This window comes from Lissotriton helveticus, chromosome 1_1 (genome assembly GCF_964261635.1).
Source record: "Lissotriton helveticus chromosome 1_1, aLisHel1.1, whole genome shotgun sequence".
Taxonomy (NCBI): Eukaryota; Metazoa; Chordata; class Amphibia; order Caudata; family Salamandridae; genus Lissotriton; species Lissotriton helveticus.
The window spans coordinates 1,910,366,332-1,910,510,510 of record NC_136057.1 but is presented as its reverse complement, the minus strand read 5'-3'; the positions used below and the strand labels follow the sequence as shown (position 1 = coordinate 1,910,510,510).

The following is a 144,179-nucleotide window of genomic DNA, read 5'->3' as shown; positions in this document are numbered from 1 at the left end:
ATACAAATGCAGGGGCTAAGAGGCAACAAGCGGTCCCACACCTTTGCCTCGTCAGAAAAGCACATTAAGTGCCAGACCGATCCAGTTCTTAATCTTAAATGGAAGGACCTTTCCCAGCGTGTGAGCTCCAGAGTAGGATACAGGGCTGTGTCTCCAGTCGCAAGAGTGAGATAGTACTTACAAATGGTATGTTTTCTAATGACTTCCTGGATTCTCTGTGAAGGAAGTCTATTCAGCATACCTGGACTTGACCACCCTCATATCAGATTTAATAAGTGAACCAGGGGTACTAAACAATCCAGGGAGACCAATGTCAGTAAACGCTTTGCTGATGTAGTTCAGCCATGGAATGGAAAGCCCATTATCTTGGCTAAGACAATCCACTATCACTGCTCTGTTAAAGCTTGCATCATTTTTACTCCACACACTCACCCAAAGCAGGAGAGGCACCAGATGGATGATATCTAAAATATAATCTAAGTTCTGATCGGAATGCACAATGAAATTAGCACCGGAAGGAGAGAGATTCCTCAACCACCTAATGATTCTGGGCCTCATTTAGAAGGCCTTGCTTCAGTTTTGCGCTTCCGATGCGTCACTTTTTGTGACGCATCAGCGGCGTAAAACATGCCTCCTGTTGCGCACTATTTACAAAGTGACGCATCTAAGCAGATGCATCACTTTGTAAACCCCTGCGCTACATTATACCTGCGTCAGGTATAATGTAATCAGGGGGGGCGTTCCCCCGCAAAAAGCTTCGTAAAAGTGAAGCAGTAAAATCTATGAGATTTCACGGCGTCACTTCTAGGACGCCGTTGCGTCAAAATCTTACGCCTGCCTCACAGCAGGCGTAAGACTGATTCAGGCCCTTTCACATGGGGCTTGCCCCATGTGAAAGGACACGTTGCTGGAGTTGCGGCACTTTTGTGACACACTCCAGCAATGCGTCACTTTTGCGCCATACAGAGTCGTCAGAAATACTGACATATCTGTAACTCCTTGTGACATGATGCGTCATACAGTAAATATGACGCATCAGGTATGTCGCAAGGAGTGCGCACTGAGAAGTGATGCATCGCTGCTTAAATGAGGCCTTCTATTTTCTTCTGACTGTTAGGCAGTAATATTATGGTGTCCCCACATCCCTGCTCCATTTGTTGCTCGCGGGACTCATTGCATTTTAAAGACTTTAAGGTAGGAGGAGATGGTGGTCCTACCATCTTTCTTGGCTAGGTTAAAAAGGGAACCTGACGCTTTTCCTAGTCTCAAACGTGCTGTGTTCACTTGTGGCTTCCATGATTTGCCTGAATCGAACACAATGCCCAAGTAGCAAAAGTTCTGTACTACACTATGGTGTTGCTCGTTCAGATTTAAAGCTGTCAAGATTTTCCTACCAGGCCCGCAAGCCATTATATGGAATTTCCCAAAATGTATTTACATGTCAAGGGTACCCATGAATGAGACAAATAATTCGACTAAAATACGCAGAGCGTGGAATGTACTAGCCAACATAGCTGCGTCGCCGCCATATAATGATGCCGGAACAACAGAGTTGGACATTTTTGGCACATCCCCGGTAGAGCTTATTCAGTGAGTGTTCAAGTCATTAATATGTAAGATAAAAATCAGGGTTGCCAACAAACACCCCACTTATTTCTGAAAGGCGTCCGAGAGTTCCCCTGACTGTCCATACCGTACACTTGCCCCTAGTAGCTCATGAAGGGTGTATACAAAATTAACTAAAAGGACTTCTACCCCTAATTTTATTAACATCAACCACATGTTACTCCTGTTTACACAATCAAAAGCAGTTAAAAGGTCCTTAAAGGCCAGGTACAGTGGGCAGCGCTTAGCAATGGTGTATTTACTCACTATTGAGTGTAAATTCAAGCACTGCTCCACTGTACCTAGCCCAGGACAAAAACCATACTGGCAAGAGGATAAGATTTTGTTGTCAGTGGCCCCTGACTGCATTTGATTGAAAATAACCCTCCCCAGGATTTTCACAGAGCTATCAACGAGGGAGATCGGTCTATAACATTTAGGTGACCCTCTATCTCCCGTCCCGAAGATCGGCACGATTGTAGAGAGGGTCCAAGACTCAGGAATCCTGCTACACAAGTAGTTATGAAATAAATTCTTAATTATGGGACCCCGTAGATCCAGATTACGTTTAAAAATATCCATGGGAATCCCATCAGGACCCGAAGCTTTGCCACCTGCACTGGATTGAATTGCATCCTCTACTTCCCTTAGAGTAACTTGGAGGGGGTGGATTGGGCGAGATGCTATTGCAGTATAACTTCCCACTCTTTATCTTTCTCCAATTGATATAAATGGGCAAAATGCTTAACCCATTCCAGACCTGAGATATTGCAGATTAGGAGTTTGGTAGCGGGAGTGTTTTGTTGCTGAAGCCTGTTGACTATCTCCCAAAATACTTCACGGCAGTTCTGGGCAGCTGCTGATTCAAGAGTGTACCAATCTTTTTGATACAAAATATTTTCCTCCCCTTAATGATCAGTTTATAATCCTGTCAGCCCTCCCGGATCGCCCTGGCATCTCTAGGAATCCCAGCCAGCGCCTTTCTCAGGCGGTGATTGGCAGCTGAGCATTTCGCATCAATTCAGTGTGGGTGCTCTAATACTGGTTTGAGGCTTTTCATAAAATAATTCTTAATGGAGTCACGCAGTTGTTCATTACAGGAAAATTAAACATCCCCTGAACCTTCGCCTAGGCACACCAGAAAAGCTGGCAAGTTCTTCTTCAGAAGACGGTCATGCGTTGCAGTAGAATCTTTAAGGTGTCACACTACCCTAAGGCATCTTTGGAATTCTGATTATTACCATCACGAGCTAACTGTGTTTTGTCCCTATCTACTGGGAAGGCTTCTTCAACTAATAAGGCATTGTGATCACTCCATTGGGACTCAATCCCTACACTATTAAGGCACCACTGCAGAAAATATTTGGAAGCAATTATATAATTGATAGTTGACGTTCGTCCCCCTCCTCCGTACGTTGGCTTATTTGGACAGGAACCCTGGAAATAATTAACTACATCCACAAGATCCAGTCGAGCAACAGAATCCCTCAGCTCCAACCCCCTAGCGTCCCATAATGCAATATTAGGAACAGGGCTCAGAGAACCGAGCTCTGTTGGCTCATTACCCAACTTTGCGTTGAAATCCCCACATATTCAAACTTGTGGTTGGGAGATGTTGCCCTTCGACAGAGATTTCAAACCCATAATAAATTGAAATAGCTCCTCAAACAAAGGACAATGAGAGTTGGAAAAATCATTGTTGTAGAAATTAATCAAATTAAAAACTAAGTGAGATTAGGCAATCTTTGATAAGCAGAGCCTTGTGAGGCGTCAAAATACTCTAACTGAGAAGCATCACCCTTCATCCCCTGTATCGGTTCACTATAATCAGCACATAAGCTCAGATTCTGAGGTCCAGTGAACTGTCAATCCTGTCCTTCGAGGTCCTTTAGCAGTGCAAACCGGTTGTTTCATGTAATATTATGAGCGCCAAATATATTATGAGCTGGTGGGGCTTGAGACGGGGCTGTGTATTGTCCAAAATATGATGGTCTATAGAAAAACCCAAGTGAGATAATGTTAACATTGCCATTCCTAACACAGAGATGATGATGCTGAGACACAATTGTATTTGTAATCTCAGGATACCTGAAGTTGACAATGACACAGTCTCCTTGAATAGATTTAGTAGAGGGGCCAATGCAAGCCACACGATGGACCGTCAACATTTTCTTACAGTCCTTTATGTTAAAGTTAGAGTGGGTGATCAGCCAATGGCATCCCTATTCTGGAGCTCATTAGTTGACGTCTGATTTTAAATTAACAATGAGGGGACACTGTCCAGAACAACAACATATGGGCAGCAGGTAGGAAGAGATTTATCACAGGTAGCTGGAGAGACTGAGGTGCAGGATGGATCTCACACACTGTAGGACACAGAGGAACTAGTTGGACCTGTTGCATAGACTGTTACATTTGAAGAAGCGCCTGGACAGCTGAGGGGCAATAAGATTGGTGGCCATATGAATGCTGGTCATAGAAGGGGCCGTAGAGGGGGAGGGAAGCTGGATACGGTTCAGATTATATTCCTAGGCACACTCATAACAGTCTTCTGCTGTTGCTGACACAGATTCAGAATTGTTCCCACTACTGATTCCAATTTGTCCATCTTCTCCCTCAGAGGGCTCAGACACTATTTTAGTAGCACTGTAAACTTTTGTAGAATAGAAGCCCAAACAGGATCCTCGGTGGTCCCTGTCGAATTATGATCGACTGCGCCTGACGGAGTCGTCAAATTGTCGATTAGTTCTCTGGATCTTTGCCTTGTCGGCTGGCAGGGGTGCGGGCGACAGAGAAACCGAGAGTTCCTCTCTAGGCTTCAGGATGGTAGTACAAGAAGAGGCCTCCCCCTGGTCCAATTCGAAAACGGGGATATCCCGGTTTAGTGGATCAGATACCAACTCTACCGTGTTAGTTATGTCCAGCGCAGAAGGAGGAACTTTTCCAGTGCATCCTAAGGACTGACGCCTCCCGGCCAAGCCACTCTCCTATGTTACAACACTCACAGCTCTGGCCCAAAATAAGTCTATGGTGGTTGAGTGTTGTCTTTCTTTTACCCATTATGACATGTATCAAAGCCTTATGCGTTATGCCAGCAGAGTAAATGTCAGGCAATATGCCATGGAGTATCCTCACAGACTTCGCCACAGGACAGGACAAACCAAGACTAGGGGGGTCTATATAAGACCACCTCCACTTACTTTTACTAGCTCCTCAAGTCGGCAGTTCAATTACAGGCAGAAACAGATCACAACGTCAAGAGACGGGTCCCAACCCAGCCTTGTCCGGCCATGGACATGTGCAGACGGGCCCGCCCTTGGCCCAGGCTTCGCCCTGGCACGGCCTGGGCACGCCCGCTTGTGTCCTTCACAGCGGGAGTCCCTGGACTCTTTTGAAACAGCCTGTGATTAGTGTCCCGCGCTGCGGGAGTCCCTGGAACTTTTGAAACAGCCTGTGATTACTGTCCCGCGTTGCGGGAGTCCCTGGACTCTTTTGAAACAGCATGTGATTAGTGTCCCGCGCTGCGGGAGTCCCTGGACGCTTTTCTAGTATCAGCAGTCAGGGGCCAGGCCCTCCTGTTTCTGGCAGGGTGGATTCTTGGGGCCCGAGTCTGCCCCCTCCCACCCTCACCCCATCCCCTCCAGCAGGGTCTCTGTGAAGGTGCAGACAGAGGCGCAGAGCAGCGCTGCGGGCCTCAGACAGCCCGTGATTAGTATTTTTTCTCATAAAATTAGTAGAGCAGCGATTGTCTTTTTAAAAATAGAAATGTATGTACAGGATGGCATACCTTAAATCACTTTGCAATATCAACTAATATTGTGTTGCATATATCAGCAGTTTTCATCAACCCACCACATAAAAAGAACATCCCAAATAGTGAACTTCCAAGATTAAAGTGCAAATGCTCTACTGAAGGCAAATATCAGACACAAGCAGAAAGAAGCATTGGAGGATTACAACAAAGGAATTACTCTATGAAAGATTTGGAAGCAGCAATGCAAATATGAAGTTAAATATGAGGCAAGAATTACTGATGAGCAAAAATGACAAACATAAGAAAGAGGTTTGAAGTTGGAGATTTATAAAACAAACATGCTCATGGAATAAATGAAGTCAAAGATCAGTGGAAAGATATTGATTGGTCAGTCTTTCAAAATGATGAAGATAAAAAAAGTGCTGGATAATCAGCCATCAGTTACATAGGAGAGAGCAAGTTCATTAACCATCACATTGTTGAGAAGTCATTTTGAAGATAGAGATGAGTTGGCCAGATGAAAACCAGGAAGGTTTTTGGACTTGCAAAAAATGTAATGCATGCAAACAAGGAGTCAACCATGCTATGAGATGCCCACGTGATATGTTATATGTGACTAGCACAGAATGTAAAATATAACATTGGAACATATATGAACAATTAAGAATAAGGACTTCTCATACACAATATCAAGGTATTACTGTGATATACATGACGACAAAGATGACTCCTGAAGGTATTTGGGAATAGAGAAAGTGGATACTATGAAGCGAGGTGTTGACGGACTGCTAAAACTGAGACAAAAGAGTCATATTTAACTGGACACTCTTCAGCCTGTGGGACAGAAGGGCCTAATCACAAACTGCATTTTGTGGTATGTGAAACAGTATTGTAGTAATACTCACGTACTACAAAATGCTATTCATTCTCCTGTCAGTGGAGACCTTTCCCTCTCCTAGTTTCGCTGTGCAGATATATCCACCATGGTGGTGGAAATCTCAAAAGTCGTAAGCCTGCATTTTAGTAGTAAAAGTGGGATGGGCAAAGGCGAGTGGCTGGAAAACATTTTTGAATAGTTACTACAAAATGGGATGAATTTAGGAAAATATAAGGAGGGGTATAGGAGAGATATGTTACTACAAAAGAGTAAGGGGCAGATTTATGTTAACTGGCGCATCCCCAGGGATGCGCCAGTTAATGTGCGCCACAGCTCCGCCACCCATGGTGCGCCGCATTTACAATGCGGCGCACCATGGTGCAAGGCAGGGAAGATGCGTGACGCATCTTTCGTCGTACGGGCGGCGCATTGCTGGAGTCATGTCGCAAGTGCGACATTACTCCTGCAATGCACAGGGGCCACCCCTACATTGCATGGTGCATCACCCTTACGCCTGCTTCAAGCAGGCGTAAGGAATTGATGTAGAAAGTGACTCAGTGAAGAGTCACTTTACAGGGGCGTTCCTGCGACGGAACGCCCCCCCTGCACCGGAACGCCTACATGAAACCTGACGCAGGTTTCATGTGGCGCAGGGCCTTACACCGTGACGCATCTCCATAGATGCGTCACGTTGTAAATGCCTCGTAGGGATGCGCCACGTTTACGCCGCCTTGCATGACGCAACAGCGGCGTAAACGTGGCGCAAGGGCCTCATAAATCTGCCCCTAAGTCACTACTAAAGTTACCTCAGCCCTAAAGGTGACAAAACAGTTGTAAATGTACTCCTGCCCAGCTGTGGAGTAAGTGAAGCACCACACATGGCCGCTCATAGGTACTGCAAGCCAGTGCCATGAGAAATTATGGCGGTGAGGACATTAATTAACATTGCATAGGGAATAACGTTAAATAAATACAATTATTTTGATTTAAAAATATATGTGAATGTGTGTGTGTTTGTATGTATGTATGTACATATATAAAAAAATGAAGTGAAAAAGGTGACATAGGGGCCGATTATGATGGCGGACGGACCTGAGTCCGCCCGCCACCATAGAGTAGGAGGGACCGTCCGCAGGGGCAGCGGCGGTCCCTCCGTGCAAATTAGGATGTGACCGCCACCCTGGCGGTCACATCCTGTATTTTTAACATTGCGGCGGGTGCTGCTTGAAGCAGCACCCGCCGCAATGTTAAAAATAAAAGTTGTGCATTTGCATGCACAAAGCGGCAGGCACCGCGCGGTGCCTGCTGCTTTGTTCACGCGAATGCAGGGGGGTACCATAGGTACCCCCCATGTGCATCCCCCACCCCCCCTTCACCCAGGGGGCCCGCAACGGGCCCCCGAAGTGAAGGTCCGTATGCTTTTCCACGGCGGAAAAGCCGCCGCGGAAAAGCATACATCTTACACCATCCTAATATGACTGGCGGTGTCTGATAGACACCGCCAGACATGTTAAAGCTTTTCTGCCGCGGTTGGAAGGCGACCGCGGCGGAAAAGCTGAGGACAGATTTCAAGACCCACTGCCATCCTAATATGGCGGTGGGTCTTTTGAGGCTCCGCAGAGGATTATCCGCATCCTCCGGGCCGGCGGTGGCTTCCGCCGGCCCGGAGGATGCGGATAATCCTCCATCATAATCTGCCCCAGAGTTAGGTGAAAATGTCAGTTTTAGCGTAACATTTTAATCTAAAAGAAAAACACTGAAATTCACCAGTTATAGTTAATTGAAGTAACTATAACTTGTGCCCTGACCATGCACTGTGTTGTAATCAATGACGTCATTTCAGATGTCATCAGTGATGTTAACAATGATGTTATAGAGCATATCATGAGCGATGTAATATGTGAGGTCATAAGCAGTGCATATCGAAGGTGTGGCAAGGCCCTGCGCCTTACTCCTCGGGCGCAGCCAACACCTCATCACACACGGCCATCAGCCATGGGTGGCATGGGTTGCCCACAGTACTAACCCACCATAGACACCCACACCCTGTTTTTCTTTAAATTATTTTCCAATCCTATTGAACTCTCACAGGAGGCAGTGCTGCCCTCTGTGCTCCCACAGGACTTTTGCAAGAATATGGGGTTGTGCTAGCTCCCAGAAGAGTCCAGCGGGATCACGGCAGCCAAAAGAAATACGTTTTTTGAGCCCCTTGTGGCCACCCTGCAAGGTCCAGGGGCTCACTGTACCCCTACCATGCCCCCTTATACCTTATTTGTTTTTAATTTTAAGAACATGGGACCTGAGTCCCCATGTCTTGTAATGGTGGCTACAACATATGTCTTTACATTGCGGCCGGCCAATCAAAGCCAATCACTGTACTCTATTATTTCATGTTGCATACTCACAGGACTCTAGCAAGAGTCCTGTGAAACAAACTGTCCACCTGTCTATAAATTTCAAACCTTGATTTCTCAAAAATTACTGAATGGATTTATACCAAATCACAAAAATGACAGCCTCGAACCCATCGGACTTCAGCCATGTGTGGGGCGTGGCCTGTCCATGCTGGCTCCCTGCCACCACTGCGCACAGCCTTTGGCCATGCGTTGCAGGGTTAGGCACGGGGCCTGGCCTGTGCCAGTCCCGGCTCCCATCCCCCTGCTAGTGATCAACCCCTGCCATGCACAGCCTTTGGGAATGGGCGCAGGGCCGCAGGCCCTGCCCAGTGTCTAACCACCCATTGGCGCCACGCTCCATGCAATGCATGGCAAAGGCTAGACCCTATGCCCACCCCCCATGGGCACTCAATCCAAAGTCCATGCACGGCATGGAGTTCGACGCACAAGGTTGACTATACAATGTAACAATATAATGGGCATCATTTTAAATAGGGAAGACTTACTGACTTCGTCAAAGGGTGAAAATACTAAAACATAAAAAACTGGGCGGGCCGTTGGGTTTAAAGAGGTGTGAGTGAGTGATGCAGATGATTACTTGCTGATAAGGAAGACGTATATGGCGGATTGCAACGTGTAGTGGCAGGTAGGATAATCTTGTGGCGTGTAATGCAGAAGCCGTGAGCTCTAATAGATGGTGATTTCGACAGTTTGTGTATGTGAGATTTGAGATACCACTGTCTAAATGGTTGTTTAGATCGTGGTAAGAATGTTGTAATGCGGGTTAAATCTGGATGCATACGGCACAGAGTTAGCGCGTTTGGAGAGGTGGGAGGAATATAGAGCGAGATGGTTTGTGAGTGTGCCAACTGCATGATGAAGCAACAGTAAAATGTCAGCAAGTAGGGAATAGCTTATCGTTTGGCACAATTTGAGGGAGGGGTCCACTGTAAGGGAAGTTGGAAGTTTAATACTCATTGGTGTGTTTATATAGTGCAGGGAAATCAGCTGAATGATTGGAGACGGTTTGTATTATGGAGGGAACACTTTAGTAAACAAATGTACATCAAGCGATGATTATAATAAATTGTATATGAAGTTGTGCGGTTTTATAGTTCTAAACGCAATATGATGGTACATGTGTAATTGATTCACGTTTTATTGTTCCTTATAGTGACACCCGAAGAAGGGTGGTTGGAGCCCGAAATGCATTGGGTTTTTTAAAGAAATAAACGCTGCCTTTTGATGAACTCTGCTTCAATCGTATTTATGTAGAGAGGTCGCGATAGACACAGCATGAATATCAGAAACTTGGAAAATGGTGCACACTTCCACGTGTGGATGAGTACTTCAAATGAATTTGGATATAAAATGACAAGAAGAAAGTATACAAAGAAAACATTGATGACTTAAAAAGAAAAAGGTTTTAGGCCGAAATGGCGCAATTAAGCTGTGCAAGTGGTTCAGGGGTGCATTTACACCCCTGTTATTACATGTTGTAACCACCCATTGGCGCCACGCTCCATGCAATGCATGGCAAAGGCTAGACCCTATGCCCACCCCCCACGGGCACCCAATCCAAAGTCCATGCACGGCATGGAGTTCGACGCACAAGGTTGACTATACAATGTAACAATATAATGGGCATCATTTTAAATAAGGAAGACTTACTGACTTCGTCAAAGGGTGAAAATACTAAAACATAAAAAACTGGCCTATTTGCTTTATCAAGGGGTCAGCACATCAACATATATAAAGCAGACCTCTTTTCCTTGTCAGTCACAAATAACCATAATCAACTGCATATTTTATAAAGTCACACATAGCAATGTTTAATAAAAGTGATTGCCATAACATATTTTCAATAAAGTCTTTTTGTTTAAAAAACATTAACATGCATTTAAAAAAAATATGGTAAGCACCTCTGCAGTCATGCATTCAATGACCCAGGAGACTTACTGTGTTTTTTAATGTTGCAATGTGGCTGCTGCACTCCCTGAGCCCTTCACACTGTTAAAGGAATTCTTGGTTGTTCACCTGCCCCTTTTAGGGGCACAACCAGACCCCCCTCCAGCCTTCTATAGGTGCTGGGGACCCCATACCCCAAGGGTGACTATTATTTTGGGGGGTGGGATGAATGTGGCTCCTCTTCCAGAGTCTTTTATAAACCCTGGGACCCCATGCACCGGGGCTGATTTCTATGTTTTTTGGTAAAGATGAGGTGGCATGGGGCGCCCTCCCCTGCCACTTAGGGTCCCCTAGGGCCCCATCCCCTGAGGGTTTTTTTTTTAGGGGAGAGGGGTTTGGGCCCCTCCCTTGGGCCTAAGCATTTTTGGGGGGAGAGGAGCCTCACTCCCCTTGCCATTCCCTGGCTGTGGGCACCCCAACCCTGGGGCCGATGGCATCTGTGTCCATGTGACCCCAAACACCGGGATACTTCAGTTTCATGCATGCATGCAAGAGCGTGGACTGGTAAACCCTAAACTTCCCAGAGTCAAGTTTTTGCAATTCCAGCACTGCTTATCACGAGAACATATTCACCCACTTTGGCCCACAGCCCCCATTAGGAGTTTTACACTGGTCCTTCAGTCTGGCGTGACATGGACACCTAGTGGAGGCACTGGGGCATTCGGTAGCGACAGAGCACCTCACCCAGGCACGGGAGCGATAATGGGACCGTCCTGTGGCGCCATCACACTGAGCAAGAGTTGGCACGAGCCCATTCAGTTGTGTCACAGGCTTGTCCTGGGCCTCGCGCTCAGCATGATTTAGCAACGCGCGTGGCGGAGCTTTCCTGTGAAACGCGGCGTTGGGCAAGGGTCGGTCAGCTTGAGGCGAGGCCTGTCCTGTGGAAACCACCGGCCTTCTCCTTTCTTCAGAAGTTTTTCATAACAGGGCTTCCGCAGAGCGACGGAAACGGTTGCGTTTTGAAATGGCTTGGGCCGGATTTCCCCGAAGAGGGGATTAATATACTCACCTACTATTGATACTGAAGACTTGTGTAGCGCACACTGTACGATGTGCTGTCTCTTGGCGCTGAAATGAAAGGAGTTATTAATTCTTATATGATGATGGAGGCGTCCTAGCAACGTCTGAATGATGAAAAGCCGAGCAGTCATAAAGGTTGTACACGAAGCTCTGCAGCGATCACTTGACCCGCTAGTCTATCCCAGGAGCTGATGAGATCAGGGACATCTTAAGGGTGTTGGGGCCCTGGGCCAAGCCTATTTTGGGGGCCCCTGTGAGTAACAGTTGTGAATTTATGATCCTTTTTCAGCTCTTTCATGCCCTCTTTGGCCGAGCCACTTATAGTGCAAAGACACACTCGTACAAATTCTCTGAGTGTGTTTACATGTAATATTCAGGGATAGCGATGTGTTTTTAATACTGTAACACAGCAGCTGATCGCTAATATTAGTGCAAATAATCTCTGTGACACTCTCCCGTTTCTTAAATATGAGGTCCTGATTTGATCTAAAAGAAACTATTTTAAGAATGTTGCATGAATCAAACATTACATTTCTCTACAAAATGTCTGTAATAGACAATCTGTTTAAGAATCACTCACTGCTATAAAGGCAAGACTCTGTTGAACAGAGCTTGTTCTATCAGGGCCCCCCTGAAAGGCTGGGGCCCTGGGCCAGAGCCCACTTTGCCCAGGCTTTAAAACGTCTATGGATGAGATGTAGCAGCGGCCTACAATGTCCGTTCAGATTAAAACAAGGCAGCTGATTGGTGGGGGTTCGCTATTTAGTCAGTGCTGGTGCCAAGCACGAAGAGGGCCTTCTTCAGTGCCAGCTACGAAGCGGGTTCCCTCGGCCTGTATTAGTGTCAGACTCTGATGGTAGTTCCCTCAGTCCAAGTTACAGTCAGACTCCGGAGAGATCTCCCTCCGATTGTGTCAGAGTCAGACCTCAAAGAGGGTATGACTCTCCAAAGAGAGTTCCCTCAGTCTGTCTGTGTTCGTGTTAGACTGTGAAGGGCGCTCTCTCATTGGGTGTGAGAGTCAGACTCCGAAGAGATCTCCCTGAGTCTGTATCATTGGCAGAATGTGAGCGAAGATCCCTCCCTCTTTGCTAAAGCCAACCCATGAAAAGCTTAGTCAGTGTCAAATTCAGGCACCAACGATAGTTACCAAGTAAAGATAAGTCCCTCACTTAATCGGTTCATCTGAAACTGTGAATAGTTCTCTCATTCGATTCCCATTCGAATTCCTATTTGCAGTCTATTTTTTGATCACTGCAATACATATTGGTTTAAAATTAAATATGTAACAAAAAAAGTCAATTAAAAAGGTATCTAAACGTGGAATCGTGATATAAATGTATTTGGGAATGGGAAGATGAAGTAATGTAACTTAGTGAAATGGAAGATGTCCGTTAAAGGGAGACGCGGTGCTTTAAAAACATCTTTCTCCTTTGGGGGTGCATGTAGTGACCACTTAGCCACTGCATGCCCCTACCAGCTTCCAGCCACTATTCCCAAAGGGGAAACTTCCCCCACAGGGACAGCTCTGTAAAAGATGCCAGGTCCAGAGAAATTATATAAAATTTATTTTATTCAGAAAGTCGCAGCACAGCAACACTGACCTAAAACCTCCAGAGCAACAGTGCAACTGAATGCTTTGTAGGATACATTCTAAGACAAGGTTCTTTTAGAATTAGAATGATATGTGAATAAAAACACATGGCAAAGGGTTCATGTTGTGAATGTAACACATCTCCCTTATATAAGAAAAGATAAAAGAAACATATAATAACAAATAAACTTAAGCACAATAACTAATATAATCTTGAAAACTTGTGGGCACAGATCTCGCACGTGTAGAGTCTGTGACTCTATTAGCAATGGAATCACAAGGTATACCTGTGGTATCAAAAACTCTTGTTCGTAAATTATGCGAACAACCGGGAAAACACTCATCAACTCCAACGTCATTATATCCAACATTATGTGATGTAAAACTGGTACTATGTTTTTCAGGCCACCTAGATACACGTCTAATATTCCACAACTTACCATCTTGTGTTATGACTGAATTTCTGAAAACTTTTGTGATCTTAATAGGTCTAAAAAACTTACTAGAACATTTACTCTGTATACCTGGCCTTTTAACTCTTACCCATTCTCCAACTCTAAAATCATGTTGTTTAGCATTCCACTTCTTGTCAAACCATTCCTTATACTTCTCCTGTTTCTCCTTTATTCTTAAGGTGGTATCCTTTTTATTATAAACCGTCTTAATGTTATTCTTACACCTTTCCTTGAGCCACCACGGACACATTTTTGAAGCAGGATCCCTACCCCTAAAAAGCCTAAAAGGACTAACCTCTGTAGTCGTATGTGGTGTATTCCTATACACCCACAATCTTTCTCGCAACAATTGTTTCCAATCATCTTTTTCCTTGAAAACTTCAGAAATATAACCCTTCAAAACCCTATTGAAGTGTTCTACTTGTCCGTTCTCATGTGGTGCATATAACGATGTAGTGATGTGTTTTATACCTTGACATTTAAGATATTCCTCCATATCATTTGAAATCAATTGCACCCCATTATCAGTGACAATGACTGGTGGACACCCTTCCCTAGCAAACACTTCCTTAAGAAAATCCAACACCTTACTGGTAGTAGCCATTGGGACCAACTTCACCTCTGGCCATTTAGAGTGATAATCCACTAATACTAAAGCATACCGTGAATCCACTGGTAAATTTAGAAAAGGGCCTGAAATATCAAAGGCCAATTTCTTCCAAGGTACATCTGGCCAATCCACAGTTTTGAGTGGTGGAACATTGACTTTAAGCATTTTGTCATTTGAACAGCAAAACCCACACTCTCTAACAAGACTATCTATCATGCGATCCATTCCCATCCACCAAAAATAACTCCTTATTAATCTTTTCATTGCCGACATACCTGGATGTGAAACATGTGCTAACTTTAAAATATTTTCTCTCACACCAAATGGTGGAATACACTTACCATTTTTATAACTAAACTCACCGTCCAACTTTAACTCATCAGAGACCTTGAACATAGACATAAGTTCCTCTGAAATCATATTCTTCTTTGGCCACCCTTCCACCATATACTTCATGACTAATTGCCACAAACCATCATCTTTTTCAGATTCTCTCCACTTATTCTCTGATATGTCCGCAAATGCTCCAACCACCACATCTTGAATGGTAGTAACAACATCTGAGTCTTCACTACCCTTCGCAGCTATAGATTCACATGGATGGCGTGACATAAAGTCAGCCGCCACATTACTTTTCCCAGGGACAAATTCAGTATTGAAACAATATTCCTGCAATCTTGAGGTAAGTCTCGCTATTTATGCAGTTGAATTCCAACCTCCCCCCAGTGACAATATATTTACCAACTGTTAGAAAGGCGAACCCGGGGGAGGCAGAAGGTGTCTGACTGACCACCCCTAGGTCTACCCCTCCTTCAGAGAAGGGACCGAGCGATGTCGAGGGGCCTCCGACGTGAGGGCCCTCTCCTAGGATCGTACAGCAGAGTAACCACACCCCTACAAATGTACACCACACGTAGATAGAGTTTTCAATCTTTATCTGGCAATAAGTATCGTTTCAATATATACAGCAGATCCCGAGATCTGGGAAGTCTCTTGACAAAGGGCAAGGTAGCGGGACAGTCTTATAGATGGTCGGTTGCAAGGAGACTCTACGCACAGCTCTCAATCCTCGAGCTGGGGAGTTCCGGAAGGTTGGGCCGCGGCAGCGCCAGCAGGCTCCAAGATGGTTCAGCGAGTGTGGACCGCGGCAGCGCCAGCAGGTTCCAAGATGGTTCAGCGAGTGTGGACCGCGGCAGTGCCAGCAGGTTCCAAGATGGTTCAGCGAGTGTGGACCGCGGCAGCGCCAGCAGGTTCCAAGATGGTTCAGCGAGTGTGGACCGCGGCAGCGCCAGCAGGTTCCAAGATGGTTCAGCGAATGTGGGCCGCGGCAGCGCCAGCAGGCTCCCAGATGGTTACAGCGAAGATGGACCGCGGCAGCGCCAGCAGGCTCCAGGTAGAACAGCAAGGTGAGTTTGTCTCAGGGTCAGCCGCGACAGCGTCAGCAGGGCTTCTCGACTCCGGGATACAACTGCCGTCCTACTCCGGGGCTGGCCCAGATATAGGTCTGGAGTCCTTTGATGTCCGGACCCTCTCGCCTGGGGGTCAGAGGGGCCGGGATGATGGTGTCCAGACACCCAGCAGGGGGGTGGAGCCATCGCTCAGGGAGGCCGGGGGCCGATCGAAACCAGGCATCCGGGGACGGTTGGAGAGCCATTGAAACTCCCCTCTCCTTGTCTCTGGTTGAGTGGCCATTCTACCACCCGGAGGGCTCTTGGTGCCTCGATGGCGGGCTTGCTGGGGCCGTGGCCGCGGCTGGGCCGGGACCACATGTCTGTGATGTGATGGGCCCAAGATGGCGTCGGGCCTGGAATGAGGGTCCGGGGTGGGCACCGGACCGGTAATGCTGGGGCGGCCCGAGTGTGCCGTGTCAGTGGTTGTGGGCCGCCGGGTGGCGGATCTGGTGGTTTGTAGGTCATGCAGAGGGGTGCCCAAGGCCGACCCGGGCTGGATGGAGGGCCGATGTCGTCCGGGGCCCGCCATGCGGGAGGGGTAGGACCACGCCACGAGGCCGGGTCCAACACCAACGGTTTGTGATCTGTTCTCAATGTAAATTTGTTTCCCCATATGTAATTTCTATAATGTTCTATGGCCCATACACACGCCAGTAACTCTCTTTCTATCACCGAATAACGTCTCTCTGTTTCATTTAACGTTCTAGAAGCAAAACACACGTTCCACTCTAGTCTACCACAACTTTGCGATAACACTCCTCCAATACCATAAAGACTGGCATCTACTGTTATTAGACAATTTGTTTAAACAAAAAGGTCTTAATGTGGGAGCATTCAATAATATCCTGTTTGATCTCTGTAAACGCATGTTGTTGCTCTTCTTTCCACTCAAAATCTGCCCCATGTCTTAATAATTTTCTTAAGGGCTCCATTTTTGTTGCAAAATTTGTTACAAACTTAGAGTAGTATTCGCACATACCTGCAAAAGATAATAATTGTTCTTTGTTGTTAGGAGCAGGAGCATTTAAAATACCATCAACATTCGATTCCTTTGGAACAACACCATCACCTGTGAGAGTGTGTCCCAAATATTCTACACTCCTCTGAAACATTTTACATTTGCTACCTTTCAAAGTCAAACCATTTTTCTCTAATCTATGACAAACTTCTGTCAAATGTTTAAGATGATCTTGATCATTTGCTGAAAAAATTAAAATATCATCTTGGAAACATTTTACAAAAGTTTCTATGTCCCTGAAAATATGAAACATGATTCTTTGAAATACAGAAGCCGCCGAGGCCAACCCGAACGGCATTCTAGTATATTGATATAGTCACTGTGGAGTAATAAATGCAGTTAACATTTTTGAATCATCTGTTAAAGGAACTTGATGATAATCTGATCTCAAGTCTAGTGTAGAGAATACTTTTACACCTTCAAGCATAGAAACAACTTCATTTATGTTTGGTAATGGATGACAGTCTACTATAATACCTGTATTTAAAGCTCTTCAATCTACGCATAACCTCAAATTTTTTATCCGGTTTGCGGACTAAAACTATGGGAGAAACCCATTCCGACGAATTATTAGGCTCAATAATTCCTTCGGAAACTAGGTCAGACAATACACCTTTCAGTTCTTCTCTAACATTAATGAGAACAGGTTTAATTTTTTGTCTCAACAGTGTCACTTGGTTTTTCAATTTAATCTGATGAGAATAATCTTTGAGTCTCCCCAATGAGTCAGAAAAAACTTTCTTGAAAGAATCCTTAATAAACATTTCCATATTCTCAGCCTCTGTTCCTGAAATATAATTAATACCCCATGACTCATCTAACACAACCGGATCTTTAAGTCTTGGATTCAACATTATACCCAGCTTCCATTGATCTTTCCATCCTAGAACATTTATGCCCTTTACTGCTACATAGAGATGAATGTTCGCAAACCTATTTAAAAAAAATAACACAGTTTCAAAATAACCCATAATGTCTATATGTGAACCATTATAACTTAGTGGGTTAATATCTGAAGGCGAAATGTTGTTAATATCCCAAACACTTTCCAATTTCTCTTCAAAATACTCTTTTGAAATGATGGTCCATGGCGACCCTGAGTCAGCCATAAGACAGAGCTCTACATCGGATACTTGTACTGAACACATTGGAGGATTTATAACAAAACTTTTACCCGAAACTCCCACTTGTCCTACAGATTCTATTACTGACACAACAAAACCAGAATTAGAAGTATTTTCCAGAGATCTTTCTTGAACATTAGAGTTCATTTCTTGTCTAACTCCTTCTCGTACACATGAAATCCTTGGATGAAATTGATTTGATTTCCTTCTTGGATCTCTACACATGTTTGCGAAGTGACCAATTCTGCCACAGTTCTTACACTCTCTTTTAATAGCTGGACATCCATTAAACGAAAATATGTGATTTCTATTACCACATCTGTAGCAAGATAAGTTTCTTTCATTCCTATCAAACCTTTTAAAATTATTCACATATGAATTCTGTGACATAAACGGCTTTGAAGTGTATAAATCATTATTTGGTTCATCCTGTCTTTTCATTGCACAAACTTCTTCTGGTTTTTCATTTTTATTACCCATGTTCTTTACTGTGTGCATCCATTTCTCCGTTTGTTCAAATGCCTTGGCCTTCGAAATTGCCTCTGAAAGTTTAGGATCACCCATCACCCATAGTTGTTCCTGCGTTTTTTTATATTTAACATGTACTATTATTTGATCCCTTATCATTTCATCCGAAATACTTCCAAAATTACAATGTAAGCTTAAAGAGCGTAGCGCTGTTAAAAAGTCATCAAAGGATTCTGTTTCTTCTTGTTTCCTAGTATAGAATTTAAACCTATTCAGAGCTATATTACTTGTTGGTTTAAATCTTTTTTCCATCCTTATCAAAGCTTCATTGTACACATTAGTAGCTTCATTATTATCCGCAAGGGTGACGTGGTAACGCTCTAAACACCATTTGGCCCTCCGACCCCAGACAGTGTAGTAAAATACTTTTCTTTCTTTCCGCCCCCATTCTTTCTCCATCAATAGCCTTCATATAATTTATGAATTCTTACTTCCACCTTGCCCACGGTAATGGTGGATCACCCTCGGATTGTAAAAATTTTGCGGGAGGATCAAATCGCATTGCCATGTTCCTTAATATCTTGTTGCTCAACCTTTAATATTTTTTATATTACTAATATTGACACATTTTCTTCCTTAATCCTCCTCACTCCGAAATGCAACAATTTTTTTTTTAATTTACTAGAAATTTCGCAATATTCTTTAAACTCTTTACATTGTTGTTGCATATGCACAATAACACTTCCTACCTTTGTTCCGTGTAAAATTAATGTACCCCTTCAAAATCTGTTCGTGTCCTTTAACAGCTAGCGTTTATTCGGTTGCTATGCTGTATCCAAGAAACATCCCAAAATGGCTGCTGCGTGACTTACGTGATTACCTACTTCCCACAATACACTGCGCCTTCTCAAAGTTCTTCCTGTGTATCATCACGTCAGACCATGGAATGCTGCCGCAGTTTGGAATCCTTTGCAGCCCCGCGCTGGGTGTTTACACTTAAACTGAGGAACGCGCGTTGTCGGTAAGCATTGGAGCTTACTTTTAAATACTCTACAATGCCAAATATATAAAAATATGACAAAGAAACACAGTACCTTAACGAAACTTTTCCGCTGGTGTGCCAATAACTTTTTCCTCGTTTTCTACAATTCCGGCAAATTCCTTTCAATGAAATGAAAAAAAATACTAATAAATGTCTTTAGATTTTAAATATTTCTCTCCTTACACTTGCCTCGATAACGCCATTTCCATACGTAATGCTTTACTTTTGAATCCGCTAGTTGTCTTCCAGTTTCTTCAATGAATCCTCTGGAATTTCTTTTTTATAAAAAAAAATCAAAGCGATATACTTCCTTGTTCTTCTTGGGTTCTTTTAAAAAAAAATATTACTCTTCTGTGCTGCATCAAAAAGTTGAGAGTAATCTTCTTTCCCTCGTCGCCATTAAAAGATGCCAGGTCCAGAGAAATTATATAAAATGTATTTTATTCATAAAGTCGCAGCACAGCAACACAGACCTAAAACCTCCAGAGCAACAGTGCAACTGAATGCTTTGTAGGATACATTCTAAGACAAGGTTCTTTTAGAATTAGAATGATATGTGAATAAAAACACATGGCAAAGGGTTCATGTTGTGAATGTAACACTCTGCTCACTCCCTCATCAGCTCAGGCCCTTTTTTGTTGACATCTATATAGATATATGGTTTGATGTGTGATGTAAATTTCCCTGTGCTAAAAAAGCTGCCTCAGAGCCCTGGGTGTGTTTGTATGGGTAGGTACTTTGTTGGTTATGGTCCAGGATGTGGTTCCTTGCTGGCTGTTATGTCTCAAAGGTGCAAACATGGTAAAGACAACACTTCTTAATTACCATCAGCTGTGCTGCAATCCAGGCTTCCGGTCCTACAAGCTGCAGCATTCTTCCACTACTGGGGGTTAATGTGTAATGCCTTTCAAACCCCTTCTCTCTTGATATCAGGGATATCTTAGAAGCCTGCTAATTTGTAAGATTTTCAAATCTATACATCTTAGAAGTACAAAGTGGCTTTATTCCCAATTCTTGACGTCCAAGCAATTCTCTGTGCTCCGGGTGGATGAGGGTTTAGGTCAGGTTTCAAGTAGCTCCCTCTGTTTTTAAGGCTTTGAACCAACCCTGCTGCTTAGTTCTTAGTAGATGTTTTTTCTGTTCCTTCTGTGGGCCCTGCAGAAATCGAGTTTAGGATTAAGGGAGGTAATAGGTTCATCTTTTGTTAGTTTTGAAGAGGAGCATTAATTTTCCTAGCAGCATGTGATGGCATGAGCCCCATTGGTTACTTGATTTAATTTGTTTTGTTTATGGAGATGGGGCAAGTATCAGCCCTACATTTCATCCTTCCTCTCGCACTTCTCGTTTCATTATGCCTTAGACGTGGGCCTTGCACCCATGCACTCGTCATCTCTGATCATTGGCAGCCTTGAACACATCTGCTTTATGATTTGTAGAAAAATAATAAATCATAAGGGCAGATGTCCAACGCTTTTCTGCCATCGATAATGTCACATGCCGAGTTACCAAGCACCGTGGTTGCCTCGGTTTGATTCCACCCATTTCCTCTCTCATCCACCATCATCCACATCCTGTCTCTTTATTTCTTTCTCGCAGGATTTTTTTCGTCTCTGTTTTTCACTTTTTTGCTGTTTTCTCTTCTTTCTCCTTGCTACCCTTTCTGTACTTCTCTCTCTTGAACTCAAAACTACATTTTGTTAATCAAAAACGAGTGCCCGTGTCTTCCACCTGCAACCACTGGCACAAAGGAAGCGCAGAGCATGGCTGCCTTTCTCTGGGGTTTGTGTAAACTACAGCCTGCATGAACCTCTGGGTGGAAACCTGCTTCTATTAAATACCTTATGAGATTCAGGGCTGAACTGATCATATAGGACTAAGGCAGAATCCAGCTAGATTGAGCATCAGGCGGCTGGCCTTAGGGATGTATGACAGAGGTATTGCACACTTTTCTTGTACGCATGTATTCTGTTTGCCCTCTCAAATTCTCCTGGAGATGTGGGACTCACTTACCTACACTCACTTGGTACAATGTATGGTTAGTATGAACCCATCCATCTTCCAGGGCTGCTTTTAGCTCCAAATCCAACACTGATAATATTGCAGAAAGCAAGTTCTTCATTAGAAAAATATGGGACGAAAGCATATTAACTATGTGAAGCAAATAACTGGTTTATTGCCCATCATCTCGTCTTTTTATCTTTTGAACCTCTATCCTGCTGTTTTTCAGATCAGGACATGAGTCAAGGAAAAATTTCCTGAACTCAATAACCAGTAAAAAGTTTGGTGACCTTCGGGGCCAATGTATTGGCGATTTTTTACTCACAGTACACAGCACAAGGATATAAATCAAACCGATCACACAGTAGTTCAGTAAACAGTCATAGGTTACAGAGGTTGGACACTTCCTGTTGCTTTTTAGGTCGAGCCTGGGCAGAGCATGCGCTGCTCTGCGAGACATGCTGTATTCAGGTAGGGACTTGAAGATCCGCCCACTCTCCGCCCATAGTTTTCATTGGCTCGTGTCATTGTCCTTGGTAAATGCTGGCTTCTGATTTGTTAATAGGCTTGCTAGTACCTCCTTAGTACCGCCTTGTCTCATTTTGTAACCTCCCATGGCGACACCCCCTGTTACATGTGTTGTTACTCAGTAGGCTTTAATTACAGTCTCCATGCATTATTTTCTCAAATAGCGTTATCCTGCCTGCAACTCTCCTAATGCGTTGTCCTGCCTGACTTTCTCCTAATGCGTTTTTAGATCGACCCTGAGCCAGCACGCAGGCGCTGCTCTGCTAGACTTCTTGTAAGCACTATAAACTACTCCATGTGGGTCTGACTCCTCCCACACATAGGATTGGCTTTTGTGTGTGTCTTTCAGTAATGAAAGCACACAAATGGATAAAGGCCCACCTTCTTTTTTAATGTTCTCTCCCACTGCTTTTTGCTCTCGAGAGCGAGCAGAGACGAGCAGGCTGACAGCTGCATTCAGGGTCAGGTTTAATTTGTAACCAAGGAACTGCCGGGGCTTTTATTAGGCAGTAGCTTCATCCAATATACTTCTTTTTTTACCCTGCCTAACAGGCAGCACACAACTTGTGTTACCGGGAAGTGAAAGTGCTTTCAAGGAAAAAACCTCTAACTGTACGAGCTCGGAAACCAGGTTCCATTCTTAAATGTTGCTCAATAGGGTGTGATTTTGGGCAAAACATTTAATTTCCCTACACGCAGTAAAATTGTAGGGGTTCTGGACTGCCGATAAAGTATTTCTGTTGATTATTAGGTGCTGGTGTTGAGCACCAGAAACCACCAGCTCATATTTAGAACTACACTCTCCCTATGTTTAAAACACCACTATATAATACAAAGCACGGTAACCTACAATCATGATTGGTTTCACTATAAAAACACAGTAACCTAAATTATATTTTTGTTTCACTAATTGATAATCTATTCAATTCCTGTTTGTCGTATTTCATTTATATGCTACATAGGGCTCGAAAGTGCACGCAAATGTTTTTTCTAAATCTGTGCCTTTTAACTGTATTATAGCGTATTTTATTCTGTGCTTTTCAGTTTTTATATACACACAGATAACTTTCTCTTTTTCTTATTTTTTTTATTACATTCTGTGCGATCGCCTTCTGAAGCATTTTTAGCTAAAATAGGAGTCCAGCTCCAAATGTATTCTACCTGTATGGCTTTTGTTTTTATAAGGCACATACATTGCTGTAAGTACACTGAACATATTTTAATGTTATTGGGCAAAAACAGAAATAGAATAGTGGCATGCCTCTAGCTGCACTCCCAATGGTAATTTGTAACCAAGCAACTGCCGGGGCTGTTATTAAGCAGCAGTTTTAAACAATATATATATATATATATATATATATATGTTTGCCTGCCTAACAGGCAGCGTACAATTGGTGTAAATATGATGGGAATGTTACTGTAAAGGACAAAACTTCTGGCTCCAGTCGCACTCCCAATGCTTAATTTGTAACCTTGTAACTGCTAGCACTTTTATTAGACAGCAGCTTCAGATACCATACTTCTGTTTTTTAGCCTGCCTAACAGGCAGCACACAACCCCTCTAAATATGAAGGGAATGTGCTTTAACGGACAAAACTTCTGGCTCCAGTCGCACTCCCAATGCTTAATTTGTAACCTTGTAACTGCTAGCACTTTTATTAGACAGCAGCTTCAGATACCATACTTCTGTTTTTTAGCCTGCCTAACAGGCAGCACACAACCCCTTTAAATATGAAGGGAATGTGCTTTAAAGGACAAAACTTCTGGCTCCAGTCGCACTCCCAATGCTTAATTTGTAACCTTGTAACTGCTAGCACTTTTATTAGACAGCAGCTTCAGATACCATACTTCTGTTTTTTAGCCTGCCTAACAGGCAGCACACAACCCCTCTAAATATGAAGGGAATGTGCTTTAAAGAACACAACTTCTGGCTCCAGTCGCACTCCCAATGGTCTTTTTTTACCCATCCTAACAGGCAGCACACAACTTGTGTTAATGGGAAGTGAATGTGCTTTTTAAGGACAAAACTTCTAACTGTACGGGAAACCAGGTTCCATTCTCAAATGTTGCTCAATAGGGTGTGCTTTTGGACAAAGCATTTCATTTCCCTACACGCAGTAAAAATACAGGTGTCCTGGACTGCAGATAAAGTGTTTCTGTTGACGTTCCCAAATGAGAGGTCTATTGGCTATGCCAATGCTTGTTTAAATGTTTTATAGCACAAACACATTTGCAATGAAATAGATCTTGCATTCGCGAGAGTTTAAGCTATTGACATTGTAAATGGCAATGCCTTTTATTTATAAAGCATCTCAGACTTCCTAAGTCACAAATAAATAAACAAATCCCCATGGCAGGAGTGATTACTACAACATTTGAGCTTGGTTGAGTTGCACTTTTAAGGCCTTACTTAAATAAACCGATTTAGTGCTGTGATACATAATAATATTACTAGATATTTGAACATGGTCGATGAACGGTTGATAATGTCATAAATATTGTATTGATTTTTAACTTAAATTATACAATAAAATCTTACCTACCTAACATTTGAAAGTGTCTGTGCTAGGAGTAAATGAAAAAGTCCCCTCTCACGGGACTGAATGCATCATGGGGGAAGGAAAAGATGAAGAAACATCACAGCCCTTCTCACAGTGATGATCAGATCCCCATCTGAGGGTTACTATGTCACAGATCAATGGATGAGTGGAACATGTGAGGTTTCATTTCCCAGGAGTAAATTAAACTCATTCCCCTTAGCGCTGTGTCAGTTATCTGAATTTTCCTATACTAGCGGAAAAAGGAACAAACATCATCAACTCCATCCCCCAGAGCTGAGTACCTCGGTATCTTTAGTTTACTATGTCACAAGTAAATGGATGAGTAAAACGACAGCTGAGGATTTCCATCCTAGGAAGAACTGAATGAACCCTCTCACAGGAATGACTTAATCATCATCTGAATCTTCCACTCTTGGAGCTAAATTAAAAACATATATCTCAGAGGTCTGTGTACATGATAGTCTGAGGTCTCATTTGCTAGGGTTAAATAAACAGACAGCCCTTCTCTCTCAAGGATGAGTACATATTTGCTAGTTGTAAATATCCCTTCCACTGACCCTTAAGCTAAATACGACATTGCTGACATTTCCAATCCTTAATTTGTGCCGGTGGTTGCAAGGGGAAAGGAATCGCTAATCATTTTTGGGGACCAGGTCTTACTTTTTTACCATCAGACTTTGTCCCAGAGCAAGAGAGAGCAAAGCAGGAAAGGGAGAAAGAAAGAAAGAGAAAGGTGGGAAAATGACAAAGGAAGAAAGCAGGGATTAGGAAGAGCCTAATAGAGTGAAATAAAGATGTAGGAAGTGAGGGTGGTGTTAGTAAGAGCACAATGTGGATTGAAGACTAGGTAGCCCTGACACTCAGCAATGCAATACATAGAGCTGTAAAATAAATAAATAAATAAATAATAAACTACTGATCTTGAGGGAGGTATGAGAATCCTTTGGTTTCTTGGACTATCAGGCCTCCTGACTTGTGGCGCGTTCTGTGGAACAGAGCGATGTGCCTTGCACCCCTACGTTCGCAGGAAGAATGAAAGCCCCTTGGCTCTTGCCCAGCAGTATTTCTGGATTGAGGCATGAAGCTCTGTATTTGGTTTAAAGCCTCTTGTTGATGTTGTTGCTCGCTTTAGCACCCATGGATTGTGGGGTAATATAAGATCTTTGTTGTTACCCCACAACATCCCTGGATTAAGAGGTGAAGTGCTGGATTGTACAATGAGGGTCCAGCACTCTTGTGTGGGACTCCAGACGTGCACGCCTCGTACACGCCTCGTGCACATCGACTTCACAAAACCTTTACAAACTTTGAGGGTTCCATTTAGCAACACAGTCATCTACAACATACACTACACATAGGAAGCTTATTGGTAGGCTAGTCACAATCTTTAAAAAAAAAAGACACTGTTGGGATGGTGTAAAGACTCCCCCAAGAATGTTTAGGTGTGAATGGATGTGGACCCCTACAAATGGCAGTCTCAGCAAAGAATGCTGACCCCCCCTCAAAAGGCAACTTTAGGTAAGTGCACAGACTCCAGAAGTGGCTCCATTGGTGCAAAAGAAAGAACAGGGGGGGAATATTTACAAGCCTTCATCGCCAGCGGAGCATCACTTTTTTTGTCGCTTTGGTGTTGCAGTACCGTTTTCCATATTTAGCCACTTTGTGTGGCTTAACTCCACCTTGTAAATATGTCCCTTTCTGCTACAGTCCTCTGTCACAAAGGGGCATGCAATGAGTGTTGATGTGGGCATTCCACCGCAACACCCATTGCTTATTGACTCTGCCCCAGATTTACAAGGCTGAGGCAGCGTCAAAATCGCCATAGAATTCAAGGCGTTAGAATGGAGATAGGTGGAGGAATTATTCATTTCTCCTCGTTTTTTGCTCTTTCCATGTGTGCTGCATTCTGAAGCACACTTCGAAGGTGCAACGCACCATTATTGATTGTTTATGTGCAGGAAGGTGTCCCTTCCTGCACACAAACAATCGTCCCTGCAGATCAAGCACCCTTGCAACATAGCGGCACGGTGCCTGCGCTAGCACTAGGCAGCTTTTTTTGTGCCAGCGCTAGGGAACAACACAGGGGTGCAGCGTGTTCTTATGTATACGGTGCATTCCTGCATTTTGAAAATGTCACAGCGCGGCGCTGCCAAATGTAACACAGTTCTTCGCCCTGACATTTTATTGTAAATATGCTCCAGGATGTGAACACCTCAATATTGGGCATGGAGGTAATAATGCAACTGCTGGAAGAGGTGAGGACTAAGGCTGGTGGCAGGAGGCACACCCACCAGAAGGGAAGAGACATCTAATGGAAGGGGAATGACGGATCACCTGTAACTTTTATATGATGTCATTTGATTGACAGCATGAATACCCTTATTGTGGTACATTTTCCAGGCCTGTTGGTGTGGACATTTTATCTGGGTCATAGTATTTGGCTGCTTTTGCTCTGGACTGAGCTAGGTGTGTCATAGTTGGAAAGGAGGCTGCAACTTTAACCTAAGGTACATCTGTCGACTGACAGCTTGTAAAATGACTGAGATGCCTGGACAGTGCTGTAGTTTGTTCCAGTGCTCGAACCACCTTTGTATCTGACCAGTGTAATCTTCACCCTCTCTCTTTCATAAGAAATTGGTTCGGCGATTTTGCTACAAATACACTTAAAACTAAAAATACAACGATCGCATTCAGGACAGACACCAAAATCTGTCTTAATCTGTAATGCCGAGTTCGTGTGTCTGATTATCTCACCACAGCGACAAGAAACTACTGTAAACGAACTTGGTAAACATTGTTATAGAGTTTATGACAAACGTTTTCTTTTTGACTGGCTCCAAAAATGAACTTGTTTAGGTCTGGCATATGGACAGCTTTACTAATGTTCGCCTTCCTCATAATAAAAAAACGTGTAAATAAAAATACATAAATATATACAATGGTAGGGGGGATTTGGCCAACCTCTTTCTCAATTTGTCTCTTCAACTGTCATTAACACTTTGCTTTCACCCAATGCAGCATTTAGCATGGGGCAATAATACAACCCACTTTAGGCATTGGTGCTCTTGCACTGGAGTGATAGCATTCACCTCATCAAATGTACACATCAAAGTGCTAGGGGTGGTGGGCCAAAATAAATAAATGCATCTTTTTGCAAGTTTATCCCCTGATGACTGATGCTGCTGGCCTGCTAACCAGATGTCAGTGGCAGAGTTCTAACCCTATTCCAAGTCATTAAGTCCTGGCTTACTTATAAGTCCTCAGTATATGGCACCTCGGGTACCCAGGGCATGTAAGAGAGAGTTTTCATCCAGGGCTGTAGCACTGTTTTTGCCACACTGCATGTAACAGAGACAAAATGGACCCCAGCCTGCTACTTGAGATTGACAGGACAGGGTGTGACACTGCCAGTTCGACTTTGCCATAACACCCAATGGCAAAGCCTTAACTTCCCTTAAGTAATATATGTAAGTCTCCCCTAATGAAGGCCTTAAGAGTCCTATGGCAGGGAGCTGTATATTACTGAGTAGGACATATGATTTTCTCCATGTCTTAGCAGCAACACTTCCAAATTGTTGTTTTGCTGTGTAAGGGTTAGAGACCCCATTGGCTAACACAGGGTTGCCAGCTCGCTTCCCATCCCGACTAACTTCTGAATGGGTCCACAAAACCAAGTTAAGTAAGGTATCAAATTAATTGTGACATTAAATCCCAACCTGATGGCTAGGGCAGATTTAAAGGCACTATTAAAGTTAAGCAATTTTTAGACAGTTGCCACTCTGAACTTCAGCTTGTCCAGTGGCCTCACCAAGGCACTGACATAGGGATGGTTTTCTGACTGCCTGGGGGCAAATGTGAACGGCTCCCAGACCTGGGAACAAAAGCATGGCCCAGAGCGAGGTGTTACTACCTCTCCCAGGATGGCCTCTCAGGGTATCAGCCCAAAAGGCAGGCTTCAAAGGTGAAGCCACCTTTGAAGGGCTGCTGTAACAACATCCATGAGCATGATGCCTTTTGTTTCTGCAGACGCTTAGGAGACAGAGCCAAGGAGATGGAAACCAGTGACAGACCAGTTTTCCCGTGGACGTGTATCCCATTGGTAGCCACACCTCTAGGGTGGGCTACCCTGCTCCCGATGACCAAGTAAGGGTCATGCCATCTTGAAGGGGGCAAGAACAGGGGACTCTGGGATAGCCAGGAACCACACATCCCAGTAACATCGTCACTTGAGAGGAGAGGATCCAGCAGCTCATTGGCTAGTAAATGTGTGACTCCATCAGGGCACTTTCCTGGTATAAGAAGGCAACCCCTGGCACCCTGCCCCTCAGTCCACATTTGGAGAAGAAGAGAGGACTGAAGAAGGACTGCCTTACTGCTTTTTGGCTGCACAAAGAGAGGTTGCACCATCATGAAGAAAGCACATGCAGCACTTTTGCTAGCGAGATTGGGACTGGGCCTGCGGCTCCTGACACTGAGAAAAATCGATTTCACATCTTCATCAACAGCAGTGACTCCAAGGATCAGTTTGCTGATCTCCTGGAACCAGCTCCTTGAGAACAAGAGCTGAAAGAGCCCAATCTGACAAGTTGGTAGCTAGCATCCCTCAGCATCAGAAACATTCCATTGATTTATGTGGCATTTATGCTGTAGAGTTTGGAACTTGCTCTAAAAACACCGAAGTAACTGTCCAAAGCCTCCATACTAGCCCCCTGACCTCGTCCCTGTCAGATTTGGTCTCCCAACTCAGGTCGGAGTACCTGCACTAACTTTTCCAAACTATTGAAATGTTTACAAAGTTTGTGTTGACCAATGCTTGTTTGAGGTTGCATTTAAAAGTGATAAAACCTTATAAAATCTGTATCTCCAGAAGCCCTCAGTGGATTTTGATGACCAAGGTCTCTAAAAATTCATTAAAATACACTCTATTTTTCAAATTTTTGTCCTGTCTTTTTATTGGTGTGTGGTTTTCTTATTTTGTTGTTTGGTGCCATTAAATGCTTCACACTAAGGGACATATTATCAAGAACAGCATTAAGAATTTTCGCGGCTTTAGTGGCAGAAAACTGCCGCTAAAATAGCGATAATGGGCTTGATAATATGCCCTTGAGAATTCCAATAGAAGTCCATGTTCTGGTGTGAACATGGACTTCTATTGGAATTCCCCAGGGCATATGATCAAGCCCATTATCGCCCCTTTAGCGGCAGTATTCTGCTGCTAAACCGACGATAATTTTAACGCCCTCCTTGATAATATGCCCCTATGTTCCTTTGCCAAGTCTTACTGTGCGCAGCCACAGCTACCAAGGGTTGAGCTACGGTTAAGTAAACAATACTGACAGGACCCAAGATGGTATCTGTGAGTGTACTTCACCATAAGGCCTCACAGCCATATCATATACTACACCCAGATCTTCACAGCCAATACTGTACTTTGGAAATGCTCTTTTTTCCATGCTTTATCCTTTTTGGGATTTGTTTAGCCGTCCGTTTGTTTTGAAACTATAGCGTCAGGTTACAGTAATTTATCACCAATTATACATTTTCTCTGTGCCAATAACAATGTTTTTTTTCTTGTGATGTGTATTCAACTATACTTACCTACTTTACCTCTCCCTGTTTGGAGGTTCCTGCACTGTCCTACTCAAATTATATGCCTTATATATTTTTTAGGTTTTGCCTGCATCAGAGGATGTGCCCTTGCCCACGAGAGATCTAGTGTTGTACACTTTTTGGAATTTTCTAGTAGGTCCCTGATGCTGCACGTGTCCACAGTCCTTGTGAAGAACTGTGCAGCTGATCAAACTGTCAATGCATGTTTCTATTCCAAAGATTTTGGTTCTGACCATCGTGGATCCATGGGAAATCTCTGTTGTGGCCGTGCCTGCTAGGAGGAGTGGCATTAAGACTCCATAGGTGTAGATGCATGTCCTTATGGGTTATAGTCTCAGGTGAGGCCTTAACCGTGAAGCTGTTTCTAATTTATGACTCCCCAGTATCAATTACAGTGTTTATCACAGGGCTTTGTATTTGGATTTGGGGTGTGTTTGCTTTCTTTTGGATTAGAATGTGTGACTGAGATGAGAAATATGTGTCCTCTTCAACATCTTTTCTGAATTCAGCTATAGCCAATGAGGATAAGTTCCATTCTTACTCCTTGTGATCTTGTGCTATTGTGTGCAGTACCTTTGGCACTGAGATTGGGCCTTGGAAGCTTTTTCCTCTACATACTTATGCTAAGTGACTCGGATTTCAGCAGAGTATATTCTGCCTTCTGCTGGGCATGGAGGTGCTGAGTTGGTGTGCAGCACCACAATATCCACAGATATGGTAGTTTTGTGTAGGGTCTCTGCGAGCATGTGTGTGAGGATCTGTGCGTATTATAAGATATGGCTGTTGGGCCTTAGTGTGTAATACACTTGCCGAAACAGTCTTGGGTCCAGTCAGGCTCATTTGAAAATCTTAAGCTCAACCATGGGTAGCTATGGCTCTGAGCAGCAAGGCTTAGCAAAGGAACAATGTGTAAAGCATTTAACAGCACCAAACAATTAAAAAAGAAAGTCACACAACAAGAAAGAGACACAACAATTTATAAAAATAGAGCATATTTAATGAATTTTTAGACACCTTAATGACCAAAATCGACCGGAGGATTCCGGAGATATTTATTTTTTAAAGCATTTATAAACTTTGACACCAACCGCAAATAAGCATTGACAAGTCAAAACTTTGTCAACTTTTCAAAAGTTTGTAATCGTTTGTAACACTGTTTTCGGCAACTCCGACCCGGGTTGGGTGACCAAATCCAACAGGAAAGAGGTCCAGGAGATCTAAAAGAAATCTTTACACAGTTACCTGGCCACCACAGCATTTTTAGAGCAAGTTCCAATCTTTACAGGACAACCGCCACTGACTTCTATGGAGTGGTCCTGATGTGTAGCGATGCAGGATCAAAGATGCCCAATGGATGCTCCAGATGCTGTGCGCGCCACGGGGGTGAAGTTCAATTGAGTCCTCGATACACAGGTGAGTGGGGCCACACCTGCCATGAATCCCTGGGTCCCACAAAATCCTCTTTGCAGGGTTCAAAGCGCTGCCCAGACAGAACTATCATTCTTGCAACACAGCGATCATGGTGCAAACCTTTGGTGGAGGCTAGTGTCCCTTGGTGTGGACAAATCCAGTCACAACCAACACCCACGGCTCCAGCAGACTTTGGTGTAACTTTTGGTATTCTCCAAATTGTCTGTCGAAGTGCCCAGAAGCAACAAAACAGCTGCAGTGGCTACCAGAAATGCGGTTTGGGCTCTTCCAGCTATAATGTCCCCAGTGCCGTTCCGGAGGGCTAGCCAATTGACCCTTGTAGTCTATGCTTTGGATACTTCAAAGAAGAAAACCTCATCCTGGACGCCTCCCAGTCAGGCTTCCGCAGCAACCACAGCACCCAGACCGCTCTCCTCACCGCCACCGACGACATTCGCATTGTACTCGACCAGGGGCACACCGCGGCCCTCATCCTTCTAGACCTCTCCGTAGCCTTCAACACCGTTTCACATCGCACTCTACCATCCACGACGCAGGAAATCAAGGAGCCGCCCTCGGCTGGATCCAATCCTTCCTCTCTGGCAGAACCCAGAGGATCCGACTCCCTCCCTTCCTCTCTGAACCAACGGAAATCAACTGTGGAGTACTCCAGGGATCTTCTCTCAGCCCCACGCTCTTTAACATCTACATGGCCCCCCTCGCCGCCATCGTTAGACAGCATGGGCTCAGCATCGTGATCCTACGCCAACGACACCCAGTTCATCCTCACGCTCAGGAAGAGTCCCGAGAACACCAGACTCTGTCTCCAGGAAGGCATGAAGAACGTGGCAGCCTGGATGAAGGACAGCTGCCTGAAGCTAAACACAGAGAAGACCGAGGTCCTCATCCTCGGTCCCTGCACCTCCACCTGGGACAACACCTGGTGGCCCTCCGCCCTCAGGAGGCCACCCACCCCTACAGACCACGCTCGGAACCACCGCATCATCTTTGACTCCTCCCTCTCCATGAACCACCAGATCAACGCAGTCGCCTCCACCACTTTCAACTGCCTTCGCATCCCCTGTAAGACTTTCAAATGGATCCCGTCTGACTGCAGAAGGACCGTCACCCATGCACTCATTACCAGCAGACTAGACTACGGCAACGCCCTCTACACTGGAATCAACAAAACCCTCCTGAATAGACTCCAGACCATCCAAAACGCCGCAGCCAGACTCGTCCTTGGGACACCGCGCCATGAGCAAATGACCCAACACCTACGAGGCCTCCACTGGCTTCCCATCGAGAAGAGGTTCACTTTCAAACTCCTCACCATGCCTACAAATCTCTACACAACATTGGACCCAAATACCTCAATGAGAAAATGTCCTTCCACGTACCGAAGAGGAACCTCCGCTCCGCCGACCTCACCACGGAAGAGGTCCCCGCATCCGCAGACACAGAACCGGCGGGAGAGCTTTCTCCTACATCGCAGCCAAGACGTGGAACGAGCTCCCTGTGAACATCAGACACTCCCTGACCCTGCACACGTTCAGGAAGGACCTTAAGACATGGCTCTTTGACTGACTCCGGAGCCGCCCCCTCCCCCAGCACCTTGCGATCCTCATGGGTGGGTAGCGCGCTATGTAAACCCCTGATTGTTTGATTGATTGATTGATTGATTGATTGATTGATTGATTGGATTAGTCCTGCGAATCAACTTTTCCTCCAGCAAGGCACGCAGAGCAGCGATCATACTCTCCTAGCCCAAAGTGCAGCATGAGCGTCGCTCCGGCATCAAAGCCTCTTCTTGTGTGTTTCCAATGGGTGTAGAGTGGTCTTCTCGTTCTTGTTCCAAATCCAGCGAGTACTGAAGTCTCGGATGCCAGGGATGCCCATTATATCCCAGTAAAAGACCCTGAAGGGACAACACGGTCACTAGTCAATGTGCTAGTTCCAGTGATATGTGGCATCTGGCTGTCTCAGAGTGCAACTTGCATGCTACGAACAACATGGCAGAAGTCTTCCCCGAGTGTAAGGACCTTGGTAGCCCACCTCTGGGGATGTAGCTACCATGGGCTGCATGCCCACGGAAAACTGGTTCTTAAACCAGTTTTCCCTTCCCTGGCTCTGCCTTGTCTAGAGGAAACAAACGGGTTCCTGTACATGTAGTGTTGTTGCAGCGGCCCTGTAAAGGCAGCTTTACCTTTGATGCCTACCTTTTGGGCTATCACCCTTTGTAGCCAATCCTGTTTGAGGGAGTCACACCTACAGTGTGGAAGCAGCCTTTGTTCCTGGCCTGTTTCAGCCCTAGTGCCTCTGCAATGTCACTGGACCAGCTGGGCCAAGGAATTAAACTTCCGCAAAAGTGGCCAGGATTAAATTTGACATAAATGTCGACTGCATGATGGATTCGCATTTAATGTCCCCTTTAATTTGATACTGTACATAGCATGGCAAGGTAGCCTCTGTCAGGAGCTAGACACATTGGGATGCCTTTAACCCTGCAAATACCATATATGGCTACTTAACTGCCCTTAGCAAACACAAACACTTTAGGGTTTTGCTGTACAGACATATCAAAAATATACCTCTGTCTTAACAATATACAGCTCCTTGCCTTAGGGCTTTATAGGCCTGCCTTAGAAGAGACTTATATTGGGTTAAGGGACTTGTGTACATTGACACTTGTGCAATGACAGCTGAAAGTCGTGTTTTCACTTTGTCACACACAGAGTGGTACAAGTAGTGCTGCAGCTCCTGTGTGGACAGTCGGTCGTATATGCCCTGGGTACCATATATACGTATAAGTGACTTATAAATAAGTCAGTATATGCCGATTGGGGACACTCAATTTAACACTCCACTTGAAAAGGAAAGGACACTGTCACTGAGGTCGGGACAGCAGGCATCGGTGTACTCCCAAAGTCGAAAACCAGCTGACAGCAGTCCAAAATGGGGCAAAACGGGGGGGGGGGGGGGGGGGGCGGGAAAAAAACTGTTTTCTCTCAATGTGTACTCCTTTTTTAGATCTCTCTGCCTCTGAGTGCATCAATAGTTTCTGTTTTAATGATCGTGGCTTTCCCTGACTTCTTTTACAGATAGTTCTGAGGGTCAGACATTTGATAGCTTATCGAATCTCCCAAGTGTTAAGAAGGCTTCCATTGTCATCCTTGGCTCCTGGTATAATGAGGCTATGAAGCATAGATGATCCACACCCTGGGATGAGCTATGGTGCTGGTGCACTCATGCTTTGTGGTGTAGAAGCACTCAATGTACTTGTGTTCTTGGTGATGAGTTTGCCTGAGTTTGAACCACATAGTCCAGGTTTAGCTGCGGATTGAAGTGAGCCTCAAATGGCTTCCTGCTCTTCCTCACCTCCAGTGCTGGAGAGCTTTTGAAATAGCCCGTGGTTGGAAATATTTGGCATAGCCAGTGTTTCACATCATTGTATGTTTCTTTGGGCACGTTGAAGTAATTTTCCAACTGTGCCATCCAAATGTGCCAGTGTGGCACTGCTATGGTTCTCACTTTTCCCAGAGAGAAATACCCACCATTTGTTCACATTTTATATTTCTGAAAAGGCCCAGACATGATACTTAAACAAAACTCTAAATAAAATAGTTTGGCCTATCTGTCTTTATTTACTTTATCAGTCACAGGTCATGGAGGAAGATCTAAAACACATTTAAAGTGTTTTCTTCTTATAAGTACTGTTCTGTTTATAGTATGTACTGATAGGGGGAAAGAATACTGGCCTTTGACAGTGTGGGTATTTAAAATCTTAGGTGAAATCCGACTGACACTTCACATTACCCGACTGAAAGCACTTCTACCCAACTATTTACCACAGAATACATTTTTGGGGGGTGTAAATTACAACAAGCTCTCCATAGTAGGAGCATTGTACCATATTAGGGCTGTTTGATTCGCAGTGCAAATAATTCTAGCATATGTGCATTAACTCACTGAGCTCCCAGTAGCGACATTAGGGTGTGGAATAAACGAACCAATGCAAGGAGCGAGAAGTACTGTCAGCAAGGCACGCTATTGGACGTCAATCTGAGACCAGGCAGCAGTTCCCGCCTTCCTCATTCTGTCCCAACCAGTCTTTCTTCCTCCCCTGCCTAAGTACGTCTCCATAGCAACCGACATAAACAGAGGATGCTGCTTTCTGCATTGTCCGAGATAGGGGGAGAACTCAGCAGACAACTTTAAAACGTGCAGGCAGAACAGACCAGCAGAGGCTCACAACTCGAAAAGTTGTACAGACTTGGTTACAAAACTTTGCTGTGCAGCCCCTTAACCCGGCGATACACTTGCCCGTCGGAGATCAACTCATTCCTCTCAAAAGGCGCTAGATAGGTGAGTGTGAAACTTGCCCAGGGGAAAGAAGCACACACCCACCAAAAGGCGCTAGATAGGTGAGTGTGAAACTTGCCCAGAGAAAAGAAGCACACACCCTCCAAAAGGCGCTGGATACGTGAGTGTGAAACTTGCCCAGAGAAAAGAAGCACACACCCTCCAAAAGGCGCTAGATAGGTGAAGGTTAAGTATTCTGATGCTTTTTACAAAGTGCCACTGCTGTTCAGTGCCGAATTACTTCATCTCAGGGTCTTCAAAGCCATATTGGTTTACACGCCCCGTGGGTTAATCTACGTAGCTTGCTTCCTGGGGTTGCCCGGCTAATGAGATATTTAATTTGTGCCGGTGCTTGGAGGTGGTGGACACCGAATTTATATATGAGGATCGCCACTTATTTTTCTACATTAGACTTTGAACCAGAGAAAGGCAGAAATGGATACAAGGAGGATGAACAGAAAGATAGGCAATAATAGGCAACCATTGAGAAACCAGGGGTGAACTGGCACTGTCAAAACCAATAGGTCTGGCCTTGTGAAGCTCTTGGTATGGTTCTTTTTTTATTGCAAAGCATGTGCCACAAAAATAAAGGAAGAAATCAAGAAAACATGTCTTCCCCTAAATGCAGCAGCCATATGCATTCAGTAAAAAAAGTTAATTGAATAAAAAAATAACCATTGTATGTAATTGTAACAACAGTATATGTGCTTAGTAGGAGACTGTATTACTTAAAATAGGTATAGCAACCCATTTGCGTTTTAATGCCCATCACAGGAAAATAATCTTTTTGATTGCTCGAAGAAAAGATACCATTGGCTTTGAACTACTGTAACCTGAAAACGGAGCTTAAACACAAAGGGATGACTAAAATATGAAAGCTGAGAAAGAATAGAAAGAAAAAATAAACATTACCAAAGTCAAATGCTAACCCACCAGCCTGACACTATAGGGCACTGCCACTTCCCTATAGACAGACGTACATAAGTGATTACCATAAACGGCCAGTCACTGTGCAAGAGAGCCAGCTTCGGGCTAATGTGGTCTGGGGCTGAAAAAGGTTGGGCAACATTTTTATTACGCTGGAGTATTCAAGTAATTTTGGTAATTACTCATTACTTGTTTGACACACAGTTACCAAGAATTATGCAATTACGACCATTCACAAAATGATGGGTAATTTGTCACAAAAAAGCCTACTGCAGGAGCACAGAATCAACAAACTTGGCAAGCGCGAGCTGCTCCTTTCTGCTGATTGCTGCTGCTGTTTGTGTTCTTTTGCATTTACTGCTATTTTCTTTGCACAAAATGCATCCTCAGAACCAGAATGGACATCAGGGTTTTTTGTGCTAAGCAAATATAGCTAAATGCTGGGGAAAGTTCCTTGTGTAATTCTGTGTAAACTTTTGTAATTTGTTGTAATATCTCATAATTACGCTACAGTTATCTATCTATCTATCTATCTATCTATCTATCTATCTATCTATCTATCTATCTATCTAGTATATATATATATAGATCTATATATATGTATGTGTGTGTGTGTGTAATGAGAGAGCGGCAGCATGGATGTCAATTCACCAAAATGCCTGGGGTAGTGGAAGTGACTTCACATGCCCTTGACCTTCACTTTCACTTTCACTCACAGAGACATATGCTTACACATACACACATCCACACACACTCATATACACACACACACACACTGTGTGAGAAGCTGGGTTTATGTTGCAGTAACCCCCCCCACACTTTTTGCCAGAACTACTGATGCACTTTGACTTGATGTGCCCTGGGTCCCTGCCAATCAGGTTCCCAGGACCTGTGTTCTTTCGCCAAAACTGTACCACACCCAATTGGCACCCTGGTGACATGTCAGCCCCTGGTAAATGGTACCCCAAGTACCCAGGACACTGTGACCAGGGAAGGCGTCCAAGGGCTGTCTAAGTGCACTCTGCCTTTGAAGGCTGCGTGTTTTGGTGCAGAACAAAGTGAAGAGTCGGCATGGCACACATCTGTGTGTTCCAAGCCTACAACCCACTGCCCTGTCATAGATCAGCCACCCCTCTGGCTGGGTGCACTATACCAGTGGTGAGGGTACCCCTACAGTGTCTAAGTCAATTCTTAGATATTGTGAGTGCAGTGCTGCCATTAAGAGTATATGGTGCTGGGAGATTGTCATTACGACCTCCACAGCACCATAATTGCTACACTGAAAACTGAGAAGTTTGGTATCAAACTTCTCACTCAGCACATTAAACCCACACTGACGGCAGTTTGGGATGTAATGGAAAATGCACTCAGAGGGCATCTTAGAGATGACTGTTAAAAACCGACCAGCCTCTAGTGGGTTCCCTGACTGGTACACACCAGCCTGCCACCACAAGACATGTTTTCGGACCCCTGGGGTGGGAGCCATCGTTCCCAGAGCCCAGAAACAAAGTCTTTCCTGGGTGGAGGTGTTCACACCTCCCCCAGGCCAGGAAGAGCCATCTGTGGCAGGGGTGCTTCAAAGGCCTTGCAGCCTTTGTAATGTGACCCCCAGCCCGTCCTGCTATCAGGAGCTGGCCCCCTTCCTGTCTCCCCTCCTTTTCAGCTGGAAGACAGGCAGGAAAAATTTGCCAGCCCAGAAGGTGTGCCCACCTCTGCCAACCCCACCCCTCAGATGAGGGAGGCGAGGTGAAGCCCACCCTTTAGTGCCTGCCATCTTGCAGATGGCAGGCACTCCCCAATCAGAATTAGGGATTGTTCTCTCTCCCCCACGTGGGGTGAGCACACCAAGAGTGTAGTCATCCTAAGGTCAGTAGCCCATTGGTTACTGACGTCAAGAACACTTAAATTCCCCCTAAATACAGTATTTAGAGGGCAGCCCTGTACAAAGAAGGAAGATTCCCGCAACCTACGAAGAAGAAGGATGAAAGAAGACGCCAAGCAGATGAGACTGCAGAGAACAACTGACTTGGCCCCAGCCTTACCGGCCCATCTGCAGTTTCCAGAGATCCTGCACCAAAAGTCGTCTTGTCCTGCAGCCAGTGACCTCTAGAACCCCGGGAGGACTAACTGCCTTCAACAAAGACCAGATCTCCGGTGAACAGCAGCTCTGTTAAAAATAAAACTCCCAAAACAGACTCTGAGCCTGCTGAGTACAAAGAAACCCGACGCCTGGAACCAACACTGCACCCGTCCCCTACGGCCCAAGTTTGAGTGGCCCACCGATCCCAGCGAAGTCCCCCAGCGCTCCAGAGCCCAAGTCCACCGTGGGTTAACCCCTCCAGAATTCCCCGACGTTGCCTGCAGCCTCTGCACGGAGACCCCCCAACCGCAAGTGGCCCGGTATGGTGAAATCCGACCTCAAAAGATACACCTGCATCCAGCCGCCCTGCACCCTAGAGAAGAGAACCTGAGGTGCACCTACATCTCTGAGCCCACCAACTTACCTGCCCAGCTTTTGGTTCCTCCCGGAAGTCTTCCTGGACCGAGCCAGCAGCTGTAAACCAAAACCGAAAATCCCAATTGAAAACAACAGGGCACCCAACACCAAAACAGAGCACTGCACCCAGCCGCCCCTGCGCCGCTGCGGGTGCACTTTGTGTGCTAAACCTGATCCTCCTTTGTCCTGAGCCTAACACCACAAGCTTTGCTCCCACAACCCAGTGGCCTGCTCGTAAGCAGCCACCAACGGGAGGCCTCCTATCCCCCTTTGGATAACATTGGGCCTCAGCACTCTGCACTCGGCTGCCATAGTGCTGCTGAGGGTGTAAAAAGATTGCATTCTTGACCCTGGGGGAACCCCTGTTCCAATCCCAGAAGCTCAACCCCAAAGACCGATTACTTACCTGGTAACCGTTAACATAATTTCTCTCCATAGGAACCTATTGACTGATTTTCTCTGAAAAATGTCCTAAGTGTGGAGTTGATTTGTATGGAAACCTGAAAAATAACAATTGTGTAAAACTGATTTTAATTTCCTTTTCTCTAGGACATGTCCCAGTGTGATATCTAGGCATATCACACTGAGTAGAAAAAAAAGTAATCTAAAAAGCAACTAAAAGGTAATCTGTTCAGTAATTTCAATACCTTGACTTACCTGTATTTCAAACAACTGCATTCAAACTTGCATTCACTTGTAAACACTGCATAATATATTGCAAAGCATTTATTTCACTTACCTGTACCAGGCTTGGCTTGATTCTAGAAATAAAATAATGTAATGTTTTTATACAAACAACATTGATCTGAGTTCAGGCTTTTGAGTGTGTGACAACATTTGCTGATTGAGTGTGTACAACAAATGCTTAACACTACCATGGGATAAAGCCTTACTGCTCGCTCACACTACCACAAATAGAGAGTAAGGTGCTATCTACTTTTACCTCTGCCGTACTTCGGGTTCCACTGGACTCTGTGCACACTACACCTCATTTTGGTATAGTGTATACAGAACCAGCTTCCTACACTCTGCCAACACATGCACACACATTCACACACACACACACACCCACACACACACACACACACACACACACTCTCTCTTACATAAACACACTCAAAACTGCAAGGACGCACACAACATTCATACATTTAAAAGCATTTTTTTATGTACCTCTCCTGCCAGGGAAAGCCATATTCAAGCTATGTGTACTCCATTTTTATTAAATTAATAGCAAATGATGTAATATTATTCACTATTAGTACAATTAAAAATTGACAGAAAACGAGGTGAGTGAAGCCCCCACCGACATCCATAAGGACGAGCTGCTTCTGTTCCTGCCACTAGTTTTGCCACTGTTCACGCTAGGGGTCGCAAAGGCAGTGCCAGAGGTCACAAGGGGAGGCATGCCAGGCATCACAGTACCGACCCCTGGCTATCCATAAATGACGTCCATGAGAGACAGTGTATATACAATAAGTACCTAATATGGGCCTATATTGCTATCAAGGGACGCTGGTGACCTCATAAACCACAATTCCAAACCCAGAGTTGGCAATATGGGACATCATAAAACACGAAGTGGACCCCCGAAATAGCAATATCAGCCCATATTACACAGTACTCATTATTTATTGTTTATATTACATGATTTCTTTATATATGTTAGTAGAAGGATTTAGAGCATTTGAGAGTCCATCTGTTTTGTGCTCATTGTTTGCCTGAGACTACAGATGTGTCGGTCAATGCTTTGAGAAATATGTGTTTTTGTTGGGAATAATGTGCTAATATTTAAACTGTGTTTTCATGCAAAATTGTTTATTACTATAAGTCTCATTTTAAATGTAAAGCACCATTTTAAGTAGATAAAAAATATATTTATTATGAGCTTTTTTTTCTACTACATCAACACAATAGAGTATCTCCTCTTTTCCATAGCGAAGCTTTTCTGCGTTTTTCAGTTTCTCATCCCGAAAACACTTGTATGACACGATAATACACATGCTGCAGGTGAAGCACAGCGAGCCTCCCCATTGTTGCCCCCTCTCCAAAATCAGAGGCCCTCATTTGAAAATATTGGAGGGTCCAGAGCTCCAGTAACCCACAGACCTTGGAGCTTGTGAATGCAATCAAGGAAATTGGAACCCCCCGTGCCCTGGTTTGGCAGTAAAAAGCAACCACTAATTGGCTGATTTCAGCTGCTGTGCGCCAGGCACACACCTCAGCGCCATAGTGTTAGGTTGCATGCCTGAGTCTACCATAGGTTATGTGCAGGGAGGGTACCCTCCCTTTACAAAATACTATGGCTAGACACACTTTAAAGCTTTTCCTACTTTGTATGTGTGCTGCACTGTGCAACACGCATACAAAGTCCACAAAAACAGGAGAGATTAAAAATGTCTCCTTTTAATGCCTTCTTTCGAGTAGCGTTAATCTTTATTGCTAAACCCTGTATACTCATGTAGTGGATAGGTTTTAGTGTGACCGACCTGACCTGGTCAGAACCGGTCGCTCCACCCGCCACGCGGCCCTCCTTAGTGTGCCTTGTGGTGCCTGGTATCGTATCTGCTTTGCATCTCCTGCATTTCATTGTTTTTGTGCCAGTGACCTCCTCCGTTGTGCCCCCGAACTCGTCTGTGCCAGCAATAATTGAATTTTATTGTTTTTGTGCCAGTGACTGTGTTTGTGCCAGTGACCTCCTCCGTTGTGCCCCCGATCTCGTCTGTGCCAGCAATAATTGAATTTCATTGTTTTTGTGCCAGTGACTGTTTTTGTGCCAGTGACCTCCTTGGTTGTGCCCCCGATCTCGTCTGCCATTATTTTGTTGTGCCCATCTCTCCACCCCGTACCCCGCTCCCTGCCGCTGCTCCCCTGCGGCCCCACCCCCGTTCCCTCCAGCATCTCCGGACCGATCCCCTCCCCACTCGCCCCCCCGCTCCCGCCTCCCAGCTGCTCCTCCCTCGCTCCGCCCCCCTCCACTCTCCACCTATGGCAGAGTCGCATTGAACTATGGAACCTACTCGACACCACATCTCCGGATGTCGCCTTCCTCACGGAAACCTGGATGAACGCCTCATCAGCGCCCGACATCGCCATAGCCATCCCGGACCGATACAAGATCATCCGAAGGGACCGCATCAACCAAACAGGAGGAGGCATCGCCATCGTCCACAAGAACACCATCCGCATCACGACCAGCCCCGACGACACCCTCACAGCCGCCGAACACCTTCACTTCCAGATACACACCAACCCCAAGACCACACTCAGAGGCACCCTCATTTACAGACCCCCTGGACCCCGCACACAATTCAGCGAAGACATTGCTGACTTTGTCAGCCCACACGCCCTCCCCTCCGATGATTATATTCTCCTAGGGGACCTCAACTTCCACCTGGAGAATAACAACGACAACATCACCACCACCCTGCTGGACAACCTCGCCAATCTCGGACTCAAACAACTGGTGAACACCCCCACCCACTGCGCCGGACACACGCTCGACCCAATCTTCTCCTCCAGCAAGCACATCTCCTTCAACCACTCCACGGGACTCCACTGGACAGACCACAGCTGCGTTCACTTCAGTTTCGGAAAGACCACGACCCACCACCACCCACAACAGGTCCCCCCCACATGCTGGAACAAAATTACCACCGACCAGCTCACCACATCACTGAACCAGAACCCTCCTGCCAGATCAACGAACCCCAATCAAGCAGCCAACAACCTCGCACAGTGGATCACCAACTGCGCTGACGACCTAGCACCCCTGAAAAACCGCCCCAACAAGCCAGGAAGCAAAAAAGCCTCCTGTTTCAACAACGACCTCAAGAATTCCAAGAAGAACTGCCGTACCCTCGAGAAAGCCTGGCGAAGAAACCCAACCAAAGACAACATGACCGCTCTCAAGCACGCCACCCGCAAACACCACCAACTGATCCGCACCACCAAGAAATCAGCATTCGAGGATCGACTAGACAACAATGCCCACAACAGCAAGGAACTCTTCAGCATCGTCAAAGAGCTCACCAACCCCAGCGCCGGCAACAACGACATCACTCCCTCACAAGACCTCTGCGACTCCCTCGCCTCGTTCTTCCACAGCAAGATCGCAGACATACACAACAGCTTCGGCGATCAGACCACTCCCCCAACCACAGAACCGAAGCCTCCCACCACCACCCTCCGCACCTGGACCCCGATCAGCAACGAAGACACCATCCGCACGATGAACACCATCCACTCCGGATCGCCAACCGACCCATGCCCCCACCACATCTTCAACAAGGCCGACTCCGTCATCGCACCCCAACTCCGGGACATCATCAACTGCTCCTTCAACACCGCTACCTTCCCGGAAAGCTGGAAGCATGCCGAGCTCAGCGCCCTCCTGAAGAAACCTTCAGCAGACCCCACCGAACTTAAGAACTATCGCCCCATCTCGCTCCTCCCATTCCCCGCAAAAGTCATAGAGAAGACCATCAACAGTCAGCTCGCCGCCTTCCTCAATCCGGCTTCCGAGCCAACCACAGCACCGAAACCGCCCTCATCGCAGCCACAGACGACATCCGAACCCTGCTCGACAATGGGGAAACAGCGGCCCTCATCCTCCTGGACCTCTCCGCAGCGTTTGACACGGTCTGCCACCGCACCCTAGTACAACGCCTCAACAACGTCAGGATACAAGATAAAGCATTGGAGTGGATCATCTCGTTCCTCACCGGAAGAACACAGAGAGTCCCCCTCCCCCCGTTCAGATCAGAGGCCACCGAAGTCATCTGCGGCGTACCACAAGGATCATCGCTCAGCCCCACCCTCTTTAACGTCTACATGAGCCCCCTCGCATCCATCACACGCCAACACAACCTCAACATCATCTCCTACGCCGACGACACCCAGTTGATCCTCTCCCTCACCAAAGACCCAACCACCGCCAGAACCAACCTACACGAAGGGATGAAAGAAGTAGCCGAGTGGATGAAGAACAGCCGCCTAAAACTGAACTCAGACAAGACGGAAGTCCTCATCCTGGGATCATCCCCCTCTGCCTGGGACGACTCCTGGTGGCCCCCGGCTCTAGGCAGCGCACCCAAACCAACGGACCATGCACGCAACCTGGGCTTCATCCTAGACTCCTCCCTCTCGATGACCAAAAAAGTCAACGCCGTCTCATCATCCTGTTTTAACATCCTATGCATGCTCCGGAAGATCTTCAGATGGATCCCCATCGAAACAAGGAAAACGGTCACCCAAGCACTTGTCACCAGCCGACTGGACCACGGAAACACCCTCTACACCGGAACCACAGCCAAACTGCAGAAAAGACTTCAACGCATTCAGAACGCCTCCGCACGACTCATCCTGGACATACCTCGACACAACCACATAACCGGACACCTGAGAGACCTGCACTGGCTCCCCGTCAGCAAGAGAATCACGTTCCATCTCCTCACTCACGCACACAAGGCCCTCCACGACCTAGGACCCAGATACCTTAACAACCGCCTGACCTTCTACACCCCCACCCGCAACTGCGATCTTCCAAACAAAGCCCTAGCCGCAATTCCATGCGTCCGAAGAGCCACCATGGGGGGAAGATCCTTCTCCTACCTGGCGGCCAAGACCTGGAATTCCCTCCCCACCCACCTCCGTCGTACCCAGAACCCCTTCTCCTTCAGGAAGCAACTCAAGACCTGGTTATTCGATCAGTAGCGAACTCCTCTCCCCTAAGCGCCTTGAGACCCTCTGGGTGAGTAGCGCGCTATACACATTTCTGATTGGATTATTGGATAGTGTCAAACAGCATGGGTGGTTGCATGGGAACATGGAAAGAGGCGCTATTATTTTGTTCTCCAGGCACAAAACAGGAGGTCTCACAGGCACTAAAGGACTTTATTGCACCCTATGCCTTGGCTTCTGCGAAATGTCTCCTACTGGGTGAATTTAACTATCATGGTGAAAACCGCAACGATCCAGGAGTGATCCAACTCATAAGAGATTTAGAATCACTGGGACTCAACATAAGGCCGGACACATGTTGGACCTTATTTTTACCAATAGGAATCAGGGGGCATATTATCAAGACAGGCTAAAAAATTATCATCGTTTTAGCGGCAGAAAACTGCCGCTAAAACGTCGATAATGGGCTTGATAATATGCTCTATGGAATTCCAATTGAAGCCCATGTTAAATGTGAAGGACATCTAACATGGGCTTCAATTGGAATTCCATAGAGCATATTATCAAGCCCATTATCGCCGTTTTAGCGGCAGTTTTCTGCCACTAGAACGGCGATAATTGTATCGCCTGTCTTGATAATATGCCCCTAAGTCTCTTGTGATTCTCCTCTTCCGTTCACCTGGACTGACCATTGTTTAATCAGGTTTATTATTCTGCAGACAACTACTCTTGGAAACTCTAAGAGACCTGTACCCCAGCCGTTTTCATGGAGGCCGGCTTTGTTTCCCTGCCCCTATCTCACTTAGACGTGGACACAACTTTGTCTGTTTTTTTATGACTCCTTGACCCGTGTTTTTGATTGCTTTGCACCCTTTACAAAATGCTTTCCGTCTCTGTCAGGAGGACAAACTAGAATATCGTTCCATGCTTAGAGTCTATCATAACATCATAAGAGCGGAGTGGAAAGCCTATCTGGCTTCTACAATGGCCAATGAGGGTGATTCCACCAAAGAGCTATATAAAGTTTTAAGTAGCTTCACAAATCCCTGGGCACGTGCCTCTACAATCATGGCCTCACAAGAGCTGTGCAATGAATTAGCTGTTTTCTTAGAAAACAAAATTGAGCTCATCCATAGTAACTTCCCTGTGAATTCCCGAGTCTTCCAAGAATGAGTTTGATCTTACTATTCCACACCCTTTAGCCACGGGTAACCTGTGTGACTTTGAACCCTGCTCAGAAGCCTAGGTGTTGGACTCACTTCACCATGCAGAGTTGGGTTCTCTGCTGGACCCTTATCCGCCCAAGACAACGGGCAGCCTAGCAGTATGCCTGGCTCCTATTGTCCTATGGTCACAGACTTATTTAACCTTTCGCTCTCCACTGCTAAAGTGCCTGGGGACTGGAAGACTGCCTCTGTGTCTCCCGTGCTCAAAAAGTCCACTGATGATCCTACAGTTCTCTCCAACTACAGAGCTATCTCACTATTACCCGTCCTTGCAAAAACATTAGAAAGGTTTATTAATAAACAACTTTCTACCTTTCTTGAAGCCAACCGCTTCCTGGATACCTCACAATTGGGTTTCAGAGAGCTTCACAGCACAAAGACTGCGCTACTGGCTGTGTCTGATAATATTAGGCTCTCTCTTGATGTGGGAGCTCCAGCCATGTTGGTGCTGTTGGATCTATCAGCAGCGTTCTACACGGTCTCCCATTCTATTCTTACCCGCAGCCTGCACAAGGCAGGGCTATATGGCAGGGCGCTACCCTGGCCATGGACTTCCTTGCCCATCAAACACAACAAGTTTGCCTGAACTCTTTTAAGTCGCAACTGATGCATATGGACAAGGGGGTCCCCCAGGGATCGAGTCTGAGCTCCACTTGTTTAATATCTATATGGCGATACAAAAGGGGATGATGGACGGAGCGATTGAGCAAATCAAACACTCACCCCCAGTCAACTGATCTGGGTTTAATCCATCACCATTCTTTAGCCCACTCCGCCACCCCATTTCAGACATGGCTATATGCAAATCAGTCTGACCCTGTGCCTCATGGGAACAGTCCAGCCCGAACTGCCCAGCCATGTCTTCCATGGACCGGAAACAAGCATCCTGGGACCGGTTTCGGATTCATAATCCTCATCAGCCAGGCTATCTTGAATCCAGTGGCCAAGTGAGCAAGGGACTCACGTCTGAGCATGCCCTGACACACTTAGGGCGAACAAAGCGATACAAAAGGGGATGATGAGCATGCCCTGACACACTAAGGGCGAACAAAGCGATACAAAAGGGGATGATGGACGGAGCGTTTGAGCAAATCAAACACTCACCCTCAGTCAACTGATCTGGGTTTAATCCTTCACCATTCTTTAGCCCACTCAGCCACCCCATTTCAGACATGGCTATATGCAAATCAGTCTGACCCTGTGCCTCATGGGAACAGTCCAGCCCGAACTGCCAAGCCATGTCTTCCATGGACCGGAAACAAGCATCCTGGGACCGGTTTCGGATTCATAATCCTCATCAGCCAGGCTATCTTGAATCCAGTGGCCAAGTGAGCAAGGGACTCACGTCTGAGCATACCCTGCCACACTTAGGGCGAACAAAGCGATAAAAAAGGGGATGATGGACGGAGCGTTTGAGCAAATCAAACACTCACCCCCAGTCAACTGATCTGGGTTTAATCCATCACCATTCTTTAGCCCACTCAGCCACCCCATTTCAGACATGGCCATATGCAAATCAGTCTGACCCTGTGCCTCATGGGAACAGTCCAGCCCGAACTGCCAAGCCATGTCTTCCATGGACCGGAAACAAGCATCCTGGGACCGGAGCATGGGGGGCCTCTTCCGATGCACTTTGCATGGGGGCTCCCCTCAAGTTTCATCATACCACTATGCTTGAAATGGTGTGACGGGGCAGGCCTGAGTGGCTGTGCTGCTTTGCATGAGAAAGCAGGACAGCGCAGTATCTACTAAGGTATGGCGCTGCTGCTCCCTTCCCTAGTGCTGATGTAATTCTGGCTGTGTTGCACCACACACACCCCTTGCAACATAATCCCACACGCAGCCCTTGCAACAACGGTGTCCACATGAGTCTAGCATAGTATTTCTCACTGGAACGATATGCTTCCGGTACAAAATACTATGCTTAGACTTACTGTAAAAATGTTCTCACTTTTCTCCTTCTTTGCGCCTACCTGAAGGAAGCTGACATTTTTTGGCACAAAGCCCTGTCTACAAACCTTTAGTAGATGAGGCTTTGTGTTGAAAAAAAACCAATAATAACAATGGGCGGTGGCATGGAAACGCCATTGCATGGTGCATTGTTATTGTCCTGCAACATTTGTGTAGCGCTTACTAACCGTGTGTGGGGCGCTAAACTCCTTGGGGCTTATTTACAAGCCTCTTGCGCCGCTCGTACGTCACTTTTCCCATGTTAAAAAGGACGCAAAAGTGGCGCATGGGGCTGGTAAATAAGCCCCCTTGCATATATGGATAGTAAGCTACACTGTGTAGGGTGTTTGGTTGGAAGTGTTGCCTTTGTTTTCATCCTGTGTGGAAAGTGTTCTACCACCTATGGCATGCCCCTGTGACGTAGTGTAAAGTAGCTCATAGTGCTACTTTGTCGTTTTTAGAAACATTTTGCACTGGAAACTATACATTCCAAAACAACACTTTGCGGCTGTTTGAGTCACTTTTTTTCCACTGGCTCGAACTGTTGAAAAATCTACTCCAAACTAATGGTTTTCTCAAATTAGCTTTGTCTTTCAGTCAGCTTCCGATGAAAGAGGCTACAGTGGCCTCTTCTGGGCAATACACGTCATTACATGAACGTAGTGTTGTACTTCACCCCCTCTGCAGATCTCAATAGTCCTTTCAGCCTTTAAATCTGGGTTGCTGGCCAAAATTTTATCAGTCTCATCATTATACTTTCACTGTTTCCTAATTCACAGATTCTGTTTCCGCTCCATCATGTGTATTTCTGTACCTGCTAAATTGTGCATGGGATAAGGTGTTTTTAAAAATGTACGGGCAAGATTTATCACGTAAAGGCGGTGCGCGCCTATGTCGTTGGCCACTTTTACGCGAAAATGCTTTATTTGCGAGGTGCTCTGCTACGGTGCAAATGCGAGGGAGCGAAGTGTCACATGAGATTTGCACCCAAGGCACATCCTCCAATAGAAACCTTTACTCACAGAAAATCACCCAAGTTTAGACTCATGTAATGTGCCATATCGTAGCAATTACACATGTTACGCATGGGAAAATCACACAATGTTTGAGTTAGAATGCCAGGCAAAGCTAGGTTGAGCTTCTTTGTGTGACTTAAGTTGATCTGACACTGCGAAGAATCCCAGAGGTTGTTGTGCAATTCCCTCTCTGTGGGGCCCACTTTGTATAAATTATCAGGGGTTTGGCGCTGAGCAACAAAAGCCATTTAGCACTCACTCCTGTTAACGTTTGGTGCAGAAACATATATTTTTAGCACATTTGTTTGCAAGTCCTGCTGTTAGTGCCACATTGTGCAAGTGTCCACAGTAAATCTGGCCTCGAGTTTTTTCTTTGTTCGAGTTGCATCTATGTCATCTATTTGTCATATTCACACCCCGAGGCACTGTGCGCGACCTGTCCGGTTTGTGCCAACCCTGCCTAATGTTCACAGCTGGGAGAGTGTATGTTTATAGTATAACCTATGAGGGAATGGTTGGGTGACGCATGAAGACTAGAAGAGTACTGTAGTCTCGCCAAGGCAAACCTGGTGCTGTCTACGTCAGTGAGTGGTTGAAAGTGTAGGACGTGTTGGGGCCTACGCCAGTTCTTTGGCTTGTTGGTGGAGTATTTGACAGGGGCCAGGGGGAAGTCCAGCATTTATGCGAATGCGTGGACTGTCAGAGGGCGGGGACCACACAGGTAGATATTTCTGTGGAACACTCAAGGGGGCAGATCTACAAGAAAGTAACGCAGCGCGGTGCCGCAAGTCATTGTGCTGCGCTGCGTTAGATTCGAAGCACAGGGATGTGACATATTTACAACAATATGTCGCATCTCTGTGCTTCCCCCTGCGCTGGCGCACAAACTGCTGCCATGTGCAGGCGCAGGCACCCTTGCACGATTAGGTTGCCTGCGTCGTGTGGAGAATGTTTTTGTGCAGCAAGGGGCACCTTCTGGCACAAAAACAATCAATTGAGGTGATTTCCTCTTCCAATGTGTGCTGTAGAATGCAGCACGCATTGAAAGAGGAAAGAACGAGGAGAAACAAAAACATTTCCTTGCTCTTAACACTCGCACACCTTTTTTCTTTAGCACTTTGCACTTTCTAGACCGTGGTGTTCGGTATTGTTAATGTGATTATACTTTCCTGTGCATGAAAATAAGCTTGTTGCAGTGTTTAATGAATATATTTTATACTAAGGGACTTATTTATGAGAGCATTGCATCACATTTGCACCACGCAAAGTGGTACATGCATGACGCAAGGCTCTGAGTCAGATTTATAAAGCCACACAAAGCCATGTTGCATGGCCTTGAGTGGCCTCCTAAATCTTGAGTAAGGAAACTCAGTGCAAATCACAGCGTCGCCTTACTCTGTGCAAGGGAAGCATTCCATGGATGTTGCGGTGGGTGTTCCCTCGCAACTCCCATGGGTTTTGACGCATTCCCAGATTTACGTGGACTTGTAAACCTGGGAATGTGTCAAAATCTCACGCCTCCCCAAGGTGAGGCGTAATGAGAAGAAATAACTTTATTTCTCATCGTTTTTTTCTCTTTTTGTATGTTCTGCATTCTGTAGCACACATAGGAGGAGGAAAACTCCACTATGGATTGTTTTCATGCAGGAAGGTGCCCCTTTCTGCGTTTAAACAATCCTGCCTTCACCACAGGCACCCTTGCACCATAGTGCAAGGGTGTCTGCATTGGCGCTAGGCTCTGAAACGGCGCTAGCGCAAGGGGAAAAGACAGAAATGCACTGTATTGGATAAATACGGTGAATTCCTGCCCTTTCACTTTGATGTAGGGTAGCGCAGCAAGGTGGCTTCCTGCGGTGCCCTACGCCAAATCCCCATAAATGAGACCCTAAAGCCCTTATTTATGGGGATTTGGCATAGGGCAGCGCAGCACGTCAACTTGCTGCCTTGTCCTACGCCAAAGTGAAAGGGCAGGAATGCACCGTATTAATGCAATACAGTGCATTCTTGTCCTTTCTCCCTGAACTGGCTCCATTTTGGCTGCCCAGCACCAACGCAGGCACACGAGCACATGTTGCCTGTGTTGTCAGCAGGATTGTTTATGTGCAGGAATGGGCACCTTCCTGCACAAAATCTATCCTAAGAGGCCTTTTCCTCTTTCTATGTGTACTGCAGAATGCAGCACACATAGAAAGAGGAGAAAACAAGGAGAAATAAAGATATTTCTCCTCATTACACCTCACCTCGGGAGGCATAGGGATTTGGCACTTCCCCAGGTTTACATGATCTTGTAAATCTGGGTAGGGGTCAAAATCTATAGGTGCTGCACGCAAAAAACCAATGCAACACCGATGGATCGCCTCCCGAGTGCAGTAGCGATATGCCCTGCCTTGTCATACTCTATATCTATGATGCCATCCATTTGCATGGCCTCATAGATATGATATAACAATCTGTGCCACCGGAATGTCACTAACAGTGACACTCCTGCGGCGCAGGAGGCTCGGAAATACGCCCCTAAGTGTATAGCTACTCCTGTGTGAACACAGTATGCCACAAAACATGAACATTTGAATTTAGTAGGCAAAATGATTGTCAAAAGCATTGTGGTGTACATTGATTGTATGATGTGGTAGAATTGACTATTCTGTTTTTTTAATAGGCATTGAGATAGAATATTATAGCCCAGTTGGGGTGTTTTCTTTATCAGGCGGTATTTTTAAGACCTTCTGTTGCTCCCTGTAGTTGATGGCTGGTGTGATTTGTAACAGCTTCTGTTGCTCCCTGTAGTTGATGGCTGGTGTGATTTGTAACAGCTTCTGTTGCTCCCTGTAGTTGATGGCTGGTGTGATTTTTAACACCTTCTGTTGCTCCCTGTAGTTGATGGCTGGTGTGATTTGTAACAGCTTCTGTTGCTCCCTGTAGTTGATGGCTGGTGTGATTTGTAACAGCTTCTGTTGCTCCCTGTAGTTGATGGCTGGTGTGATTTGTAACAGCTTCTGTTGCTCCCTGTAGTTGATGGCTGGTGTGATTTTTAACACCTTCTGTTGCTCCCTGTAGTTGATGGCTGGTGTGATTTGTAACACCTTCTGTTGCTCCCTGTAGTTGATGGCTGGTGTGATTTGTAACAGCTTCTGTTGCTCCCTGTAGTTGGTGGCTGGTGTGATTTGTAACAGCTTCTGTTGCTCCCTGTAGTTGATGGCTGGTGTGATTTTTAACACCTTCTGTTGCTCCCTGTAGTTGATGGCTGGTGTGATTTGTAACAGCTTCTGTTGCTCCCTGTAGTTGATGGCTGGTGTGATTTGTAACAGCTTCTGTTGCTCCCTGTAGTTGATGGCTGGTGTGATTTGTAACAGCTTCTGTTGCTCCCTGTAGTTGATGGCTGGTGTGATTTTTAACACCTTCTGTTGCTCCCTGTAGTTGATGGCTGGTGTGATTTGTAACACCTTCTGTTGCTCCCTGTAGTTGATGGCTGGTGTGATCTGTAACAGCTTCTGTTGCTCCCTGTAGTTGATGGCTGGTGTGATTTGTAACAGCTTCTGTTGCTCCCTGTAGTTGATGGCTGGTGTGATTTGTAACAGCTTCTGTTGCTCCCTGTAGTTGATGGCTGGTGTGATTTGTAACAGCTTCTGTTGCTCCCTGTAGTTGATGGCTGGTGTGATTTGTAACAGCTTCTGTTGCTCCCTGTAGTTGATGGCTGGTGTGATTTGTAAAACCTTCTGTTGCTCCCTGCAGTTGATGGCTGGTGTGATTTTTAACAGCTTCTTTCCTTCCCTCAGATGTGGCTCTTAACAGTTCACTTTCTTCCGCTGCAGATGATGGAGGTTGCAGTGGCTGTGGTCAGTGCTGACAGCAGGGAAGGGCAGAGCGTTGCCAGTGCCCTGGTCCAGGATGGAGGGTTCAAAGTGAGGGCTGCTCTCCGGGACCTCTCCTCTCCGGAGGCCGCTGAGCTGAGGACATCTGGGGTGGACACAGTGCAGTTTGACCCAGAAGATGCCTCCAGCGTGGATGCTGCCCTCAGAGGCATGAGCTGCAGTGTCATTATCACTACCACAGACTTCCAGGAGTCTGACCCTTTGAAGGTAAGAGATAACACAGCAGGGGAATGTTTGTAATTCAGAGACTTCTCTAGTTTACCTGTTGCATTATGGGCCTGAGAGGCTGGTTCTAAGCAGTGGCGTAGCTAGACCTTTGGCAATCTATGGCGGTGCCTGCATTTTCTGCCACGCGACCGACGCAGGTAAGAGCAGGGGATGCAACGGCAGCAGGTAAAGAGTGGGCACCGCTCCCAAAACTCATATCCCCCACCCTTGCTAAGCCCTGGTAGAATCCGGTTGGCTTCATGTAGTAATCATGCTACACATTAAATGACTCCTACGACTGGCTTTCAAATGGAGAACCTAATTGCAGATGTTGAATATAGAGGAACCCCCCCCCCCCCCATCACATAATCTCTGCTGGTCTTTGTTATTCCCTACTATTCTCTGATGTGGTTTCCCTCTGCAGCCAGGGGACTTCTCTGTGGGACTTGCCTAGAGCTCAGTTCATAGTTTGGACATTAGAAGTAGCTAACATATTATAGCCTAACACAGAAGGCAGTGCCAGGCCACACACAGAGCCTGTAACTCTTGAAACATGGTTCTGTCCTATACTTAACCCTGAAATCTTTCTACAGTTAGCATAATTACATATATCCCTTTAGGACCCTCATGCAGTCAAGGAAGGACCCTCGTGTAGCCTTCTCCCGCACATCCCATCCACGTAAGAGTCCATGTAACAGACCCTCACACAATTGCCAACAGTCCAAGCTGTATGCCTCAAAAGACCATTATAAAAACTCAACACAAGCTCTCAACAGACAATCACACACTCCACAAGGAGCACATACCCATCAAATACTCACTCAAGAGGCAGGAAGAGACTCTCACATACCACATACCCCTTGTGGACTTACACACAGCCCTCCAACAGACATGCACACAGCTCACAATCATCATTTAACCTAACCACCCACAACATAGTTGCCAATTGACACTCACTTAGCTCTGACAGACACAAGGATTGGATAGCAAACACTTCCACTACTGCTCCTACCTTGGGATCAACAGCAATCTCCTCTGCCCTAATGGGCATAATGACCTACTCACAACTACCACACCCAGGGCTGGCCTTTAGCGTGGTCGAGCTGGGCCAGGCCCTGGGCGCCAATTTTTTGAGGGGCACTTGGAGCTGTGTACATTAAAGTTATGCCAACAGCGGCGCCCTTCTCATCTTGCTCCAGCATTGTCTGTGTCCCTGCCTGTTTTCTGTCTGATTTGCCAATTTAAAGCGGGTTTAGTCCTTCATTATCATGCGGAGGGCGATGTTTTTAACACCCCTTCAGCTCCCTTCCTTACCGTAACTTCACCCTTTGACCCATGCTGGCACATATCAACAAAACCATCATCTGCAATGGGCAGCCAAGCTATCCGTGCTTTAGGTCAGCTGGGGGAGCTGAGGGTGATCCGGGGATGTTTGTGTTCAGGGTCCTGTCCCTGCTCATCCAGGTACTGGCCTGTGAATGCAAAAGGGACCCCCTGCTGCCTCATTTAATTTACCACAAGTAGCAAAGCCCTGCTAGAATGGTCATACATTTTGCAGTGGGCAGAATTGGCAAGGAGAATTTTGTGCATGTGCGACATGTCTGTTGAACCAAGCTCTCCTGCCTCTATGCCTCCTAGGCCTAAGTCCTGCAAACTTTCAGTTTTTTTTAACCTTTCACTCACACAAAATGCCTCTGGGCTGTTGCCCCCTGCAGTGCTTTAAGTGGGATCAGAAAGGTGGTGGGGGGAGGGTCTCTAGAAGGTGTGTGCCCAAAGATGACTAACTAAGAATCTTCCCTAAAAGGTGTGGCCAATGTGCTTAAGGGTGTGGCTTAAAACATGTAAATTAAAATTCTGTGCTTCACACAGCATACCACCTGATCAATATTTGGCTGCCACTCTTGAGTTTTCTGTTATTGCATCCAGACATATAACACTACAACTGGGCAGATGCCTAAAATAGGGCCGACCTATTGCCTTTACCAGTGCTTGTTAGCAGTATCAAATAAGTATAAAAAATGATTTAAGTGCGTTTGAAAAGGTTTTCATTCTGAAAATACAAGGTTTTGAATTAAACTACACTAAGGGCTATGTAACGGGTAGTGGTCTTAGGAGTCTTTCAATCACTCATGTTCACGTTACTTTCCATTGTAGGGGCCAATTATGATGCTAAACGGACTAGAGTCCATCTGGCATCATCATGCTGGAACTGTAACCGAACGACCTCTAGTCGTCGGTTCCAGCCCAGGAATTAGGATATGGTCGTAATCCTATACTTTGCTATGAGAGCATGCATTCAGAACGGAATGCATGCTCCCATAGCAAAGAGCTGAGGTGCAGTTCATCCCTGCACCCGGTGGCAGGCATCTCAAGGTTCCTGCAACTGGGTGCCGGGATCAACAGGGGGTCACCCTAGGCCACCATTCGGCAGCCTTGCACCCATTGGGGCCCTGCTGGGGGCACCCAAAGCTATTTCCCAATGCATTTTTGTGCCGCAAAAGCCAGCACAAAAAGGTAGTGGGACACTGCCATTGGTAATGCCTTGGCCAGAAAGAGCCGGCCGGGGAATTACTGTGGGCCTTCCGAATGGCGGACGGGCTCTCCGAGCCCGTCGTAAGCCATTTGGTAGACTGATTCGGATTCCCTTCCGACCGAGCCCTTTGAAATGGCTCGGTCGGAAGGGAATCCGAATCAGTGATTACAATACGGGCAAGCCCTTCCTGCCCGCATCGTAATTGGGCTTGTAGTCGTTCATTCTGTTAAACCCCTACACCCTTCATCTTCCTACATCATTCTCAGCTGCATAACTTCTCACAAGTCCTCTCGTCTCTTCAGCACTGCCACCTCACTCTCTATCTGCACGTCCTTCCTTTCATCTTCTCCATCTAAGCAACCCTCTACAGCCCACTCTCTCACCTATAATCATGCAATTGTGCCTCCGTGGCAATTTTCGCATAATTAGAGATCTGCCACATTTGTCACATAATCTTTCATCTGTTGGATAATCTGCCGATTTAAACAAAAAATATGTTGATTCTAGCTCACACACTTCAAAAGATAATTAAAATGCATCAATAAATGTTGCTGCACAATGGAATGCCCTTTTCAAAGCTGGACAGGTCCCCTTTCTGTTGCTTATTGCTAGATTTGGGTATTAAACTGGTACTAATGAGGGGCAACCAATGCCCAGACAGTGTTATTATGTTTAAAAATGACAAAATAATGACGTAATATTGTTACAAAATGTGCAGCATTATGCCACATAATTTGCCTTTTCTTGCTGCATAATTTACTCAACCAATTCAGGCAGGATCCCAAGACCTGGCTTTTCGACTGAACCCCAGCACTCAGATGGTCCAGCAGCCGCTCCCCAGGGCCTTGAGACCCTCACGGGTCAGTAGCCGCGTTCTTCAAACCCTGATTTGTTGATAGAACCCTTCCACGTAATTTGGTCCTCTCCTGCTGCACAATTCCAGTGGCCCTGTCTATAGGCACTGCATTTTCTTTTCATTTGACTGTCAATATTTCGACAGTGGTGTACCTACTTTGCACACTTTTGCACCGATTCACAGTAAACAATGGCACATATGTGGCCATGACACTGTGCGCTCTAAAGGGGCGCCAAGGATCAGATGAGCCTGCAGTCTGAGAATCTGTGTGATGCACTGACAAGCAGTGTGAGTAACTCGCACTGTCTTCAGCCTCAGCTTCAGAGCATGACAAAATGCTTCAGAAACAAAGCCATTTGAAAAAGCAAATACTGTTGAGATTTTGTAAGAAGAGGTCAAATGTTTCATGAAAACAGGGACTGGATCACTGACATGGATTACTTTATGACATTTTACAGTCATTAAGAAATTGATCCGTTTTTGTCTGTGAAAATGAACGGCATGATTATAGGGCACAAACAAGACTTGTTTCAAGGTCAGTTTTTTATTAGTGCTGGGTCTGAGTCTTGGCCGGACCGACCACACTTAATGCTCTGGGCTCCTGGATTTTTCCCCCGCTGTTTTATATAGCGCGAACCCGACCCAAAGGTACTGGAGGTTTTACATGAGCACCAGTTACATTACACAAGGACACATTCATTTTAGGTAGGCACAGGGAGATTAAGTGATTTGCCCAGAATCACAGGATTTTGAGCTGGCGCCGAGACTCGTACGTGGTTCCCCAGCACCAAAGTTGTCAGCTCTAGCCGTCATGCCACATCATCTCCACCTCTGGATTGCTGCTGACAGGATTCTGGATCTCTTCCTAGTGAGCCGTTGGGTGTATTCTTTTTTTTTTTGAAAACCTTTATTATCACTTCACATAAATACAAGCATGGGCCTACAACCATCCCGGCCGGCCGCTAGTCAATGCAGAAGTTTAGCAAGCAATATAGAAAGATACAGCATCCCATAATTCGGGGTCAGGTACGTATCCAGGATATAACTTGTATTTGAGCGTACAGCGTGATAATCAGGATTCAAGAAGGTTCATTTTACAGTGAAGAAAAATAAAACAGAAAAATATCAGAATAATTGCCATACGGTCATGCATGGTCCTACAATAGCAACACGAAACAGAAATCCGCGAAGAGTGCGAGTACACTTAATGACATGGGGGCAAGGCATACGAGTCAGGATAAATGTAAACACCACATAAATGCCATGTCGAACAGCACCCCAGCCCTTAAAAACAAAACAGACTGTAGGAAACATGAAAGACAACGATACCGAAAAAAAGAAAAGACAAAGGGCCATAGAGACAAAGAAAGAACAAATAAACAACCCCCTTCCCCCTACCCCCCACCCTGCACCCCTGCAGAAGGCTACGGCCTACCCCCCCCCCCCCAGGAGCGTGCCTATCGCCCTAAAGGAGAAACCCAAAATATAGAATAATAGAAACAGAAAAAAGAAGGAAAAAATATGGAGAAGGGCCATCGATCAAACTACCCGGCCCACCCCTCACCCATCGCGCACAATAAAACATCGGAAAAGCAAGGTCAGAATAGCTACAGTAAGCAATAATGATCAATTCAATCAATAAAATCCCCGTTGAGCGTCCCACTAAGCACCGTCAGCCAACTACGTGTTCCACTATGTCCCAGACGGTCTCACCCCTGGCCTTCCCTATCAATAGTACCCACAAACGGCCAACCATCAGTCGGCATACAAAGCAGTGTGGTGGGTCCAACCGATCCGGGCGGACCGGGCAGCGCCAATACTCCATGGGACTGTAGCCCCCAAAACCCAGCCGAGGACGTATGGCGGAAATCCGTCTGTGTCAGTATCGATACCGGAAACATCCCCCAGTCCGAACACAGTTTCACCAGCCAGGAAGAGAAGGTCACACAATCCGGTACTCGCTGAAACGCCGCCGGGGCAGCCCAAACCATGGATCGATGTTGTTCCTTCAGCCGCCATACAGATAAGGGCCCCGACGAGTCACTCACATACACAACAGAGCAGTCCAAAACGGTATCACAGACCGGGTCCATCGGCGTCTCCACAAACGTAGGCGCAGCTGGAACATTCAGCACTGACGCAGAGGCGAGCAGATCGGCGCTGCCTTGTGATTCAACCATGCCCGTGTGGAGCGCCGGGACAACAATGGCGGCCATCCTCCTTCCCAGGTCCCGGGCGTCCCGGATCAGGGTCATATGCAGAGTTGTTAACGCAGCCAATACATCTCTGGACGTGGGCTCTTTCTCGTGTCGCCAGACCCCAGGACTCTCTCGCACAACGGCTTCTCTGTCCTGATGAGGTGTGCGTACGAGGGCGCTATCCGCCATCTTAGCTGATCCGGCCTCGTCCCTCTCCACCTCACCTCGGGACCGGGCCTCACACCAGGGAGGAACAGGATTCACAACGGGGATCTCAAAAGTCACGGCAGGTTTCTCAGCGGAGAGTCACCGAAAGGCTAAAAACTCCGCCTCTCCCTGGGGCCGGCACGCTGACTCCGGGAAAAAGTCGGTAACGTGCCCGGATACAACACTGGAATGGGGGGCCAAGTCTCATGCACTCCCCTCGACCCAGCTGTATCGCACTCCCCACATGGTTCTCCACTAGTTGGGCTGGGTCGGCACTGTCGCCATCGGCCACCAGGTCTTCAGTTCCCTCCGGCCGACTCCTCACCATCACCAGAGGCCGCTGTTGTTGCAGTCGCGGCCGGCCACTCTCCGCACTCGAGACCCCGGTCCCAGCTCCGGGAAGGCCGCAAAACATTTGGGGACAGTTCAACGGGTATAAGCAAGCAGGAGCCTCAGGAGCAAGCGGTAAGTGAAAGTTATCCTTCGCCTACATAAATATGCCGGTACAGCTCAGGATAAGTGCCAGGATGTATGCGCGGGGTGAGAAGGCTCACGGAGCCGAGCGTTTACGCCACCATCTCGATCGCCATCTTGGCTCCTCCGTTGGGTGTATTCTTGAGGAAAGCAAGCATGGGTTCAGACTCGGCCCAATCCTAGGGACTCATTTATGAGGCTTTGCCGTAGGGCAGCACAGCAGGCCTTCCTGCTGTGCTGCCCTATGGCAAAAGAAAAGGGCAGGAATGCGCCGTTATCTATCAGATATGGCGCATTCCTGTCCTTTTCCCTGCGTCGATGCACAATGGGCTGCGGTGCGCCAACGCAGGCACCTTTGCACCTTTTTTGACTATTTATGTGCAGGAAGGGAAACCTTCTGCACAAAAACAACCACAAGAGGCTTTTTCCTCTTTCTGTGTATGTTGCAGAATGCAGCACTCACGGAAAAAGGAAAAACGAGTATATGAATATGGTGCAAACAGCAAATCTCCTCTTTGAGGTGGGTGGTTTAATCCTCACAGGCCAAGATTATGTGTCCCATAGCAGGCACAAAACCTGGGCGAGGCAAGCACTACAGTAATTCAGTTTAACACAACTACCTTGGACCCATGACGGGACCAGACCGGCGATGGAGGGTACAAGACTGCTCATAGAAGCATACAATCTGACACAGCTTTAGGGCAGTGCAACTGGTGCGGTTGCACTGGGTGCTGACCTGTAGAGGGGGCAGCAGCGGTGCGTCCATTAGGGCGTAGGGGCGTAGCCCCCCTAAGCTGCTCTGGACGCACCTAAAATTGTTGTGTGAATTCTGCCTGCAAACAAACAATATTATAAAGCGCCGCAGCGCAGCACTTCAATCCGGGATACACCCGATTGAATCCGGAGACAGTGGAGAGTGCGCATGGGCAGGGGGTGGGGCTGTGATAGTCTGCAGGCCAGCAGCAGCAGTACGGCGCATGAGGATTCCAGGCTTGCACCTGGCCTGAGCATGCGCGCTGCTAACCTGACAGTAGAGGGTCCAAGGGGGTGCTGCTTTTACAGCCCCGGGGTTTCAAAGGGGGCCCAGGGCGAGCAGCAGCGTGCCCCCCTAGCCGCCAGGATTGGCTGGTCCCACCGTGGCAATCCAATGTGGTGGCACACTGCCTCACTGCACTGCATATGGCCAATCACTGTGACTTCAGCAAGTGAAGTCATGCAGTGATTGGCCATTCGATTCGGGACGTGCGCCATGACGTTTGTTTCTGTACTGTGGGCAATTTTGAAGAGTTCTTCGGCGCGCTGCTGTCCGAGGCTGCAACCGGGTGCCAGTATATAATCGGAGGCTTAGGGGGGCTACTGAGTAAAATTAGTGACAATCTGCACAAATAAGCGTAAGTGACATTCACTGCTACAATTAAATCTTATTTTCAAGGAAATAATTTTTGGGAATCAAAAACAAATGATTTGTTTGTAAAACATGCCCTGATAACTATAATAATGATCGAATGTTCTTATCTCTGTTGCATTTTCAGTAAATGTCACATGGATTATATTTAAAGCTCACGGGTTTCCATCTTTACTGATTTGTGCATTTAAATATAGATGACATTCAGTTTCTCCATCTGAATTTAAATATAAAAAAATGAAATTGAAAAATACAGAAATGTGACGGTATTTGGTGTACTTTCCCATTCCATCAGTCATGACTGCCATTCCAATAGCGGTGCATACTGACAACAAGGCGAGATAAGAACAACCTTTCAAGATGAAGATAAATTTGCTGACGCTGGGCTTTTACTATTTTCAAGTGAATATATCGATTAATGTATACCTTTACTTAGCACACTAATACACAACAACTCATATTTACATAATCGAGGAACAATGCTAGTTGCAACTTTATTTTTTCTTAGGCAAAAAGTAAATATGTATAAATATCAATACAATGAGAAAGGATATATAGATAAATGCAGAACTTTCAAATATTCCATAAAACTGGTGGCCCTGCCTATATAGTTTTAGTGCAGAAAGTCTTATCTTGAAAATCGCTTTCCCATTGAAACTCCACATACATAATCAAGTTGAGTCATCTGATGGTGCTACTGAGCCCATGTGCATACCCATTAGTGCTGGCGTAGGATAGTCACTTTTGCAATTTCTCAGAGGGTTCTGAAGAGAGCTCGGCTTAAACCTTAAACAGGAGAAACCTACTCCAAGAAGCCATCCAACCTCTGCGTGACTCAAAGATGGCTGCCCTGGTAACACGTGGAGGGTGATGCACCCTTTTAATTGGCATTGACATCACCCCGCATTAACAAGTCAGGCTGATGTATGGAGGGGTATCATGTAGGTATTTGGAGCAGCAATGGTGGACCTTGGGCCTCAAGCCTGGGCAAATGGTGAAAGTTGCTCAGTACTGCTCTTATTTCTAATTCCCTCGCCAGACCTAAGAGGTTGCAACGTATGGGGATAGCAACTCTAGATCAGTCTTTGTTTGGCTGCTCATTGGCAAGGTGGTGCTTTGGGTCAGAGCACCCAGGGCAACCACACAAAGTCCTGCCACACTCTCCCTGTCAAGGATTTGGCCTGGGCTTTGGCTTCTCAATGGCTCCAGGAGATATGGTGTTTCAGCATCGCACAGAACACCGGCATTCTTTTACCCCGCTATGGGATGAGCAAGCGACGAGAGGTGGAGGTGCTTCTTGGCACTGCTCCAGGTCCTAATTCCATAACTTTAGAACTCTGCATTTCGGAAGGGTAATTGCAGAATTTGTCATTGCAGTTCTTACCTTTGTACTCTCTACCATTTCTATGTGACTCTTAGAGTATATCCATCCGTAGCCCTTCCCTATGTATATAGAGATAACTCTAATCAACAGTCTCTTCTTTGTGTGAGTTTACATCTTGTACATTTGCAATTTTTTCTGTTTGTATCTTTTATATAACGCATATAATCCTTAGTCCTTATGTTTTGCAACTGGTTCTTATGTAAAGCGCTCTGACACCTTCGGGTAAAGTTCCCGCTATATAATATTGCATTAAATAAAAAAAATACGACAAACAACAAACACCTAAAATAAACCAGACATATTGGCTTTTCTAATGCTTGCTATAATTAAGTTTACCTCTGGCAGAGTAGTACCTTTTAAATAATGCATACATTATTCGTACCTGTCAACTCATTGAAAATATAATTGGAGCATGTCGTGTGGTGTGTGTCCTAGAGAAAAAAGAAAAACCTATCCACAAGAGCTACCACAAAGACAAAAAGAATGATGACCTACGGTTTGTAAATTTCCTCTAGCATTTAATTATAGAAATATGGGACAGTTTACATAAGTAAGTGATCCGAATAAATTTTGAGCATGTTTTTTTTCACATATTTCCATTCGAAGATAACATTTTGTGCATTTCAACTCTATACCACGTTTATTTTAGGAAGTTGTGAGTAAATACGTTTTTTAAAACTTTTCTTACAGAATATACTGCAAAATTGTGATGGTTGGAAATGCTTGAATTAATATAGGCCACTGATATGCACAATGCCATTTTCATCCTGATGCACTGCGTAAAACTGCTGACCCGCTGTGTTGAGTGACTGGCGCTGGTACTTTTAGTCATTGATTCATTTACTACTTCTTATTCTATGGCTTGCCTACCTCTCCTTGTTTGTACCTCCCCTGGATCATAGTCTTTTTATCATCTTTTCGATTGGCTGACTCATATCCTTCCCCTGACCACATTTACGGAACTACTTTTTCTTTAACTACTCCATGAGAAAGCATCAGTTTTCAGGATCTCTCCATCAGGTGCTACTTCTCCCCTCCACACCAAATCTCCTCAGTCCACGTCCAGAACACTTTGTGCTGCTCCCTCCTCCCCCTTTTTTTCTCTACCTTGTAGGTTGTTTTTTGTTCCATTCTCCCATAACCTCGTGTGCTCAGTCTTCCTCCCTCGTCCCTTCACTTCTGTCCATTGTTTCGTCCTCCTTACTTTTTTTTAACAATTGTTATAATTATTTTTCCCCCATTTAATGATCCGCACCCACTGTATGGGGCTTCTCCCCACCCACTCATTCATTGCTCCCCTACGCCTCATGGTCATTAAATAATAAATGTTTTTGGAGGGCCCGGTGATTGCCATTTGCTACTGGGCTGCCCTGCTTTTTGAAAAATGCTTTCGTGCAGATATTTTTTTATTTACCGCTCCACCTTGGATCTGTAAATAAAATTAAAAAAAACATAATAGTACCCACACCAATTCCAAGGCATGTACAACCGTGGTGATGCATGTGTGTGCTTATGGAATGACGCTGCTGCCATTAGTCATGATGAATATGCGATCTGCACGCATTGCGTCATTAAGTACTCAATATAGCAAACAGCAACTGACACATGACCAGTAAACCTTTCCAAAGAGTATGGCTCATTGTTGCATCATTTTGTTAAAACATTTAATGTGTTTGAGCACCCACCCTCTTTTCTAATACCAGCCAGGCAGTGCTCAACTTGTGTGCTGAGGCCTGCGGTGGAGTAGCGGCCCAGACGCGTGGTGTGCTTCGATCCGGAGCTCCAGGATTGGGAAGTGCTGTGGGTTCGTCGGTCTGGCTGAGGCTCTCCGCTGGCAAATGATCTAAATACAAGTGGATAAGTGGGGCCTTTTCCCTGATCTCGCGGAGGACATCCTGCGAGGGGCCCGTAAACCAACTGGGCAGATGGGTGACCCCTATTAAGGGGGGCGCAGACTGCTTAATGTAGCCATCTCTGACGTGCCCATTGCCAGGGCAACTGACTATGATGTGAATGGGTCGAAGGACAGATGGTTGTCTTCATTCAAGTGCATGAACAACAAGGAAAGTCCCATTTCTCCCTCCCACGCCTTGTCGTTATACTGTTTACTAAATTCGTGGTTTTCGGTAGCCTGCCCACGTAAAGAATCCTTGTCCCGTCTTAATAAATAAAAGACAAGAAACACAAAAATATAAAATATCACTCGCCTCTCCACGTAAAAAATGTCCATTGTGAGCTCATCTTTTTAGATTGACACGGAAAGTAAAACCCACGGAAACTTTCTCAGCAGTCCAACATTTCAAAAGAGTGTAAGAAAAAAAGCATTGTCAAAACTGGATGTATCGCAGCAATGGGCAGAGTAGTAAAGTAAGGCACTGGGCGGATTCTCCTCTTGCCTTTCATGCGGGGCCCCAGGGAGGGTGATGCTCGTTCTCAAGTAAATGAGTCGGGCGAGGTGGGGCCCACGTGCGCCACTTTCTCTCCTTTGTTACCTGTGTTTACTATGCGCTTTTTTTGTGTCACTCACACACACTACCCTCTGATGTGAAACTACGCAGCGCACGTGAACTCACGAGTCGTTATTTAATCACCGCCAAAATAAGATTTTCTTTCCCTCAGTTGCTTTCACCATGACACAGGGATTTGTGCGCTCGCTGTTGATATCTGCGGTGATTGCAAGGTCACGAGTTTTCCGGGAAGGGCAGCAGAACCTTCCATTCGCCCAGGGGCTTTAAATTCGGTACCGTTAGAAAGAATAACAGCAGCATCTATTCTGTATGGCGCGCAGACAATTCAGAAGTGAGGCACGAAGCGCTCTAGAAAACCGATTGTTATATCAGGCCTGATAATTTGGGAGTACTGCATAGACCGGCTCCAGATTTCTAAATCCGGATGTATAGTGGTAGTGGGGGGTATGTAGTGACTGCACTATAGAGTGCACTTGCATTTTCAAAATAATGTGATAACTTCACATCATTATTCACCAACTCAAGCATTATCCTTCAATCAACCATAAAAGGATAACATGCTCTGTTGGCCCTGCTGGGATGGAACGCTGTCATAAAGATACAATAAGCAATCTATTTCACGTAAGTAGATGGGTGTAACTGTATATACGTTTGCATATTATGTACATCAGCCAGCATAATGTATAGCGCAGTCCTTATTTCAAAAGATGAAAGGATGCATCAGACATTAACTTGAATCTTCAGCTCTTAATTTTTATATATCGGTAAGAAAATAAAACTAACCACAATCAAGATATATAAGGTCTAGTATAGTGCACATTAATATTAATTTTTTTCACGAGAACTCTTTTGTCTTTTCAGCTTGTTTCATCGATTTGACTTTAAATTCTCTTTTGGTGGGGGTGGTAGTTTGTGTCTCTTATTAGTAATGATTCCTGCTTGTTCCCTGCTGTGTCTGAATGGATGGGGCAGCCTGCAGTTCCTCCCTGCTGACTTTACACCTGTTGCCAGCTGGCCTCTTGCCAAGGGTCCAAGCTAAGCTTTCACAACCAATGCAGAACGTCAGGCTGTGAATGGGTCTTGGAGCTCTGGGTTGGTGCCAGCCCGAGAACCAGACAGGAATTGTATTCTTGAGATGAAGTTGCTAACCTGGTAGAATAATCAGCTTAGTGCATGCTTTTGCCAGCCATGTCAATCGGCAGGGCTGGCGAAGAGAGAGTTCAGACTGGACCCAGCAGCAATAATTGAACTTGCATTTATATAGCACTTACTACCCCTGACTAGGAGTAAAAGCGCTTTCCGGCGAGTAGTACACTACCCTGGAGCCCAAAATTAATGGTCATCCCAGTGGTTATTGGATTTAGGCGCACATGCATCAAAATAGACAATAGCGATTTTTTTTAATTGCGATTTTTAAAGAATCGCAATTAAAGAATCGCTATTGCCTATAGGAATCGCATAAAAATGTGTGATTCCTACACATTCCTTAATTGCGACTCGGTAATTGCGAGTCGCAATTAAGGAATTAATTCCCATTCATTCCTATGGGCCTAGAGTCCTATAGGAATGAATGGGAATTGCTTGCGCAATTTGCGAGTTCCCAATAGGAATGATGAGGGTCATTAGTTCATAATTAGTGATACACCGATATTGTTGTACATTACATGTGTGTCACACTTTGCCTGAGCACCGAGCACACTTGTTCACCTCACTGCACCTTGTTATTTAATGATGGTTCATATTTATGGATTTTTTTAATCCTTGAGTAAATTCAAACAAACAAATGTTTAATCAGTTTTTAATAGGGACGATTGTTTTTGACTACAGCGTGGCAAAAGGCCTTGTGTAGCTGTTGACTGTGGGGACAAATGTTTCCTTGATATTTAATATATCTAGTATTTATATATTGGGTCCCCATGCCTGTGGACTTAAAACAGTTAGGAGTGACGTTGCTGGTATATGGAAGTAGATTTCCTACATGTCAAATCACATTTCCCTGCCACTTGTCATTGCAGTAATTTTAAAACTGTGAGCCCAGCCAGGGCACAATAACTCAAATTTGAACTCCACAATGGATCTTCAATTGTTTTACAATTGTTCCTAGTCTGCACTCATGGATCATGGACATATATGTTTGTGAATATTTAATAGGCCTCTAGACACACTTGGGTTGGTGCCAAGCTTGGTGCAGCCCTAGAGGAACCCAGGGGAGATCCCAAATAGAGTCCATCTTTAACTCACAAAAGTGAAGTGAGGCATGGGCCCAAGAGGATTGAACATCCTGTTGATGCTTATGAGCAATCCCATCTCCCATAGGTAAGAGGCCGACTGTCTAGCAGGGAATGCAGGAACATGAGCATCTGCTGGTGCTTGCAGAGTGGATAGGCGATGGCAGTGCTAAAGAAAGGTGTGGAGCTGTGAAATTGCATCTCGCAAAGCTTCACTGCAGGATGACAGACTGCTAGTCCTTGCGTCAAGGCCTGACACCATTGATGCTGGTCTGTTGTATGAGAGCCAGTAGATAGTTCAGTGCTGATAGGACACTTTTAAAAGATGGGAAATTTGTCTCAAGATGCAATAAAGGTCTTGTCTTTGATCATGTGAATTATTACCTAATATCACTCCTGGATTGCCTTGGTAAATTCTTTGGGTGATGTAATCCAGAACCTTCAGGAAGGGGCTTCTGATCAAGGCTAAGACTAGATTCTTGAAGGGCAATAGGACTTTTGATCAAGCTGTCTGACTTATGAATGCGCATTCCTTTCAGTGTGCACTTGCTTCAGTTTACTTTTTGAGTCACTGTCTAGTTTGCTGGATGTATTGCTTTAATTTTTCTTTGATTAAACTGTTTGACTTGCTTGGTGCTTTTATGTTGGTGCCTGCATGCTGAAGTGTACTCTTCTTCAGTTTAAATGTATGTGACTGGCCTGTTGACTAGCACCCTGCTTTCAAAGTGAAGGTTCACAGGTTCACACTTGCTTTAGTTTACTTTTGTATGGTTGACTGCATGCACTGTTTTGCTGGATGCATTGCTTTAAGTTACTACTTGATGCATTGCTTTCAGTTTGCTTTCAAGTAATTGCCTCTCATTTTCCTAATGCTTTGTGAAGGCTGTTTCCCAACTGCTGTGCAACTTCTTCTACTCTTAGAGCTGAGATTTTCATGAAAGTCTTATAGTCTGAATTCAGCACCTGAGCGAAATGTATGAAGCTCTGTGGTTATACTGAATAAGCAGCTACCTATGTTATACCATCTATTAATGTAATAACTGCACTTTCACAATTGCTTTATTAACCTTCCTGCTTTCTCAAATTTGCTTGAAAATGCATGATTTTTCTTCTTTTTTTCAAAATTTTCTTGGGGGGGGTTATCCCCCCAAACCCCCCTTTTGGGGTTCAGGCTCGCTCGCTGCGCTCGCTCGCTACGGTGCTGTATGTAAATCACTTTGCGCCCCACCACTTTGAAATGTCACCCACCGCCCCTGAGAGGGGGCGCTGTGACCTCAGGCAGCGCTGTGCTTAGCAATATCTTATGATAAGAGAGAGGAGGGTCACCTTTGCAGGAGGTAGTGAGAACATCCAAGGAGGCAGTCAAGAGATGTGGGGGCCACAAAAGTGATTGTCGCTCCGGGCGCCACCAGCGCTAAAGCCGGCCCTGGCAAGGACTCTGTGTGGCTGTCACCTATTCTCAGCTTCATGCGCACTCGTTCCACATTTTCCTTTTCATGGCACATATGACTAGGCCAAATGAGTCCTCGAAGCCCAGCACACTCAACTCCAGTGCCGTGACTGAGAGGGTGACCGGGTTCTGTCCTCTCTCATGTGATTTTCAGGGCTCACTTGGAACTTCTAGGAGATCAGATGGCCTGCTAGACATGTTGTCATGCACCAGGACATCGATAAAAGATGGCTTTACCTGAAATTGCCACTGCAGGCGGATGCCAATCACCTGAATGGTTTCCTGTATGTTACTGGTGGTGTGTTCCATCCTTCACACCATCTGAAATTCAAACTAAAAATAATTGTGTTTTTTTTCCCATAAGAATTCTCGTGGGTATTTAAACTATTTTATCCACTCAATGGATTCAGCAAACGATTGAGGTTTCTGTAAAATCCCTTGGATAAATCTAACTCTGCAGAATAGGACCAAACCGCATAGTTTCTGCTGCACCTGCTCAGACACATCAAGGTACATACTCTGCCTGCGGTCCATTGCACAGGACCACAACTGTTGCAGATGCTGTATATTGATGGGACAGCGACCCTACAGTGGCAATTTCATGTGCAGTACAGAACAGAAAGGTGCACATGAACTAGATAATGTTCATAAAGTGTGTACTGTCAGCTGAAGCGACTGACATCCCAGGGCACCAATCGAGATAATAAAAAAACGTGCCTCCTGCACTGGAAGTTTCAGAGAAGTTGTTATTGTTAATTAGATTTTGGATAGTACACTGCCTGTGATTTGTATCAAGACTTGTCATTCCAAATGTTCCATCACTGACATAAAATGACTCGGTTTTTGTGACCAAATGTAGGTGCTTATTTAAAAGCCCCTTGCGCCGCCGGTGTGTCACTGTTTTTTTACACCACTGGCAGTGCAGTGTTCTGTCCCATATTTACAAGACCGCGTAAAGTCAACCTCCGTTGCTTTTAATGGCCTTTTAAATTTGGCCTCTTTTCACGCATCATTTTGCGTGAAAGGCATGTGCCATGGGTGTTGCTAGGGGTGTTCCCACGCAACACCCACGGATTTGCCGCATTCCCAGATTTACAACATTTCGTAAACCTGGGATTGCGTCAGATTCCAATGCCTCACCAAGCAAGGCGTAAGGAGGCACAACCAGGAGAAATACTTTTATTTCTCCTTGTTTTTTTCGTTTTCTATGCATGCTGCACACTTAGAAAGATTAAAATACCATTAATTATTGTTTTTGTGCAGGAAAGTGTCCCTTCCTGCACAAAAACAATTATCCCCCAAATGCATGCACCCTTGCACCATGGTGCAAGGGTGCCTGAGTTGGCGCGTGGCAGCCAAGTGTACCCCAGCACAGGGGAAACCACAGGAATGTTGTAAATCTGGTGGATCCCTGTGCTTTTAAAATGACGCCGCTTGGCGTAGTAAAATGGCTTGCAGCACCGTGCTGCATCATTTTGTTGTAAATAAGGCCCTTATTTTGTGTTATTTTGTTGTAAATAAGGCCCTTAGGGCTTTAGTTGTAAATAAAGCCCGAGGGCCTTATTTACAACAAAATGACAGTGCGGCGCCGCAAGCCATTTTGCTGTGCCAAGCTGCGTCCTTTTAAAAGCACAAGGATGCACCATATTTACAACAATATGACGGATCCCTCTTCACATAAAAACAATTCTGAACTCTTCAGGGTATACATTCTTTGCAGCAGGCCTATTAACCCTCTGCACTACGTTGTGATGGGTCAGAACTGCGACTAGACAAAACCCGATCTCTCTACAGCTGGAACATTAATCACAAGAGGGATATTGACATTTTTATTGTTACCTGAAAACTGTCTGACACACAAGGAACTCTGCAGCGGGTGCTTTTAAATCCATAAGATATTTCTAAACACAGCCTCTTAGAGCCAATTTCAGATGACTTGCAGAGCTCCCAATCATTAGCTAATTGTCAGTCATCTACACGCCATCTAAATGGCCACCTCATCAAGGAATCTTATAGAGGAATCAAAGGCAGTCTCTGGCGTGGCTTGAGTATTGAAAACACGAAAAATAAGACAGATCTTGGATGTCCTCCACAAATACTTTATACCACATGTAGGAAGCTCTTTATGTGATATATCAGAAATCATATATATTGTGTAAATAGTCCAGTAAATCCCTTGTGAGTGGACAGGGCTTGCTAAGCAATCCCAAAGTGCTCTGTTAGGGGGTAGTGTCGTCGAGCAGCCTTAGGCTTAAAACAAAGGAGTGCAAGACATCTGCAAATACACGCAATGATCAATAAATGACACACACCACTCAAGAAGGAGATGCACACCAATTTATTAAAATATAAAGTATCTTTATATACGTTTAGGCATCAGAGAAAAATCATTCAGGCAAGTATGTTTTTAAATTTAAAAAAATCACTGAAAAAAGTTCTGCAACGTTATCCTATGGAAGGAAAAATAAGTTCTACAAACATGCAATCTCCCGGAGTTCAGGTGAGTGGCGGGCAAGGTCCAAGGCAGCACCAGCAGTGCACCACCAGCAGCACGAGGGCAGCAAGGTGCAGGGTGAAAAACAGCTTTGGGAGCCCAATATATTTCAATGGAGATTGGTCACTGTGGAAAGAGGCTGCAGGCTCTGGCCAGGAGGCGAGTGAGGATGAACAGCAAGTGGGCTCAGGCCTTGTGATGCACGGGGACGGGGAGACACCTTTGATCCTCTTCTCCAAGACCCAGGGGTGATGGGTGCAAAGGTGTCCTTATGCATCTGGTTTTTCCTTACAGGAGCAGTCACGGCTGAGGGGGGCCTGCATGCAGAGGCTGCAGGCGATGTCGGGGAGTCCAGGAAGGGTCATACCATGATGTACTCGAGCTCTGGAGGACTGGGATACCTTTTTGATACCATTTGACCACTTCAACTCAGGCCAGAGGTGACGGATGCAGTGTTGCTTCATATGTCGGGTTTTGGCAGTTAGTCCTCAGAGTCTTTTCTTTTGAAATTTCTGTAGGAATCAGGGAACAGTTCTGTTGCTCTACGGGAGGTCTTTGTCTTTATTGAAGGCAGTCAGTCCTTCCAGGTTTTGAAGGTACACAGCTGCAGAACGAGTCAACTTTGGCACCGGTTGGACAGAGGGTGACAGACAGGACAGCAGGGCTTATGCCTAGTCAGGTACTCTCTTCAGTCTGCTGTTTTATGGCTCTTTGTGTCCTTCTTCTTCATAGGTCGACAGAATCTGCTTCTTCCCTAAATCCTGAATTTAGAGGCATTAGGGGAGCGTAAGGTAGAAGCCAATGGGCTATTGGCCCTTGGGGTCACTACGCCCCCTAAATGACCACTTTCTGTGGGAAGTGGGCATAACCCTGTTCCAGAATTTCTAAGTATGCCATCACAAGGATATCTACTTCTAAAAAAATTGTGTCCACCTCGCTGTAGCCAGCCTTGGGGGTGGTACTACCCTGGAGATGGCATGCCTACCTGACTAGCTCATTTTCCCACTTGTCCAGGTGCTAAGGGGGCTCTGGACAGGGGGGTGGCTTCCTCTCCTGTGAGGGGAGCCAGATTTGCATTCAAAAGGCGGCTGCTCTTTGAAGCTTGCCGGCCCAGGGAGGCTAATCAGCAGATCATCCTGTGGGAGGAGGGTGTTACACCCTCTTCCCGGACAGGCTTTTGTTCTGGGTCTCGTGAGAGAAAAGGCTCTCACCCTAGGAGATCAGAACAGTGTCTCAGGTGGCAGCCTGGAAAAACCTGCCAGCAAGTACAACAGAGGCTAGTAGGTTTCCAGGGAGCCTCTCTAACGTGCCTTATGGGTGCATGTGATAGTAAATCCAACACTGGCATCATTGTGGGTTTACCAGTATGAGATGTTTGATACCAAACATCCCTATTGTCAGTGAAACCATCTTGTAGCTAGGGAACTCGTTTCACCCCTGTCCAGCTCATGTCTTAAAATGGCTTCCCTGGTCACTTATACTGGCAGTAATAGGACTGACCAGCACAGGGGCATATCTGCTCATGCAGGTATTCTGTCACATGTAATAATCAGCATACTGCCATAGGGCTGTCAGGCCTGCTGTAGAGGCGACTTACGGATATTACATGCAGAGTGGGGGACCTGGCACACAGGGATGTGTGACATGTCGTGTTTTCACTTTTGTCTGCAGCAAGCCACAAATTGCAATGCCAGTCATGCATGTGCTTGGTGAGTGGTCCCTTAGGGTGGCACAATTTGTGCTGCTGCCTTTAGGGACCCTCTTTAGTACCTCAAGCCCTAGGCACTGGGGGTACCATTTACTAGGGACCTACAGAGGGTGCTAAAGGTTTTGTCAATTGGGGGAACAATTGTAAATTTTTAGGGAAAGAACTCTGGTACTGGGGACCTGGTTAGCAGGATCCCAGTACACTTCAATCAAAGTTGCACCAAAGACCAGGCAAAAAGTTGGGGGTACTGCAACAAAAACGCAATTTCCTACATCACAAAATACCTTCCTGCAAATGAACAATCACTACTGGCGATTTTCTATTTCTATGTGTGCTGCAAAATCCAGCACAAATAGAAACAGCAAATCTTAATTTTGGCGCTGCCCCATATTAACTCCACCCTTGTAAATAGGGGGCAACATAAAAAGCAAAGGATGTTGCGGTGGAATGCCCACCGCAACACCCATTGCCTTCCCCTCTCATGCTAAGTGCTGCGTGAAAAGGGGCCTTATTTACAAGGCTATGTTAAGCAGCTTAGCGCTGCCTTGTAAATAGGGCGAAGGACATATCGCCACCAGAACGGCATACAAAGTGACGTTCTGGTGACGATAAGCCCTTGTAAATATAAGCCAAAGTATAGGGAGTGCATATCTGGATGAGGGGTCTTCTGAACTGCAGTGTGTGTTACAACGCTCTTTCAAAGGCTAGACTGGGCTTTGTAGTGTCCTGCTGGACACAGTCTAGTTGCTCTTAGTGTTGCCTTACACTGTGCACCCACCCACCACAGACGTCACTGGTCAGGTGACGCTGCTGCAATAAAAGTGGCTAAGCGCACGTGCTCCGGGCCTGTTCCACCCAGTACCTCACTGTGTCTGTGTCTCAATTATTTAACCAGCATGCAGGCCTAGCGCCCGACATTACACTGGTGACGAGGGTAGCTGTGCCCACGTGTTCCACAGCTGAAAAGGAAACATCATGGAGAAAGGGGAAGAGTGCTGCCTGCCTTGAAGGCACCCCCCTAAACAGCGGCGATGTGCCGAGAGGCCCTCGGGGCGTGTGTTGAGCCCCGGGCCTGCATGCAAGGGAGAAGGTGTCCAGGAGCCTACCCCACACCTCACGAGTACAGCGTGAGCCGAGCCCTGCCGTGGGAGTGCCCCGGAGCGAAGAGGGGACCGAGCGGTGCCCACCGGGTGGTACTGCATCCAAAGAAAAGAACAAGCCTTGGACAAACCAATCGAAGAAGGCATCCTAAAGCAAGCCTGCAGCAACGCAAGCCGAGGACTAACTACAATGGTCACTGCACAGTGACGTAAGGAATCACAGACCTTTGAGCACACAGAAAGACGCTAACGAATGAGAGCGCTGGGACGCGCCAGGAGTGCAAGAACTCCACACCCACACACCAGGACAGCACAGCACTGCGCCGAACGTGCCAGGAGCGCCAGAACTCCACGCACACCGACAGTCAGTGATAGAGTGACGCGAAGTCACTAAACAGCCAGAGTGACGCTGCACAGCGACACGCCAACGCCACAGTACAGCACACAAAGGTGCCAGAGTGAGGCAGCGACGTATCACAGCAACCAGAGCGCCATCATCAGCACGTATGACCGCATGCCCAAGAGAAGGTCCAAGGAGCGGTGACATAACCCTCCGCAGCCAGCGAAGCACGGGAAGAGCGCAGACGAAGCGCGCCAACGCTAAAACACAGCAACGGTGTGAATAGCGATCACACAGAAGACAGCAAAGCATGAAGACTCACGCAGAAGGTAAAGCCGACCACCCAGCCTGGTCGCAAAGAAGAAGGTGAAGCCGATCACCCAGTCTGGTCGCAAAGAAGAAGGCGAAGCTGACCAACCAGCCTGGTCACAAAGAAGAAGGCGATGCCGACCAACCAGTCTGGTCGCAAAGAAGGATGTAAAGCTGACCACCCAGTCTGGTCGCCAAAAGAAGAAGCAACAGAGAAGATCGCGACGACCGGTCCAGTCACAGAAGAGAAGAACACTGTGTCCGAGAGCCATGACCAGACCAGAGGGAGACAGGCGGAGTGCACGCTGCCTCGAGAAGACTGGTCAGGAAGACAAAGACAGCAAGATGACCAGACCGCGTTGCGAAAAGGAACATGGAGAAGAAGGGCGCGACGCCACACAGAAAGGGAAGAAGACAAGAAGCCAATTCGCCAGAGAATTGCAGAAGAACAACTGAAGAAAGAACCGTAGATCCAAACAAACCCAAAAAGGAAGGAGAGTCATGACGAGAATGACCAAGGAAGGGTTTCCGGATTAAAAAGTAAAAGAAGGGATCAAGTAAAAGGAAGATACAACGACAGGTCTAGTCACCAAGCCAAGTGAAGACAGTGTCCCACAGCGTGGACAAGACCAGGGGGAAAATATGTAGAGGGCCCGCTACATAGAGAAGCCTGGTGAGAGTGAGCAAGCAAGTGAGAAGACTGGACCACATCGAGAAAGAGCACGAAGAGAAAGAAGGAGTAACACAACATCATTCCACAAAGGAAGATAAAGAACCACGTTCAGCATACAGAAACATCGATGATGTCAAAGGAGCATCGCACCATCCGTGTGGATCCCAGCAATCCAGACAACCTGCATGTGAGGAGGCTGACCAACGAAGAACAGTCTGTGTGCCCCGTGAACCTGAAGCCTGCCGAAGCAGAGCATACCCATGCATTAAACAATCCACCCTTGGGGACTACACAAGACTCGACTGTGGCCCTGTCCGAAGTTCCACAGCGACCCGCACAGCCCACACGGTCACGTGGCAGTCCAGAGGACAAGGGCCTCGGCGGAATTCCTGTGACAGAGGAATCCGTATTGGAGAGGTGCAGCAGTGGCAGCTCCACGACAGGCAACGGGAAGCAGGGAGGCCCCAGGTGATCACCTGTCACCAAGAAACAGTCTGAAGAAGGCACTGAACCGAAGTCCTAACGGCGAGACCATCCAGGCTGACTACACCAAAATCCCCGCTTCAACATGAGAGACTAGGCCGTGAGTCCGTTGGCAGTTCCTCAGTGACACCTTGGCGCGGCTCATGCGAAGCCCCGCACGGCTCACCCGGTCCCATCACGCCCAGCAAGAGGGTCCTCCCAGAGACTCCAGTGAGAGGAGTCCACGCAGGAGAGGCCAGTCTTCGAGGCTCCAGTGAGAGAGAAGTCAGGCAAGAAAGGCAAGTCGGAAGGTACTTGGCCAGCAGGAGGTGTGAAAGCATCAAGATCAGCGAATCCAAGGAAAGACCTCTAGTGCCGCAGTCGTCTCCAACAACCAACAAGCGTTGTCATCCACCGGACTCGGAACACCTGGGTCACTCCTACTATGCTCCAGATACCCCGAGTGTTGAACACTGTACATAAAAGCCAACGCTGCGAGACCATGACGATCTGAACTACACCGCTGAGGTGAATCTCATTTGATTGACCTTGTGGTCCAGAACTTTAACATATCCCGGCCGATCGCCTGAAGAGACTCCATTGGGTCTGTAAATTTTTGTTGTTTTGTTTCTTGCAGGTTGGACATTCGTTTTCCTTTCATTAAATTTTGGGAGGGATGCAGTGTCCTGCTGGACACAGTCTAGTTGTTCTTAGTGTTGGCTTACACTGTGCAACCACCCACCACAGACGTCACTGGTCAGGTGATGCTACTGCAATAAAAGTGGCTGAGCGCACGTGCTCAGGGTCAGTTCCACCCAGTACCTCACTGTGTCTGTGTCTCAATTATTTAACCAGCATGCGGGCCTAGCGCCCGACATCACAGGCTTCACATACACCATATGGACCAGTCTGACCTAATTTGCTTATGAGTTGCAGCAGCATTTTCTTGGAGAAGATGGCCGTCCAGTAATCCTAATGAAGTAAAAAAAAAATATTACAAAATGCCCGTGAAAAACCAGACTGTACACAATCTTATCTACCCAGCGCAGGGGTGTGCAAACTTCTAATAAGTTTAAACAAGATGGAATATCTTGAAAACGCCCCCATAAAGTGACGAGCAAGAAGTGTGTTAGTGAGTTTCGCCGCGTAACTCCCAAGATAAGAGTATCTGTTGATTGGTCGCTGTTCTTTACCTGTCTAAGGAATTGTAATCACAGTTGCAGATTTAATTCTCTATTAACTGCAATTCATGCATAAAACTAAGGCCCTTCCTAAAAACTATTTTCTTGTTCCCAGAGCGAGATTCGACGAGGGTATGCTCTGGCGGACGGGTGCAAGCGGCAGGGAGTCCAGCACGTGGTGTTCCTTGCTCAGCACCACGTGCACCGGAAGTACGGCCTCCCCGCCAGACACATGGATGCCAAAGCCAGCATCAACGACTACATGAACGAGATCTCCCTTCCCAAGACCGAGGTCATCCTGCCATATTACTTCGAGGACCTTGTCGCTGCATTGAAGCCGTCGGCTGCTGGCTACAACACATATAAACTAGGTGAGAGACAGCCGTGACTGGAGGGAATAGAAAAAGATAGTTAAAAAAACAGCTGTACTCCTGGTACCCCTTACTGACCACTGCGTGGATCCACGGTAAAAGCTTGCCCTTTGTATTGTATCGTAATTTCATTTATATAGTGCTTACTACCCCTGGTGAGGCGTCAAAGCGCTTTGACGACCTGCAGCACCATGTCCAGTACTGGACATCCAAGTGGCTCATACAATGTGCCTCAAGCAAGGTCTGCAGATCCCCCGTCATTCTACCACTGGGGACACCCATACAGCTGTGCCAAGCATGGTTGCCACCTTGCCGGTTCTCTAGCGGCACCAACGGTATTTTAAAGCCTTGACTGGTACAAAAATAAGCAAAATCGCCAACAGATTGTATTTTTAGCCCTCCTCTGTACATACTTTAAACAGTAAATATAAATAAAAAGCGCTTTCAAATGTGTTTTGGAGCTGCATTAACAATCCCTGATTAATAATCAAAGCAAACAAAGGCAGAAAAGTCACGCTACAAACATACAAGAGATATTTTTTTTAAAGTCCTATATAGTGTCCTGTCTAGACCTTCGTAGGCTCTTAAAACAACAACAAATGGGCGGTATTTTTCTCTTAGAAAGGTGGCAACCCTAGTGCCAAGTCACCTTACCTGAAGCACACACACATTTTCCTGTGCTAAAATCATGGTCACTGAAATTAGGCGTATCTGTGGCTGCACAGTTTCCACATACTCAAGCAGTTGCCACATAGTCTACCATCAACTGCATAATTGGGTGTTAAAATGACAAAACAGAAAAACAACACTGCCACAGAATGTGCTGAAACACATCGGACATAATTGAATCTACCCTGCCCCATAATTTGGTCCTCCTCACTTGCCTCATAATTCCTGGAGCTGTGACTAAATCCTGCACACAACTTTACAAATGCTCCACAAGCCTGACCACCAACTCTCGCCATTCTATTTATGTGACCCACACAGAGAACCTCAGGCCTGGTTTCCATTGTTCCATACAACTAGCAAACCACACATGCCTGGGCGTAGTTCGCTGACTTTTGCTACGCAGAACTCCACGAAGTTACAAAAAAACACCACGAAGTTCAGCGAGTGGCGGAGTGCAGTCCGAATTGCAGTTTGTGCTGGTATTCCTGTCGCTCGGGTAGAAATTCTACCCAAGCAGCAGCTTGCGCTCGCGAAAAAAGGGAAAAAACTCCGCTGCACATCACGAAGCGGAGTTTTCCGAACTCCGCGAGCTCCGCGAGCTCCGCAGAGTGCAGAAAACTCCACAAACTCTACGAACGGAGCAAAGTTCACCACCCAGGCCCATGCTGAGCTGTGAACAACTAACTACAGCCGGTCCTTTATGTGTCAGCATTTCATTAAGCCATTGCTGAAATCTCTAGCAGCAGGAATTACCACTAGAAGCGGCAAGAAACACCAAAAGCATGTACTAGCTGCAAAACAAGTGTCCAGAGTCATATATTTCAATTTAACCTTTTGAAAACTTGGCATATCTAGTTTGAGACGTTATCAGTGAATAGATGAATGGGTAAATTAATTGATCCCTCTTAAAGAATCTGTGAGCTTATCAGTTCTCCATCTCCCCCCTGCAGCTCTGCCCATGGGAGACACCGCTATGGATGGGATCAGCGTTGCCCAAGTAGGCTCGGCCATCGCCTCCATCTTGAAGAACCCTCGCCGGTGGACCGGGAAGAGCTGCTCCCTGTCTGCAGAACGGCTGACGATCAAGGAGTACGCTGTCAGGTTATCACGACTACTGCACCCGGCACAGTTCCAGGATGATAGGGTGAGTGCAGGGCTGCAAACCAGGGGCTAAATGCATCAACACTTTTGACCCGTGCAAAGTCACCAAAAGGGATGCATAGTGTTGATTTGGGATTCTTTTTCCAGCACAAAAACTATCACATGGGCGTTGTCAAACAGCCACTCATGTTTTTGTGGTGCATTATCTGATACAAAGACGTATTTACTTACATCTATGGACAGGGCTTTACGCCTAAAAATCAACACCTTCTTGAGGAAAACGCAAAGTTGGAGAATTTTTTTTATCTTCTCTAATATTTTCTAACTTTGCACGTGTGCTGTACTGTACAGCACAAATACAAAGTTTGTACTGGAATGGTACTCATTGAAAACAAAACACAAGCTACACATTACTCACACACATTTGCACGGTGGAGCAAACGTGTGTGCATGGTGCTAGACAGCAAGAAAGTGTGCCAGCGCTTGGGACGACAGAAGCAGCACCATATCTCATACATCTTTTACAAATTCAGATCTTCCAAACAGAGATTTCTAAACCCTTACCTCTGACTCTTCCCCCCCACCTCCCCTTATTCATCCCAGGCCCCCTTCTACTGCTATGAACTAAAAAAAAGTCTAGACCTTTGCCTCTTCTGTCCCTCCACTATTCCTTTTCAATCCAAAAAACAGAATATCATGTCCACCACTCAAATCAATTTCAAATGTCCCTATACTAACTCCCCTCCACCACCCCTTCACCCCCTCCTACAGCTATAAAATCCAACAAAAAAAGACATCTAGATCCCTCTCTCTTTTATCCTTCAATTATTCCTTCTCAATCCAACTAACAGACTAACATGTCCCCACTCAAATGAATTGCATATTTCCCTATACTAATTGCCACTATTTCTGTTTGGGTCCCGGCGTAGCGGGCTACTCAACAAAAGGTGCTTCAACACCTCATCAGGGTAGCGAGCGTTATATAACAGCAAATCTTTTCCCTCTTCTATCCCTCCACTATCCTTCTCAATTCAAATAAAAGACTAACATATACATATATTTCAGTGAATTTCATTTTTTTTTTTTTTATGATGTTCTTAATTTCCTACCTTGGCCGCGAGGGTTGGCCATAACGCCTGGCCAGTGCCAAACCTCACTGCACACAATCTTTAGTCTTCACAATGGTGGTTGGATGCAGGACCTGGCCTGCGGTCATGCACGGCGTCTAACCTCTTCTTCACAAGGCCTCTGGCCATCTGCAGTAGTGTTTGGCCGCAGCGCCTGACAACAAGCTAGGCCGTACTTCCAATTCACTCCAGGTGGCCAGCCTCCACTGTGTATGAAGATTGGCCAATTGTCTTGTGCCTGATATTTTTTTGTTCTAAACCTTTTTTATTGTTATTTTTGGATCCTAATTTTGTACCGCAAACTCAGGGCAAGAATCATGACCAGGTACAGCGAATCCAGGGACCGCCTTTCTGAACTACGTCTCACCCTCCTAGGTTTCACTCTTCCGAATCTATGACAAGAAACTCCAAATGTTGATACATGGGTTGCTGAAGCTTTCCCTGAGTTTGCGGTACTCAGGCATGAAGCTTGCCCTGTTTGTGGATGCTTTTCAGGGCTTCGTGGTACCAGACACCCACATTAGTAACAAGGTAACACAGTCATTGGCTGCCATTTTACGTGTCGGGTTTCTGAGGTCCTGAAAAACATATATAGACCTTGCAAGGTTTTAAAAAAAAAATGTAAATCAAAGGACCTCCCTACCCCCTCCAAATCCCCCCTCCATGGCCAGGGAGAGACAGGATGTGCTCACCAAACTCTTTCATAAGGATCAAGAGGGTTGTATTGCCCCCCCATGCTTCTAACCCAAAATACTCTTCCACCCTTTAAGGGTTTTTGTGACACGGCACACATGGTTAACCCACATGTGCCTCTACTACGCGGCCCCAACAACGAAGGCGTCTAAACAATGTATTCCTTTACAACACATGCCTTTACCACGCATGCCTTTACCATGGGAATGTATTGGATTTATTCTGCCACGCATGCACTGGAGCACTACAGTCAAAGGCGTGTATTTACAACAACAAAAAGTCAGATGCCGTAGCTGAGCCAAGTTTTGCCACACCCTGCTGCGACATTTTCAAAACACAGCGATGCGCCGTATTCACAAGAATACAGTGCCACCATGTCTTTTCCCTAGCGCTGGCTCTCTATTTAGCGGTCTAGTGCCAACGCAGGCACCCTCACACCATAGTGCAAAGGTGCTTGTGTTGTAGGGAATGATTATGTGCAGGAAGGTGTCCCTTCCTTCTATGTGCAGCACACATAGAAGTGGCAAGTCGTCATTATTTAATGATTGTTTACATACAGGAAGGGACAGCTTCGTGCACATGAACAATCATTTATGGCTTTTTGCTCTTTCTATGTGTGCTGCAGAAAGCAGCACACATAGAAAAAGCAAAAACGAGGAGAAATAAATGTATTTTTTCTCGTTTCCCCATTCTAAAGCCTGCTTTTGCATGGCGTTCGTTTTTGGCACTGCCTCAGATTCACACCTCCTCGTGAATCTGGGGCAGCGGCAAAAGAAATGGGTGTTGCTGTGGAACGCCAACAGCAACACCCACTGTGTGCCCCTCTCTTGCTAAATGATGCGTGTAAAGGGGCCTTCTTAACAAAGCAGGGTGAAGCCCTGCAAATATGGAGAAGGGCATATTGCCGCCAGATAGTCGCTTAAAGTGACGTTCTAGTGGCAATATCCCCTTGTAAATATGCCCCAGAGCGTGTAGCCACCCCATCTTCTTGGCCACAATAATCTTATCAGCAGCTTCAACGCAGTTCTGGAACACTCGATTCCTGGTTGGGTAGGTGCGCCACTTCTCAGGTGCTTATGTAACGATACCAGTGTGTCAGCAGTGCACTGATGGCTGCTTTGACCAATGGAGCATGTAGGTCTCTGCTGCGGACACAGCTAAGCTTCACCATCAGACATTGGAATTTCCAAGAAGGTGCTGTGCTGTGGTCTGGGTCTGGCCAGCCTGACGGTCACTCTGTCACTGTTTTTCAGTATGATTGAGCCATCCGCCCAAGCTCGGAAGCTCCAGAACAAAGTTCAGTATCTCTGCACACAAGCCAGACTCCTGCAAAGTCCTTGGTGTTGGGCGTATCTTACAACTCACGCTTGTACGTACTTTAACGCAAATCAGTGGCCATAGGAGGCGGCCGGGTCAACGTGAGCAGGCCACGTAATAGCACAGTCCAGTCAGGGTTCAACCCGCTACATTATAACTTAAAAGGCCTTCAATTGGTTGGCTGCTCCAAGGAGGGTGACACTGTCTGACAGCTAAGTGAAAAAGAGTAGCGCCATCCACCACAACACAGGGGAAAAAAAAGAGATAACCCGCTTAGCTTTCAGTTCATCTGGTGTGCATGACAAATTAGCGATCATAGGTTAATGAGGGAAGTTGAGTTAAATTGCGTTACCGTAACATGAGATGCGTGGCACTTGGCAGAGCTGCGTGTCCCACCCTCCTCCCCCAGTGCAGGAGTGGGGGCATTTGTTACTGCATCTGCCATGGCAAGGGTTGAAAGAAAATATATAGTCTGCAAACCTCACAGAAATCCAATACATGTTCAAAACCAAAAATGCAGCTGGCAGCAAAAATATCCTAATATTCAGGGCCTTACTTATGAGGTCTTGCAACAGTTTTACACTGTTGTTGTATCATTTTTTGTGACGCACCAGCGGTAAAAAAAAAACCGCCATGTTGCGCCATATTTACAAAGTGACACATCTATGTAGACGCATCACTTTGTAAACCCCTAGGCCACATTATACCTGCGCCAGGTATAATATATGCAGGGTGGTGTTACCCTGCAAAAAGCCTAGTAGAAGTGGCACATTGAAATCTATAAGACTTCAGTGCACCACTTCTAGGACGCTATTGCGTCAATATCTTACACCTGCCTCACAGCAGGCGTAAGACTGACGCATGTCCTTTCACATGGGGCTCGCCCCATGTGAAAGGACATATTTCTGGAGTTGCGTCGGTTTTCAGACACACCCCAGCAATGCGCCACTTTTGCGCCTGAAGATGCGTCAGAAATACTGACGTACCTGTAACTGCTTGCAACATAGTGCGCCGTACATTAAATATGGTGCATCTATCCTGTCGCAAGGAAGGCGCAGTGAAAACTGTTGCATCGATGTTTTCACGCACCGATGCTTCAGCTTTCATAAATGAGGCCTTCAATGTCAATGGGCCTCTGCCTCACCGTCTGAGCTGTTGGTGCACATAATGCTGTTACATGCATATTTACTCTACTTTGTGCATTTTCTTCAATGCAGGAAGCAGAGGAAAGAGCACATGATTAAACCGAAACTCAAGATAGACACTAACCAATGCTCGGAAAGGATGCGGACCTACTAAACAGCTTAATAACTAAAATCTATAAAAAAGTACTTCGACTACCCAACATGGCTTCACCAGCGCAAATGCGCCTCGAATTTGGTTTAAAAAACGAAACATTGGGAAGATTATATTCATATATCAAGGTGTGGTACCAGATTAAGGAAAAAGCAACTGACAATCTTAATACCTTTTTATGGCAGGAGTTGAACACGCATAAAAAATCAAAAGCAAACCAATTCCTTTTGCATGCATTGGAGGTAACATGCTCTGCAAATCTTTGGGATCACAATTTGCCATTTGCTGCATTAAAACAGGCACTAAATAAAGTGACTAAATTTCATTCATTGGTTACGGACAAAGAAATGTTTTCCCATCGTTCGCACTCCTGGGCCGTGATCAATGGTTATAAGTCACTTACACCAGCACTTTACTTGGAAACAACCTATTCTATCTTTATCAAGAAAAAGCTGATGGTACTGAGATTTAGTAAATTTCCGACCTTAGCTGAGGAGCCTGCTTGGAAACAGCATGAAGTTGTCACCTGCCGTCTTTGTGGTAGTCCCAAAGAAAATTTGAGTCATATAATTTGTCACTGTAAGATGTTGACCGAGGAACGGACATACTTTTTAAAACATACTTTCCAGATTAAGAGACTACGGACATGTATAACTGCCATTATTGGAGGCTTGGACTCAACTGCCCCTCGAATACACTGCAAGCTGGTAAAGTTCTTGGAGGCATTCGAGAAACGCCTTAAAACTACTGGAAGTCCATAATTGTTATTGTTTTTTCCTTTTGTCTCATTCCCTTTTATCATGACTTGAATAATTGGAGGAAAATCATCTAGTGTTTATCTCTGTTCATACAAAATTTTTATGTGATTGTTCTTTTTTTTAACGAGTACCTTAAAAGTTTTAATATTGGTTGTATGATGTACATGAAATTGTTATGGTTTTAATTAGCTGAACAATAAAGTTCAAATTTCAAAAAAAAAAAAAAATCACTAACCATCAGGAACCTAGCTCTACCCTTTGGAATAATGTGACAAGAAATTGAGGAGATTCAGTGGGTTAAGGTAGAAAACCTGACTTAACGAAATCTACAACTCTCGTCTGGCTACGCCAACTTCCAAATGAGGCTACGCTTACATAAACAGTCATGCTAAATATGTAGGTACTTATTTACAAGCCCCTTGAGCTGCCAGGGCGTCACTTTTTTGATGTTCTGGCAGCGCAGAATGCAGAGCCATATCTATGAGGCCACGAAAAGCCACCCTGCGTGCTTTTTCATAGCCTCATAGATATTGTGCAAGGCAATGCAGCGCAAGTCCCAGCGTTGCCGCACACTGCGCCGGGGAGGCATTCTATGGACGTGCAGTGGGTGTTCCCACTCAACACCCTTCAATTTTGACACATTCCCAGGTTTACAACATAGTGTGAATCTCCAGGGGAGGCATAACTTGGACAAATAACTTTATTTCTCCTCGTTTTTCCTCTGTGTGTTGCATTCTGCAAACGCGTCCATTGATTTGTTTTGTGCAGGAAGGTGTCTCTTCCTGCACAAAAACAATTATATCTACAATGCGGACACCGTTGCACCATGGCGCAAGGGTGCCTGTGTTGGCACAAGGCAGCCATTTGTGTGCCCGCGCAGTTTAAAGTTGACATGAATGCACAGTATCTTATAAATGCGATGCATTCCTGCCCTTTTCTTTTGACACAGGGCAGTGCAGCAAGAAGCCTTGTGGCGCTTCCCTGCACCAAAATGTTGTATATGAGGGCCATAGTGTACAACGCTGAAATACAAAATGGCTGTATATTTTAAATGAGCTTTAATGTACAATAATGCAAAGTCTTTGGTGGTACTTTAAATGGGTATAAAAACGATTTATCAAATTTTAATATAAGCAGATACAATATACATTCTCAAGGGTTAGGGTTTTTGACTCAAAAAAATATAATATACCAGGGGGGCCAAGTGAATTGCTATGGTCCTCTTTAACCAACAAAATGGTGTGGGCTACGGTGGACCACAGTGCCCATGGGTCACTGGGACAGAGGTTGGCTATTCAAAGACTCTTTAACCCTCCAGAAATTATGGCAATGGCGTCCTGATACAGTAAACTGCTGCCACATAGTCCTATTTGTAATTGCACACTGCTTGCTGTGGTAGCTTTCAGCTCCACTAACATTCTGTAGCTTGCATAGTTTTGTGGGTGACGGTAGGCACAGTGGTAGCTGACAACTGCCTCAGCGCCGATATGACATGGGGCCAGTGTTACCTGCCGCATCACTCCTTTTTTAGGGCTCGGGCCTAGGCCTCCACGAAGTGGGGGGCGGAGCTTTCGAGCTCTTATGCATTTAGAAGAAAAAAAAAGGTCTGAAAGGGGTCCGGCTGGCACATTCTTTAGATTCTTTAGTGCGGGTCGTCGTTTTTTCTGGCATCTGCCTAGTGATTCGTCTTGGCTGTGCTGTCTATTTAGTAGCCTTGACGTGATAGGGTATATTTACTGTTCGTCCGTCATTTATTGCAGTTCTATGGCATATTGTGTGCGCGAACGAGCACGGCAGAGTGATTAATCTTAATTAGGCTCTGTCAGAGTGCCCGTGTAATGCAATCCAGATGGTGCGAGTGCGTTCACTTTTCGTTCTATGAAGGACACGGAGACAAGGATTATGCATGCCTCCTTTTATTTAATCTGTCCCCCCAGTAAAAATCACACCAAATAACATCAGTAGAACAATAAAGCGCTACACGTCTCGTGACTAAAAACTACATGACAGCAAACATTTATTCCAATATGAAAAGTGTATGCCTATGAAGCTGCCTTCTTTCCAACATTTTTTTAGCACTGAAACAGCCGGTTATTGAAAACTTTAAAACATATTTCTTGCTTGTTATTACAACATTGCGTTAAAGGAATCCGTAATGCAATTCTGAGCTCCCCGAAGTGATCTTTCAAATCGTGTTCACTGCATCCTAGTAAATCATTTGTCAGCTGGGATGATAATGGAGCCTGACAGTGCAGCATTTTTAGATGCTGCTACCTCTGAGGGTTGAGGCCAGGGTAGGTGGTGGTTGACAACATAACGCTTGCGCTGCAGCTCGGAATAACACCTATCCAATAAAAACATAAATACACAGACAGCGCATATCTACAGGATAGCAATGACAGTGCATATCTACAGGCTAGCGATGATAATGCATATCTACAGGCTAGCGATGACAGTGCATATCTACAGGATAGCAATGACAGTGCATATCTACAGGCTAGCAATGACAGCGATGACAGTGCATATCTACAGGCTAGTGAAGCCAATGCATATCTACAGGCTAGCGATGACTATGCATATCTACAGGCTAGCGATAACAGAGCATATCTACACGCTAGCGATGACAGTGCATATCTACAGGCTTGTGAAGCCAATGCATATCTACAGGCTAGCGATGACAGTGCATATCTACAGGCTAGCGATGACCGAGCATATCTACAGGCTAGCGATGACAGTGCATATCTACAGGCTAGCGAAGCCAATGTATATCTACAGGCTAGCGATGACAGTGCATATCTACAGGCTAGCAATGACAGAGCATATCTACAGGCTAGCGATGACAGTGCATATCTACAGGCTAGCGATGACAGTGCATATCTACAGGCTAGTGAAGCCAATGCATATCTACAGGCTAGCGATGACAGTGCATATTTACAGGCTAGCGATGACAGAGCATATCTACAGGCTAGCGATGACAGTGCATATCTACAGGCTAGCGATGACAGTGCATATCTACAGGCTAGCGATGACAATGCATATCGACAGGCTAGCGATGACAGAGCATATCTACAGGCTAGCGATGACAGTGCATATCTACAGGCTAGCGATGACAGTGCATATCTACAGGCTAGCGATGACAATGCATATCGACAGGCTAGCGATGACAGAGCATATCTACAGGCTAGCGATGACAGTGCATATCTACAGGCTTTTGAAGCCAATGCATATCTACAGGCTAGCGATGACAGTGCATATCTACAGGCTAGCGATGACAGAGCATATCTACAGGCTAGCGATGACAGTCCATAACTACAGGCTAGCGATGACAGTACACATCTACAGGTTAGTGATGACAATGCATATTTATGGGCCAGCGATGACAATGCATATCTACAGGCTAGCGATGACAGTGCATATAGGCTAGCAATGACAGTGCATAATTACAGGCCAGTGATGACACTTCATATCTACAGGCTACCGATGACAGTGCATATCTACAGGCTAGCGATGACAGAGCATATCTACAGGCTAGCGATGACAGAGCATATCTACAGGCTAGCGATGACAGTGCATATCTACAGGCTAGCGATGATAATGCCTATCTACAGGCTAGCGACGACAGCGCATATCTACAGGATAGCAATGACAGCGCATATCTACAAGCTAGCGATGACAGTGCATATCTACAGGCTAGCGATGACGGTGCATATCTACAGGCTAGTGAAGCCAATGCATATCTACAGGCTAGCGATGACAGTGCATATCTACAGGCTAGCGATGACAGTGCATACACTCACAAGGAGACCACAGGCAGCTGAGGTGCAATCTTCTCCCACTCACAAGAACGACATCACAGGCAGCAGCAGTGCAAGCTTCTTACACTCACAAGGAGACCACAGGCAGCAGAGGTGCAAGCTTCTCACACTCACAAGAAGGACATCACAGGCAGTAACAGTGCAATATTCTCACACTCACAAGGAGATCACTGGCAGTACACACCACATGAACACACTCCATAACACATAGCAACAATACATTGGCATTTACAATGCCATTAGCTCAAACTCAAATAAAACCGAGCCCGATTGCATTTCTAATGCTTGTTTTCATATGCTGACAGCCCCTGCTCCTCAGCACTGTGGGAGGCGGCTAACAAATACCGCCTTCACAGTTTCATTATTTTCAAACAATCCTCTATCGCTCTTGATTAAGGTGAGGGAGGTTGGTAATACCCCCTGCCCTTACCAGAGTAGTGTGGTGCAGTGGCGGCTACTGGGACATAAAAGTGGTGAGGGCAGGAGGGCAGGAAGCGGAGGGCAGCACGGGGGGAAATAAAAAATCAATAAAAAGGCACTTACCTACTGGCCGTGTAGCAGGGATTCCGTTCTCCTACAGAACTGTGCATAGAGATTTGGAACCTCAGTGAATTAGGGTGGCCCAAAACTCACCTCCGTACCCAAAATCCCCTTACCGAGCTAGCTACAGTGTCTCATTGGTCATAACAAACTCCCAATGTTTAGACAAACCAGAACATGAACTTACAATACCTCAGGCATCGTGGAACACATGAACACTCTTTCGTTATACAATCATTTCAAACCAGCACGTGGAGTAAATGAGGACACGTGCACATTTGAAATATTTATTTACTAATGCCGCTTTCTCAAACGCAGTATCTTAGATAATAAAAGGAAACATATTATCAGAAGCAAAGTTATCAGCATAGTTACTTGTCCATAAAAAGCAAATGGTGACAGCATACTAAAATGCTGTAATGAATAAGGGTTAACAACACCTAATTCTCACCCTCCCAAACTAGCATATTATATTAATATCTAGGAAGGTCTCTGTGGGTTTTAGCAGGGCGGCCCCATACCTCAAGATCCTAGTATGAAGAGATCACATCAGCTTCCAACAGCTCTCTGCATGCAAACCGCATCAAGTGTGTATGTGTGCTCTAAGCAAAGCAATATAAAACGCGCCTAAAGCCAGAATTTGGCAGGAGCTGCACTTATGTTATGTCTATGAAGGTGCGGAGATCAGACCTCACAACAGTTTGTGTCGAGTTATCCTTGAAGCTTCAGCACTCTCTGTACAGACATAGTTTACTAAGCAAAGCTGATATCAGAGCAATAACATATTATTCTCATGTAAATCACAACACTCTTGTAGGTTGAAAGCTAAATCAACAATTAAGTGTCGTGTGCAGAAGCAGCAAAAGGAAAAATGGCGTTTAAACATTTAATAAGCTCATGCTAACTTAACACAGTATATAGATAAGCAGTAACTATATGACACCCCCCCCCCCCATGATCCGAGCACGGATAAGATAAGATAAGGGTCTCCTCATGAAAGCAGAGTTCAAGATCGATGAGCAATATTTATAAACCAGAAATCGATGGGAAAACATTTTTTTTTCATGATTTGTTCACTTTTACTCAAGCCAATAGTTCTGGGAGGTGAAAAATTCAAGTAAAATTTGCAAAAAGTTATGTCAGTAGAAAATAAGGGGCCGTGAACTGAAACTCGTAAAGTTTTTAGGGCAAGACCGAATATGCAAAATATGCAGCAACAGCCTCCAACATGAAATCACCGTCTTCATCTGAAAACAGTTCAGCCATCCAATTTAACAATGGGAAAGAACATACGTGCTCTTCTAGGACCGGAGCCTCTATCACCATCAGAGGACATCTCGGTGGGTTCTCAAGATAGCTATGCGCCAAGAAGTCGAGCGCTGCCTCGAGAATGTTCCAATGACCCATTAGTCCATCCATCGCTGCCAAAGCCATAATCCTTTCGCCAGAACAAACCAACTCGTGAGTAACGACGGGACTCATCAGCTTATTAAAATCGACGTCAGGCGATACCGTCTTGCAGAGACACAAATCAATGGCCCAGTCAAAGTCACAGCTCAGGCAATGAAACACAGGCTGGACACATGTAAAATAGGAAAATCGAAATGATAATCCATATGCCGTGCTCAAAGTCGCAAGCGGCAAAGTGCCATAGTATTCAAGCATCCTGTTGCGAAACAGTGCCAGGAGGGGCTGCGCGGCTTCTTGCACAGGAAGGGCATCCATGTTTAATGAAACAAAAGATCACCAGAACGCCTGCAACCAGTGCCAGTAAAACGGGGAATCCACCAAACAGACTTGAAAAAATAGAATGGAAGAAAGCAGGAATGACCCCAAATATTTTCTCAAATATAGTCACTAGACCGCTATTTTGAAAAAATGCGCCAGTCTAGTCGTGGAGGACGCGTTAAAGATTGAATGAACCAGTTCGCTGAAATGCAATGGAAAATCTGTATTTAAAAGGGCCTGAACCTCTGTGCGGGTGTTAGCTATGTGAAGCACAAATGTTTCTCGAGCCGAACTCAAGGCCACTTCTTTTTGGGACAAAAGAGCTCTTATTCTACTCATGCCATTGAACTCCGCTGTCAAGGTTGGGATGCGCGGCCAGATGGAAGCATCCCTTTTCCCATGCGGGGGTAGGTAAAGCACATTTTTGCAACACACCACATGCTCTGATACAGTTACCACATAAGCGACACCTCTAATTAACCCACAACAATCTTCATTATTTAAAAGTAAATAACTACTGTTTGCCAGCAAAGTAAAAGTGGGAACGATAGCGGGAACTGGTGTGCCTTTCAAAACACAGGCTAAATTTGGCCGGTCTTGGTTACAAGAACCGTGCAATTGAATGTGTCTACACATTAAGGAGTGATCCGGTGTCTCTGTACACTCCTCCCCATTCAAATAAACTTCTTGTCCGTCTTTTAACCGCATGCGTGCGGGCGGAATTCCGCCCGTACGCTGAGATTTTCTAAAGCGCATGTTATGTGACGAGCTGGGCTCGTCATCAGCGTGCGAGGAGGCTACGCCATGACGAGCCCAGCTCGTCATCAGCGTAGAAGCGGTTAAACATCTGTAAGTAAATGGGAGGGACCAGACTTCATGAAGAAAAGCATTACCTAATGGCTCATATCGACCTATAGCAACATGTTGCATACAATTTGTAAATTTATATAAAGCAAATGGCAATGTTATCAAACCGTGGATAAGCCACGTTGCAGCAGTGGCTTCTGCCACAGAGAAAGGCAAGGATTCTAACCTTTCAATATGTAACATAGAAAAAGACGCATCGCGCATGGAAAGCAAGCGCTGCTTGTCAGTTAAATTAAAAGGGGCAAAGAGAGAGGAGACATTCATGTAGGTCCATGGCACCTTGCCAGACTTTAGTGTTTGCAGGGTCCACGCAAATTGCATGATAGAACGCAATTGATTTTGATCATGGTACAATACAGATACTTCATCCTGCACAATATCCACTACAGAGGACACAATATTATCTAACGTGTAAATGCGGGAAGAAAGCATGTTAATACTATTATCTACCACTGCAAGCACTTTTTCTAGGTTAGCTTGATCAATAGCTCTAAGGCGAGTCGCCGCCTCAATCTGTGATGTCTTCCAGATTTCATTGTAAATAGCATATATCCATCTTTTTGATCTACCACTAGCCGGGCCTTTTATGAAATCATTTAAATCCACATCCTCATTCAGCTTGGAGAGATGCAGTTTAACCGCAGCTAATGTAGAATGTTTTAGCCAATTTTGACATAATTTGCCCACTGAATAAGTAGTGACAGAATGGTCAGAGTCAAAACGTAGATCAGGTCTGACCTGTTTAAAGCCATCCGACAAACCCAAAAAACGATGCTGGCGTGCATCAGCACTTCTGTGCCACATCAGCCAACCTTTTGGATCCATACTTGATATGTTAAAGGATGAATTTAGCAATAGGGTCTGCAAGTCTCTAATGGAAAACTGAGTAAAATTGTTCCAGCCAGAATATTCTTCTAACTCAGGGATGGTAGGAGTATTTAACTTTTTAGAAGTAGCCAATCCAAAGCATGTTGTTTGTGAAATAGTAGAATTCAGAAATAACATGTGATTTGGGATAAGGCATGCTCGGTGCAAAGCCTCTGTGCCTTGTACCTGCCAGTTTTTAGAACCCCAAACCGATTTAAGGTCAATAATTTCCTTCCACAATTCGTAGCCGCCAACAGCCAGCTGATCAAGAAAGGACTTCGAGTACAATAATTTGGTGTCGGTAAGTCTAACCTTGGACATTGGCTTTTGTGTCATTCTAAAATAAAAGGACTCGGGATTGGACTGATTAAAGTCGGTGAAATAAGTGTACTTTTTCAAAAAAGTACTTGAACTGCCTTGTTTCGGTGCTGGGCAATGCTCCCATTGCGTATAATTAACAGTATTCCTTCTGGAAGTAGTTTTATGTAAGAAGTGATTGCCAAAATGTTGAAAGCAAAACAAATCACCATAATTAGCAGATTCTAAGTACAAATCTTCAGCATCAAAGGCAGCATAGTATTTCAAATCAGAAAACAAAGCCTCTACGGCCTGAACATCCCAATCATCAGAACGTATGTTTTGTTTCACCACATCCCCCATGTTAACTCTAAGCACATTAGGGACATTAACAACCTCGGTAGGTCCATGAATTTGAAATCTAACTGCATCCCACACAATCCCATCAAGGACTGGCCAAGCAGTGATGTTAACAAATGTCAAGTCTCTCTTCAGTCTGTGGGCAGAATGCGATGAGGAAAGTGGGGCCAAAGTTCCATTGAGATGTCGAATGCATGTTCTTTCCTCGACATAGTGTCCATTGACAATTCGGAAAAAATAAAACACAAAACCAATTGACATAAAAAGATAAACGGAAAAAAGCACCAGCCAAATATATGTCCAAGGGGGAATCAAAAAATGTTTTTTAAATAAACTGGCATAAACTGCAAACTGTGAGGGTGTCTTCGAGGCATTGGAAACAGAGTCAAATGAAAATCTGCATTCTGTGGCCAAACGTGTCTGCAGATCAGGCATAGATAAGTCAGTGGGGTAAGTGTAGTCAATTTCATCATGGTCTGTACCAGGCAAAGTACTTAATAAAGGACTGGAAATAGCAGGTAATTTGATGGCCACTTCAGGTTCAGGATTAGAAGCAGTGGCCAAAACAGAATTTCTCACAATGGAAGGACAGGAAACTGCCGGAGTCATACTAAGAAGGATTGGCCACTCTGTGTATCTTGACATTGTCAATTGAGATAAACCTGTTTTCCTTACGACCTGGAAGCGGTGGTAAAATGACTGTTCTTGTGCCCTTCACTCCAAGGACCGGAACCCGAGCTCGATAGGAAGGTCCAAATTCTTTCTTGTTATCGTTCTTCTCTCGAACCAGTTCTCCAACTTGGGGTAGCCAGCAAACTACCGGGATCTGCAACGCATCATCCGATGTGGAGGGCAAATGTTCCTTTGCAAGACTGTCTCTGGTCTTTTGTAGATCCTGTAAACATTGCAATGTTCATCTACGTCAAAGGTTGTGGCGCGAACCACGCAGTCTAGACCATCAAGGTCAGGGACGTACATCTTGATGCCAAACAGCATTTCGTATGGGGTCCACCCACCCAGAGACCTTCTAGGGAGATTATTAAGTGCACGCTGCACGCCATTGAGGTGGGCCAGCCAGTTTCTGCCAGTGCCTATAACTCGAGCTGTCAAAGATTGCTTTAAATCACGTAGGGAGACGAAAACTTGACTTGGACCCCCAACGAAGTCATGGCATCCTTATACGCCTTAGAGGCGAAAGCCGGACCCTGATCCGAATGGAAGGTACCACAGGCAAAAATCCCTACAAAGACACGCAAATCTCTTATGACAGTCCGTGAATCAGCGCTGCGATGGGGCCAAACCCACACAAAGCGTGTGCATGAATCAACTGCTACTAAGATGTACTTATACGCTGTATCAGAGGGAAAAGGACCGCAGTGATCTAAATAAACACAACCTAGTGGTTTATTAGATATGTACAACTGTGTCTGTGGCGGACGCGCAGCAGTTGAAGGTTTAATCTGCTGGCAAATGTCACATAGAAGGACATAATCTCGCATCTGTTTGTACAGTCCCCGCCACCAGAAACGTTGTTGTAATTGAGCTACAGTGGCCGAGACGCCCGCATTCGCAGACGCTACACCTTCATGTGCCGCTGTAATCAAGCTAGCCCTGCGATCCGAGTTGGGAATCAAACGCTCACCAACTTCAGGAATTTTCACAAAAGGAAACTTTTCGGGACTTAAGTGGTATGTGTACTTCGAAGGGAACCCCGTAGGATGTTTACCTCCCTTCTCAGTGGCAGCAACAGCCGCCAAGATGTAATCATCAATCTTACTTTTGGACCGTGTAACTGCTGCAACTAAATATGTAGACACCGCTGATTTCGCTGCTTCATCAGCAAGCGAGTTACCGACAGCGTGAACTCCCACACGCTGATGGCCGAGTGTATGAATCACAAAAACGAGAGGCAACCTAGCCTTAAGCTCAGCCACTCGAACCCAGATCATCTTGTGTTTTATCGTGCTACCCTTGGAATCACGAAAATCATTCTGAATCCAAAAGAACAAGTTCTCATTGTAAGACTGGACACAGTAGTAAGAATCACTCACAACCAGAGTAGTCACACTAGGATCAGCGTACTCTAACGCTAGTAAGAGAGCACGAAGCTCTGCCAATTGTGCGGTGCAGTCCCCTAGAGTCTGCGTATGTACCACTCTGGACTTGAACTCATCGTTCACGATGGCACCGACCACAATGGCGCAAGCGGAAACGTAGGCGTGTTTAGAACCATGCGCAACCTGCGCCGAACCATCAGTGTAAATGATGCAATGGAAGTCCTCCAAAGGCCGCATAGCTAGAGGAGCAGGATGAACAAATTCATACTGCAAGTACTCCTGCGACCGTGATGAGGCGTCAAAAATAAACGTGACATCCGTGGACGTCAAGGAAGCAGCCCATTGAATCCACCAAGGGTGCAAAGCTTTAGAATTTGGTACACTGGCTTTCGTAACTGCTTCCAAATGAGGACAGGGTGTAACAACCAACATGCGTTTTCCCTGTGACAGAGCACGTTCCTTAAGAATCGCCATCTGCACAGCTGTTAAAACTTTCTCCACAGTGGAAAACCGCATTTCAGCCAAAGTGTACAAGTGTGACTTGTAAGCAATAGGTACAGTGTCTCCTTCATTAAAAGTCAGGTACGTGAAACCCACCGTCCCAGGAATAATTCTTATCACCAGGTTAGTGTGGTTATCACGAGTCAGCAGAAATTTAGAAGCGAGCAGATCAGCCTGCAAGGATTGCAAGATGGCTGAGGGCTCAGGCAGCCAGCATGACTTGGAAAAAGTTGGTTGTATCAAAGCATATAAAGGCTTGATACGCTGGGCATATTCCGGAATGTATGTCCTCCCGAAATTTAAAAAGCCCAGTAAAGACTGTAATTTTTTCAGTGTGGTAGGAGTGCGCAACTGTGCGCATTTCTCCAAGAAGTGAGGAGCCAAACCTCTACCTTCATTGTTGAGCTCATAGCCCAGGAACAACACTGTGTACTCTGCAATGTGCGATTTTGCAAAGTTAAATTTGTAACCCATGTCTGCAAAGGTACAAATTATGGAATTCACACAACACAGATGCTCCCAAATTTCGTCGTCTGTGAGATATATGTCATCCACATACGAGCAAGCATCTGGGTCGATCCTCTCTAAGAGAGACACTATACGAGCGGTGAATACCCCAGGACTATTCTTATAGCCCATTGGGAGACGCCAAAATTGTTTTTGGACCCCGGCGCAAGTAAAGCTGGTCCATTGGGAGCTAAAGCTATCCAATCTGTGGGCATAAAAACCGTTGGAAATGTCAAGCGTGGTCTTAAAACGCTTACGCACAAGACTATCTACTAGGGCAGAGCCGTGAGTATTCTGTACTGCGCAGTTACGGCAATGCGAGTTTAAATGCCGGTAATCCAATACCAAACGATATGACCCGTCTGGCTTGGTCACAGTAAAAAGAGGGTTATTCATCGGTGACACATGTTTCAATAACTCCCTGATATTCTAATTGTTCAAGGATTGCCGCAACGGAAGTCTTTGCTTCACGCCGTATGGGAAATTGAGGTTGAGGCTGCAGCTGAGACCGTAAAGGAATCTCGTGGCATGGGGACAATTTATCCCAACCACATTGGTTGCGGTACAGAGCCGGTGCTAGAGCCCTAGCCCACTCTTCTGAAAAATGTTGCTCATGCTCCTTTGAGACAGTGTTCGCGAAACTCGGGAGGATTACCTCCTCCCCTCGCGGCGCTGCGAGCACAAAAGGTGGGGGCCAGTCAGCCTCCGAAAGCAAAATGTCATACGTAGACGAAAGATTTTCCCAAAATACCCCTTTGATGGTACGTTGTATGTCACCTTCTATTAACAGGACAATTTCATAAAGTCTATCAGGGGGAGCAACTCTTGTATCGGCTGTTTCTATCACAACATAAATATCAGTCGCTGTCACCTTCAGTAGTGGACGCAGGGCCTCTCTCACAATGGTAATCTCCGCCGCGCTGTCCAGCAAAGTCAGAGCCCATGTCAGATTCCGAAGCCGCGTTCTCACTATCTGTGGCATATCGATGCGCTGTTAAAGCCGCGACTTTCTTTTTGGCAAACTGCGGTCTCTTCGGCGTTGAGCCGTCCTGCAGTCCTGTGACGTCTGTCTGGCGGGGCTGGTCACGTCCTTGCTGACCACCCCGACCCCTCCCGCCTCCTCCACCACCGGTCTTCAGGGCCGATGAGTCCTGAAAGGAACGAGGAGAGCGTTGATCAGAAACCTGAAATCGATCAGGTGATTTAATCGTCGTGCGATCGCGCAAGTCATAAACACGTTCTGTCTGCACAGGCATCTGAGACGCAGGGTGAGTCTCCTGTTTTTGTTGCTGTTGCTGTTGCTTACCCTGTTTCTGTTTTTTAGGCCAATTTTGTTTTATGGACTGGGGCTGAACTTCTGTTTCTGAAGTCTGCCCTTGGGGTTGCTTCTTCTCTTTTACAGAAAAAGGCTTTAGACCCTTGCTATTGCGACCCACTTTTCTATAAGCAGCCACAATAATCCTCATCGGGCATCGCCTCCAAAGCATTAGCTACTTGAAAGTTCACCGCATCCCCCTTGACATTAGCAAGAATGAGATCGCAAACTATATCAAAGGAGCCACACAGGCGCATACCCAATTCAACTGCTGCCTCCGGTCCGTGATCATCTTGAACACGCTTAACGATCGCAGGCAGGACAGCCATAGACGGAGTGCCGTAACACCTCGCATAGACCGCCGCAAATGTTTTTCCCCAGGTCTCACAGTCAACGAGTTTGGGGGCCAAATCCTTCGGTAAACTAATCGTTAAGATCCTAGGTTTATCTCCAGGAGTTGTATTAGGAAACACTGCTTCCAGCTGGTCAAATTTCTCTGCAAGCCAGAAAGGAAGATCATCGTTTTCCTGGGGACGCTTACCCATCACAGCATTGGCCATCACAGGACTGAGCTTCAAACCGCCCTGCCCCGCTGGAAGAGCCGGACCCCCCGGGGCCCACCCGGGAGATGACGACCTATGTATTGCACTAATGCACAAATCACGGCAATAGAAACTACATGTAGTCTACGAACCTCCACTAAGGTACAATTGCCGTGTTGAGGATGAGGAGTAAATCCAGCCAAAACAGGCCAATTTGCGCCTGGAATGGACAAATAACCTAACCTCGGAGGGGTTAAAGAATGGGGTAGGGCGCCACCAAACCAAACGCGATGCTGCCAATGATCAATAGGTACTTCCAGTGCCCTGTACGGAGTATATTCATTCGGCACAGGTGAGGGAGTGTTAGTGTGGAACACACCAGAATTAGCGTCCACAGCCGGAAACGTCACCCACGAATAAAAGACTTCGTATGGGTAAGCTGCTTCCGCACTCACCACCAAAATCACAGCCAAGCCATCAACGGGTACATTGTAAGTTTGCAAATGATTGCGCACCGCAATGCGACTATGCTGCGGAATGTCCACAGGCTGAGCCATGACTGCACAGGAACTTAGAAAAACAAAGTATACTTTGTAGCACAACTGGGTAGTAATTCAAGGAAACCGTTTTAGAGAGATTCAAGCTTGAAAAGACCTATTTCAAAAATAGGTAGGTTTGTCCGACACCACCGTTTTCCGGAAACGACAGTGAAGGGGTTAAGGTTTGAATGTTATACTATTCGAGTGTCATGATATAAGACCACCAACGAATGGGCGCCATGTAGCAGGGATTCCGTTCTCCTACAGAACTGTGCATAGAGATTTGGAACCTTAGTGAATTAGGGTGGCCCAAAACTCACCTCCGTACCCAAAATCCCCTTACCGAGCTAGCTACAGTGTCTCATTGGTCATAACAAACTCCCAATGTTTAGACAAACCAGAACATGAACTTACAATACCTCATGCATCGTGGAACACATGAACACTCTTTCGTTATACAATCATTTCAAACCAGAACGTGGAATAAATGAGGACACGTGCACATTTGAAATATTTATTTACTAATGCCGCTTTCTCAAACGCAGTATCTTAGATAATACAAGGAAACATTATCAGAAGCAAAGTTATCAGCATAGTTACTAGTCCATAAAAAGCAAATGGTGACAGCATACTAAAATGCTGTAATGAATAAGGGTTAACAACACGTAATTCTCACCCTCCCTAACTAGCATATTATATTAATATCTAAGAAGGTCTCTTTGGGTTTTAGCAGGGCGGCCCCATACCTCAAGATCCTAGTATGAAGAGATCACATCAGCTTCCACCAGCTCTCTGCACACGAACCGCATCAAGTGTGTATGTGTGCTCTAAGCAAAGCAATATAAAACGCGCCTAAAGCCAGAATTTGGCAGGAGCTGCACTTATGTTATGTCTATGAAGATGCGGAGCTCAGACCTCACAACAATTTGTGTCGAGTTATCCTTGAAGCTTCAGCACTCTCTGTACAGACATAGTTTACTAAGCAAAGCTGATATCAGAGTAATAACATATTATTCTCATGTAAATCACAACGCTCTTGTAGGTTGAAAGCTAAATCAACAATTAAGTGTCGTGTGCAGAAGCAGCAAAAGGAAAAATAGCGTTTAAACATTTAATAAGCTCATGCTAACTTAACACAGTATATAGATAAGCAGTAACTATACGACAGCCGCTGCTTTGGTGTTCTTCTGCACCTCTCCTCTCAACTCTCAGCAGCCCTTGAAGGGCTCCCAGTGCCCTATGCCAATCAGGCGACTGCTCTCATGCTGGTAATGCATGAGAGCAGTGCCATGATTGGCCAGAGCGGGCTGCTTTAATGCTCAGTTAGGGCCTGGGAGCCTCTGCTTGTTTTCCACCTAGCTGTGCAGCACAGCATGGGTTGGAGAGCTATAAGAGCGCATGGCAGTTTGGCCATCCTAAGACGGCCGGCCAAACTGTCATGTGCACTTGCAGCAGTGCCCACCACTCCTGCCCCCTGTTGCAGATGCTATATATCAGAATAGCCCAGCCCTGTCCTGGTCTTGGCTCAGTGCGGAAAAATACAATTATAATGAGCTCTATTATGATCATTTTATTTTTCATGTTTGCACTGTTGAGGGAGCTGTGGGGGACGCTCCACTGCCGTAACGGAGGAGCTGCCGCTGGTGTGGCATAGCAAGCACCCTCCACTCTTGCCCACGGTGTATTTGGGGAAAGAACCCTCCCACCCTTATGTTTAAACAAATATATAACTTCTGCCTTTAGTGAAGGTGAAGGGGCCCTAACAACCCACCCAACCCTTATGCAACATTGTGCAAATTTGAAAAATAAACAACCTTTCCCCTACCCCTGGGCAAGGCTGGGGGCGGAGGTGATCCTCACTTTCTCTTAGTTAAGGCCCAGGGGGGAGTGGGTGTATGAGGATAATGATCTCCTGGGGTGATCTGATCCTGGTCAGTAGGTGACTATTCATGGCTAAGGGGAGAAAAACATTAAGCCGGATGCCCATCCGATCCGGACAATGGCAGCTTCTTGTGCTGAAGCAGACAGGGACCTGATGGTTCTGCCTTTAGGCCATCAGAACCATCCCCAAAGCACCCTATTTAAGAATCACAGCTTGGGAAAACCTGTCGGCCCAGCACATATTCAATGTGGTCTACGAGAAAATGAGATTGACAGTTTGCAATAAGATTCACAAGACTAGGAACATGGTCTGCCTAGAGAGAGATATGCCTGTCCGGATAGTAATCCTTCACGATATTGACAAGAACAATAAAAGGAGGAAATTACACATACTTGACAGTCAAAACATTGTCCCTGCCTAATAGGATACTGGAGCCCCATATCTCTGGGGCTAGACATGGCACAAGAGCCAAAAAGAAGCCGCAATGCCCTGGTGTACATGGACCTCTCTCCCGCGCGCTCTCGCTCTCTTATTTTAACGTCTGTTTTTATTTCACCCCCCAACGGGGGGCACGCATAGGGAAAGGGTGATATTCACACAGCTTTAAGCCTACAACCCCCAAGGGGCCGGCCGCGTCAGGAAAAAAAAGCAATAACATACTGTGCCTGCATGACTTGCGGTTTCATCAATCTTACACACAGCGTTCTGCCTACAACCCCTTCGGACCGGCCGCGTCAAATAGCGAAAACTGTTACCATGCCTACTGATCACCGCACATGTAACCGGGCCCTTAGGGCCGGGCACAGACCAAAGGTCAGAATCAATAAAACTACCGGACCATATCGGTCCAATTTCCAACCAGAAGCCTAGAGAGAGGCAACAGAACAACAGGGATAGTGAAGAGAGAGAGTAGAGAAAAGGTCAAAGAAGCGAGAGTCGGGAGAGGAGGAGAGACAGGACCCAGAGAGGAGCAACAGCAGGGACAGACGTCACCAGGCACATTGCGGGTTCCAGAGCCATTACACCATGAGCCTGCGCGGGGTAAAGGGGAGCACAGCATCATCTACTAAATGCAGCGCCCTCAGCCTAGGAGGCATGTTTCTCGCATGTTCGGTTTTGCACAGATAGGTCACCAAGGGCTGCCACACCGCCTTAAAGCGTGTATTGCGGGACTGCAGTCTCGTGGAGAGCCACTCCATAGCGATGACGTGCCAGAGTTTCCCAAACCATGCAGCAATAGGGGGCGCCTCCTTCTTCTTCCAGTACAGGGCAATACGTTGTCTGGCAGCACCCAGCATTTGTAACGACATAATCCAATCACTTCGGGTCAGAGCGAGCAGATTCGCAGGTTTGATTCCCAGCAACACTGTACTAGCGGCATCAGGCAAAGGAAACCCCAGGACCCCTTTTATGTGGCTCAGGACCTCTTTCCAGAAGGTAGTGATCGAAGGGCAGGTCCACCAAATGTGTAGGAAATCCCCCGGCACGTGTTGGCATCTCCAGCAACTGGGAGAGGAGGATGGAAACATTTTATGCAAGCGCTGAGGCGTGTAGTACCACTGCATCATTACTTTATAAGCGTTTTCCTGCTGTGGCACGCTGCGGTACACTTTAGGGATATCCCTCCATAGCCGAAGCCACTGTGTCGGTGCGATATCAGCCCCCAGCGTCGCATGGCATCGTGGTTGATATGTCTGCGAAGGCGGTGTCTGAGGGTGTTGCAGTATCTGGTATATCTTGGAGATCAAGCCCTTTGTGTCGGTGCAGGAACGGGCCAGACGCTCGAACGGAGTAAAGTCTCAAGTAGCCCCAGGGTATATCGAGTCCATCAAGGCCCAGTTGCGTAGTTGGAGATATTGCAGCTCAGCCTCAGGTGGAAGCCGAAATTCCTCCCTACAGATGGCAAAAGATTTAAATGTGCCCCCATCGAAGACTCTACAGTCCCCCTGTGGCCATCTATGAAAGGCTCTAGTACGATAAGCCGGTGGAAACCACGGGTTGCCCTCAATAGGGGTATGCGGGGAGGGGAAAGATGTGAGACCTCTACGTACCGCTATTCTGTCCCATATTTCCAATACTGTCTTCATGGGCACCGCAAGATATGCGCTCGGGGACCGCCCTGCTTTATGAGTCCATGCTAGGTCCCAGACAGTGCGACCGGTTACGGCTCTGTCCATGTGGAGCCACCCTTTCTCACTTTCTCTGGTGCCCCATTCAACTACAAATCGCAGGTGAGCAGCCCAGTAATAATCCACCAAATTAGGGCATGCCAGCCCTCCACGATCTCTTGGAGCCATAAGGAGTGCTTGTGAATAGCGGGGTCTCTTACCCCCCCCATATGAAGTTGGTGCATTCTGTCTGCAAGGCGCGAATATTTTGTAGGGGGATAGGCGTGGGAAGACATTGAAACAGGTAAAGGAGTTTGGGCAGAATAGACATTTTGATGGCGTTGAGTCTTCCCAACCATGAAGGGATAAGTGACTTCCATCTTCGCAAATCATCAAGTACCGATCTGCGACAGTCTTTCCAATTAAGGGACGACCAGTCATCCAAAGAGGGGGTCAGGTGCAGGCCAAGGTACCGAATATGGCGGTCGGTCCACTGGTATGGGCACAGCTGTTCCAGCGGGGGAACCTCAGATTGAGGGATGGTAAGGTTAAGCACCCAGGACTTACTGTGGTTGATTTTCAAACCAGAGGCGCATTCAAAGGTGCAAAGCGCGGCGTGGAGCGCCGGTAAAGACTGTCAGGGCTCCGTGAGTGTGAGGATGAGATCATCTGCGTAGCGCGCCACTTTATGGTCTTGCCCACCCATTGGGATGCCGTGGATGGCCGGATCGCGACGAATCATATCTGCCAGAGGCTCTATCGCTAGGGCAAACAGTAAGGGCGAGAGAGGGCAGCCCTGCCTAGTCCCTCTCCCGATGTCGATCGGGTCCGTTAACAGTCCGTTCACCCGGATCCTAGCCCTGGGCGTAGCGTAAGGTGCCATGATTCTGGCAACCATCTTCGGACCAAGTCCCATTTTGCAAAGGACCGCCCGGAGGAAGTACCAGTCGACCCGGTCAAACGCTTTCTCAGCGTCCAACGATAGGAGGCAGGCCGGGATCTGCCAGTGGCGTACTTTCCCCACCAAGTGCGCAATCTTTCGCACATTATCCGCCCCTTGGCGGCCACGGATAAAGCCCACCTGGTCTGGGTCGACCAGGTCAGGCATAAGGGGGTCCAGCCGCTTAGCCAGCACCTTGGTATAAATTTTAAAGTCGGTATTCAGCAGTGCTATCGGGCGGTACGACGAGCAAAGTGTGGGGTCCTTCCCAGACTTCGGAATTAAGGCTATTTCCGCCATGCCCATATCCGGAGAGGGGCCCTGTCCGTCAGCGAAAGAATTGAAGAGCCGAAGAAGGTAGGGATTCAGCTGAGCCTGGAACAGGCGATAAAAGGATAGTGGCAGTCCATCGGGACCCGGCGTCTTCCCCAGATTGAGCTCGCTAAGAGCCGAGGCTATCTCTTCTTGCGTTATCGATTCCTCCAGGAGCCCAGCCGTGTGGTGGTCCAACGTTGTCCCACCGTACTGCTTCAATACCTCTGCCGCCAAGGCAGGAGTCGGCGGGTCCGCAGTGTAGAGCGAAGCATAATAATCCCTGAACGCCTGCAATTTATCCCTAGCCGCCGTTGCCTTAGACCCATTAGGAAGCACCACATTCGCTATATGAGACTTGGCTGCCTTGACCCTCAGTCTCCGTGCTAAGAGCTTCCCGACCTTATCCCCTCCATCGAAATGTAATTGTTTCAAAGCCAAAAGGGAGCCTTCAGCCCTATTCGTACGCAGCAGTCGTAGTTGGCCCCGAAGATTCGCCAGGTGGCGTCTCGTCTTTAAGGTAGAGTCACCCTGATCTTGTGCCTCCGCCACCTTCAGGTCCCGCACCAGGCCGTCCTCCACCGTCCTCCCTTCTCGCGCCCTCGCAATCACGAGGGAGGTAATATGACCCCGGATTGTGGCCTTAAAGGCATCCCAGACCACCGGGAAAGGCGTCTCGGGCAGGTCGTTGGCCACAAAATAGGAGGTAATGGCGGTACGAACGTCCTCAACATTTGTCGCATCTCGAAGGATGTGCGGCGGTAGATACCATTTCCGCTCTCGAGGGGGGCAGTCCCGCGGATCCCGAATGAGCAGTTCCACATGTGCATGGTCCGAAATTGATATATCGGACATCTCCACTTCCACTACATCCCTGAGAAGGTCATGGGAGAGGAACATACAATCGATGCGAGAGTAGGAACAGTGGGCGCTCGAATAAAAGGAGTACTCTCGTTTGTCCGGGGAAAAATACCGCCATGCGTCGAACAATCCCAGGTCACCAACCTGTTTGCGAAGCGCCAGGGACATCGCCCCAGCCCCATTGAAGAAGCCCTCGCTTCGGTCGATCTTTGGGCACCATACCATATTAAAATCGCCCCCAAGAATGAGCGAGGGGCTACCCTGAGGTATCTGATCTCGCAAGAGGTCCCGGAGGAAGCGATGCTGCGCCTGATTGGGGGCATACACATTGCACAATGTCAGACGGCGAAGTCCCACCTCGACAGCCACCTTGAGAAAACGGCCATCACCACTCCGGAAGGGCCTGCTCTCCCCCCGCCTGATGACAGCCTTGCACAGAATCGCCACCCCTGCCGTTTTCGTATCCGCCGCCGCCCAGTCCTGGAGAGGATATCTAGGATGGGCCATGCGCCCAACGTCAGCCTGTAGAAGGTCGGTCTCCTGCATAAAAACGATGTCTGGGTTATGCCGCAGAAGATAGTGCCAGATCTGCCTGCGCTTATTGGGCGAATTAAGGCCCTTAACATTAAGGGACAGAATCTTTAGGGGGCCATTCACACTACCAGCCATGGCAGGGATCGTCATAAATCGCCATCAAAACCATCCGCACCCATCCACACACCATCCAAACGCCCCACACAAGGACCCTCCCGCTCTTCTCTCCACCCGCCACCCCCCGCGCCTCCCCAGGTCCCGCATATAAAAAAAGAGGCAAGAAGGAAGAAAGAAAGGAAGAGCAAAGGAGGGAGATATGGAAGACAAAAACCGGACAGCCGGACAGGCTGGATGAACGAACCAGGTAAATATGGCCAACAGGGCCAGAGTTCACTGTCCCCAGGATAGAGCATCCTACACCCGCAGGTTCGAATGCTCTTCGGGATGTCACTCCCCAGGGGGCAGTTCAAAGGGGACATGGCTATCAGAACGCACCAGGAGGTACGGAGCCCCCACTGCCCCAGGCCCAGTGTGCAGGAACCAGGGGCACGTTAGACCCCCCCCCCGCCACCCGACCTCAGGTACGCAGAAGGAGACATGAGAACAATACATCAGGAGGATTGCAGCGTGCTGAGCTCCGTCGTCAAGGCGTTGGAGGGCGCGGCGCGGGAGAGTGCCCCCCGGAGGCAGCCAAGGTCTCTTCAAGAGCTCGAATGTGGGCAATAACGTCCTGTTTGGCCTGGCTGAGCGTGGGCTCCGCAGCAGGCGGAGTGCGACGCCTCCTCGGCACCGTGGTCCAGTCGGTGCCCTCTTACGGGGCGAAGGTCGAGAAGGGCTCTCCGGGGGAGAAGATGAAATGCCGAGCAGCCTCGCCGCCTCATTGTAGGATCTCAAAGCTTTGCGCCTACCCTCCCACTGGAAGATAAGTGTGAAAGGGTGGCCCGACTGGTAGGGAGGCCCCACTCGCTCTCTTAAATAGTCATTATGATAGTCGTCTGGATCTACTTGAAGAGTGGGATAGTTGAGCGGGCCTTGGAAAATGGTCTGTATTGATGATGAGAGAAGCCCCAAAATGGTAACTAAGTCCTGGAGATAATGGAATGTACTTTAAGGGCTGCTGGAAAAGTGTTCTTTATTTTTAGCAATTTGGACGACACAAGGCTCAACTTGATGGAACAACACAGGGGGCAAGATTTATTAAGCCCTTGCACCACCATTGCATCACGCAAGGCAATGCAAGAGCTTAAGTCAGATTTACTAAGCCACGCAAAGCCAACTTGCGTGAATCTGCGTGGCTTAGAAAATCCAGAGTACACAACTGTGAGGTTTGTGGTGTATTATTTGATATGGTTGTGTGACCTTACCGTATAGTATACTTGCAAAGCTGTCGTGGGTCCAGTCAGGCTTGTTTGTAAAACCTTTAGCTCAACCCTGAATAGCAGTGACTTCGAGCAACGAGGCTTAAACAAAGGAGCTAGTGCAAAGTATTTAGAAGCACCAAACAATGGACGGTATATGAAAAGTAATCCAACACAAAAGAAATCCAAAACCAATTCATAAAAATAGGTTATATTTTTTACTTTTTATACACTAAGAAGAGCAAACCCCACTGGAGGCTAATGGAGATATAGATTTTTATGTAAATCTCAGCTTTTTACTCCAAAACACAAACAAGCATTACTAACCATAAAGTGGAGAAACTTTTGAAAAGTTTGAAAGAGTTCTGTCCGTCTACTCTAGTCTGAGATGGGCGACCAATTCTTACAGGGAGAAGGTGAGAGGGGCCAATAAGGAGTATTTGGGTAGTTACCTGGTCACCAGAGCAGTCTCAAGCTTAGTTCCACACTTTACATTAAGACCACTGTAGACTACAATTGAGGGGTCCTGATACTGGGGATGCAGTATGCTGAGGATGCTGAAATATGCTCTGGGTGCGGTCTGGTCCATGGGGGTGCCCTTGCAGTTATTCCTCGGTTCATGGGTAAGGTGGAGCGACTTTGACCACCAGGGTTGGTGTCCCTCAAAGTCCTCTTTGAGCCATTAGAAGGCTAGCTGTGGCTTGACTGTTCATTACTGTACATAGCGGGTCCAACAATATTCTTTACTGAAGGCTGGTCTCCATGTATGGGGTCAAACCTTGACTCAGATGACATTCTTGGGTCCAGCAGCCTTGAGTGCAACCTTTGGCCATCGAGGTTCAGTCTCTTGGGTTGCCCGTCAGCGGTCAGTGGTGATTTAAAGATTGTGACAACTGACTTGCCGGAATGGGCTACTTCAGCTTTGGTGGCCCTGGTGCTGGTTCCAGTGGGTCAGTCGTCTGGCACTTCAGAGTCACCTCTTTGGTCTGAGGCTTGGGAGTGACTTTTCCACAAGACAGGTAGTGCCGGCACAGTCCTTTCTTTGCCAGCCCAATGTGTGGCAGGTGCAGTCCAGTAGTCAGTGCAACCTCTCTTTCCAGGTTGAGGGGGCAGCAGGGTAGTACATCTTCAGTCCTTGCTCCAGTTCCAGTGTGATATGATGTTCAAGGTGCCAGATGAGTCATTTTTGCCCGGGGGGGGGAAGGGTGATGCAGTCACTAGCCAATGGGCTACCAGGTCCCCCCTACCCTGTGACAACTTCTGCTATGTGTGGCATCTAGCAATCCCAGAGCGCACTATTCTGCCCACTCTCAAGATGTCTGAATGCTACCTTGGATGTTAGAAGCTTGATAGCTCACCCTAGAGGGGTGACTGGCTACCTGTGGGCTACAAGCCCATGGGAAAACTAGTTTTGCCATTAGTTTTCCCTCTCTGTGCCTGCCGCCAGCCTGTCTACCTGAACAAAACGGCAACCCCTCATGAGTGTGATCACGATTTGCCCACCAAAGGTGGCTTCGCCTTTGAAGCTCGCCTTTGGGCCAGCACCCATGCAGCTTCCTGCAAGAGGGAAATGTCACCTCCCTCTGTAGTAGGCTTCTATTATTCCTGGGCCTGGAAATCATCCGCACAACTCCCCAGGAGGGCAGAAGGTTGTCTGGTGGCCAGCAACTGTGTGAGGCCGCTGTAAAAACTAGGTAAACGAGTGGCAACTTTTGAAATGTTGCCTTTCCTTAAAAGTGACATTAAATTCAAATTGGGCACCAATTCGAATTCAATGCCACAATGAAATTTGATACCTTGAAGTACCCATTTTAGTAGCACCATTTAGAAGTTAGCTGGACTGAGAGGTCAGTCGGTAACTTTGTGTTAATCAATGGGGCTACTAATGTTTCCACAGTAAAAATGACAATTTGGAAGTTTTGCTGCGAATATATATGAAAAGTATATGCCCTACTTAATAATATACAGCTCCCTGCCTTAGGGCTATATAGACCTTCCTAAGGGGAGACTTACATATATTGTTAAGAGAAGTGGTGGCTTTGCAATTGGTTTAAATAGCAAAGTTGAATGAAAGGTTTTAAAACTACTCTTCCAGTCTGCAGGGGCAGGTTGGAAGCCATTGTGTACTTTGTCACACACAGAGTAGCACAATAGGTGCTGCAGCCAGGGGTTGGCACTCCAATGTACGTCTTGGGCACCCTTTGACCAATACTAGGGACTTGTAAGTAAGTCAGCATATGCCAACTGGGGGTAGCCAATTCAACATACACCTTGTCTGGCTAGCAACCCTCAGTCACTCTCAGAATCAAACAACCAGCAGCATCAGTCCAAAACTTTGGGTGATCACGCAAAAAAGGAATTTCCTTCAAACACAGATCTCTGCCAGTTCCATGGGTGAAGTCTTGGCGTCCCCATACATCCACCCATGGCTTTTGTCCCAGATTTACTTAAGATCGTAAACCTTGGATTGCGTCAAAATGGTACACTTTCCCAACAGAAGTGTAACAAGGAGAAGTATCTTCAAGTTGCCTTGTTATATCCTCTTTCTGTGCGTACTGCACTCTGTAGCACACGCAGAAAGAGGGAAATGCCTCTACCGGTTGTTTTTGAGCAGGAGCAGGAAGGTGCCCCTTCCTGCACAAAAACAGTCCTGCCTGTAATGCAGGAACCCTTGCACCATGGAGCTGGGGTGTCTATGTTGGCGCTAGGCTGCACTCAGTGCACCAGTGCAGGGAGAGACCAGGAGTGTGTCAGATCTTAGTAGATATGGCACATTTCTGCTGTCTTCCTTTCATGCAGCACAATGCAGCAAGTTGTCTTGCTGTTTTGTATTGTGTTGTGTGAAATTTTTGTAAATCTGGCCCGGATCTGTAACTCTTGGGAAAACTGACCTTTTGAAGGTTACCACACACCCAAACTTACCAATGTGTGGGATGCGTCTCAAAACAAGTAAACTGAATAAAGGCACATCACCCTGGTCCCACAGAGAACTGTATGTCACCAGAGAGGGAAGGATAAAGAATGTGTGGGCATTGTTTCCCACAAGCCGGGCAAGCTATGCCGTGAACACAGGGCCGACTTCTCACCTTGTATTTTATTAATCAGACACAGTGGATGTGCTTGCCTTAGTTAGAGTAACTTAAGTGGCTCCCAAAAGGCATTCACGAACACCTTTACAGGTTAAAGCCTGGTATTCAGTCCATTGGACCGAATCGTTGCTCTGTGTGAAATAGCTCAGATCTCTGATTTCTACTGCAGTGGGAAAGTGAGATCCCCTATCCTGTTTATGAGCTACATTGCCAAGTCTGTGTCTAGAACATGTACATAGAGGAGAAGCAGTTTGAGCAGTGTCAGGTCAGAGCTGAGAACCCTGGTACATAGGGATAGACCTATCTGGAGCAGCTCTGTCACAGGTTGCAGAGAAGGTGCCCCTGGATATGCATAATGTTACCCTCCATACCTTGCAGAACAATTGTTATTTCATGTGAAAAAAATATACAAAACTGTTTATAGGATTAATACATTTTCAAAACACATCTTACTATTTTTTTTATCAACCAGATCATTACAACACAGGTTTGTTGTAGGGAATGACAGCAGTGCATATATTGACAACGCCTGTCCACAATGTCATAACAATCTTCCCATTATATAAAAAATAATATAAAAATGTTCCCATTATGTAAAAAAATAATCCTAACATTCTGAAACGTGTGACAGGGCTATCTCATTGTCCTCTACAAATAGTCTATCCGTAATTTCACGCCATTCTTCCATGTCTTCCTTCAGTTTATTGTCGTACGTACCATACTGATTAGATTTTTTCCAGCCAGATGTCATTTTTATGTGTCCTTTTTCCAAAGGCCTAGGGAGGGGCACTATCAATACTGCAAATCTAGGGGCTTATTTACTAGCACCTTGCGCCACCGGCGCGTCACTTTTTCCCATGTGAAAAGTGACGCACCGGCGGAGCAAGGTGCTAGTAAATAAGCGGCTTAGAGTGGTCTGGGCCTATATGGGAGGTAATCCCAATATACAGTATATTAAGGAGTGTGGACAACAGCACCTTCCCCTAGGATTCATTGATCACTGGACAAGACCATACCACAGAAATGAACAAGAATCAAATGGTATATTAATAGTAACAGTGTTACTGGGGATTACAACTGGAAACATTGACAATTCAACTGGTGACTAAAATTCCTTCTCATTATCTAGAGTACGTACATCCTGGAATAGCCCCTATTTGAAGAGTTTGGAAGCTCATAATGAGAAGGCTTAAAAGTTAGCAGTTATAAGGAAAATATAAAAGCAAATGATTGCTCCTGCTTCAAACAATGGATTTGCACCATGTTGTATAATATTGCATTGTATTGGGACATTTATAATAATAAAAAAAGACGCTTCACCTTCCTATGTAGGGCACCGAATCTTCTGGGTGGGTAGCATACTACACCAAAGAGAGTGCATGATTTACAGACTGTTGTCCTTTGAGGTGTGGCAATATAGGAAGCATATGGGTGCTGGACATGATAATATTAGTTAATGTCAAAAATTATATTGAAAAGCATCAATAAACGTGGTGGCTTGCGGGAACCATGATCTTACTATCTTCTCTTCCCCATTAGATTTCTGTCCGTGCCTTCGTGGAGTCACACGGAGGTCCATCGGCCCAGGATCTTGGAAACATGTTTGAGTTCTGGAAGAAGGGCAGCCAGCAGATGAGCAGGACTTTGACCTCAGAACTCTGCCCTGAGGTCCAGACATTCCACACATGGGCTACCCAGAATAAGGATCACATCAGGCGTGCCCTGAACATTCCCTGATGGATAATGCTCAAATATTCCTCTCCAGAGATTCATGCAGTTATTTCTTAAAATATGTTATGTACTCATCAACAGATGTATCTATGAAGGAAGGAAATCCTCATATTCAGTCACTCTAGAAACCAACGTTATCATTATGTAAAAGCCAGCATTTATATCAGGTAGTAAACCTCTTCATGCTAATTTAATATCGACATTTATACCAAATAACTATTTAATATCAGCAGTTTGAATATGTGATCTACAGACTGAATTACATATTCAACAACGTAATCATTCTAAACCTAATGTATTATTTAACAACTTTATCAGTCAGCAACTTTAACGTTTAATAAGGCCAAATCATATTTTAATATAAATCCTGGAAGGAAACATCTTCAATAACTTTATTAGCCAAAACGTTTATTTAATGTGTAAGAACTGTATCTTTAAGTCAAAAACGTCATCCAGTATGCAGCAACAACCTTTAATATTATAACACTTTAACCTAACATAAAGTAACAGGTTCGTATATTTTATTTAATAACAAACAAGTTTCTATACAAGAAGCTATGGATTCATGCGGCGATGAATCCAGCCCTAGTTCAGACAGGACCATAGTTAGTCAACTTGAGTAGTGAGGCAGTCAGCAAACCTCAGAGCCGCCCTTCCCACACCCCCTGGCCTGAATACTTCTAAGAGAGGTGGTAGCCTTAGGTGGACGTCGAAGCTGGGGAACTAAGTTCGAGTCTCGGCAACGATGCTCATCCTGCTCATCCTGCTCATCCTGTGATTCTGGGCAAATCACTTAATCTCCCCGTGCCTGAGAAAAATTAATGTATCCTCATGTAACGAAACTGCTGCTATGTAAAGGGCTCTGATATCGCTATCTTCGGGTCGTTCGCGCTATATAAAACTCTATAAAAAGAAAAAAGGTCAACTGACTTCGAGCCGGTTGGTGTGTCGATGAATACATCCTAGGTGCCATGAGCCCTACTGCCCATGGGACGTCCCCCGGTTTCCCCCCCCTTTTTCATACCACTGACAAGAAATCGCATGAACGCACCTCTCTGCCTGGTTATCTGGTTCACGTTTAATTTTCTTTTCACGGAGTTGCACAATCGGGGTCACCGTTTTCTGGCAGCTCCCTCTCTCATGATAGGCTGCATACACTAGTGGATATCTAACTGCACATAGATCCATCAAACGCCCAAGAACACTACATCACAACGGGACCACACGCCGAAACCCGCTCATATGTCTATAGTATCAGTTGGAACATTAAAGGTAGTAACGGGTTGCTCCCTGTCAAATGTGTACTGAGCAAATTGGAGTAATGCACAGTTAAAAATGTTATAAACTGTAATACATGTAATACTATGAGATATGTGAGAAGATGTCTAACTCAAAGGTTAATTAAAATATGTTAGGGAAAAAAAGAAGTTATGAATTCATGGGCCACCATAGAGATGGCTTTTCTGAGGTTTTCCAGATGCATGGAAATATGTTGGCCAGCCATAGCAGAGGTACCGTTTACATTCTAGTTACATTAAAGGCATTGATGGTTGGTAAATAAACATTAGCTGCAAGAATCAATTAACAATAAAAATATAATGAAATAAATGTTGAAATTGTCGAGATAAAACGGAGTTGCAAGGTTTTTAAGTATGAACAGGCAGCCATATAGTACCTCCTGGCACCTTGTACTGTAGCTTTGGTGGCCTGCAGTTTCATCTTTGCTGGTTATTTACAGCATGCTTTACTCTGGGTAGTCTTTTCAGCTATGTTGTTCCTTTCCCCAGGCTTTGTATGTTCCTCTAGAAGGTGTCCTATCTCAAACTGTATATCTGTCAGCAGTACTCGATGCTTTCTTCCATGTACAGCATCAGCGAATATTGAGGTTCAGCCAACAAGTTAGTTGCACAATGTAACACGTTCTGAGGTTGAAGTTATCATGGGCAATCAGGCGAACACGCCTGCAGGGAAACAATGGTGGGTTCATGGCGAAACTCAAGACAAGTCTCACATGAATGGCCATCAGGGAGGGGCACTAAGCCACATACAACCTTCCAGTAAAGGCAGACCCACATTTTGAAAGTATAAAATGTCACATATTCCCTCTCCTTCCTCACTTCTCACTATACAGGTACAGCACACATGAGGGCACGTGGAAAGTTGTATGGAAAAGTGTACAATTCTCAATCCGGTATAATAACGTTGGTTGACGCCAACCTAAACAGATGTTTACTGAAGACTGGCTGGATTGTAAGCCCTGTTTAGCAAGCATTTGTGGTCGGGCATCGTTCTGAAAAAGGACAATATGGCTGTCTGTAGTATGCAGGGCTGTAGGGATCTTGTATGAGTAAAACTACATTCTTAGGAAAAAATATTCAGCTAAAGTCTCAATGAAAAGAATCATGTATACCATATGTGTACATTTCATTTTTGTTCTCTCTTCCAACCTATTGTAAAGCGCTCTGATATCCTTCGATATCTTGTTCACGCTATATAAAACTTTATAAATAAATAAATGGAGGCTCTGCCTAGCGTTGCAGTGCGAGACTTCTTGTACGGGGTTCTGAAAGCTGACCACATGCTCGTGTGTGCGGTTTTGCTTTCCTGTTTGCCATTGGCATGATTTTAAATAAAAAAAATGTTGAAACGCAATTGAGCAAAGGCGGGCACATGTCCTGCCTTTGCTCCGCCCTTTCCTGTCCGTGTCTAGGATGCGTATCATTGCGCGGCACAGACGACAGGCTCCCTCGCCCCCCCCGCTGCTCTGTGGTGCACGCGCACCATTGGTTTCGATTCCCACGTTCTGCTCCACTGTGGTGCACGTGCACCACAAGTTTCTATTCCGAGCTTGTTGTATGTCTGTGAGGAAAATCTTAATGTGTAGTTCCTTTACACAAAAAACGTGGTAATTCATATACCTTAACGTTTGCCTGTTAAATATTGCATGCAATGCTTGTTCCTCTTCGCCCCTCCTCCTGTACTTGGGCTCTCTCTCCCTCTCCTGTGCCTGCTCCACCTTTGCTCCCTCTCCATCGCCCCCCTCTCCATGCTCCTGACCTGCCCCCCCTATCCCTGCCGAGGCATTTGAGAGAGAGAGGAGGGCGGCATGCCCTTACTCACCCAAGACCCACCTTCCCGCCGTCTCAGCCACTTCCTCTGTGCACTCCCAGTCACAGAGATGACGCTGACTTGACAAGGATCACACGGCGTGTGGTGGAGCAGGCAGCGATCTGACCCGCGAACTACGCTCTTACCACCCACTATCCAGCTGGCAGGGCTCTTGTCCAAGCTCTTTGATTCGGACCAGCCCCCACCCCCCTCTTTTCGTGGGCTCACGAGTGGACAGAGCATTCACATCAGCAGTTCTTGGGACAAATATGTACGTATCCCTGGATGGCACTGCCTCGTGTGCCCCTTTCAGCGAAGACTATTCATGTTCTTCTCAGTGTTTCTCCGGAGAGCTTAACACCTGGACAATTCTGCCCCCTTCCAGCCCCCCCTTAATCTATATGTTATGTTAAAACCGCACTTTTTGAGCGCACGGCTACCCGGAAAGGGTGTCCCGGCGCTTTAGCAAAGAGGCCTGAACAGAACCAAGAAGACCCAGAGGCGGATACACTAAAGGCGCACAAGTTATGCAGAAAAAAGGACGGTCTTCAGCTCCTTCCTGAAGGCCAGAAGGTTATTAGCCTTGCGAAGTGAAAGAGGGAGCTCATTCCAGCAACGGGCTGCCATGAACTGAAAAGACCGGCCTCCCATCCGCACTCGTTTGATCACTGGCACCTCCACTTTCACCAAATCAGCAGATCTCAATTTCCTCCGGGGAGCGTTTATAGCGTTCTGTACCGTCCAGCCGGACCAGTCTTATTGTATACCATCCTCACTTTAGTCTGTACTGTACCCCCAGCCACTCGCCTTGGGCTGTAGTGGTCTGTACCTCACCAACCCCATCTGTCAGTGAATTCTCATCAGGTGTCACCACCCCTCCTGTTCCATGTGCTGCCTCACCCCCTCACCACCCACAGATGCCCTTCAAGTCTCAGTCCTGGGCCTCCTCCTGTGCTCAAGTTTCACCTACTCTCTTGGTAATGTCATAGGTTGCTTTGCTTCTGCCCATCATCACTAGACAGGTGCTTCCCAGATCGTTCTCTCATTTCCTACCTCCATTCCTGGATGGAGGGTCGCAGATTACAAGAAATCTCATAGAAACCTGCCCCTAGAGGTGGTTGTGCCACTATGTTGAATTCACTCACAAGAGACGCCATTCGCGCCCCCGTCACAGCAGCGTGTCCCTCTCCTACCACGTGTCTTTTCCTGTAGAGATCACCACAGCTCTCCGGTGGTCAACTCTGCCCTTCTAGGGATGTGGCCCACTCTGCCTCTTGGACAATGGTCCACTCTGCCCTCCCATCGTCGGGCGGTGGTCCACTCTGCCCCCCTCTTGCCGGGTGGTGGTCCACTCTGCCTCCCCACCCTGTTGGGCAGTGGTCCACTCTGCCCCGACCCTGTCAGGCGGTGGTCCACTCTGCCCACCCACCTGTCGGGCAGGGGTCCACCCCACCTTCTAGGGCAGGGGGTCCACTCCGCCTGCCCCACCTTCTCAGGCAGAGGGTCACTCTGCCCCCCCACCTTCTCTCTCGGGCGGTGGTCCACTTTGGCCCCCTCTCTCGGGCGGTTGGCTGTAGCGGTTTGCATGCTGGAGACACCTGCACTGTGGCTGTATGGAGTTCACATGTGGGGGTGTGTGCTTCTCAATGTAACATGTCACTGTCATGTTATCTTCTTTTACCAGGGCTGGTTTTCCTTGAATAACTCTATAAAACCATTCACAGGGCCAAGTGGATTGTTGTCAGCTTCAGTTAACTGATTTGACAACACTGTTGTTCTTCAGTCCAGCTACCCTGAATAGTCTTGTTCTTAATGTGTTCACCCCACCCCATGAGTGAGGGATCTGTGGTACTGTAGCACATTTTTATTGTTCCACCATAGGAGTATGTGTTGGCTACTGGATTTTTTCCAACACTACCTTCCTTCCACTGGCACTCCGCTTGTAAACGTTGCCTCACCAGACACTCTTGTATTGGATGCAAGTGCAGCCTTACGCGAGACATTATTGCTAGGCATAAAGCCACCATCCCCAGCAGTTTCATTACTGTCCTCACTGTAATGGGACGTGTTGTCTGAAAGAGGCGGCAACCTTCTAAATGCAATCCAGCTCTCTTCCTTTGGGTAGGCTTTTCCTGTGACAATTTAACACAGCCCCTACAAAAGGCTGGATCTTCTGTTGCTTGAGATACTACTTTTTGGCATTTACTGCAAATCCTATCTTGTGAAACAGACAGCTTTTTGAGAGTGTGCTTGGCATTGTTTGCAGCTGCTGCTCTATCAGCCAATACTCCAACTAAGGGAAGAACTGAATGGCGTTTCGGCACAAATTTGCAGCTACTACCGCTAGGCATTTGGTAAATACCCTTGTAGCTGGTGTGACCCTGAAGGGTAAAACTTTGAAATGGTAGCGTTGCCCACTTCCCAGAAAGTTCAGGTAGAAGTGATACGCTGAACATATGGGAATGAAGAAATGTGTCCCTCAGGTCCAGGGTTGCCATGTGATCTCCAGTGCAGAGCAGCGGGATGAAATCCTGCTGGGTAGTCATTTTGAAGTGCTTTAACAGAACATAGTTGTTTAAGTAAGGATCTGAGGTCTAGGATTGGCTGTAGAATTCCACCATTCTTGGGGATAACGAAGTCCAGAAAGTATACTCCTTGGCCCCGCTCGTGTAGTACCACTGGCTCGATTGCACCTTTGATGTGAAGAGCCTATACTTAATCTTTCAACAGTTTCCGATGCTCTTGATGCTTTGCATGGCCATGGAAAGTATGTTTGGTGCTATTGACAGAACTCTAAGCAGTACCCGTGCAATAATACCTCAAGTACCATTTGCCACTGGTTATTTCCTCCTACTGTGGAAAGAATAATGGTAGCCATCACCCAATGGGTGTTGTGCGAGCAAGAGGCATGACAGGCAAATCACAGCTTAGAGGTAGAAGCGCCCTTTCTGAAATTACAGCGGCCTTTTCCTCTGCTGTTACTGTACAGCCACCTCTTCTAAAGGCTTTGGACACCTGTCTGGGACTCTAGTTTGAGCCACAGGAAGACTTTCCTGTGGACAAGGAGGCCTCTTGATATCAAGAGGCCTTGGAGTGTCCAGTCTCGGTGCTAGATGTCCAACTCCGTCTAGAGGCGGTGCTCTAACTCCAGTTGAGGCAGTCTGAGACCGATTGATCATGGACTTCAGGGTGGAGTTGAGGAACAGTGGCTCTAGGTATAGTCGTTGCCTGGGCCCCTTGACAGGCTACGGAGTGACAGTCCCTTCCTCAACATCAAAGACTTCAAATCTCGAGAGTCTTTCCACCTTAGGGTTAGGCCTGACGGCCCGCTCTTGACTTCGGCCTCCTTGATGTTTTCGGCCTGAAGATGTCTGGTACACCATTGGGCTGAATGGTGTGATGGGCCCAGCAGTGAACCCATTGGTACCAATGTTTTTTATAAATGCCTGGCAAGCTATGTATGGGGGTGCCTCCTTCTCCGGAGACAGTTGTAGCACACCATATGTTGACGGGACAACAGGTATTTTGCATTACACCTTGAATAAAACTAGTAGGGTGTTTTCTTTATATCATCCTCCCTCAACAGTCATTCTAACACCACTTGAGTCCTTTAAGTAAAACACCTGTGGGCAATTCAGAACTGACTGAAAACCGCAGTTAATTCAATACTTTATTTCGGCTTTCACAATCATAAAAGTTCATACAACAAAGATACAATTTACTACCATGTTTAAAATAATAAAGACAGTACTGCTATAAATAAGCCTAAAAAATACTTAAAAATCATCATATGCATTATCTTAAAACAGAGTATTTAAAGGAGTACTATGGTTAAATCTAATAATCCTCCTACCCCCTTCACTGTCAAGTTAATTTAATAAAATGTTATCCTCGTGGTCTTTTAAAGTGCAAGTGCCTCTTATGGTTAATAACACATAGTAAAAAATAAACCATCCACTAGGGTGCCACCTTTAATTTAGTAGATCTTATTCTCCATGCCCATAAAACGAATTTAGACACACAAAACAAAATTAGCTCTTTTGTGGCAAATCTAAAAATTCTGGATGCCTCCCAGTAAAGGGCAATGCCAAACATCTTGCACACTGGGATGATCCATTTGTTGCAGGGTATAGCAAAGATGGGACAAAAGTACAAAAAGTAGTCAATGGATTCCTCTAACTGCATACAGAAGGGACAATTAGAGGTTGAGGGGCTATTTTTTTCGCAGGTAGAAGTAAAAGAATTTAATGGCAAAATGACAATTCTAAACTTTATATACAAAGCTTTGGGCTGTGTGTATTTTATTCGAAAAGGACTCAAAGCGAGTGGCTCCGCCTACTGTGTCGATGTGGCTGAAAGAGTTTGACAGGTGCATAATAGCACAGAAAGAAGTCTTTATAACCAGAGGATGCCTGAAGAAATGGGATAAAAAATGGCTGAAGTGGAACAATCACAGGGGGGAGATTTGTGTATCGCCTACGGTGGAACTGGACATGCGAAGAAATATGGACAGAGATGTAACTGTTTAACATAATATTTTCCCAGCTTCTGTAACATGTTTGGTGAAGAATGTAACCTGCAGTTATTATGTGTAAAAGCTGTATACTTGTCTGACACGTCTCACTATCAATAAAAACAAATTAAAAAAAAAAAAAGGACTCAAAACACGGGCCACTTTTGTTGCTCAAAAACATCGGTTAAATTCCCCACTTTTAGATCTTTCCAAGTTTGTTCCAGCATACATTCCGAATAGGTTTGCTTCAATGTTATAGTAATACCCTTTGTCATTTTATCAGGATATAGCTATACCTCTTCAATTTTAAGTGTCTCACACAATGCCATTATCTTCATTAACCAGGGGATGTGAACTCTTGTCCAATCTAATAATCTCCTCTACGATTTTCCTATAGATCTCAAGTTACTTACTGATCCACATTCGAATCCAATAAGTTAAATGTTTTAGTAAAATCACATGATCAATTCTTTTTAATCCTAGATCAAATCGAAGTGGGGTAAGAGAGGTGTTCTTGGGAGATTAATACGGGACCTAATAAATTGATTTTCAGCAACACCAAGCAAAGGTGTGTGTATCCACCCCCAACGCTCTGTGCCATATACTACCCCTGACAGGGCAGTGGCTCTGTAAACTTCCAAAGCTGGGGATACTGCACCACTTGAGGTAGCCATATACTTCTCCCCTATGGCCATCGCGCTTTGGAGCAGAATAGTTTAGAATTTCTTTAACTATGGTGCTCAGGACATATTGTTGGACGGTCTGACTCCCAGGTAATTAAAGGACTTTACTCGCTCCAAGGGCGCCCCATCTATCCTTATTATGCCATGAATTTATATTTTTTTTGGGTTTATCACAAGTCCACTCGTAAAGCATAAGGATGAGAATTGAACTAGCAGCAACTGAAGTCCACGCGATGTTCGAGATATTAAAAGAGTTTCATCATCAAACATTAAAATGGGAACACTCATACCGGCAGTCAAATACGTTAATGTTTCTTCTGCTATTGACCAGGATCCTCAATGACGAGGCAAAAAAACGATCGTCACAGAGCTCGAGTTGGGCTTCCAAACCAGATGATGAAAAAATCTGAGGTGGATCTTTTGTCCGTGTGCATTGTGGGATAAGCGAGGGGTCACAGGACAACCTGTGTCCAAAAAGTTCTGTAAAGAAAAACAACGTGCAAACCCCTGTGCCCAAAGCAAGATGGCAGGAGCAGACGGAGCATGTGCATCTATAAGTACACATGCTATGAACAAGACGTTCACTCCTCGTCCTCAATAGCAGTTGAGTGCACAAGATCTCAACTGTAAGCACATATAGTGCCAAGCACAAGGTCCAAGCCAAGGGCAGACTTCATGGGGCTCCCATAAGGATAATGACAGGAACATTGAAGAGATCCTGAAATTCCTGCAGGAGACATCCATAAAGGTATTCCGGAACAAATTAGTTAATTGAACAATCACTAAAGAGCAATTGCAGGTCAATGTTAAAAGTCACAGGAAAAAAAGGAAGTGGCATAAAGGCGCTGGGGTGGCACCATATGTAGATCCATGTAGTCACACCCAGGAAGGCATAAGAGTACAGCAGGAGCTGCAGCACCACAGATTTGTGCGGTAAAGTTAGCTCAACTGGTCCAGATCTGGCACCTTTGAGGATTCATGAGGTGAGAACTGCAAGTAAAAGTATCCATCAGAAAATACACTGTTTGACTGCCCTCTACTTAGCTTTGTACCATGTGTACCGTCAGAATTCAACACCACACTCGTGTGTCTGTTTACCTACTCATGTGATCCATCATCTGGTGGCTGTTGAGAATTATAGCACTCAACTTAGGTAATGAGCTTAATGAGGTAAATGTACAGGACATTTGGAACTAGGGTGTTATGGGTGAGGTACTGGGTTTTTAGGAACCGGTACCGAACCGGTAACCCAGCGGTGCCAGGGGATCAACACACCAAAGACCTCGGGTTCTCCTGAGTCAGACCCACAGAAACTTCAGAGTCTTCTAGGTGAAGTCAACGATTAGTTTATTGGCTGCAACCAAGGTGACAGGGTCCTAGAAGTACAATGCCAGTATATTCAGGAGACTGCACACTTTCACAAAGTAGGCTTCTCTTCTTATACATAACATTTGCCCTTTGGCGAAACATTCCTTGGGTGCGCGGTATTTCATTTATGGTTACTTATTACAAAAGAAAGCAGAGTCATGATGACATGTACATATTTCACGTCGTGATGCCCATAACAAATCATCCGGCAAGGCCCAACATTTCATCAGATATCGCTGGACCCCTAATAAAAATGGTCACCTCCCCACCATAAAATAAGCGAGAAAGGAAAGAAGAAAGATGTGAGCGAGATATGGCAGGTGTGCGTGCTGAAATGGTTTTATGGCCGGTTGGGCCTAGATACTATCTTGCTTGGCCACTGGGAGGGAACTGACCTAACGAGCTCGGCCTGGGGCAATGGTTCTAACTTGTACTGGGGTCAGGAAGAAGTCGATTAAGGAGTACGTGTCCTTGTGGAATCAAATTCGACTGGATTAAGGCCTATGTAGAGGGCAACATGTAGCTAAGGGTTTAGAAGGTAAATGACGATTTCGAGGTGAAATCATCACTCGAATATGCCGAAAATACATGTACTTGATGTACTCGTCATTCTCGGTCTTTTGATACCAAATTCGTCCTATTTCGACGAAGTTTTTATTCTCGAGTCCGGTACTGTTACGGATCCATATTTTTCAGAACCACAGACCCTCCTTTTGCCCTTACATAGGCAATTAATCTATCCTCATGTTAATCTGAGTCCAGATCTATATTCCTAAAGTCATTGAGGTGTTGCTGCAACATCATTCTAGTGCTGAGTTCGTGTCTTGACACAGGCTTCCTTACACATGATGTAGCACAGAGGCCACATATTGCAGGAGCACACTGTATGCATAGACAGAACAGGAAAAGAATGGCTAAGACCATCCCAATGACCATCAGAATTTTCCATCCCCAGGCAGATATCAGTTCCCAGAACCATCCCATTAATGACCAATCTCCTTTATCCACATGAATAGATTCGGAAATCTTATGTAGTTTGGAGATGGCCCCGTACACTGTTGGAGCATTATCTGGAATGAAAATGCAACAACTGGACTGGATCAATTTGCATACTCCACCCCGGTCCGCAAGTATTACATCCAAAGCGACCCGGTTCTGAAGGGTCATCAGTCGATCCGACTGGAGCTCAGCAGTCAGGTTACTAAGGGCACCGGCAGTCTCAATCACGGTGGATTCAACTACCCTTGTCAATTGCCTTATGTTTCTGCTGTTAACCATGGCTCCCCAGAACGGCAGAATACCCATTGCAAAGTCACCAAATTCTTGACCCGCAGTGTCTTCTTTACTCAAAACACCTCGGACTATCCTTGTCCGATGGTAATCCGCCGCTGCTGTGTAGGTGGGAGGTAACAGGAATGAAACAAAACATGAGCCCGAGAAGTCAGGGGGCAACCATGTATAGGCTCTATCGTGGCAGATGAAATAAGTACCCTTTGCGGCTAAAAAGGCGGGGGAAGTCTGAGATCCGAAAACATACGTTTCTGTGCAGACACTCTTCCCTAGCTGAGCTCTGGGATTCCTACCAATACCTTGCAGACACAGGTGACCTTGATGGGGTACGATCCAGATAGGGGACGATCTCTTGGCTTGCTGTTTCTCACTTAATGTAGTGCCATATCCGGTCACATTCCAACCCACATATGCAAGTATCTCATCATCCGGGGTATCTTCGTAAGAAGTCACTTCCTTGATCATGTCAACTATACCCTTCACTAGGGCGCTAGTCTTGAGGTTGTCTTTTACAGAACGTAGGGGTTGGATTTCTCGTGCATATATGAACATTGTCCTATATGCCCATACTGACCCATTGTGACTAAATGGCAGGACCAAATAGGGGATACCTCTATCCGTGGTGTGGGGCATGAGACCACACACCCAACAGTTGGTTGTGTTCATTACAAGTTGGTGTTGGTGTAATAGCTGAACGAAGGAGTTATTAATGAACTCTAATCTCCTATTTGATTCGTGGTCAGGCAAAGAGTGGAAAGAATGAGAGGAAACAGTAGGGGGAGGTATGGGCGATGTAGTAGGCGTGAATGTCACATGAAAAGAGAATAAAGCATAGCTTATCAAAAACACCATTACGCTAAATATCATAAAAATACACATCATTATAAAAATTTTCTTTCTCATTGTTTTCAAAAGTCTCTGCTTAAAGTTCATTTGTCTGGCAGTTCTCTCCACATCAGGAAACTCCATCCTCTCTAAGGTGCTGCCCGCGGCGGTAGGTTGTTTCTGCTAAAGGATGCTTCCGTCAGTCTAGGGTGGCTCCCTTCGACCAACTGGAACCAGCAACCTATTGTTGTCAGCTGCACCCAAAAGTCTTTAGTCAACCGCGACCCTAGCAGCGGAACCCGGATGGCGGTTCAAAAAAAATAAAAATAAGCAAGTTACCTAGATGGGAGAATCTGCATTTTCAAAATAGCATTTTGGAAGGAAAAACTCATTCTTTTATTAGTCCACAGGTTTTTTCTCTCGGATCAAAAAATGAATCATTTTTACTTTAGTCTGTTTTTCTCGGTCGGAAATTATAGCGTCTTTTCCCGGGTGCTGTCTGGTCCGGAAATAGTAGCTCAGGTTCCACAGAGTTCAATTGTTCTGATGGCGGCGTAGTTTCTTGAAAAATGTTCTTACTGTCACAATCGCGTTTAGCTTCTTTTACGCGTTCATCAGTTGTGCGCTTTGAGTCAGTGCCTCCTGTCCGGACCCATTGGTCATGTGGCAGAGGGAAAGGTATTTTCTTACAATGGATCCCGTGGACCCAATTGGCCTTCCCCTCCACCTTAACAGTTGACCTTGTGGACAGGAGGACGAGGTGAGGTCCGGTCCATCTGGGCTGGTCGTTTCTTGTCCTCTGGAAATTCTTGACCAACACCCAGGTGCCGGGGTCAATGGAGTGACCCGGTGTCTCGGAAACCGGAGGCAAGGTGTTGTGGACCTGTTGATATAAAACACGCAATTTAGCCGTCAATTCATACAGATAGTCGAGCAAAATTGGGTGTTGCAGCTCGCTAAACTTCGTGGGCCTAGGCACTCCCCATATGTTGGCTGGCCGACCAAAGACTATTTCATAGGGGCTGAGTTTCATTCGCGAATGCACAGTCATTCTGGTGGATAGGAGTGCTAAGGGTAGAGCGTCGGGCCAGTCAACACAGAGAGAAGTACGCGCTTTCTTGGGCATTACATCGTACTGTAGACAGTGGATTCCAAATTTTTCGTTATTAGCCAAACCCTTATTGGCACTAACGTGTAAAACCATTGCGTCAAGCTGACTTTTCAGAGCTTGACTGTATATTGAGGGGCTCTCACAGTAGCCTTGAGGAGCGCGTTTAAAGCGGAAACTGCGACCACCTAAACTAAAGGAAAAAATATCCCTGCTCTCCTCCGCAATCGGGATACTGAAGAAAGCATTCTTCAGGTCAATCACCGAAAACCATGATGCGGATGCTGGAATCATAGTCAATAATGTTGTAATGTCGGGGACAACTGGGAATTGTGGCACCACTATCTTATTTACTTCCCTAAGATCAATCACAAATCTATACACAGGTGGCTGAGAAGGGTCAGTTCGTTTTAAAACAGGCAGAACAGGACTATTGCAAACATTTCCTCGTGTTTCCTCTATTACGTCTTTCTCAATCAACTCGTAAACAATCGCTAGCAAAGCTTTTTCGCCCTCATTCGATATTCGGTATTGGGGAATTCGTGGCATTTTGACATTCGACTTCAATGTTACAACATATGGTGGAATTTCTAAAAGACCTACATCATTCGGACCAGTAGCCCAAAGAATATCTGGTAGAAGTGTCAATTCTGTTGGAAGCGTATTTCTCGACAAATACATGGGAGAAACCACTTTCTTACCTAAAGTCAGTTGTACTCCTGAGGGAGAACAGTATAAAGTCGCATACAATCTTTTTAGCAAATCTAATCCTAGCAAATTTTCACCACAACCTGTTGTCAAAATAAGGGGTGCTTCGAATTCACAAGGACCAACAGAAAGAGATAAAGGGTCAGAAATCGGATTTCTAACCGGGGCGCCAGAAAAACCTACGGAAACGTTCATTTCGCCAGACAAAGGTGCGCCAGGGAGTTTGGAGTGCATAATAGAACTCTTTGTAGCACCAGTATCCAACAGAAAAGGTTCTGACACACCCGATGTAATCACCTCAACGTAAGGTCCACTCTGATCTACTGGAACTGAAACGACTCCCTCTCTTCGTCTAAGGCTGTCCTAGCAATCGTTATTCTCCCACTGCTCATTTTCTGTGTAATACTCATCGACGTAGTATTGAGCTGTCCTGTCAGATACGTTATTTTGCTGGTCAAACCTGTTCATAGAGTTTTGTGGTGGAGGGGGACGTGCGTCCTGAGGGGTGTTTCCATGCCCTCTACCTCTAGGCGCTTGCTGACTACCACGGCCTCGTACACCAGAAAACTCGTTCGTACGTTGCGACAGGGCAGGACAGTCATATTTGTAATGACCTTCTTGTTTGCAGTATAAACACTGATTGGGACCTACGCGGTTTTGATTGTAATCGAATCTCTGCAAGTTTCTCTGCGACTGCTGAAAAGTGTTCCGGTAGTGATTCGGACCATTATTATTTTTATTATCACCACCACGTGGAGGATATGCTTGCTGTAGCAAAACCTTCGTTTTGAGTTCTCTAGTTTTCTTCTCTACTTTATCTTTCTCATCCTTGTCTCTATTCTCATAGTATTGTGCGGTAGCTAATATCTGGGCTGAAGATGAGACTGCCCAAGAGCTTTCTGAATCTTTCAATTTTCTACACAAGTCTGGAAGCAGATTGTGCACAAATTTATCGACGAACAATCTCTGACCACCTTCTGTGGTCATATCTTGACCGCTGTGGTCAATGAATGTTTCTTCAAATCTGGTGAAGAAATCTGACACAGTTTCTTCTTTCTTTTGCTTGCATGCAGATAACTTATCCCAATTTACACGTATCGCAGGCATTATTGTCTTCATGTAATCTACTATCCTACCAGGTAGTTCCGCTATCAGGGGCTCAGGTTTTGCACCACCAACTTGTCGTGCATCTGCAACAGTAATATTAGCCCACGTGTCACCTAATTCCTGGTCATGATCTTCATGACGAATTTTTCCCCATAAAGGCTGTGGAACGACGTTCCCGAATAACATATCGATATCAGCTAAATTCATAATACATGATCCAGCAGTTTGCGACAATTCTTTATAGTACCCTGCAGGATTTTTACGCGGATCTGGTAGTGTTTGTTTGAGTGCTAAAACTTCAGCTCGCTTCCATGGAACATGTACCCATACTCGGTGAAAGTGGGGCAGGACAGGTGGGACAGCTGTCGCGTCACCCTCTCTCCATTGTGGGGGAACTTCTCTCATAGGGTATTGTCGTGCCTTTTTCCTACTAGATGCACTAGATTCTGATGGTGACCCAGAACTACTTCCCTTACTTCGATGTGATAATAGCATTTCAACTGCTTCTTCCACATCGGGACCTACAATCATACCCAGACTAAAATGAAACCTTATACGACACATCTCTTGTGGGAAGCAATCCTGATCATTGTCTTCTAAATCTTCGCAAAGAAAAACACACATCTGTTCAAACACATATCTCTGTGTCGCTGTTTCCCATTGATGGAAAACTTCCATGACAGACTGTAAATCATATTTTGCAGTGTCCATGACCCATTTCCGAGCTAAATTATTCAGGGAATCTCTCTCTTGATAATCGGGCAGTTGACTTCGCAACTGTCTTTTTCCTATGTTAGGGGTCGTAGCAGGCGACCCGAAAAGTGGTAAAAGAAGATTAGTAACAGTACTGGCCATTTTCTGCCGAAGGGAAGGTGAAACGGAAGAACAAACAGATGAAAGAACGGGGTGAGGTAAAGCGGATGCAGAGATGACAGAAGAGGTATGAGGAATAATAGATGTGGTACTAGGCAAAATCATAGAAGGGGCATTTGTAGAAAGTACAGTAGGCAAGATCGTAGAAAACACAGGAGCAACAGAATCGGTCGGTGGGCCTAGAGGAGGCTGCACCGAAGAAGTAGGAGCCAGTTGAAGAACAGCTGGTGGGTGCTGTGGAAAAGCCAGAGGCGCAGCTTGTGCAACTAAAGGTTGCGGGGGTGCGGTAGCATTCTGCGCATAGGGCGGTGGCGAGGTTAACAATTGCGACATTAATTGGTCTTTTTCACGCTCTTTTGCTTTCCCTTGCTGAAGAGACGGCAAAACTGGATAACACTTATCTATTGCCATTTTACGTTGCCTGTGCAATTGTTCATTTATCTGCTCTTCCTCATTATCTTTAAACTGCACGGCAGCTTGCATTACTGAAAGTCCCTCTTCTCTCTTATTTTTCTTAGCTAATTTAATCTCTTTTTGTTTGGCTTCTTTGCGCCATATGCGGAAAGAGTCAAACATCGCCGGCCGGGCTTTCTTTTTGAAGAGTTTAACTTCAAGGTTGTCTAAGATTTCAGAATCAAAGCTACCATATTGGGGCCATTTTAAAACACCGTCTTTCCTAGTGTATTTAATCCATACCTCGTTGTAAACGATGGGGCCTACCCCATGTTTAACATACAGCTCGTAAGTCGGAGTTCCAACTGGAGGAACCGGACATGAGTCCTCCAATCGGGAGTCCCTATTATTATTACCAAGACAAAACAAATTCCCGAGTCTAAGACTAGGCATCCTTTCTCTCTAGTCTAGTTCCAAAACTTCAAAGGAGTTATCGATTACGATATTGCTCGTGAAAACACGAGTCCTTTGGTTATGGTACTTGCAAGAACCAATAAAAACCTTTATGTATCTCTAAGATATCACAAAGTAAGTCCAACTAAGGACTAGGAGACGCTCCACTTATACTTAACTGAAAATTATCGATGGCTTCACCAGAAGACTCGTCTCAGCGTTTCGCTCTACCGAAAATGTCAAGGGTCCAACATCAGTGCAATAGCCAGGGCAGCAGTCCTTGTAGCCGTCGGGAAGCGGGGAACCTCGCAGTAAAGACCTTCGGACCACGTCGACATGCAGGGGTCGATGAGGTGGTGGGCCCTCCTCCGGAATTTTCACACGAAGCTCCTCACGATCTTCAGGCTGATTGGTACCACTGGAATCGCTCCAACGGTGGGCGCCAAATGAGGTACTGGGTTTTTAGGAACCGGTACCGAACCGGTAACCCAGCGGTGCCAGGGGATCAACACACCAAAGACCTCGGGTTCTCCTGAGTCAGACCCACAGAAACTTCAGAGTCTTCTAGGTGAAGTCAACGATTAGTTTATTGGCTGCAACCAAGGTGACAGGGTCCTAGAAGTACAATGCCAGTATATTCAGGAGACTGCACACTTTCACAAAGTTAGGCTTCTCTTCTTATACATAACATTTGCCCTTTGGCGAAACATTCCTTGGGTGCGCGGTATTTCATTTATGGTTACTTATTACAAAAGAAAGCAGAGTCATGATGACATGTACATATTTCACGTCGTGATGCCCATAACCAATCATCCGGCAAGTCCCAACATTTCATCAGATATCGCTGGACCCCTAATAAAAATGGTCACCTCCCCACCATAAAATAAGCGAGAAAGGAAAGAAGAAAGATGTGAGCGAGATATGGCAGGTGTGCGTGCTGAAATGGTTTTATGGCCGGTTGGGCCTAGATACTATCTTGCTTGGCCACTGGGAGGGAACTGACCTAACGAGCTCGGCCTGGGGCAATGGTTCTAACTTGTACTGGGGTCAGGAAGATGTCGATTAAGGAGTACGTGTCCTTGTGGAATCAAATTCGACTGGATTAAGGCCTATGTAGAGGGCAACATGTAGCTAAGGGTTTAGAAGGTAAATGACGATTTCGAGGTGAAATCATCACTCGAATATGCCGAAAATACATGTACTTGATGTACTCGTCATTCTCGGTCTTTTGATACCAAATTCGTCCTATTTCGACGAAGTTTTTATTCTCGAGTCCGGTACTGTTACGGATCCATATTTTTCAGAACCACATGGGACATCTTGGTTAAATAACTTGAGCTACAAGTATTCCCCTGAGCGACCACCACCTACAGAATAACGGCCAGTCCAAGACTAGCTCCATAATACAGCAGTCACTCCCAACAAGAAAGAGGATTAGAAATTTTAAAAAACACAGATACCACACTAAATCTGCATGAATGGTTTATTTATGAAGATAAAACATTAAAATTGTTTATTGTACAAGTTGCTCATGCGAAAAAGGCAAATGATAAATGTAAACATTTCTTTCATTTCAGAAGATAACTTTTCTTTAAGGTGCCACTTTGTGGACAGTTGCTGCAAGAATGCCATCCTTTAATGCGAGATGGGGTCATGAGAAGTTACAATTATGTACCATGTTTACACCCAGGTCTGTACATAATGTTCTTGTCAGGAGGGTAGAGGGCAATCACTCAAAGAAAGACCTGCAAAGGAAGTTTAATGTGGTTGTACACTAACGTGCTTAAACAAACGGAACCTGCCTCACAGTGCACGTGTCCTAATCGGTTATCACAATGTTAAAAACAGTAGTCTCACTTCATTCACCACGTCCCCCAAAGACACGCAACCACACTGGCTGCATTTGTGTAGACTACTATCTTGCCTTTATGCATAGCAAATTCAACTATTTCATACGACACTAGCATGGAAACAAAAATACTGGGCAATGAATATGTCAATGGCGTCAAGCTTAGTCTATACTAAAAAGAGAGAAGGGTGAGGTTGGTATTTTAGTCTGAACATAAGACTAAGCATTTTAAAAGCAGACACAGAGTTAACGAATAATAATCCTGGGGCTCCCAGGATTTAGCAGGACAGAAAACAAAAAAATGCTGCTAAAAAGGTCACATAGTGTTTGCAAAGCTAACAAAGGGGGCAGGACTTTCCATTTGTACTACACGTTTTAAAGTGTTCTTATTTAACCTGAAATATTCGCAATGCAAAAACACTGTCGTTTATCAGTAGCTATGGGTTTCAACAGCTTGGCTCCCTATAGCTGCTTGGCCTGGATTGACTTAAGCACCTTTCTTCCAATGTACCCAGAAAAACATAATTAAAGAAGTATTTATTGACAAAGATCTGTTACGATTAAGTATTTGAAGGAAAGGCTTCACTTGCTTGTTTTCCTGTTCGAAAATGCACGTTTATCATACCTATCTGGGAAGGATCCTAACAAATTAAAGGGTAGCTCTCTACTATGGTGACTTTTCAGCATCAAGTGGAGAGATGCCTGGGTTCGAGAAGCAGAAATTCAACTGATGGTTAAAATAACTATGTTTTGCAATTCATGCAAATGTAACAGGACGATTCACTGTATGTGTTAAAATGCATTTGTTCTAAAAGTGAATGTGAAGAATCTTTCCAAATATGCTTTTTCAACAATACACGAAAGCCCAAATTCTTACTTGCCCATGCACTCCCAAGGCTGGAAAGGGTTGGTTCAAGTAGTGATACCTAAAAGTTGGTAAATCTACGATCAGGTCAGTGCTTCAGGCTCCCCTGTGAACAAAAAAATGTACATCTGGTATTAAATGTAACCTGAAAACGGGTTACGTTTAATAAGTTTAATTTTGTGGAGTTTTTTTTTCATTTGCAGCCTTGGTTCAAGGTCAGTCTTTCAAATGTGAAACTGTTCAGGACATCTTCGTGTGCCCTATGAAAAACATTATTTCCTTACTGAATGAGGAGACTGGTGCTGCTCACAACAAGCTGCGCAAAGGCACTTGTACGAATTTGGTGCGGGGAAAAAGCGTGATTCAGACAACAGTCAACACTGAACTCCTCACAGCAGCTGGAACACCCTTAACTGTCGACTATGGTGCATCAAGTCGAACATGCACAAAAGGTAACAGATCCGAGCCTAAGAATGTAAAATTGTGGTAAATCTGTGGGTAATTTCAGTGCAGTTCCCAGCAGGCAAGTCTCAACTTGAGAAAATCATTGATCAGTTAAGCCCATTTAGAAGCATCTCAACCCTTCACTCTAGCAGAAAGCTGACATTGGTGCTTGCGTGATGCAGAAAGACACAAATGAATAAAGGTCTGTCTAAAAGGGCTGGGTGAATTGCCTGAATTTCTGGATTACTTGTTAGATAGTTGGAAGGGTCAAAAGTGGATTGGGGAGTTTTCCAGGCCACCAGATAAGAAATGTAATCTTGTTTCAAATGGCAAACTCTGCTAGGTGTCTGCCTCAAAGTGCACCACTGTCACATGCTGAGCTTTAAGATGAGTTTCAGATCTATGTGCAAAACTAACTTATGGCAGTGCCTCCTATACACCTGTAACAACAAAAGACTGCAGAAAATGTAGTGTGAATTTAGAACTAACGTTGTAGAATAGCTTTGTACTTAAAATCAGGCAACGGAAGCAAGGCAACTATAATTCAGAATACATTTCTTATGTTCGCCAGCCTTGCCCCCCCTCCTTTATGCAGTTAAATATTTTGGCAGCCCAAATGGTTACCTTCAATGACCACTATAATAAAGTGGCGGAGAGGCAGGAGAAGTTTGGTAAAGAAGTGGATCAACAGAACTCCCCGCATATTGGGGAAAAGTAATCTAAAAAGAGGTCGACAGTATTTCCTCTTTGTAATATTGTGAAAACTGTTTTAGGTTTTTTATGTTCATCCAATAGCCTGTAAGGCATACATGAATACGAGGCATTAGTTCAGGGCAGAGGGTAGTATTCAAAATCTAGATGGCTACCACAAAAAACAAAATGGTCCCATTGTTTGTTCAGACAGAGGCTGGTTCGCGGCATCATCTGTGGGTGACAAGTTCCTTAACATTTTAAGGCCTCCGGGTGTACGGCTTTGTACCCCAAACAATGAAGTGCATCATATTGGATTTCCACAATCAGAGTTCACGGATAGCAAGGAGAGTGCCACTGGATCCCCATCTATATTCAGCTACAACTCAACAGACCAGATCCGACGCTCTAAAAGACTCTATAGGTGCTGTGAATCAAAGGCAGAGCTGAGAACAGAGTGGAGGGATTGGCAGCTCATTTTCAAGAGGATCCTAATGTTGATCTACTGTAGAACAGAGCCTAATAAGCACATCTTCATTCTGCACTTAGCCTGTCGAATTAGCAAGACTCGTATGACCAATAAATATAGACCATTACTTTGAAATAAGTCAACTCTTATTTGACTTTAAAAGTGCATAAACCCTCGGCGCTCCCACCCGTACCTGCATGAATCATCAAATCAATGATGTTGTGAAAGATGAACTGTGGTCATGGTCTGGCAAGGATCTGTTCTGGTCCACCTCTGGGGAAGAAACTACATATTCGGTCTAAACTCCAGACCTGCCTCGATGAACTGGAGCATGTGGGATGGAGTAGTGTCAATGTCAGGAAAAAGAATCTGTGGTTATGCCTGGATCTGAAGGGTTCTAGAGGTTGAACAAGACTGCTCTGTGTTAGAAGACTTATCTAAATTCTATCTATACAAGGTTAGGCACAGACTCCTTGGTGAGAAAAGTGGGATTCCACTACTTTTAGCAACAAAAGATAAGAGGAACAGGTTTCTACAGCATGAATCATTTCATTTCTTCATCAGGGACAGAGATGTATAAATAATTGCCTGGCAGGTCCACAGACCATAAATAATCTACTTTATTAACAGATTTAGGCCAAGTTCATCATCTTGCACCATTCCTGTAGAGCCCAAAAAGATCCATGAAATGCTTTTATACCTTTTAGGCGTCCTTCCAATTACAGGAAACAATATCAAATCAAGAGTAAAAAGCAATTGTCCTAAAGCTCTGGTGTGAGCGTCAGGGCTGCACGTTTGAGTTTTCTTGCTTTTTCGATTTAGTTCTGGAGAATCCTGTTCAGATCTTGGGTGACCAGTGTGTGAGACATTCTTAAAAGTGAGAGGTGTGTGTTCAGATAAAGATAAATGTTTAAGCACTTAAAACTGAGGGTTCACACTAAGCAAGGATATTGCAAGCAAAATGGATTAAAGATTCACACCACCAACAAGAACGCTAAAACCCTGGTCCTGAAGAGGACCTAAGCCAGCCAGTTCTACTCAAATAGACACCAGAGCTATCATTCTACTACTGCAAGGCTAACTCTATGTTCTTTCTTAGTGTGAATCAAAACATATCCTACACACATTAGGCACATATTTGTTATTTATTTGACCATGTCATCAGTTACAGTTTGTCAGAAAAGGTCAAGGATCTACTCTGCTACATCTATTCTCAAAGTTCCAAGATCTGTGCCTTCTAAGCAGCAATGTCAAAGATTGAGACCAGGTAACATTTCTTTCATTATTGTGGCATATGCAACAATGGGCTCTGCTGTGGTCATGAGGTGCTAACACAGGCTGCTTCTTGAAAAATCCCAGTGGGTTTAGGATATCCCTTCCTCTTACAAAGGTACCAAGCCCAGTATCCAAGTAGAAATTTGAGAAAAGCAGGGTCTTCAGAATGTAGTGCTTACTGTGTATGGACTGAATTGAAGAGGAGCCTTTGTTCAGAAAGCCGACCGAGAGATTACAAATATGTACTTCATGGCAGAGAAGGTATCTTCCAGTGTGACCAGGATCTTTGTCAGTACACAGAGAGTTACATATAGGCCTTAGGGAAAGACCTTTTACATGCAAGTACTGTATGTACTGTTGAGAATGGTCCTGTGTTTTTTTCCAGACTGGATGTCAGAAGTAAAAGCCTTGCAACTCCACTTCACAATCTCCCTTCAAGTTCGAAAATAGGATCCAAACCAGGGGCAGCGTTCGCCATTTTTTCCAGACAGTGGAATTTATTTAGATTGTTCAGGCTGCAAGCACGCAATGGCCCAAGATTCACCTTTCCAGAGCTGTCCACCTGGAGAAGACCTGGTTCTAGTTTCATGTCACAAATTTGGAAACAAGCAGACCATGGAGACTTTGGATATCTGCAATGACATCCGAGGAAAGGGATAGGATTAGAAGATACACTGCAGAACTATGATATAATCACCTTCGAAATCATGGCTAATCATTTAAAGAAATAATAAATGAAAAATACTATTAGCACTTTATCTGATCAGGTATCATATGGTTCCAGTTTTATAGAATCCCACTTCTGGTTGTAATTTCAGGAACAAAATCATGTAATTTCATATGCTACTTTTTAACAGCATCTTCAGCAGACCGTGAGCTCCAAAAACTGTCGACATGTTCACTGAAGTCCTGAACAGCATGCTCTTTCTTTTTATACTACAGAAAGATTGATAGGGTTTAGGGTAACCCAAATTTACTAATGGTAAAAAGGAGACATTTTTGACCCTCACTATGCAAGCATGTTCCATCCTAATTGGAACAGGTAGGGTACAAGACAGTGCTAGAAAACGAAAGCTCACATTTAGGATTCTGAAGACGATTAAAGGACTTGACTGGTACCTTGGAACTTCATCATGGTCCCGTGGTAAATCTGTCCAACTGGAGTTGATGGCACCTCTTATTTTCACAATCCACAGCTCCCAGGACACACAAAGGCAGACAGTTGACTGTCCATTCATTAGGTACGGCAATGAAGACAGACTGACATGGTCAGCAACTAATAGATGCACAGCTCCTTCCATTCAAAAGGGAACATGACAACCTTATGCTTAGAAATTTCTGTTGGAATAAAACCCGCCTACGATTCATCTGTTTAAAGCGAAACCCTGAATGTTGCACTGGAAAGGCAACTTGCTGGGCCAAAAGTGCTTAGACTCCCCAGCCAGTGCCTTTCACTCACTATTTCTTGGCAAAGCTGCACGAACCATATCAGTTTAAGACAGCAGCTCGTCTACAAAAGCACATATTGCTGGACTACTCACCCGGACAGTCCTGAGAGGAGCTCTTGCATTCTCTAGGAAGTACGGTCTACAGATCAACTTGTTTAGCTTTCCGGGACAGGGTAAATAATGGTGTAGTTGTGGGCCTAATCTAAAGTCAACAATGAACGTGTAGATAACACTTTTGGTAGGTGGCGAAAACAAGACATAAGAGAGGATGCAGACACCTTATTGGATGGGTGCCTTTACGAGAATCTAGCAATCACTTGGGTAAAACAAAGGCATCGACTTTCTAAATGATCCCATCAGACTGGATCACTAATCGCCTAGGCTCTGTTAAGGAAAGGTATCATTCTTAGCACTGGTAGAAGAGGTGGTGAGGCTTACATTGGGAGAAAGAAAGGGCCGCAGGTGATAGGCAATAGAGAGAAAGCTTACCCAAGAAGAACATTTGAATCAAATATGCCATAAAAAGCTTGCAGAATGGGTACAGAAGTACAAGTGATGTGCCTTGCCTAGATACAGGAGACCAATGCCATCCCAGTTTCAGAGTGTTACTTTGTCACTCAAACTGTTGCAAGATGCAGCAGATTACTCAATCACATGACAGGTCTACATCTGTAGTAAATGATCTGTTAACAAATAGAACAGGCTTAAATAAGTTGAAGATATCAGATCCAGTGAAAGCAAGCAAGTCTTTAATCTCTGGTTCCCTTAAGACCACCATTGATCTGAAAACTGTCCCTAGGCATTAGCCTGTTGCAGAGGTATAAGCACTAGTGGAAGAGCCTAGCTGGAAAACACGACATGCTCGCAGTGAAAAATCCCTTAGGAAAACAATCTGTGAAGCAACCAAAAATGGGATGGTGACAGAATCTGGTCCATGAGCAGAAATAGAACCTAGGAGTGCAGTGTGACAAATATCTACCGAAACTGGGGAAAATGAGGGGATATGAACTCATGGGTTATTGTCAGCTTTGGCAAAGACTATGAAAACTGTGTAGTGTCCCACATGCTGGCACTCAAGGAGGATAAGAAGGGATACAAAATGTCCAGTTAATGAAGTAGCACACAGTCAATGGTTCTCACAACCTCCTACACATAAGCCATTAACATGACCCTTACTAATAGCAAATCAGTCTGAAGGGTTGCCACCATTTTGAGTGCTAAATTGAAAGACCAGTGGATCCCTGAGAGAGTGGGAACCTAACAGTGCTTAACATTTAAGAAGATGTTCCTATATAGGGTTAAGTCCATGGGAATAGTACTTTTCTACTATCCAGGTGTATAACCTTATCTGCCCAATTTATAAGGTGCAGGAAATCAGTGGATATCAATATTTGACAGGATGCCCACAAGCCAACAGCATTTCACTTGACTTCCACTGCCCTGGGATAAGGGGGCAATTATTGCCATGTCTGTGTAATGCAAATCAGTGCTGCTATGAAAAGTGTGGTTTGACACTATGAACAGTGGATTCATTTTTGTGTATTGTCAATAGTGTTTTGCGCTACCATACAGGGGGATAGACATTCTATCAAAATCCTTTCCTAAGGCCCCAAGGTTTCAGGAACAGTATCCTTGCTCTATAAGTGGGTCTTACAGAACGAAGGCTGTGATATGTGACTTGACCAGTGAGACACACTTAGGTCATGAACTGAAACATCTGAAGGGCAGGGAGAAACATTAACCTTCCATCATCTATGCCAAAAAGGCACTGGGAGAGCTAGTACCTCAAGTTCTATGTTCCAAACTGGTTACAAGAGTGAAAAAGTCTCAGAGTAAAACTAATTATGCAAAAAATAAGGGGGGAGGAACACAAATAGTGGAAGATGCTACACATTTATCAGTGTCAAATATTTATTATATAACAATGCAAATACTTTCATTGGGATCCCCAAAAATAAAAAAACGTGAGCGCAGAGGAGGAATTTAAGATTGATTGGTGTAATTAATAAAATATACCTTCAATTGAGTAAGCATGCTAAGATGGGAGACATGCTGTCCTAGTGCATGTGGATTACTGTGTGAATCTTTAAAATACAGTACAGCTACATAGTTCTAAACTTTTTACCTTTCTGGATGACACACTTGCTGGCCCCGAGGATGAGGAGTTTGCTAGATTGCCCATTCCTTTTTGACTATTCAACTGAAAGATCTATTAGCATGAAAGCAAGTGATGGCCCGTGTTGGGCTCACATCTTACCACTGTCGAATAAACCATAATTTTCAGAGGCGTCAAATGACTGCTCCATGCTAGACAAGTAAAGGGTATATCGCTGGCTTCAGCCTGAGGTGGTCTCTGTCTGATGACTTAAAAACAGTCTTATCATGTGGTGGCAGAACATTGGATTAACTTGTTCAGAATATGCACAATTATTATTCGACCCGTAGGTGACCGATTGCCAAGGGTAAAATGAAGTTAGGAACTGCAAGAAAGAACAGCACATCAAAAAATACTTCATCTTTTCCTTCAAGCATTCCGAGAAGTGCAAAGGTGGCATGTGGTCACTCAAGCAAATCTGCATCCATCTGCAATAAGGCAAAGCGTGGATTCCTGCAGCACCTCCCTGCATAGTTGTCCAGGCAAAGCAGAGAGGATTGTCTTGGATCAGCACAGTCTTAGAGACAGTCTTAGCTCAGCATAACCTTGCTCGTTTTCTAACCTGCGCATGAATACTTCATAAGTTCACCCACATTGAAAATGGGCAGACTTTAAAAACAAGTGAAAAAAACAAAGAAAAACCGTTAAGCAAAAATGTCCATTTGCTTAAAGTGAAGATCGCCAAGGCGTGAGCTCTGCTGTCTGTATATCGTTGCAAACCAAAGAAGCCCCCCTTGCTGTGCATCAATGAATGAGGAACTGCAGAATGGAGAGAGGTGGGAATCTTTTAGCTCCAGTCAATGACAAAGGACAGCTTACATGTTCCCAGGTCATCAAGTTCTTCTCTGCACTGGACAAAAGTCACACTTCCGCCCCAGAGGAGTTTACCAGATATGCGACTCGCAGTGTGTCATTTTAATCACTCCCACGCCGCCGCCCAGTCGCCGATAGTTCATTCCACCATACAATCTGTGGGGACAGAAAGCAAGAGTTTGAAGAAAACAGATTTCTATAGCATGTGTTTCTTGTCCTCCTGTGCATTTGTCAGTAGATTAAATTAACACAATTTTTAAAACAGATAATTCATGGGAATAATGTGGCAATAAGTGATTTTCAACAAAAGTCCATCCAAAATTATCCTTACATTTGCAAAACATTAAGATGCTTTAGTACATGAAAGCTATACTACCTGTGCCTAATTATCTTAGTACAGTCTAGTTGTGGCAGTTAATTGTAATAAAGAAATTACATTACTAATCTACTGTAATAATAGATCACAATTCAGTTTTTTCATTAGTTTTTGCAATGCAGTGGATTCTGACAGTTTGTTGTGCAAAATGCATCTGCCGGTGCAAAATACAAAAATAATTTATAAGTCAATTTACCAGATATGACCTTCAGACGGAGTTATCGTCATGTTTTTCTCTATTTTTATTCTTCATCAAGACACTTATGATTGTATTTTTAAATAGTGCACAGCTGGAGCCCAGAAAGCACTATGGTTGCTGTCACCATTTTAAACCATAAAGCACTCTTTTGAAGGGTACTCATGTAAAACAGCTTGAAAATGTGTTTACATTAATTTAAAATCACGTAAGTGCATGTGTTTCCACAGTACATATTCTACATTTATTGAACACCTCTTCAGCTGGAAAGCTTATGGCATCAAACGGGGAAAAAGAAGAAACACTGACACGTTTGGACAGCTGGGGACCTTCTCCCCCCCTTACCCTTTCAAGCTCTCCAACTGGATTTAATGTGGTTCTTCGGCTTCAGTAAATTCTGTATCATTTTATATTTGCTGAATAATCAGCAGTTTCTAACAAAGAGTTTTTTCTCAGTGTAACGTATCAAAACATAGTAAGAAGCTGCATATGGAACTCAACACAGCTCCTGACACTTGTAAAAGCTACAGGGTCGACTTTAATATGCGGTTTCCTGTACTGGCATTGAAGAAGTAAAACTCTACACAATGGTGGAACTACTGCTTTTCTACTTTAGCTCTTCATAGTTTTTTGGGCAGGTATGGGGGGGGGAGAGGAGTGAAGGAAGCAATTCGTGAATTACGTTTGGTAGGAAGAAGACCTCCAAAAAGTGGAAAGGAGGATTCATTGTTACGCCAATTTTTGTTTCAGTAGACAGGTCAATTTTTCTTTACACTGCTGTCTTATATTTGAAAGAAGTGCTTCCAGACGACGAATGGCATGAAGACAGAATAGAAACTGAGCTCCAGGGGACCGTAAAATGTTACCCTGTAAGCATCTGTTTGTGGCATGTAGTGCTGTAGAGTCACATGCTGTGCATTCTCCTGCCACTTAGTGTTTGACTTAAAGGACACATTTTTTCTCTGGAGAAGTTTTCAAGGCACGAGGTAAAGTGACTCAAATCATGATTGGTAATGTGCAGGGGTATCGGTTCCACTGTTACGTTTGTTTTTTCTGTCCAAATGGAAAGAGCACAAATGGAGCATAAGGACAGAGAAAAGAGGACTATGGCAAAGAATAGGAAATAAAAAATATATTTTTTAAAAGAGACAAATAGAAAGGTGACTGCAACACCCAGGGGCTTACAGGGAGGAGGATGGGTGCATTTGAATGCCCAGAACGACATGGCACGAACAGATGCTTACAGGGCAAGTAACATTTTCTGTTTGTGGCATGTATAGCTGTAGATACGCATGCTAAGCTTAGACACATGCTAAGCTTAGACTAGAAAGCAGTCCTCCCGTCTGCGGTGGCTGGCCCCAGGATGGGGTAGAAGACTTAAAAACTGTATGTAAGACAGTCTGGCCAACTCCAGCTTGTTGGCGTGCAAAAACATCCACACAGTAATGTTTAGTGAAATTGTAAAGGGTGAACCAGTTAGCTGCTTTGTAGAGGTCAGCTATAGGGTTATTGCCTAGAAAGTCACAGAAGCCTCTTTTTAGGTCGAGCCTAGCGGCAGGGTGCATGTGCTGCTCGTTCTGGGAGGGATGCTGTAATAGTGTATGCAGTGGAAGCCCCGCTCACTCTCCGCCCATATTTTTAATTGGCTTGTGTCATTGCCTTTTGCAAACGGTGGCTTGCGAATCATTATGAGCTTGTTAGTCCCTCCTGGGTACCGCCTTGTCTCCATTTGATACCGCCCATAAGGACTGGGCCTTTTACTTGGCCCGTTACACGGCATGCTTTATCTAGTGGGTAAGCACTATTTAGTTTATTGAAACTGAAGGGAACAATGGCGACTGCTTTTTTTTGGTTGTATTTGAATGCTTAGAGCGGCGGCCGCTTTAGGGACACTGCGCTAAGTTAACATTTTATATTTAAAAGTTTGAAGTCGAGCGCGGTGCCCACTTCAGGGACACCTCACTCAGTTTATTTTATTTCGAAGTGCATCGCCCGCTTCAGGGACACCGCACTGGTCATTTATTTTACTTCAGAGCACGGTGCCCGCTTGAGGGACACAGCGCTGTTTGTTAATTTTTTTTTATACTGGCAAACCACTAGAATGTGGTCCCTCCTTGTGGCCAATGTAGCTGCCTTTCAAAGATGCCCCAGCAAACTACTAATACGAACCACCCCGGTTAGAGAGGCATAGTTAGCTGGTTAAAGCTGCTGATTACAAGCATACCCACTTGGTTCTTGACCTGCTTCACGCTACCAAAGAAGCTTGTCTCAAATCTGACTTGGAGGCAGTTGTGAAAATCAAATATCTACGATTTGATTTTGTCTTTTGTATATCCCAATTACTGAGATAGAGGGCTCATGGGACACCAGGCTGTGACCTCACACCAGTTGCCAGCTTTGTGGCTACAGATATTAAACTTTAAAGCACATGCTGTGCATCTGCCCATATTTAGTAGACTTGATAAGGAAACACCTATGCCAAAGCTTTATTGATAATAAAGCATGAGCTGTTAACTCAGCAACATGGCTTATGCTATGACTACATGGGTTGTTTGGACGATGCCACTTTTACTGATTACAGGTTTTAAAAGGAGTTATATTTCTTTTTAACATTGTGCCATGATGGATTTTGAAATTGATTGATTTTAATACAATAAATATTTTACTCTACAAGCTGTTTGCAGCACTTGTGTTTTTGTGCTAAATTATAGGGCTGACATCTGCATTTCGAAAAACGCGTGCAGAATGTTTTGTCATTGTGCAAAAACAAATTCTACGAATGCTGCAAATACCTTGTACATCTATAGTCCTTTGACCCTCCCCCACCCGCCTGGGATAACACCTCGTGGCCCTCTGGAACCTACCCACCCTGATGGACCATGCCCGGAACCATGGCATCATTCTGAACTCCTCCCTCATCATGACGCGCCAGATAAACGCCATCGCCTCCACCTGCTTCAACTTCCTCTGCAAGACCTTCAATTGGATTCCCCCCCCCCCCCCCCCCCCAAGTAAGATTGCTCTGGCACTCAGGGACCGACATTGGCGAACACTGCTCTACGCACTCTGGGCGTGGGAAAAACACAGGGAGTTCTATGGTTTGATTTAAGTGTAAGCTTGACACCACATTAGGAAAACACTTGGGGTCTGTCCTGAGTACTACCTTGTCTGTATGGAGTTGGAAGAAGGTTGTTCCAGAAGAAACAAGTTACTTACCTGTAACTTTAGTTCTCCAGTATTGGTAACTTTCATAGATTCCCATTGCTTGTATCATTCCCCGTCGTCGGACTGGGAGCCTCGGTAATAATAAATATATATATATATAAATATATACTTAGGTAAATACACCCTAATAGGTGTAAAAAGTAAAAAATTAGGCCTAGGCCTCATTATATTTTGTAGCCTATAGGTGTCCTTATGTAAAAGGACCCAAACTCACATTAGCAACCAATCAGATTAGCCTCACCCTGTGGAACCTTCCTGAGAAAGCTCAGAGCCTCAGATTTTCGTAGCCGTTGCTTTGCCACATAATCACCTAGCCCAGAAGTGAGCTTTCCCAGGGGAGGCGGGTGGGCGCATGGGAATCTATGAAAGTTACCAATACTGGAGAACTAAAGTTACAGGTAAGTAACTTGTTTCTTACTCCAGTATTGGAACTTTCATAGATTCCCATTGCTTGTATCAGAGTAGATAGCAGTTAGCATACCTCAAACATTTCGTGCATAGTTATAGAACCATTATAAACCAATGATATTATACATCATAACAACAATAAATCAGTAACCATATCATAATAAACGAAATGTTTGAAAAAACAGGAGGAGGGAAGAGAGGAAAGCTCACCTCTTACTGGAAGAGATTTCTCAGGACTGCTTGTCCAACAGCCGAATCCCCCTTTGCAGCCGCCTCCAGGCAGTAGTGCCTCGTGAATGAGTGAGTACTGCTCCAGGTGGCCGCTCTGCAAATATCCTTTATCGATACTCCAGCAAACAGCGCTGTTGACGATGAGATCGATCTTGTGGAGTGCGCCTTCACCTGTCCTTCCAACGGTTTGCCTGCCGCCTGGTGGCAAAAACGGATCGCACTTGATATCCATCTGGAAATTCCCTGCTTTGACAAAGGAAATCCTTTTCTTGGGGCCCCGAAGGCCACAAACAGCTGGGGCGTCTTCCGAAATCCAGCTGTGCGTTGCAGATAAAATTTCAGACATCTCTGAACGTCCAGAGAATGAAGTGTCCTCTCAGCCTGAGTGGAAGGCCGAGGAAAAAAAGAATTCAGAACCACCGGTTCATTCAGATGAAAGTCTGTCGGTACCTTCGGAATGAATTTGGGGTTCATTCGTAGGATCAATGTATCATTCTTGAACTGCAAGAAAGGTTCTTTGATAGTTAAAGCCTGTAGTTCCCCTACTCTCCTTGCAGATGTGAGTGCCAGAAGAAGCGCCACTTTCCATGATAGGAACTTCAGTTCAGCCCTATGTATAGGCTCAAATGGCGATCTCATCAGTTGAGCCAGGACCACATTCAAGTGCCAAACCGGAGGTGGGGGCCTGACTGGCGGAAAAACTCTAAACAGCCCTTTCAGGAATTGCTTAATTATCCTTGCTGATAGTAGAGAAGGGCCCGATCTTGTCCTTCTGTACCTGGAAATAGCTGCCAAGTGGACCTTGATGGAAGCATGAGCCAGACCTGCCCGTGCCAAAGATAGAATGTATGGCAAGAGCTGATGCGGAGCTGATGAGAATGGATGCACTCCATCCCTCTGGCACCATAAATAGAACCTTTTCCATTTCGCTCTATATGTCTTATTAGTGCTAGGAGCTCGTGCCTGTGACAAAATGTTCCTGCATTCTTCTGAAATGTCTAAATCCTTAAACTCTCTGTGTTCAGGAGCCAAGCTGTCAACTGAAGCGAGCTCGGGTTCGGGTGGAGAACCTGGCCGTTGTACATTGATAGAAGGGTCTGGTTGGGGTGCAGATGAATGGGCCGCTTTTCCGATAGAAGAAGCAACTCCGTGAACCAGAACTGGCGAGCCCAGGCAGGCGCTATTAGTATCATCCTGCACTTGTCCAGCTTGAGCTTCTTGAGGACACGAGGAATATGGGGAAATGGCGGAAAGGCGTAAACAAATGCGCCGGACCAAGACATCAAAAGGGCATTCCCCAGTGACCCTCGATGGTGTTCCCTGCTCGCATAACACCGGCATTTCTTGTTCCTCGGTGTTGCAAACAGGTCGATCGCTGGGGTTCCCCAACGGGAGAAGATGTCCTTGACCACTGTGTTGTCCAGTTCCCACTCGTGTGAGACTGCCCTCAAGCGGCTTAGCGTATCTGCCTTCGTGTTGCATACTCCTGGAAGGTGTTCCACCACGAGCGTGATGTTCTGTGAGATCACCCACTCCCACAGCAACTGGGCTTCCTGAGAAAGCAGTTGTGATCTTGTGCCGCCCTGCTTGTTGACGTAATGCATTGCGGTGGTGTTGTCCGTACGCACCAGGATGGCCGAATTTGAAATCCTTGGAAGGAACGCCAACATTGCCAATCGAATAGCCCTTAGCTCCAGAACGTTGATATGCAAGCAACGTTCTAATGGTGTCCAGTGGCCACTGACCTGGAGATCTTGCATGACCGCTCCCCAACCCTGAAGGGAGGCGTCTGTGGTAATGACGCGAGGAGCCGGTGCCGCTCTGAAACTGAGACCCACTGCGAGGTGAGATTTCTTCATCCACCATGAAACCGTCCGTTTCATCTGCTGGGTGACCGTTACCTTGTCGTCGAACGACCCTTCCACTTGTCTCCACTGAAGGTCCAGTTCCTCCTGCAAGGGGCGCATTCGCAGCCTGCAGTGCGGAATCAATTGAATACAGGATGAAATCGACCCTAGAAGAGATTTGTACATCCTGACTGTCATCCAAGTTTTCCTCAGCAGCCGAGCGGCTGAAGACATGAGTTTCAACTGTCTCTCTTCCGATGGGAAGGCTTTGCACAACTGAGTATCGAGGATCGCTCCCAAGAACTTCACCATACCTGACGGTTGAAGAACCGATTTCTCTCTGTTGAGTTGCAAACCCAGATGAATGAAGAGGCTCAAGCATGTGTCCACTGCTTCTGTTGCCTCTTGGAAGCTTGGTGCCTTCAGCAGCCAGTCGTCTAAGTACGGGAATACTTCCAGCGACTGTCTTCTCAGAAAAGCTGCTACCGGGGCCAGCACCTTTGTGAATATCCGAGGAGCGGATTTTAATCCAAATGGGAGCACCATGAACTGGAAGTGACTCTTGCCCACTGTGAAGCGAAGATAACGTCTGTGAGCCGGATGGATCGGGATATGAAAATAGGCATCTTCCAGGTCTAGTGTAGCCATGAAATCGCCTGGATTCAAGAGGCGCAATATGTCC

General features: G+C 45.7%; 2 protein-coding genes across 2 annotated transcripts in view; one reads left to right on the top strand and one right to left on the bottom strand.

Moving 5' to 3' along the window:
* The first annotated feature begins 35,686 nt into the window (after positions 1 to 35,686).
* Positions 35,687 to 113,525, top strand: LOC144775650 (nmrA-like family domain-containing protein 1). The gene is made up of 5 exons (XM_078659240.1): positions 35,687 to 35,851; positions 52,959 to 53,225; positions 76,811 to 77,066; positions 78,686 to 78,879; positions 110,586 to 113,525. Exons 2-5 carry the CDS (start codon positions 52,959 to 52,961, stop codon positions 110,781 to 110,783), a joined length of 915 nt encoding a protein of 304 aa, XP_078515366.1. The 5' UTR covers positions 35,687 to 35,851; the 3' UTR covers positions 110,784 to 113,525.
* Positions 113,526 to 136,139: 22,614 nt separating this feature from the next.
* Positions 136,140 to 144,179, bottom strand: part of KLHL20 (kelch like family member 20) — a 243,629-nt gene continuing 235,589 nt past the window's right edge. Inside the window, exon 12 of the mRNA XM_078643044.1 lies at positions 136,140 to 137,370. Within this exon, the coding sequence (XP_078499170.1) occupies positions 137,286 to 137,370 (85 nt within the window). The 3' untranslated portion in view covers positions 136,140 to 137,285. The remainder of the gene's footprint in view (positions 137,371 to 144,179) is intronic.

Coding starts and splice junctions, on each gene's coding strand:
- LOC144775650 (XM_078659240.1), top strand. CDS start 52,959: ATGATGGAGGTTGCAGTGGCTGTGGTCAGTGCTGACAGCAGGGAAGGG. Junction 53,226..76,810: donor AGGAGTCTGACCCTTTGAAG/GTAAGAGATAAC, acceptor TCTTGTTCCCAG/AGCGAGATTCGACGAGGGTA. Junction 77,067..78,685: donor CTACAACACATATAAACTAG/GTGAGAGACAGC, acceptor TCCCCCCTGCAG/CTCTGCCCATGGGAGACACC.